The sequence below is a fragment of the Myotis nattereri genome (genome assembly GCF_964212035.1).
Source record: "Myotis nattereri genome assembly, chromosome: 19".
Taxonomy (NCBI): domain Eukaryota; kingdom Metazoa; phylum Chordata; class Mammalia; order Chiroptera; family Vespertilionidae; genus Myotis; species Myotis nattereri.
The window spans coordinates 12,272,461-12,393,734 of NC_138095.1; the positions used below are offsets into that span (position 1 = coordinate 12,272,461).

Genomic DNA, 121,274 nt, shown 5'->3' on the forward strand with positions numbered 1-121,274 from the left:
ACTGGGGAACTTCCTTCCTGACACCTCTCTGCCTCGGGTAATGTCAACCCCATTGGACAGCCACTGGGGAGGCCCGGTTGTTGATACCGAAACAAACAACATTTTGCATTCCAGCATCACACACTATCTGAGCCGTGTTTGACAGATGGAGAGACTGAGGTCCAGACGGAGGCAGCGAGGCTTGTCTAGGGTCACCCAGCAAGCGGGAGGCAGGGCAGCGACAGCACCGTGGTACCCGGTTCCCAAGTGCCCGGTCCTCCTAGTCCCGGCTCAGATGGGGCCGGATCCAAGTCGGGCCGGGTTACAGCCCTCGTTCGGGACAGGTTGCTCTGCTATTTTTCAAGTTACGAGCAGCAGGGTGGAGGGGACCAGACCACCAGCCGTGAGGGGATGGTGAGGAGGGGAGAATGAGGGGCACAGGACCGCCAGGAGACATGTCCCTCCTCCCGCTGCCTGAGCTGGAGGACTCGGCCAGGGGCGGCTGGAGGGCAAATCGTGTGTGTGGCCCGAGGGACAAGCACACGGCAGTGGCCAGAGGCCAGAACAGACACCGCCCAGGGCCTGACCTGCCCCAGGAAGATGGGGCAACTGGCCTCGACCCCAAATATTGGATTAGCCAGGGACCCTGCCCCATGGGGGTTCTGCCGGTCAAAGGCTTTTCTTCCCAGAAGAAATGGAGGTCAGGGCACCTCCAGCTGTCAGCACAGCACAAAAGGGAAGTCTGGAACAGCCAGCCAGGAGATAATTACTAATAATAATAATTACACTCACAACAGCTGCCCTTTATGGGCGCCATTAAGTGCTGAGTGCCTGGCACCTTGTATCTCAGTTAATCCTCACCACCACCCCAGGGCGGGCCGGCGGGCGGGCGGGCGAGACGCCAGTCCTCACCCCCATTTTACAGATGGGTACAGAGGCCTGCAGAAGTGAAGTGACATGCAGAGAGCAGGCAAAGGCAGGACTGAAACTCAACACTTCCCTCCGGGGGGTGGGGGAGGCCTTGCCCAGGGACCAAAAGAACAGGATCCTGAAGGACCTGGTGGCCCAAGGCCAGGTTCATCCCTAACCTGGTGAACTTCTCACCCCAGTGGCCACACATCACCCAGTGCTGGGAAGGGGACCCTGGCTGAGCGAGGCCAGGTCTGTGGGATGGTGTCACCGTGGGGTCTCCGGACGCATGGCCAGGACGGACGGAGCTGGGTCCACCATCCTGGTTCCATCCTGGCTCCCAGCATCGCTGAGCCCCCACCTCCCATGCTCCCCCGGCGCTCTCTCGTGAGGCACACGGAGCTGCCATGGCCCTCCTACAACCCTCCTCTTGCCACCTGGCATTGGTCCCACCTGAAGAGGGGGATGGATGCCAGCCTATCTCCAGGGGGTGGGGCAGTGGGCAGAGGGCAGGGAATCCTGTCCGAACAGCTTCAAGATCGGGCCTGGGGGGGGGCACCCTGTTCTAACAGAGGCCCAGGAATAAGTGTGTGTGTGTGGGGCGGGACTACAGGCCTAACTGCCAGGGTGAATGCATGAGGCCATCGGCCAGCTGGGGAGACGGAGGGCAGGGGTTTGCTAAGGTGGGCAGACTCAGGAGACGCCCAGGCGCTTAGGATGTGTGGGCAGCCCCGCAGTGGGGGGCAGGGAGCCCTCAGAAGACAGGTCAGCCCCATCCTGCGGGGGGGAGGACAGACATCCCAGGATCCTTCCCAAAGGCATTCCCACCATTTTCCAAGAGGCGGCGGCGCCCGAGGGGTTAAAAAAAATGCAACATTTACCCTGCGGGGCGTGGAAGGGATGCTGCAGGCGTGGGGGGCTTGGACCGGCAGCCGCGGGCGCGGGGCACCGGGGCGGGGGCCAGGAAGACTCTCAGGAGGCTCCCGCCTTCAACGGAGATGCCTACCCCACCCCCGGGGAAGGGGGACCCAGGCGCCCCCCAGCCTGCGCCCCGCTTGGTAGCTCGGCCTGGAAAGGACCCAGGCCGGGGGTCCGGGGCGCCGCGCCCTTACCTGTTACCTTAACTGGCACCAGGTAAGCCGTGAGGAGGGGGCGCAGCGGGCTCGGATCGTCGGGGGCGCCTCCGCGCCGCGCATTGGAGACTGCACCCCGCGCAGCGCTGGCTCCGCTCCTCCCGCCTCCCGCCCCGGGTGCGCGGCAGCAAGGTCGGAGCCCAGCGGGGCGGGCCCCGGGCCGGCTGACAGGTGGGGCGGGGCCTCCGGCGGGGCGGGGCGGGGCCTGGGGGCGGGGCCACAGCTGGCCGCCCGCCCACCTGCGACGGGCCCCGCCCCATCCGCGCAGCCCGGGCCTCCTCACGGGGAAAGGGCCTCATCTGCTCTGGAGCCGGCCTTTTTCTCCGGATGGAGGGCGGGGTTACGGTCCTCATTCATTCAACAGACACGCGCCCAGCACCTACTGTGTGCCTAGAACCATCCTGAGCCTTTGAGACACAACAGTGAAGAAACAAGGTCCCTGCCCTCCTGGAGCTAGACCTTCTAGTGCGGGACTCCGCGATACCTGTAATGAATGAATAAGCCAATTATGTGTTGGAAGGGGAGACACTTTATGGAGAAAAATAGGGCAGAGCCCGGCCTGCGTGGCTCCGTGCTTAAGCCTCGATCTATGAACCAGGTGGTCACGGTTCGGAGGGCACATGATGGGGGTTGTGGGCTCGATCCCCAGTATGGAGCATGCAGGAGGCAGCCGGTCACTGATTCTATGTCATCATTGATATAGATAAATATATCCCCTTCCTTTCTGAAATAAATATTTTTTAAAAAAATTAAAAAGAAAAGAAAAATAGGGCAGAGTAGCAGGGGATTGGGAGAGGGGAGGCAGCACTAATGTGCTGAGTGAGTGCTGGGGGCTTGGAACCCAGCTGAGCTCGGAAAAGAGACAACCTCCCTCTCCCCCCCTCCTTTGGGAAGGGGGGGGGAGGGGGGACAGGAAATCAAATAAATACATAGGATGATTTCAGATACTGATAAGGGTTGTAGAGGAAATAGAACGGGGTGCAGCATGGGCTACTGTAACTGGGAAGGGCTCCGGGAGAAAGGTGAAAGGTGAGAAGGGGTGAGCCTGGGAGGGGTCTGGAGGAAGCGCATCCCAGGCGAAGCTGAGAGGCTCTCATGTCCGAACTTGCTGCCTGGCCACTTGAGGAACAGAAAGGGATCAGTGTGGCCTGAACCAAGAGCCAGGGAGAGTAGGTCAAGGCCCAGAGGGGCAGCAGGTGGGGCAAGATACCTCCACCGCCCTCCTCCCTCAGTCAGAGGCTTACAACGCCCTCTGATTTATTTATTTGTATTTTAAAATATATTTTTATTGATTTCAGAGAGGAAGGGAGAGGGGGAGAGAGATAGAAACATCAGTGATGAGAGAAAATCATTGATCAGTTGCCTCCTGCACACCCCACACTGGGATCGAGCCCGCAACCTGGGTATGTGCTCTGACCGGGAATCCAACTGTGACCTCCCACTTCACAGGTCAACATTCAACCCCTGAGCCACCCGGCTGGGCAGCGCCCTCTGATTTAAAACAGCCTCTGCCAGCCGGGCTGGCATGGCTCAGGGGTTGAGCATCGACCTGTGACCCAGGAGGTCAAGGATTATTGATGTTACTATCTCACTCTCCTTTCCTCTCTGAAATCTATAAAAATATATTTTTTTTAAAAATAGCCCTAACCGGTTTGGCTCAGTGGATAGAGCGTTGGCCTGCAGACTCAAGGGTCCCAGGTTCGATTCCGGTCAAGGGCATGTACCTTGGTTTCGGGCACATCCCTAGTAGGAGATGTGCAGGAGGCAGCTGATCGATGTTTCTCTCTCATCGATGTTTCTAACTCTCTATCCCTCTCCCTTCCTCTCCGTAAAAAAATCAATAAAATATATTTTAAAAAAATAAATAAATAAAAATAAAACAGCCTCTGCTAGTCACATGGGAGAGCCTCTTTTAAGGGGAATTTGGAGAAGTTCAGAATTTAAAGCGCACTTTTTTTTTTTTAACCCAGTAGGAATTTCTTCTATAGATAGACTTGGAGAGGGGAGCAAAGATACTGGCTTGTGGACAGTTACTGGAGTAGCAAAGTCTGGAAGTAACCTAAATATCCTCCCATTCCATAGGGAACTGGCCGAATAATTACACAGCATCGCTCAACGGAATACCGTACAGCAGTGGAGACAAATCTATGAGCCTCCCTATACATAGTTACGTAAAGGTATGGAATGACCTAAATGTACTGAGTCAAAACAAGGGACAGAGCCCTGGCTGGGTACTCAGTTGGTTAGAGCATCACCAACTGATACACCAAGGTTGCAGGTTCGATTCCTGGTCAGGGCACATACAAGAATCAACCAATGAATGCATGAGTGGAACAAGAAATCAATGTGTTTTTTCTCTCTCTCCTTTCCTCTCTCTCAAAAAATATTTTAAAAAGGACAGAATACAGTTGAAGTGTGTTACTGTTTGTGCAAAAACAAAAGCAAATATATGATTGCACCTGAAGAGCCTATCTTGGATGGATTATCTAAAAGTTAGAGTGACTCAGATCTGGGTCCAAATCTAGGCTCTGTCATTTTTGCTGCGTGAAAACAGCCAACGCGATATCGAAGGAGAAAAACAAAGCCATAGGACTGACACCACCCAACGTCAAGACTTACTGTAAAGCTACAGAAGTGAACACAATGTGGTCTTGAGCAAAAAATAGACAGATCAATGGAACAGAACCGAGAGCCCAGAAATAGACCCACATAAAAATAGTCAACTGATCTTTGACAAAGAACCAAAGGCAATACAATGGAGCAAAGGTATTTTTTTTTTTAAAACAAATCGTGAAGAAAGCAGGTGAACAGACAAACTGGGGTCCATCCAGATAGTGGAACGTTATTCACCGCTAAAAAGAAATGAGCTGTCAAGCCAGGAAAATATATGAATGAACCTCAAATGCTTATTTCCCAAGTGAAAGAAGCCGCCTGAAAGGCTACAAACTATGGAGACAGTAAAAAGGCCAGTGTTACGAGGGGTTAGGAGGAGGGAGTGGCGAATAGACAGAGCACAGAGGAATTTTTAAAATTAAATTTATTATTTAGGAGAGAGGATTTTTAGGGCAGTGAAACAATGCTGTGTGATATTGCAATGGTGGCCACACGTCATTATACAGGGTCACAAACCTGAGACTATAAAACTCCAAGAGGGAACCCTACTGTATACTATGGACTTTGGGTGAGGATGTGTCAATGGGCTTTCATTGACTATACCCAATGTCCACTCTGGTTCAGGGAGTTGATAGTGGGGGAGGCTCTGGATGTGTATGTATAGGGGGGGAGCAGAGAGTATATGGGAAATCTTTCTGCTCAATTTTGCTGTGAACCTAAAACTGCTCTTAAAAAAAAGTCTATTAAAAATGGTTAAAATGGTAAATTTTCATCATGTCTATTTTACTGCAAAAAAAAAAGACTGTTTCTAAACGGGAAACAATGCAAAAGCCCATTAGCTACAGAATGGCTCAGCAAATGGAAGGATGCGCAACCCCTGTGGAATACTACGCAACCATGAAAAAGAATGAACTGCCGCTACACAGCCCACAGAAGAACCTCAAGAACAGAATGCCGAGTGAAAGCAGCAGCATACAAATACTCCTACTATACGATTTTCTTTGTAGCAAACTTGAGAACAGATCTCTGCTCCTAAGACCCTTGGGAGATGGGTAGTGAGTGAGGTGAGGGGACACGGGGAGGGGCTTTCTGGGAAGCTACAATGCTCTGTTTTGGACCTGGGTGCTGGTCACATGGGTGTCCGGTTTGTGAAAATTCACCAAACTGTACACTTATGATTTGTACCCTTTTTGTGTGGGTATTCCATGTTCATGCAAAAGCATGTGCTATATGTACGTATGTACACACACCTATGCATATGCATACACAGACACACACACACACGTGTATGCGCGTGCATGCACCACCCATGCCACTCTGGAGCCACACAGGATGGGTGTTCTAATTCTCACTGGGTTTATGACCCTGGACAGGCCCCTGTACTTCCTCGAGCCTCAGTTTCCTCATCTGTAAAATGGAGGCTGTGGAGACACCTGCTGCGGTTAATAAAATGAGTCATTGCTGGCTGGGAGGCACACTGATTGGGTGCTTACTGTTATATTCTTCTCGCTGGGGTTCTCTTTCGCGATTGAGCCAGGCTGGGGCGGGCTGGGGGCTGGGACGCTGTCTCCGAGCGAGGAGGGCCAGTCTAAGCTGACAGGCAGAGCAGGCTCATCTTGCAAACTGCTGCGAAAGGGAGAAACCCGACCGGGTGGGGGAGGCGGCTCGCACCAGGCCAGCGGTGGCAAGCTGGGGAGCTGGCCTGCCCGGGGCCTGCTGGGGGGAAGGCAGTGAGGGGGGTGCCGAGCACCGAGCTGGGGAAATAGATCCTTTGCTGGCAAGTAGGGCCCTTCACTATCGCTGGGCAATCAAGATGCCTGTGAAACTTTAAACACCGTCTCAGGCCACACAGCTCTGGGCTGGGGAGTTGGGTCCTTGAAAAGGAAGCTGGCCCCCGCGGCCGTTCTCCTTAAGGAAGACTGGTAGCTTCAGCAGGCTTGGGCTGGAACTGAGGTCCCCGTGGCCCAGTGACCTTGATTTTATGCCTGAGGGGAAGGGGGGGGGCCCATGCAGACCTTTATAAACAACCCAGCAGTCAGATGTGAGTTCCATTCCGGACTCCACCACTTACGAGCTGTGTGACTTTGGGTGGGTCACTGGACCTCTCTGAGCCTCTTCTCCATCTGTAAAATGAGGATAGTTCCTGTCTCATAGGGTTTGCTGTGAGGATTCAACAGCTGCCCTTTGCCTGGAGGGTAAAGTTCTAAATGTTAACCGTGGCCTCCTGTGCCCAGTGCTTCGGCCCCAATACCACCCTGGTCCCACTGCCTCCGGCTTGCCCTCTCAGGGTCCTTGCTGGTCAAGGCCAGCCCACAGCAGATGTTAAGTGACCTGCACTCTGTCCCCCTGCCTACGACCCTTCCGGCCAGACCTGGCTGCCGCAGTTAGGGCTCAGCTGAAATGGCCCTCTTTGGGGGGGCCTCCCTGGCCAGCTGTCCAAAGAAGCCACTTCCAGGCGCCTCCCACTGTGTCTCCTGGCACTCGCAACCAAGCGAGAATAACCCGATCATGTGATGGTTTCCTCGCTTGCCCGTCTCCCCTCACTTGACTCAGACCTTCAGAAGGGCAAGCACCTTGTCTGTCACTCAACACACTTCCACGTGCACAGCTCACACACGCGCAGACACACACTCACACACTCAGGGAGGTCTGAAAGCCCCTGGCCAGCCAGTTGTGAAAACCACTCGGGCTGTTGGGCTAGGCTTTGCCCAGAGAGCAGGCGCCCTCTCCTGGCCCCCGAAGGCACTGGGGAAAGGCGGGGACACCGCTGGATGCAGCCCTGGAGCCCCAAACGTGCTGACGGAGACACCGAATCACAGAACGTGAGGGCCTCCCTCTCCCTTCTGGGCTCCGGGGCTTCAGAAAGAGCAGCGGTGGGTCTTGGAGCGGAAGCCGCCGAGAGGAGAGAGGAACCGGGCTGTGCGGCCCGTGTGCGTGTGGGCGGGTGTGTGGGATGTGAATGTGGGTGAGGAGGTGGGGGGGGGGGTGTGCACGAGTGTGCAAGCATCACTGTATGTGGAATGTGTTCACGAGGGTGTGTACGCGGGGGTGAGTGCTGATGGCATGTGTGGCTGCGTGTACATGTGTCAGCATGGCCGTCTGTGTTAGCATGGACGTGTGTTTACGGTGGCTCGCAGACATGTGTAAGAACAGGGGAAAGGAAAGCAGACTCGTACAGAAAATGCCAACAAGCACAAAGAAAAACTCAAATTCCCTCCGCATCTCACCCTCACCACTGACACACACACCCCCCGTGGCGGTGAACAGGGGAGTCCGAGAGCAGACTGCGGGGTTCAAACCCCACGCGTGTCCCTGACAGGTGAGTGACCTGGGGCCGGTCCCCGCACTTCGGAGCCTCAGTTTCCCCATCTGTATCACACGAAGACGTAACAGTACCCAGCTCAAGGGTTTGCTGAAGGGGTGAAAGGCGGGTGGGGGATCCAGAAGTCCGGGGGGAGGAAGCGGGGGCAACAGGCGCCGTCACTTGCAGTCACCGGTGGATCTGGGGTCTGGGCGGAAGTCCTGCGGCCCAGAGTCTTCCTCCCCACCCGCATCCCGCATCACGCGGTCACGGAGGAAACGCTAGGGCGGGGGTCAGGGACCAATTCCAGGGGAAGGCACTTCCTCCCCTGCTCCGCGCCTCAGTTCTCCCATCTCGGTGATAGGTTTGCAATCCAATCCAAGCCACTTGCTCCAGTTCTGCAGACCTGGGCCTGGGGGGCGGGGGGCGCACGGCGGACCATGACGGGGTCCCGGTGTGTGCGGCGATGGGTCTCCCTCAGGCTGGGTTGCACGCGAAGAGAAATAGCACTCATCTCGCACAGCCGCTGCGCAGATCTGGGACCGGTTTGTGCGGGGTGCGGCCGCGGACAGACCACGCCCTACTCCCCCGCCCCACACCTGACTGCCACCGGAAGTCACGCCGGACGGAACGTTTTTTGTGGAGACACTGTGGCAACCGGCGGTGACTCCTAGGAGACAGCCGGGGCAACGGGAAAGCGGGGACAGGGACCGGGTAAAAATGCTAAACCCCAAGCTCAAACGCACAGAACTGGATGGTTCATAGCATTTGGAGGAAACGCGACGGAACCTCAGGGCGCCTTTAAATGTCCCCGTGGAGTTGGCTGGGTCTTCAAAAGCTCCGAGCAGAAAAGGGAGGTGGCAAAAGGTCTTGGGGGGGGGGGGGTCCGAGTCCCCGCCTCGAGGATGGGGACATTGTGAGGCGGCGGCCCTGGAAGGCCCGGGAACATCTTTCTACACCGCAGACCGTCTTCGGGGGGCGGGGCGGAGTCTTCGTTCTTCTCTGCGCGCGGGAATTTAGACCGGATCCTTGGATGCCGGAAGTGGGCGTACCCGGAAGTGCTCATACGGAAGCCGGCGGGGCCGCGCGCGCCCCCTCACCATGGCGACGGCGGGCGTCCCGCAGCGCTTCTGCCGCTGCGCCTGCTTCTGCTCCGAGAACTTGTACGTGGCGCGCTACGGGCTGCACGTGCGTTTCCGGGGCGAGCAGCAGCTGCGCGCGGACTACGGCCCCGTGAGTGGCCTCCATCGGCTCCGCAGAGGAAGGCGCGGGAGGGCTGGCGGAGGAGGGACCCTTGTCCCCGCGGTCGCTGGCTTTGCCCGCGTGCTCAGATCTGACCGCAGCAGTGGCTTGGCCTCTCGGTGCCCCAGTTTTCTCCCCTTAACTGGGGATAAGCGTAACTCCCTAGTGAGGCTGTCGAGAGGGTGAACTAACATATGTGCTTAGGGCAGGGCCTGGCTCAGGGAACCCCGCTCTGGACTTAGCGCTCATCGTATTTCATCCTCACCGTGGTCCCCTGCGGTCCGGGCTCTCATCTCCATTTTAGGAGGGGAACCTGAGACTCAAGAGATGTTAAGTGACTTGCCCAGGGTCATGTAGTCGGGTTCATTGACCTTTCTGCTCCTAGATCCTGCGCAGCCGAGGCTGTGTCACCCCCAAAGACTTCCAGCAGCTGTTAGAAGAGGTAACACTCACCGCCCTCCAACGCCCCTACACACCCGGCCTAGACCTTCCATTTTAGATTTGTGTCGGCGGCTTGAAGGGGTGTCCCAGCCTCAGGCCTGCCAGTCCCAGATCACCGAAGGGCTCCTTAAACCCTCCTTTCCCCCTTCCTGTGCCCACTCACTGCAGCAGCCGGGGCCTGGCACCGGAAAAGGAGAAAGAGGGCGGGCTGCCAAGTTGCCTTACTTCATGCTCTTTTGAGATGAAAAAAATGGGCTCGACAAGGGGAGTCCGTTGCTCAAGGTTTCACAGCCCCTGGGGTTGAGGTCCTGCCAGGGCTGCCAGGCTCCTTGCTATTTCTCCTCCGACCCTGCTTCCCTTGCCACCAGGGCTGCTCCCCATCTCACCCCTCCTCCCTCACCTGGGGGTTAATGGTGGGAAGCTTCCCGGGAGAGCCCTCTGCTGGGACTTTGTTCCCCTCCCTGCATGGCCCCAGCTGGCTGAGGGGCATCGCAGGGCTGTCATAGCCCAGAGTGGGCTGGGCCCCCTTCTGGAAGGAGTCCCCTTCAGCTAATAGCGTGGCACCCGCAATCAACCCTATCAGAGTCGGGGGCATAGGAAGACTTGGCTCCCGGCCTGGGTCCTGCTATGGCCTTCCTGAGCCTCAGTTTCCTCATCTGTACAATGGCCTCGAGGGGATGAGAGGCCCTGACCTGGTAACCAGGCCCTGTGCCACCCCAGCTGGAGCAGGAGGTGGAGCGGCGGAAGCGCCTAGGGCAGGAGTCGGCTGCCAGGAAAGCCCTCATCGCCAGCTCCTACCACCCGGCTCGGCCTGAAATCTACAACTCACTGCAGGTACCCAGCAGGGGCAGGTTACTGGGAGGAGGAGGCATCCAGGCTGGGGAGGCTGCCTGCTCCACAGTGGGTGTGTGTTCTCTCCCCCAGGATGTGGCTCTGGCCCCCGAGTTTCTGGCCGCAGCTGAGTACAGCGCATTGCCAGGTGCAGACCTCAAGGGCCTCCTCCAGCGGCTGGAGACGGTGTCGGGTGAGGTCTTGGCCCCATGACCTGGAGGGCTAGGGGGTGGGAGGCTGGGGTCCCCTCTGTCCATTATGTATGCCTCCAAAAATCAAACCAGCAGGGGCTGGAAGGCACAGGAGCAGGGCATCTATGTCCATCCATGCACTCACCCAAGAGACACAGCTGTTCAGTGTCTTGTCAGGCATGAGCCAGTTGGGGTGACTGAAGAGCTTAAGGAAGGGATAGTTGAGAGTGTGGGCTGAGCTAAAAGGATCAGCAAGGGAGGTGAAGGACCCCAGCAGGGCCAGCAATAGAGGGGAGCGTTTCTGTCTCTGGACTGGAAGGAGTGGGCAAGATGAAGTTTCTTGACGCTGCCGGGACCTGGAGCTGTGGGAGGGGCTGCCAGACAACCGGCAGGAGCACACAGCCCCGCCAGACTCCAAAATGCCCCAAAATGCCCCGTCTCTCTTTCTGCCCTCCACCTCCTGCTGGGGCCTCCCCTGGCTAAACCCAGCAGAAGTCCTAGGCCAGGGAGCCTTAATCTGTCTGTCTTGGTTTCCTCATTTGTGAAATGGGAACGATAATACCACCCATCTCGAAAGGTGCCGTGATGATCGGGTGAGAGGCTTGAGCGTGGTATGTGTCCAGAATTCTCCGGGTCTTACGGTTACTGTTATCCTGGGTCTGGGGGACACGGTGGGGGGGACAGAGGTAAAAGCCACTCACCTCCGGGCACCTGCATCCTGTGGGGGCGCAGGGTAGAATGAGACTCCCCTTCCAGGCTGGGAGGGGACTCATTGCCATCTACTCCAGAGCAGCTGAAATTGTAAGGAGGCTGTTTGGGTGGGGCTGGGGCTGCTTGTGAGTTGGCCCAAACGTGTGTGTCTGCCAAGAATGTCCCCATTTCCATTCTGAGCCGCGCCTCCCCGCACCAGCGCCCTACAAAAAAGCCCCCCTCAGCCTTCCTTATGGGGAACAGAAACTCCAAGAAACCTCTGAGTTGGGGTGCAGACTTTGGCGGTTCACTGGATGGGAGGGGTGCAGAGAGAGCCCGAGCAGGCTCTGTGTCCTGGCTTGGCTCTGTGGCTGGCCTGCTGGGTGTCCTTGGGCTAATCCCTCCCCATCTCAGCGCCTCATCAGAACTCACATTTGAGTCTGAAGGCTAGACCGTGGCACCCCTGGAAGCAGGATGAGGGGCTCCAGGGATGAGTGTGTGTGTGGCGGGGGGAGGGGGGTGTGTGAATTGGAGAATAGAACCCCCCCCCAGGGCTGTGCATACCATGCATCATTTAATCCTCATAATGGCCCCGAGAGGGGTGTAGAGTGCCCGAGTTATCCCCATTATACAGATGAGGAAACTGAGGCTGGGGAAGTGAAAAGGCATGCCCAGGCTCACACAACTCGGGGAGATTGAAGTGCATCCCGAAGCTCCTGGCCGACAGACTGTCCTCCCTGCAGAGGAGAAGCGGATCTACCGGCTGCCGGTGTTCACGGTGTCGTTCTGCCAGGCGCTGCTGGAGGAGCTGGAGCACTTCGAGCGGTCGGACATGCCCAAGGGAAGACCCAACACCATGAACAACTATGGGGTGGGTGCGGCTCAGCCAGGCGGGCTGAGGAGGCAGGGACACCTGGGTCTGGGGAGACTGACCTGCGGCGCTATGGACCAGCTGTGCAGCCCTCTCTGTTCCTTGGTCTCTCCGTCTGTAAAATGAAAATCGCAGGATTATGACGTTAAAAAGTCAAGGGTCACCCCAGGGACCCAGGGTGGGGCCCCACCAGCTTCCCGGCTGATCCCTCCCCATCTCGGGGCCTCATTGGAACCCCCCTCCAGGTGCTGCTCCATGAGCTGGGCCTGGACGAGCCGCTGGTGACGCCGCTGCGGGAGCGCTTCCTCCAGCCACTGATGGCCCTCCTTTACCCCGACTGTGGCGGAGGCTGGCTCGACAGCCACCGGGCCTTCGCGGTCAAGTACGCACCAGGCCAGGACCGGGAGCTGGGCTGCCACTATGACAACGCCGAGCTGACCATCAACGTGTCCCTGGGCAAGGCCTTCACTGGGGGCGCCCTATACTTCGGGGGCCTCTTCCAGGTGAGTGTGTGTGACCCCCGGGGCAGGGCCTGGGGTAGTTGCGAGGGCCCAGGCCTGATCCCAGCTGTCTGCAGGCGCCTTCAGCCCTGGCCAGCCCCCTGGAGGTGGAGCACGTGGTGGGCCAGGGTGTGCTGCATCGGGGCGGCCAGCTGCACGGGGCCCGGCCCCTGGGCACGGGCGAGCGATGGAACCTCATCGTCTGGCTCCGGGCTTCCGCTGTGCGCAACCGCCTCTGCCCCATGTGCTGCCGCAAGCCCGACCTGGTGGACGATGAGGGCTTCGGTGACGGCTTCACCCGGGAGGAGCCCCCCACAGTGGACGTGTGTGTGATGACTTGAGCCTGGTGGGGACCTGTGTCGGGGGTGGCGTGACGGCAGAGGGCTCTGCCACCTCGGCTTGGGTTGGGCAGGGCAGAAATAAAGTCCCTGTAGCCCTTGGCACTTCTTGGTTCAAAAGGACAAGCAGGCTCTGGGTCCTTCTTTCTGCAGATGGGCTGGCTTAGAACCGGAGATGGGGTTCCTGCTTATCGATGGAGCGCCCTCAGGAGGAGGGAGTCCACGGAGCAGGACAAGGCAGGAAGGAGCTGGGCCGAGGGGCAGGTTCAGACGCATCTAAAGTAAACTCAGGCCAATCCCCTGGGAGCTCTGGAGCGTGAATCCACCAGTTTGCCCCAGCATCGGTGATTGGCTACAGGCTGTGCTGGGAGAGGGCATGGCAGGGGGGGGGGGGTTGGGGGGGGGTGGGGATGTGCGTGAATAAGTTCCCAGATGTCCGACTCCAGCACAAGTGGCTCCCAGTGGAACGTCCAGGTGTAGCTGTCAGCATCTGGCTCGACAGCTGGGGTGAGTGCCGTCTATAAAGGGAATTTGGGTGGGTCACCTATAGCACCTTGTAGATGGTGTGGAGGGGTTAAGAGCCGGGCCAGGCTGTCTGGGTTCAAATTCTGATTCTGCCACTTCCAGCCCCGTGACTGGGTAAGCCCCTTGACCTCTTTGTGCCTCCGTTTCCTCATCTGGAAAGTGCCTATGTCTTAGAGCTGTTGTGAGAGTCAAATGATACATAAGCTTTATAAAGTGCTTTATAACAGCCCCCTGCGTTCGCTGGTGTCGTTATTGAAGGGTTGGCCCCCACATTGGGTGAGGAGTGCAGCTGTGCACACGGGCGGGCGGCACATCTGGAAACCAGGCATTTCCATATGGAAATCCTGAGTTCTGGCTTCCCTGGGAAGGTGGGAAGGTCTGGAGACGCCAGACGTGCACCCCTCAGAGGGGTCCCTTCCTCATTCACTGCCATGATCTCTGGCCCCATAGACATTTGAGTTGACCCTCTCCACATGGGGACGTTGGAGAAAGACCAGGGCGCCTCAGCCCTGGAGCTCACGGCCTGATGGAGTGGACAGGCGGGCAGGCAACCCAGGTTGGGAAGCGAGCGCAGGGGGGTCTCTATCTCTGCGGGGGGCCCTGGAAGGGCAATCTTGGAAGAGGGCACAACTGCAGCAAAGGGCCTGCGAGCTCGGGGAGTGGCGCCAGGCCGCAGAGCACGTCTCTCGGCCGGGAGCTGCGGGAGCAGACGCGGCCTCGCACCGGCCTGGGGGTGAAACCTGGGCCCCGGCTCGCCTCTGAAACGGAGGTGGGCGCGCCAGACTCCCGTTTCCCGAGATGCCCCAGAGACGGAACTAAAGGAGGCACAGTCCCGCTTCGCAGCCGGACGGCCTCTCGGAGCACCGACCCGGCCGGAAGTCGCCTCGCCGCCACCGCTTCCTCACACAAGCGCGTGGTGCGGGGGCTGGGACTGGTGGTCAATTGAGGAGGGAACGGGCCACCCCGGGGACCTTCCTTAAGGCGGAGGGCGCGAGGGTGCGGGTCGGCGCGCTTGGAGAGGGGTTCCGAACGCACCTGGCGGGTGAGGGTCGCGGCCGTTCCCAGGGACGCCGGAGCCGCCTGCGCAGGCGTGGAACCTCCCGGCGAGGGCGGGCCCTTAAAGGGGCCGCGGCGGCGGACCCGGCGTCCCCTGCGGGTAGTGGGTGGTTGAGGATCGTGAGGTGGCTGCGGGGTGGCTCCCATCCCTGCCCCGGGGCGGGAATCGGGGAGGGGCCCCGAGGACCTGGGCGCCCAGTCTGCGGGCTGAGAGCCTCCGATTGACCGCGCCTCCCCGTCTGCAGAGCGCGGCGCTATGGCGCCCGTCGGCTCTCGCCAGCGCTCGAGGAGTCGCAGCCGCTCGCGGGGCCGAGGGTCGGAAAAGAGAAGGAAGAAGAGCAGCAAGGACGCCCGGGGGAGCTGTTCGGCTTCTAGGTCCCACGGCCGCAAGGCCAGCACCACCTCCTCGGGGGCGGAGGGTGAGGCCGCGGGGCGTGGGCAGGTCAGCCGGGCGGGCTTCCTGCGGACGGCTGCAGGGCAGTCGCGGGGGGCGGTGGTCAGAGGGGTGCAGAGCACAGCGTGGGCGTCGGGACTGATGGACACCCCGGGCCCAGGGGCAGGGCCGGCCCCTTGAGCGTGCATCGCTGTCCGTGCAGCGGGGCCCGAGCTGGGGGTTGGGCCGCCCTGCACCTGGTCGGCCGGTGCCTCCCCCCCCCCCCGGGAGAGTGCCGGTCCCTGCAGGAGGCCTCGCTCTCTGTCCAGAGCAAGGGGGCGGTTGACGCCCCTCCCGGCCTCCCAGCCTCCCTTCTCCCCGCATCACAGAGAGAAGCAAACGCCAGGCCCGGAGGAGACGGCGTTCCAGCCCCTCCTCCTCCTCGTCCAGCTCTTCCAGCTCCTCGTCCTCCTCCTCCTCCTCCTCCTCCTCCAGCCGCGGCCGGAAGCAGTGGGGGAAGCACAGGGACAAGAAGAGGAAGAGGAGGAAGAAGAGGAAGAAGAAGCTGAAGAAGAAAGGCAAGGAGAAGGCGGAGGCGCAGCCGCCGGAGGCTCCACCAGGCCCCTCGCTGGACCAGTGGCACCGACCTGCCGGGCAGGAGGAGGACGGCCCAGGTACCGCGCTGCGGGGCTGCGGGGCTGCGGGACCAGGAGGGTCCCCGCCCTGCGGCCGCCCCCCACCTCCCTGCCGTCTCCCCTCCCAGTGCTGACGGATGAGCAGAAATCGCGCATCCAGGCCATGAAGCCCATGACCAAGGAGGAGTGGGACGCGCGGCAGAGCGTCATCCGCAAGGTGGTGGACCCGGAGACCGGCCGCACCAGGTGGGCAGTGGGCACGAGGCCCCGCCCCGGCCGCACTTGCAGGAGGAGGGGTGGCGGCCGCTATGAAAAGGCCGAGGATGGGAAAGTCACGTGTTGCTGGACTCCTGAGGCCATTCCTGTCCCCCAAGCAGCTGCAGGGGCTGGAAGGGCCTTCGCCAGGGTCATTGGAGAGCCATCCTGGGCTGAGCCGGTGGCAGATGGCAGAGCCCACCCGGCCACCTGTATCCCTGTCCCGAGGGTGGGAGAGACGGAGGGCTGGGGCTTGTTCCGGTGCTCTGGGTCAGAGGCTCAGCCTGCTCCCCTCCTCCCCCAGGCTCATTAAGGGAGATGGCGAGGTCTTAGAGGAAATCGTAACCAAGGAACGGCACCGGGAGATCAACAAGGTGGGTGTCGCTCCCCCGCCCAGGGCTCAGCCTCCGCTCTGTTTGTGACACGCCCCCTCCTGTGTGCTCTCTCACCTAGCAAGCCACCCGAGGGGACGGCCTGGCCTTCCAGATGCGAGCGGGGCTGTTGCCCTGAGGGCCAGCCGACCAAGGTCTGTGGGCGGTGTTGGTGGCCTGACGGGGTGGGCAGCAGGAGGCCACATGGGTGCTGTCTGTCCTCCTGTGGACCGGCCTCTGCTCTCAGATGCAGGGATGGAGGACGGGGTCACTGTCCTACTCAGCTCCCTCCTGAAAGAGCACAGCTCCCCGGTATTAAACGTCCCCTGGCTGAGACCTCTCGTGCGCAGCTGTTGTTTCTTGTGCTGAGAGGGAGGGAAGGGTGCTGCCGACTGCAGGGCCAACAGGGCTGCAGGGAAAGCGGGGTGTGCCTGCTGGTCGTGCGCTCCTCCTCAGTGAGCCCGCCTGGAACCGCCCCACCCCAGCCACATCCCAAACCCAGGGACTTGGCTCACTGACCCGATTCCCTCAGGCTGGGAGGGAGACTGCTGCCCTTGTGTGTTCGGTCCCAAGGTGACAACAGCCAGGAGTCCCTGTGCTGGGCCGGGTGGTCCAGTGCTCCCATGGGTGCAGCTGGCACTGTGTGCGGGACAGGCCGTGCCCCCCCCCTCCCCCAGCCACGCTGCTCTGGTGGCTGGTGCAGTAACGAGACCCAGAAGGAAGCCTTTGAGCTTTTTAATTTGTGTGACAGACAATGGCACTGTATACAGAGCACACTCAGGCCCGATGGTGCAGGGACAGCAAGGGTGGGGGGTGCGGGGGAGTCAGGACACTGCTCACACATGGCCTGGACAGACAGACAGACAGACGGGAGGGGGCTGAGACGTAGAGACCAACGTGGCTGGCGGGTGGGCAGCTCGGACAGAGCTGGGCGGGTGTGGGTCTCTGCCGACTCCCTCTTTGAAGATCCAGAAGGCAGGTGGGTGGGGTGGGCTGGGGTGGGGCTAAGGCGGCTACCCTAACAGGCCCGGGTGGGGGGCAGTCAGCAAGGCCCGCCTCACCCTTTGGTAATGACGAGTCAGGCCTGAGCCCTGCAGCTCAGCACCCGACGCTGTAAACATTTTTGGTATTTTTTAAAGGACTCTGCCCTCCCTCTCGTAGTTTCTGAAAAACTGGCGCTTCCTCAAGGAGCCTGTGCCTGAAAGAGTGGAGAGGAGGCAGGAAGCACACCTGGGCACAGAAGAGAAGTCGGCGGGGAGGCCGGGCTGCCCGTCTCGCCATCTATGGCTAAGGAGAGGCCCGGGGCTATTGCTGTTGTCCTTGGCATGGCTGGCGGCTGGGCAGGAAGTTGGGGAGCGCAGAGCTGTGGGGGGCTGCCCGCTGGGAGAGGCCAGTCCCCTGCCCACACGGCCTCCCCCGGCCAGGAACCTCAGCCTTTATTGCAGGCGGGCCGAGCTCTTCCAGGTGCTTCTCCGATGGCTAGTCATCCAGGCGTGGGCCCGACGGGCCAGGTGGGGCCAGTAGAGGCGGCGGCACTGGCCACAGGGCCCCTCGCGGGGCTGATTGTCGGCCGAGCAATTCCCCGCTGGGGAGCAGGGGGGTCAGATATTGCACTTCCAACTGCAACAGTTACATTAGGACTCGGTCTATAAAATAATCGTTGCTTTATACATAACGCCCAAAACAACAACAAAAAAGCTACATCTTAAATACGAATAAACTGAAGGTCCCATCCCTCCAGACACTTTTCTCTACACAAAATAAATAGCTTTCCCTGTGTAGCCCCCCCTCGCAGAACACCCCCCCTCGCGGAACATTTACACGACCCTTTGGCTGTACATATCTACACACGGGGAGATGGGAACGGCGGGTGGGGCACCTCCGCACCCCAGCCCGTGAGGCCCCGAGGCCGTGTCCAGGTTGGCAGCAGCTTCTCAGACATGGAGCTCCAAGCTGGATGGCGGGGAGGCCAGGCAGGCTCCCCGGCCTTGAAGAAGGTGGAGGAGCCGCAGAGGGCACCCCCCACGCCGGAGCTGAGCGCCACAGCTGAGATCACATCGGGCCTGGGGCGGGAGGGCTGGCGCGCAGACCTGGCAGGACAGCAAGCCGTAGCTGCCTGCCCTCAAGCGCACGACAGGAGTTGTGGCTTCTCAGACTCGGCATCGGAGCGGAACTGGCATTAAGAAAAACCTAAGTGTGTGCCCCACCCACCCGAGTAGAAATTCAGTGGGGTCAGGTGGGGCAGGAGCCCACAGCCTGCTGCAGGGGCAGGAGGCTGGGCCTGGGACCCAGAGCCAGGCTGGACTCCCTCACAGTGCTGGGTGTTGCCACGTGGAGGGGCTGCGCTTGGTACTGAAAGAGTTAAGAAAGGGAAGCAGCCCAGGATTGCTCATTTAAAAAAACCTCGTAGAAATCAGATCGGAGAAGTAGAAAGGTGTAGAAACGTGGGCGGGCAGGCAGGCCGGGCCGAGGAGAGGCAGCCAGGCCGGGCCAGGGCTGTGCCCAGAGCCGGCGATGAGGCCTGGCCCACGGCCTCCCTTGGCTCCAGGCGGAGCTGCAGAAATTAAGATATGGCCTTTCTCTCCTGCTTGCACAGGGATTTGCTGCCCTGGGGCCCTCCGTGTGGCACGAGGTCCTGGATCCGCAAAAGTTGACTTTTCATGCGGGTGAACGCGTCTGTAGCCACAGGAGGGGATGATGGGTCTCTGCTCTCAGAAATCAGTGCAAACCCAGTGAGGCTGGAGAGTTAACTGGCGTCAACAAGCAGCAGCTGCGACCCGGTGGGAGGGGATGTGGGGTCAGGGCAAGCTAGTGGCCGGGGAGGTGGCAGGCGGGCCCAGGCCGTTGTCCCGGAGAACCTTCCAGGCTGGCCCACGTGGGGGGTCCTGGTCCCTGTGTCTTCTTGGGGCTGGCCATCCTGCCAGCTTCCAACGGGAACCCCTGGAGACCCCAGGACGCGTGGGAGGGCTGTGTGGCACGGCCGGTGTCCTCTGCTGGGCCCTGGGACAAGTCTGTCCCCAGCCGACGCCTGTGCCCAGGCCAGGCCTCCTGGTGGGCTGGCCGCCTGGCCTAGCACCATGGAGACCACAGCACCTGACTCAGGGCGCCCTACTTGGGGCCCGCGGCGGCCCCTGGCTCGAGCCGGCCGGCCATGGTTCGGCCCCAGCAGCCAGCCGCCACGCTCATGCTGCGCTGGCCCCGCTGCTCGCCGTCCGGCTGGCTCTGCGTCCGCTCGTGCCTGAGGCCGGGCCCGCTGGGCTGGGCTGAGATGGTGCGGAGCAGGTGGTTCCGGGAGCGCAGGAAGTCGCCCTGGCCGGGCAGGCCGAAGCTGCCCTTGCGCAGCGCCATGCGGGTGGCTGTGTTGCGGGCCGGCCGCGCCCGGTGGTTATACTTGAGCTGGGCCAGGTGGGCCGCGTAGCCGTCTGTGATGAACTGCAGGGGAGGGGCAGTGAGGTGGCGGCTGTCACAGGGCAGGGCTCTCGTGGCTGCCCGCCTGTGCTGCCCACCACGCTCTGCCCACTCACCTGGCACTGCTGCTGCAGCTTCTTGGTGGGGCGGCCCACGATGTAGATCTGCATGGGGGACAGGCTGATGGAGCTGTAGACCACCACGTCCTTGGTGGAGCCGTAGGCCGCATGCGCGCGCAGGTGCAGCTGTGGGCGAGACCGGTGTGGGCCCGGGCACGGGCATGACTTCCACCCCCACCCCACCCCACCCCTTCTGCCCAGGACCCACCTCGGAGATGAGCAGCTTCAGGAAGTTGGCCTTGTGCCGCAGCGGGTCGTGCACCAGGCCGTCACAGAAGGACACCACGCCGTGGGGGAAGTTGTGCTGGGCCAGCCATGCCACCACCCGCTGCTTCTGCATGTCGGGCCGGCCCGTCACATAGATGATGAGGTAGCCCAGGTCCTGCCAGTGCCTGGGGGTGAGGGGCAGGCCTGGGTGTTTCACAGCCACCCCGACCACCTTCCTGGGCCGCCCGTCACCTTGCCCAGCCAGCCCCTACTTGGGCCACAGAAGAGGGCATCTCTGGCCCGGCTCCAACAGTAACAGTAGCAACAACGTGGTGGCGGCCCTTGTGTAGCACCCACAGCCTAAGCCACACCATCCCACAGTGCGCCCGGTCTTGTGAGGACCACTTTCCAGGGGAGGGGACTGAAGCATCAACATCAAGAGGTCAAATGAGCCCTAGCTGGTGTGGCTCAGTGGATAGAGTGTCAGCCTGCAGACTGAAGGGTCCCATGTTTGATTCCGGTCAAAGGCATGTGCCCAGGTTGCAGGCTCGATCCCTAGTGGCAGGCATGTAGGAGGCAGCCAATCAATGATTCTCTCATCATTGATGTTTCCATTTCTCTCCCTCTCCCTTCCTCTCTGAAATTAATAAAAGAATATATATATATATTTTTTTTGGTATAGCAAAGGTGGAAATTTATTGAAGAATAGATACAGACTCCCACGTGGGGAGAGGGAAGAGTCCCACAGAATGAACTCCCAGGTAGGGAGGGGAAAAGGGTCCCCAATAAAAGTATATTTTTTAAAAAATAAGGTCAAATGAAGCCGGGCTGGTGTGGCTCAGTAGTTGAGCATTGACCTATGAACCAGGTAGTCACGGTTCCTGGTCAGGGCACCTACCCAGGTTGCGGGCTTGATCCCCAGGGTGGGGCATGCAGGAGGCTGCCAATCAATAATTCTCTCTCATAATTGATGTTTCTATCCCCCTCTCCTTTCCTCTCTAAAATCAATTAAAACAATTTTTTAAAAAAGAGGTCAAGTGAAGGTCACACAGCTAGTAAGCGGTGGTGCTAACTTCAAGTTCCCTGCCAAGTGTCCCCTCCTCTGGCACCCGGGCCCACCCACCACGCCCCTTGGGACCACTCACCGCACCACGTCCACGGCCCCGGCCCGCACTTTGGGGTCACTGCCCATGATGGACACGCTGGCGGCAAAGGAGCCATCGATACTGAAGACCACGAACTCCGTGCCCCGGGGCAGCACGGTGATGTAGCTGTCGGCAAACGTGTGGTCTCCCCTGGGAGGGGGGGCGCTCATCAGCACTCACCAGCGCCCCTTCCTCTGTCCCCGAGGAGACCACCCACCCGCCTGCCCGTCCCATGAGGCGCATACCTGACTACCATCTTCACGGGGTAGACGCCCACGCCCAGGCGGTGAGTCTCGGGGATGGTATAGGACACGCGCCCGCTGCTGTTGGTCACCAGCGTGTCCAGGTACAGCCACTCGCCCGAGGGCGGCTGCGTCATGATGTGCACGTCCACCTGGAGCCGGGCAGGCTGGTCACGAGTGGGCCGTGCCCCTGGCCTCCCACCCCCACCCCCGACCACAGGGAGGCAGGCAGGGGCTCCTGCTGTCTCCCCGTGTCCTCACCTTCTCCCCCGTCAGGGTGACCATGTCCAGGGGCCCGTACATGAACCGGCCCGTCAGAACCTGGGGGCCATCCTCGTTGGCCACCGCGTCATTGATCCGGTGGTTGGCTGTCACGTTCTGGGAAGGGGAGGGGCGAGGCTGGGTCAGGGTGGGGGATGGAGGGGCGGTGGGGGTCTCCTGGGCTCAGCTCAGGCCTCCTGTGGGCCTGTGGGGGGAGCTGGGCCGAAGGCCAGAAAGCCCAGGTTCGAGTCCAGCTCAACCGCGGAGCCACGTGGCCTGGGGGAAACGAGGAAGCCTGCTGCACCTCCCTGTCTGTATACGGGGCAATGGCTTCCGTCCCACAGACCGAGGGTAGAGACGGCACGCTTCCCGTGACTCAGTTACCGCATCTGTGAGATGGGTCTCCCCGTGAGGGTTCCCCAGGACAACACGCCTGGGGCCCAGGCGCCCAGAGGACCCTCACCCGCAGCTTCACGTGGGTTCTCTTGCGCTGCCACTTCTCTCGGGGCTTCGAGGGCGTGAACACCGAGACCTCCTTGCCGTCCAGCTCCAAGATGCTGGCGCTGTCGTGCCTCATGACCTGGGAGGGAGGGGGAGAAGGCACCTGGAGCAGGCTGGAGCCCGGGCCTCCTGTTCTAGGATCCGAAAAGAGGAAGCTGTTGCCCGGCCAGCGTGGCTCAGGGACCCATGAACCAGGAGGTCACGGTTCGATTCCTGGTCAGGGCACAGGCCTGGGTTGCGGGCTTGATCCCCAGTAGGGGGCGTGCAGGAGGCAGCTGATCAATGGTTCTCTCTCATCATGGATGTTTCTCTGTCTCCCTCCCTTCTTCCCTCTGAAATCAATTAAAAAACAACAACATTGCCCTAGCCCAGTGATGGCGAACCTTTTGAGCTGGGCGTGTCAGCATTTTGAAAAACCCTAACTTAACTCTGGTGCCGTGTCACATATAGAAATTTTTTGATATCTGCAATCATAGTAAAACAAAGACTTATATTTTTGATATTTATTTTATATATTTAAATGCCATTTAACAAAGAAAAATCAACCAAAAAAATGAGTTCGCGTGTCACCTCTAACACGCGTGTCATAGTTTCGCCATCACTGCCCCAGCCAGTTTGGCTCAGTGGACAGAGCATCGGCCTGTGGACTGAAGGGTCCCGGGTTCGATATCGGTCAAGGGCATGTACCTCGGTTGCAGGCTCCCAGCCCTGGTCGGGGGTGTGTGGGAGGCAACCAATCGATGTGTCTTTCTCACATCGGTGTTTCTCCCTGTCTCTCCCTCTCCCTCCCACTCTCTCTAAAAATCAATGGAAAAATATCCTCGGGTGAGGATTATAAAAAAACGAAACATTAAAAAAATAGGAAGCTGTGAGGGTTTGGGGGGCACTATTCAACCCACTAGAGCCCACCCTCTGGGCCCCCCAATTTTACATGTGTCCCACGACTGCAGATGCATTCACCCTGTCTCAACTTCCCCACAGGTTCTTCCATCCTGCTGGCTCCTGTCCCAGGGGGTCAGAGGGCAGGGTCCCCACCGTCCTCCTTGGCAGCAGCCCTTCTGGGTGCCTGGCGGAGGCGCCCCGTACCTGTCTCAGCAGGAAGGAGACCACGTCGGTGGACTCCCAGTAGCTGGCGTGGAAGAGGTGTGGCAGGGCCACGGTGGGGAAGGCCGTCAGGGCGTCCGGGCAGTACAGGGCGTAGTCGATCCGCTTCTGGCCCCACCACTTCGCAGCAACTGCCAGGAGGAGGCGGGGCGGTGACTGGGCTGGGACCCCAGAGGGTCCCTGGCCTCTCAGGCCCGGCTCAACAGAGACCCTCCTCCAACCAGGGAAAGGGCAGCGGCCGAAGCGAGAGTCCCCCTGCCAGGCTGGGTAACAGAGGGGAGCAGGGAAGGGCCAGGAGGCAGGACAGGGGCGAGCAGGCGGGGCACCAGGGGCAGGTGGGGGTGCGACTCAGAGGGGGAGGGGAAGAGCCCTTGGGAGGCAGGACTCCTATCCCTGGTCCTGTTGCCGATCCTGGTGATCCTGCCCTGGGCCCCCCGCTGTGGTCTCCTGGGCCGGTCCACCCCAGGCCTCTAGGCTGTGAAAGGCTTCCCATCAGTGGTTATTCTAATTCCTGGGCCCCAGGCAGGGCCTGTGCCCACTCAGCACCTGGGAGCTGGTGAGGTCAGACAGGTGAGTGACCCTCCACTCCCACTCGGGGCTGGCGACCACCCCAGCTAGAGATGAGGCGTGGAAAGTGCCTCCCGGTGGCCACACGTGCAGGAAATGCCCAGGAAACTCAGTAAAGGGGACCCCCTGCCCTCTGCCGGCAGCCTGCCTGACCCACAGTCCTGGCCCCCCACCCCCTCATTCCAGCTCCATGGGTCCCCCAACTCCAGCTGCTCCTGCCTCCTCCCTGGGTGTCCGAGGGCTCCCAGCCCAGCCTCTGGCTCCCCGGTTAGCCTCAGCGGGGCAGGTGAGCAGAGCCCGCAGTGACATGTGCCTGGAAACAGCAGTGCCCAGTGAGAGGAGGCGGCGCGTGTGCGTGGAGGGCATGTGATGCCCGGTACCTTCTCGGATGTCCAAGTCGGGGAGGTGGGGGCTCACCCGCCTGGCCTGCGGGCGGGGACCCGGGGTGGAGGGGGGTGGGGGGGGCAGGGCGAGCAGGGACAGGCGCCTGACGCTGGGGGTATGGCTGAGCGGCACTGGGGCCTCTGAGAACAAGAACAAGGGGGAGGCCTCAGCGCTGCCACCGCGGGCCAGGGAGGATGCTGGGCGAGGGCCAGGCCCCGCGGCCCTCCTCACAGAGAGCAGCGCACCCGCCTCTGCCCGGTGCCACGGCTCTGACAGGCAGCCTGGGAGCCGTCATGCGGGCAGGGGGGACGGCAGGGCAGCGGCTGGGGGCACTGAGAAGGGGTGACCCGCACTCAGCTGCAGAGACTCTGAGATGGGCACCGAGCCAAGGCCGCCATGACCTCTGCCCCCTGGCTCCCTGAGCCAACCCTCCAGCTTGTCCAGCCCCCCTTACTTGCCCAGAAACACCCCTCAGCTTTCTCCCTCAGGGAGCACCCCGCACTCCCTCCGCACCCCCTAAGGCTAGGACAGGCCCACTGACTCCCAGCTTTCTGAGCCAGTGCTGCCAAACTCCACCACCGGGAATTGGCCCCCCTGGGCCCCCCTTCTACCACTCCTTCCCGCCAGAGTCCTCCGTGGACACCTGGGCCCGGACCGCTCCATGGTGGGGCGTCCTGAGCATTACAGGGTGTCGAGCAGCATCCCTGGTCTCTACTCACCAGGTGCCAGAGGCGCCCCCTCCCCAGCTGCGTCCAGACATTGCCATCTATTCCCTGGGGCGCACACCGCCCCCTGCAGGACAGAGGGGAGAGTGCAGGGAGGGAACTCACTCTGGGCAATGCTGGATGCGGTGTAGCTCTCAGCCATGCCCGACACCTGGCTGGCGATGCTGATCTCACTGGCGCGGCGGAAACCTCGGGTGCCGGAGGCCGCGCCGGGCGAGGAGGGGGCCGTGTGCTCTTGGAAGAGTGTGTTGTGGGTCTGGAGCGCCTCCGCTGCAGGTGGACAGGGACCAGAGACCCGGGGGTAAGAGAGGCCCCGCCCCGCCCACAGCCCCTGAGCAGTGGGAGGGAGGGTCCCGCATGGGCTGGGGGGCCAGGCTATGCCAGGCAAGGCTGACGCCTCCAGCGGGAGACGAGCAGAGCTGGCAGCGGAGGATGGGCCCAAGTGTGCCAGGGCCTGCCTGCTCAGGGCTGAGAGGGCAGGGCACGGAGCTGAGGCAGGAAGGGAGGGCCGGGGCAGGATGGACAGGGGACCGACACAGACACAGTGGACAGGGAGTCAATGCAGCCAGGCCCACGGTCCCCTGGGGCATCGTTCTTACCCGTCCCCCCCCCCCCCTGCCCCTGATGTGGTCTAGTCTAGTCTTCTTGGTCTTCAGGGCCCAGCCCAGCCTCACCCACAGCCCATGGCAGTGGGTTTGAGGGGCGCTAACAACAGGGGCCTAGGGTGGCTTTCCAGGGACGCCCTCTGCGGAGGCCTCACGTGCATCCTTCACACAAAGGCCACACTGACCGAGGCAGGTGTGGAGGGAGGGCTTGAACCACGCTCACCTGGGCCCGGGCTGAGGGCAGGGCAGAGCTGGGATAGGGGCTCAGCTAAAGGACCCATATCTGGATTGGGGTGCAGGAGGTGCCTGGACCTTCTCAGGGAGGGAAGGAGTGAGGCCTGAGAATCCAGCCCCTCACCGACTGAAGGCTTCTCCTGGGGGAACAGGTGAGTCCCGGGGGCTTGAGGCCTCACCCCATCTCCTGGCTGCCCTGCCAGCCTCACAGTGGGGAAAAGAGAACCGGGACCGGCACCCATGCTCGGTGGCCCCGGACAGCTGCTCCCCCCCTCGGGGCTCCTGGGCCCCCTCCTGGCTCTGTCCCGGTGTGCAGAGGGCGGGCACCGGGACCTGCTCTGCCGGACCTGCCCTGCCTGGTCCCACAAACTCCGAGCGGCCAGGAGCATGGGGGGCCGGGGTCACAGGCCAGCGGCAGCCAGTGAAGCAGACAGCATCACGGACGGGGGTTACACACACTCAGCACAGCCCGGGCCCGGGCTCGGGCGGGGCCCGTCTTGCCAGGTGAGCTCGGGAACTGGGATACTGGTTTCCAGGAAGCCGTCCCCGGGGAGGGGGGTCAGGGGGCCGCCCTCCAGGACCAGATCGGGGTTTCTCTGCACGGTCTCGACTGGAGGCAGACGGGGAGAGAACAGAGGACAAGAACAGACACTCATGTGGACCGTCCGGACAGGCTCCGACACAAGACACACGGGGCTCGAGGACCAGGTGACAAGACAACTGGGACACACGCCGGGGCGGGTGGGACAGGGCCGTTCCCTGGGAGGGCAGCTCGCACACTCACTCCCGGCCCAGACCTACTCTGCAGCCCCCCCGCCCCCATCCTGTGACCCTGGGGTCCTCAGCTCTGCCTCCGTGGGCAGTTGGGACGTAGTCTGGGCCCCGGGCATGGGGCTGAGACCCTGTCCTCATTCCTAACTCGGATCGGTGGGGCCAGTGCGCCCTCACCCAGACAGGTGCCCAGGTTCTCAGGTGCTCAGTGCAGGCTGCCCTTCCCCGCACAGCAGGCCCACCCCGGCCTGGAGCACCCAGGAGCGGCACCCACCCACCCACCTACCCTCCCCCAGCACCCGGCCGCCCGCGGGGTTCTCACCCAGCAGCGTGGAGCAGCCGTCGCCCAGCGGGTAGCGCTGGTAGCGGGGAATGCTGAAGGGCGGCAGGGCGTAGAACCGCCGCTCCAGCAGGGGCTCCAGGCGCGAGGCGGACGGGTCCGCGGGGTGGAACAGGTTGTAGACTTGCTGGCAGGCCGGGCGCAGCTGGAAAACTGGGGGCGGGGAGGGGGTGGAGTCGCCTGACAGCCAGCTCCGCCCCGAGGAGGCGGGGCCTGGGGACGGGCGGGGCTTATAACTGGGCGGGGTCTGGGCAGGGCGGGGCCAAGAACTGAGCTGGGCCTACAGCAGGGCGGGTGCGGTGGTGGTCTGGCTACGGAAAACCTGAAAGTGTGTCTATGAATTTGGGATCTGTTTGGACCATTTTCCTTATATTAACCTTTTTTTTTTTTTAATTGAAAAGTTAGCCCTGGCAGTTTTTTCTCAGTGATTAGAGCGTTGGCTCTTGGACATGAGGTTCGCGGGTTCGATTCCGGGTCAAGGGCACTTATCTGTGTTGCGGGTTTACTCTCTGCCCCCTCCACCCACCTCCACTCCCCTGCGTAGAGATGCGTGCGGGAGGCAACCAGTCCGTGTGTCTCTCTCATTGATGTTTCTCTTTCTCTTTCTCTCTCTCTCTCCCCCCTCCCTTCCACACTCTAAAAAAAAAAGCAAAGGAAAAAAAAAATCCTCTGGTGAGGATTAACAACAACAACAACAAAATTGAAAAGTTATAATAACCATGGTAGAAAACATTTTTCCAATGCAAGAGTATATGATAAAAGACTTAAACGGAAGGCTGCCTTGCACCTCGAAGCCACGTGGCTGGAGCCCCACCAGCATCTTCAGGGAGCCTCTCACATAGTTGGGGGCACCTGCCTGCTGGGGTTGGAAATGTCTCCTAGGTTGTCAGAATGGGCTGCAAGTCCAACCACTTCACGTGGATGTAAGAATATAAGTACACACACACACACACACACGCACACACACACACGCACACACACACACAGAGAATGTAAGTATAGGTCTCCAGCCTCTGCTTTTAGCAAAGACCTATGTTCATACAGACGCTCCTCGACTTACGATGAAGTTAGGTCCCAACAAATGCACTGTAAGTTGAAAACATCATCAGTCGAAAATGCATTTGCTACACCTAACCTGCTGAACACCATAGCTTAGCCCAGCCCCCCTTAAACATGCTCAGAACACTTAGTTTGGTCTACGGTTGGGCAAAATCGTCTCCACAAAGCCTGTTTTATAATGCCCGGCATCCCGAGAGAGTATCGGACCACTAGCCTGGGAAGATATCAGAATTCAAAATCTGAGTTCAGTTTCTACTGACTGGGTATCGCTTTTGCACCACTGCAAAGTTGAAAAATCGAAAGTCACACCATCATAAGTTGGGGATCATCTGTACCCACTTTCGCCAACCAGAAGAACTGCGAAGACACTTTCACTTTGGCAAAGAAAAGCGAAAATAGGGTTCAGCATTTGTTTGTAAATCCTCGCCTGAGAATAGGTTTTTTATTATTTTAGAGAAAGAGGAAGGGGGAGAGAGAAACATCGACTGGCTGCCTCCTGCATGTACCCTGACCGGGGATCAAACCTGCAACCGAGGTATGTGCCCTGACCAGGGATCGAACCCGCAACCTTTGGGTGTATGGGACGACACTCCAACCGACTGAACCACCTGGACAGGTGTTAGCATTGGTTTTGCATGAGCAGCTGTAGAGGCAGCAGAGGGGCCCTGCCAAGCTCCCTCCCCGGAACCAACCACACCGGCATCGCAGCATCCAGCCGCCAGAGCTCTGAGCTGTCTGTGAGCATCTGCACTTTATCTCGGTTTATTTTGTGCAGCTGTTAGCAAGACGTGTCCTAAGCTGTCGGAAAAGACTAAGAGACCTCATAAGGGTGTTATGCTTATTGTAAAACTGGATGTAATTAAGCGTATTTGGTATCATTTGGAAGGTTATTTTTGGGTCTGGGAGTGCTCAAAAAATTTCCCTCATAAATTAATGGTAATTGCCTCTCTGATTTATGCCACGTTGGCGTACGAAACGTTTCAGAGGGATGCTCCACTGTCGGAGAGCAGGGGATTCCTGTATAAACTGTCGGTAGTGTGTGTCTCACTTTTAAATCACCCACATGGATAAGAACATATGCTATGCTTCTTGAACTTTGCTTTTTTATTTTTCATTTAACACACAGAATTTTGGAGTCTTTCACGTCAGCACGTGTAGTGCTGCCACATAACCCTCAACATAACATCACTGTCCCTACGTCAGCCCCTGTCCACTTGCTGTTGGGCAAGTGTCTAAACCTCTCTGAGCCTGTTTCCCCTCAGTCACCTGGGGACTGTGCCACGGGCCCCGCAGTGAGGATGGCAGGGCCACACTGGCTGATCCTGGGGGGCACTGGGCAGGGACCGCTGCTGACAGGCTGCTCAGCCCGTACGTCTCGCCTCTGTCTGTGTAGACGGGAGGGGGATCCCTGGAGCAGTGTGGTTGTGGCAGCTCCGGGGCTGCAAGGCCACGGAACCAAGAAGGCTCTGGGGGTGCCTGGCTGCATCCGTCTTCCTTTCGGGAAGACCTAGCACCTGGGAGAGGCATCTATCCCCATCTGACCCTGGAAGGCCCTTTCCTATCCGGACCTCAGCTCCCGGGGGTGCCTTGGAGAAGAAATGAAACAGCAGGTGCTGGGAAACGGGCCAGGGACTGAGCTGCCGATGCAGGAGCACGGGAGAGGGATGGGCCCCTGGACAGAGGACAAAAAAGAGGCTGATACGGGAAGGGGCCTGGGACGTGACCATGGCCTCGAGACAGGGGTCCACTGAGACCCTACGCTCTGATCATGTAGCCCCCCCACAACCTCCCCCCAGCGCTCTCACCATCCAGGCTGGGGATGACCGTCTTCCTCAAGGCCAGGACCAGCCCCAGCGGGCACCCGAAGAGGAAGAGGTCGGCGACCTCGAAGTCGAACCTGCCCAGGGCCCCTGTGCCGTCCAGCATGGTGGAGCTGCTCGAGCGGCGGGAGCCGGGTTCGTTCCTCAGCACGCTAGCATGGAGGCTGCAGGGGGCGGGCGTGCCAGGTCACACCGAGGCCCTTCTCGGGGCTGGCCTGCCCTCCTCGGCTCCCGAAGGAGGCCCCTGAGGGGTCATCAGGCCCAAAGAGGCTGCACCCCTATGCTGCCTTCCAGGTGCAGCTGCCCCGGGGCTGCTGGGACACCTCTGAGGTCAGAGGGTCCCCACTCTTTAGGGGGCCCATTGCCTTAGGGACAGCCTGAGAGGGGCCCTGCTGCCCCGGTCAGTTCTGCCCCTGCTTCCCCCAGACAATCTGCTCCCTCTGGGTCAGGGTGGCCCTCAGCATGGACAGGATACTGTCCAGGACAACTGTACCCTAGAACCCACTTTCTCCTGCTGAAGAGCTGGGGGCCCAGTCAGGCTGGGGGCCCCCGGGACCCTGACATTGGCCGTCCCTCCCTCTGGGAGGCCATGCCCCCCCGGCAGTGGGCCTCCTGCTCTGACCCCAACCCCCGCCAGCCCCGCCCACCTGGACAGGAAGGCCTGGTGCTGCTGGATGGTGTCCAGCTCATAGGTGGACGAGTCACTCCTCTTCCGGGGCAGCTGCCTTTTGGGGTCCTCGGTGCCATTGCTCCGGGGGATGTCGATGTTGCTGCGGCTCAGGTGCCTACTGCTCTCCAGGTTGCCGCTGCCGCCTCCGCCTCCGCCTCCGCCACCGCCACCATGCGGCGAGTTCACCAGGACGCCCGGGGACAGCAGGTCAGTGTCCTGAAACAGCCCCCGCAGGCTCACTGCCAGGTGGCAACTGGCTGCCCCTCCTCCGTGTCGTCCCTCCTGACGGCAGGCCCACTGCCAGCCCAGCTCTCACCCACGCCAGAGTGGGGAAACCCTGTCCCCCAGGCCCCACTGTTCCCCCCGCCCACTGGCCAGGGACCAACAGCTTTTATCCCTGGTACCTGCACGCTGGCCACGCTGCCCCGGCGGCTGCTGCTCTGACTCTCGGACACCGGCTGGCTGCTGTAGCACAAGGCGTCAAACGCCAGGATGCCCCCCACGCAGTCCCCGATCAGGCAGACCTGGAGGGAGAGGGGCCTCGGGGCTGAGCGCCAGCCCTGCTTGCTGGGACGCAGGCTGGGGAGAACGGAAGCGCCTGGCAGGGCCGGGCCGGAGGCCCAGACAGGCCCCCCCACCAGGGTCTTCGTCGGCCTTTCCTTCCCGGACCCCGTGACTCACCTGCCCATTGAAGGTCACGCCCTCCTGGGACTTGATGAAGTCCCCGTAGGCCAGGTTGGCCCGCTGGATCACCGTGGCAACAGCCTCCTGGTACTGGGGTGAGGAGGTGGCCAGCAGGGGCAGGGCGGCCAGCGGGATGTGGTCCTGGCTGCTGGACAGACAGCCTTCGTCGTGGCTGTAGGGGCTGAGGCTGGGGGAGGGGCCCGGTTAGAACAGAGCCGTGGCCTCAGGTCAGCCCCCGGAGCCCCTCTCCCCTGCCCTGAGCAGCCCGCCCGGGGCGCCTGCCACCCGGAGAGCCTCAGCCGTGACTCAGCAGACCTGGTGGGGATGCTTCCAGGTCCGTCCCGGGCAGGCGTGGGCCAGGGCTGGGAGTAAGGCCCGAGTCTTGGAGCCAGGTGGGCACCCTCACGTGGGGACACGAAGGCTCGGGCCCTGGGCCCAGCCATCTGCATAGATTTTGCCGCCTCTGGGCAGAACGCACTAGATGGCCTGTCTGGGCATCTAGACAGGTGTCCCCACACGGGGTGGGGGGGGGGCGGGAGGGGAGTCGCATAGCCCTCAGGAGGGGGGCAGGCGGCCGCAGACCTGTGCACTCACTTGGAGACCAGGGCGAAGGCGTCGGAGCAGACGGGCGGGCAGGGCACCAGGCGGATGGCGAGGCGGCCCAGGGCGCTGGGGTAGTGCACGCGCATGACGGTGTCGAACACGGTGGCGATGGTGTTGGTGTCGCCCTGCTTGGAGCTGGGGTCCCCGGCGCCCGTGTCCAGGATGGTGCCCCCGTGCAGCACCAGCAGCAGCACGTGGATCTTGGAGGGCGGCATGGCCAGCGGCGGGCTGACCTCGTCCTGCGTGGGCAAGGGGCGGGTGTCAACTCCCCCAGGAACTGAGCTCCTTGCCGAGGCCCCTGACGCCCCCCTTGCTCCCTCTAAGAACCCCGACTCCAGGTCTTCAGCTGGTGTTGCTGCCCTCGGTGCGTCCGTGTCCAGGCCCCGCAGGCAGGGCTACAGCCACTCCAAGTCACAGGGTTAAGGGTTGCCAGCAGCTATGAGCGCTCCCTCCATCTACATGGGGCTCCTTCCCGCCCCTGGCCCCGCAGCCCCCAAACCCTGCCCCTTCTTGACTTTCAATGAGACCAAGGGCCCAGGAGCAGAGATGTCGGGACCGGAACCAGAGCTGCTGCCACCCCAGGCTGGGACGCCATCCCCAGGCCTTGCCCGGCCCCAGCTCCCAGTGTGATGGGGGTGGAGGGGGGCAGGGGGGTGGCCCAGGAGGTGCCACTGGTGAGCACTTGGTGTCTTATTATGTCAGGAGGCGTGGGGGTGGGGAGGAGCTGAATGAACAGAGCAGCTTGTTCCCAAAAAGCCAGGGGCTGAAGCCGCCTGGAAGCCCATGAGGGGGCGCGTGAGCTGGGCCCCGATGGCAGGAGGAGGGGCAGCAGCAGGACCCATGTCAGCACGGAGCCCGGAGGAGGGTTGGGCCCTGGGCCTGGGGCGGGGAGGCTGCCAGGAAGGGAGAGGGGGTGCCTCCGGCCAGCACAGGGCTCCGGGTAAGTGAGGAAGGAGGGCGGGGCTGCCTCACCCCCAAGAGGGGACTGGTCATCGGACAGTTGTGGGCCACGGGGCCTGGACGCAGTTTGGGGGTGACACCTGTCCCCATAGAAGGACTGCCCGCTGCTGCCCGCCGGTGGGGCAGGAATGAATTCACGGCCCAGGGCAGGGTGGGACCACCAGCTGCCCAGACCACAGGCCAGGACGGGACAGCCACGCTCAGCCACGGGGTTGGGCAGGGCTGGGCAGTGGGGAGCGGAGGGACCCCTGCCTGTGTCCCCTCTGCTGGGACTGTCCACGGACCCCTGAAGGTCAGTCTAAGACACAGCTTCTCCCACGTGAGCCTGCTTTCCGTGGGGCACACCCTGCCGAAGCCGTGAACCCAGTGGGAACAGAGCCCACAGTATGGGGGCGACAGGCCCTGAAAAGCCAGGGGACCCTCAGTGTCCCCGTAAAGCCACCTCCTTCCGCAAGGCCGGGAGAGGAGGCTCTGGTTTGGGGGCTTTTGCCGGCAAGGGGATCTGGCTTTGGGTGGCGGTGCCCAGAACCGTGCTGGGCCGCAAGGCACACCCCCGGCCGATCTCGAGCACGGCCCCTTCTGCCCCTCCCGGGGCGTCAGAGCTGTGAGCCACGTGGCTGGGGAGGGGGCTCCGTCTGCTTGATCGCCATGAACCAGCAATTGGAAATCGACACCCCGGTAACTTTTCTAGAAAAACCCATCGGACTTAAAACCTCAGAGCAGAAAACCCCCAAAGCAGGGGAGGGTAGCATGGAAATTCCTTCCCCCCCAAACCCATCCAAACTCCCCAGGGGTCCCCGTCCCCAGGGACCGTCTGCACCTTGGGCAGCTTGAGGCCAGAGCAGGGTGGTGGCCGCAGCGAGTGACAGCCCCGCTGGGCCGGGCTCCGGCCCGAAGTGCAAACAGCTCTGACCACCCACGGGTGGAACGGGAGGGGCCTGAGCTCCGTGCAAAGAACCCCCAAAGCAGACACAGGCACTCTGCGGGCACAGCTTTATTGGGCACTGAGAGCGCCGCCCGTCCCCAGCGGGGTGGCGGCCGCCGGCCACATCACTTCTGCCTAGATGGCTTTCGCTTCCTCCCCTTCCATCTTTTTTTCTTCAGGAAATGCAGGCAGGCTGAGCACAGGGTGGTCTTATGTTTGGTCTGGAATTTACAAGTTTCTCATTTTACTTTCCAGGGAAGGAGCTGGGTCAGGTCCTTCCTCAGAGGCTGCCTACCATCCCTGCCCGTTCTCGGGGGGACCGTCAGAGGGGGCGGGGGCCCAGGCCAGTGGGGACGTGAGGGAAGCTGTGGGCGCCAAGTCCTGCCTTCAGTCCTTTGAGCCCTGCCCGCTCCCCCTGGCAGCTCTGGGGACCACCAGCAGCACAGCCCCTGCCCTCTGCCACCTGGGCACCCACCTCGATGGTGTTCAGCTGCTCCACGCTGGAGGCCACCCTGAACTCGGGGGTGGTCTGACGGTATAGCCCGTCTGCAACACAGAAGTGGGGGGGGGGGTCCTCTGAGCAGAGGGGCAACTGGCCAGCCCCAGGCCCACCAGACAGAGGCTGTGAGGGTAACAGGCGGGGCCCAGGGTTTCCCTCACCCCACCTTGTCCCCAGGCTCAGGAGCTGGGTCAGAGGGGGGCCTTGCACGTGCCCCCCACCCCGCCCTCCCAGGCCCTGCAGCACACAGCCAGCTACCCTGGGTGTCCTCCAGCTCGGGGCTTTCGATCTTGTCCATGAGGTCATTGGAGTTCCACTTGGTGATGTCCTTGGGGAAGGTTTCCTCTGAGTCGGACAGGTCCTCTGGGGAGGAGAGAGGGGGCTCGGCATGCTGTTGGGGAACAGGGACTGGGGGCCGGGGCGCTGGGAGGCCTGTTCCCGCAGGTGGGGGGCCTGGGAGTGGTGGCTCCGGGTCGCCCACGTTTCTCTGGCCCGTGTGCTGCTCCGTGCCGGGTTCTGCTCCCCCCCTCCCTTAACAGACGGACCCATGGCCGCACGCCCATGGGGCTGCTGCCTGACCTTTGATTTATTTTTTTAAATATATTTTTATTGATTTCAGAGAGGAAGGGAGAAGGAGAGAGAGATAGAAACATCAATGATGAGAGAGAATCATTGATCAGTTGCCTCCTGCAGGCCCCCTACTGGGGATCCCGAGCCTGCAACCCAAGCATGTGCCCTTGACCGGAATCGAACCCAGGACCCTTCAGTCTCCAGGCTGACGCTCTATCCACTGAGCCAAACCGGCTAGGGCTGCCTGACATTTTTTAAAAATTGTGGTAGGCGGGAGCAGACTGGGAGAGGTCAATGGGGGGAAAGGGAGACATATGTAATACTTTCAACAATAAAGAATTTAAAAACAATACCAAAAAAAACAAAACAAAAATTGTAACATTCACATATCATAAAAGCTGCTATTTAAAAAGGAGCATTTAGTGCATTCACAGCGCTGTGCAACCATCATCTCGATCTAGTTCCAGAACATTTTCTCTTCTTTCTTTTTTTTTAAGGCGAGACCTTCTATTTAAATATTAATATGTTTTTATTAATTTCAGAGAGAGAGGAAGGGAGAGGGATAAAGAGACAGAAACACTGATCTGCGGCCTCCTGCACGCCCCACACTGGGGATCCAGCCTGCAGTCAGGGCATGTGCTCTGACCGGGAATCGAACCAGCGACCTCCTGGTTCGAAGTTGACACTCAACCACTGAGCCACACCGGCCGGGCTCCAGAACACTTTCATCAATGAAAGGAAACCCTGTCCCCTTTAATAGTCATTCCCCTTCCCCCCTCCTCCAGCCCCGGCCACACCACCCTGCTTTCTGTCTCTCTGGACTGGACGCGCCTGCTCTGGACAGTTCCTACAGATGGGCCATAGAGCCCGTGGCTGTTAGAGTCTGGTCTTTCACTCAGCATCCGGCTTTCAAAGTGCGTGCGTTTTATGCCTGGACCCTGTGCGCCGTCTGGAAGGGCCACCCTTTGTTTCTCGGCCCATCAGCTGCCTTCCTGACCGTTTCCCACGTCCACACAATACAGCTCAGCGAGAAGCGCAGCTGTGAGCGATTCATTCCACCCGACTCCCCTCTCTGCCTTTCGGAGAGCTCCCGCCCGAGACCCTCCCCCGCCCTGTGAGGGTCACGTGGGGCCGGCTGCCCCAGGGCACTGCCGCTCTGGCATCTCCCGGCCTGACTGCCTCCTCTCTTTTCGGGCTTTTTCTAAAGTTTCTACAGGAGCTGGGTTCTCTCCTCACGTCAGGGACACAGCCAGGCCAGGCTCAGGGGTGAGACTAGCAAACACCCTCCCCCACCCTCGGGAGACCCCAGGGCAGAGGCAGGCCCCTCCCCCAAGGCCAAACCAGGCAACTACCTTTTGCCTGGACACCCCCCCACCCCCACAAGCTCTTTCCCTCGCGGCCAGTTAACTAAGATCCCATAATTGGCCCAGCCAGTGTGGCTCAGTGGTTGAGCGTCACCCTATGAACCAGGTCGAATCCTGGGGCTGCAGGCTTGATCCCCAGTAGGGGGCGTGCAGGAGGCAGCAATCAATGATTCTCTCTCATCATTGATGTTTCTCTCTCTCTCCCTCTCCCTTTCTCTCTGAAATCAATAAAAAATATATTTTTAAAAAGATGCCATAATTAGGTGGCTCCTCAGCCCACGTCAAGCTGAGGAGGTGGCCGGACAAGGCTCTGGTCCTGCCTCTGCCCTGCTGTGTGTCTGGAGGCAAGTCCCTGTCCCTCTCTGAGCCTGTGTCCTGCTTGTCACCTGCAAACTGGAAACCCGCCTCCCACACCTGTCCCACACTCTGTATCTCCTCGGAGGAGGGGCCGGGGGCTGAGGCGAGCGAGGGTTTTGTGTCGGCTTCTCCCGGCTCGGGTGGCTGCGTGCTCACTGTGCTTATTTTAGGATTCGTGGGAAAATGGGCACTTCCCGCATTTTCTGCTTGTCTGCATTTTCTAAAGTTTTTCCATCAGATGAAAAAAAAATAAAAAAGATCATTGCAAAAAAAAAATCAGGAAATTATAAGAAGGTAGGCTTTTATGAAACTTCTTATGGAAACAAATTCACACAAGGAAAAAAGCCTCCTTCTGATCCCAGGTCCATTTCTGGGGGGTCTGAGAGCATGGTCCCTCCCTGCCAGACCAGGCACATCCTGACCTCTAGTTGGGGTGAGCCTGAGACCGCGGGTGACTTCACTCAGCCTCTCATCCTCGGTCCCATGCTGCTCATCCAGGACTGTGCATAGATAAGTGCCACTCGGACCCACACACCCCAACTCTTTCAGACCAGACCCCCAGATCTCTCGTGGGAGGTGTCCCCCCAGAGCCACCCAGGAGCCCGCCTACCGTGCGCATCGAAGAACTCATCCTCCGAGCTCTCGTCTGAGTCCCGGGCGATACTCTGCATCCTCCACTCTGAGATGCTGTGGCGGGAAGGGCTGGCTGGAAGGCAAAACCCCCGACTGACCGACCGACCACCCAGCGGACGGGGCTGGGGACAGAAGGCAGGCGGGTGTGAGGTGCCGGAGCGAGGGCAGGAGGGCTCGGAGGAGAAGGGTGTGAGAGAAGAAGGGCCGGCGGCCCTGACTCCTCTTGGTGGAAGCTCCTGGGACTTTGAAAACCGCCCCCTCCCAGCCCACCAGCCGCAATGCAGCCACGTCCCCGTCTGGGGGAGGACATGGCGGTGGGAGGGTATGGGGGTACGGCCAGGCGGGCAGTCACACGGGCTGGGTCCTCCCTGGCCCTCTGCCCTGGGCCGGCCCGGTGCTGCTCCTTAAATTCTCCGGAGGCACAGCTGCCAGGGCCGAGGCAGGAGGGGAGGACATAAGTGTGTCCACGTGTACATTTCCACGGACCCTCTGCACAGGACAGACACGCCTGGTGTGGGAAGAGCCGCTCTGCAGGGGGGTCTCCTGACTTTATATGAGATGCCTTGTTTTTCAAAATCGCCACAGTATGCCCACAACAGTTCCCTTGAGAAAGGCCTTTCTCGGGTCTGAAGCCTTCTCGCCCCTCGGCCTGGCCCAGAATGTGGGTCTGGTCCCTCAGGTGCAGAGCCCCCCCTCATTGTGCTGCGTGGGGCCCCCCCAGGCCCCCTCTCTTCCTGGTACCCTGGCTCCTCAGAGCTGCAGCCGCTGGGTCCCGGGAGAGGCTGGGAGGGGGTTCCCACATAAACAGCCTGTCTTGCCCGGGCTGTGGAGGTGAGTCTGGGGGAACCCGCTAGAGGGGTGTGGGGCGCCCTGGCCTTCTCCTACCAGCAGGCAATTGGTTCTAATTCCGGGCAGCTGTGGCCCACAAGGTCCGAAAGCAAGAGTCCCTTCCCAGAGCTGGCATTACCTGGCAGTGGCCTGGGGCTGCCTCGGGGGGCTGAGGGCTGCCTCAGGGGGCTGAGGGCTGTTACGGGGGGCCAGCCGAGGGCAGGGACCCGCACCGGGGCTGGGGCGGCTCACCTCCCCGCTTGGATGACCGCGATGACTTGGAGGACGTGGACCACTGCTTCTTCAGGCCGCGGCCGGCCAGGGGCTCCCCGCTGCTGCAGGGCTGGGCGGGCTCCCCGGGGGTGTGGTCCTGGCTGGCTTCGCCCTTGGACAGCTCGTCGGCCTCCTCCTCGTGCTCCTTGAACTGGGCCATCTTCCGGGACAGCATGAGCTGCGCCTCCTTCTCCAGCTCCCGGATGTTCTCCATGCTCAGCCCGTACCACTCGTCCTGCCAGCACCAGGCCTGCCGGTGCGCCCGGACCATCACCTTCCGCAGGCCTGGGGCGGGCGGGGGGCAGAGACGGAGGCGGCAGGGGGACAGAGACAGAGGGGGCGTCATTTGGGCCACAGAGGCCCCACGGGCCGGGCTCGGGGCTGGGGGGTGCCCCATGTTGCAGGTCACAGTGTAGCCTCCAGCAAATCACTGTCCCTGTGCCTCAGTTTCCCCCCCTGTGAGTGTGGGGTTTGGCTCACAGATGGCCTCCCACAGTAATGCGTCTGCTCAGAAGCCACTCTGAATTTGGGGGGATTTCTGCCCTGGAGGGGTGGGGAACGCTGGAAGAGGACTTCCCGAGAGTCTAGTCTCAGCGCCTGGCATCCTTTCCCGTCGACTTTCCCAGGGAAAATCAAGTTCAAGGTCAAAGCAGCTTAGTCCTCCCTTTTCTTTTCTTAAAAAAAAAAAAAAATATATATATATATATATATATATTTATTGATTTCAGAGAGGAAGGGAGAGGGAGAGAGAGAAACATCAATGATGAGAGAGAATCACTGATCAGCTGCCTCCTGCACGCCCCCCACTGGGGATGGAGCCTGAAACCCAGGCATGTGCCCTGACCAGAAATCGAACCCTGACCTTCTGGTTCATAGGTCGACCTACACTCAACCACTGAGCCAGGCTTGGTCCTCCCTTTTCTAACAGGATATAGATACCTATAAACTAAGATAGCTTTTAGGGTATAAAAATAATAAAAGAAAACACAGAGACAGAAAGCAGATGGGGGTTGCCTAGGATTGGGGTGGGAGTGGGGCGGTGACAGTGAGCAGGAACAAAAGACTCTGAGGTGTTGGAATGTTCTAGAATAGACTAAAATTTATTGAACCATCCTCTTACAACCAGCGAAGAGTGTGGTATATAAAATATAGGCCTCAATAAAGCTGGTTAAAAACCCATTAAGGAGACATAAGCATCCAGTCCACACCCCTGTCAGGGAGCAGAGAGCTGCAGGTGGGGTTGCAGGCAGGGATGCAGGTGGGGATGCAGGTGGGGTTGCAGGTGGGGACACAGATGGGGACGCAGGTGGGGTTGCAGGTGGGGACGCAGGTGGGGTTGCAGGCGGGGACACAGGTGGGGTGGCAGGCGGGGACGCAGGCGGGGTTGCAGGCGGGGACACAGGTGGGGTTGCAGGCAGGGATGCAGGCGGGGACACAGGTGGGGACGCAGGCGGGGACGCAGGCGGGGACACAGGTGGGACACAGGTGGGGAGGAGGGCGGCCGGCGCCAGGCTCACCGGTGTCGTGGATGAACCTCTCGATCTTGGACTGCATGCCCCAGTAGCGGAACTCCACCTTGCACAGCTTGTAGGCGCACATGATGGGGAACACCTGCTGCTTGTACTCCTGGATCCAGTTGTCCGACAGGGGCCCCCGCTGGGTCTTGATGGAGTGGAACAGCTTGGGGTCCTCTTCCGTCCTATACTCGTTGGGGGGCACGGGATCCTTGACGATGTCGATGAAGTCTGCGGGAGATCCTCAGGGTGAGTGGTCACTTCCACCCTGACATCCACCCTTTCCTGTCCCTTCTCCTCCCCGTGTCCCTGCCGCTCCTGAATCCTTGCGGGGGCTGGGCCTCGGAGGGCCAGAGTGAGAATGCTGCTCGGGGCCACTCTGGCCTCGGGCTCTCCTGACGGCGAGGCCTATGGCTTTCCTTGTGGCCTTTTCAAGTCCTTTCAGCAACCCCCACGCATCGTGTGCATTCTACCAATGACCGGAGACGCACAGGGGGTGTGGGAGGGGGTGCGGGTGGGTAGAGAGGCAGCCAGGTAAAGCTTCCCGAAAGGGGCCTTTCAGCCACAGGAGCCCTGGGAGGCTGAGACTGTCCCAGCAGCACTGATTGGCCGAGTGGGGGATGGGGGGCACTAGGGGGTCCCCGTGGGGAGAGGTGAGGAGGGCGCGGTTGGATCTGCAGCATTACTGGCCAGGCTAAGTGCGTGGGTGGTGCCCTGGGGCACAGGTGGCATTATATACAGTCTGAAGGCAGGGGGGCCGTAGAAACCTGCCCAGACTGAAGGGAGGAGACAGGAGGAGCCAATTCAAGGACCCAGGATAGTCCTGACAGGAGGTAGCAGATGCCACAGGCTGGGCATCGGGGTAATGGGACTGGGGGCTGGAGGGTGATAAGAGCAATGGCAGTGACTCTGGGAAGGGACAAGAGCCATGCTGCCTGTCACCTGCCTCAGAATCACCGATCTGCTGGCTCCTAAGGCTCATGGGTTAGCAGGGCCAGGACACAGGTGCTGAGAAGGGGCGGGACAGGGTGTGTGGCTCAGAGGCGTGTGGGGAGGATGGCATGCGGGGGGCTCTGCCCCAGTGAGGCCCGGGCTGTCTCATCTCCCTGGAACGTGGGCACCGGGTCTGGGCTGTGGGTTGCAGATGCAGACGTGAGCTCCACCAGAAGCAGTGAGGGGCCGGAGCGCCAAATGCTACAGCATAGGGGCCGGGGGAAGGGAATGAAAGTCTGGTCTGGCCGGTGTGGCTCGGTGGCTGAGCATTGACCTATGAACCAGGAGGTCACAGTTCGATTCCCAGTCAGGGCACATGCCTGGGTTTCCGGCTCAATCCCCAGTAGGGGGCGTGCAGGAGGCAGCCAATCAATGATTCTCTCTCATCACTGATGTTTCTATCTCTCTCTCCCTCTCCCTTCCTCTCTGAAATAAATTTTAAAAATTATATATATATATAAAAAATATTTTTTAAAAAACAAATAAAAAACCTCCTGCCTGGATCAGACCGTATGCCCAGCCGGCTCGGGCAGAAAGGCCACACGGGGATGCTGGGAGCAGGGGCCATGCAGGGGCCTGTGGAGGGAGCCCGCGGAGCTGCCAGAGGGCCCGCGTCGTGCTGGGGCCTTCCCTCCTGTTATGGGTATTTCTGGGTAGAACGCGCGCCCCTCCACCCCCTCAAGTTCATATGCTAGAGTCCTGACCCCCAGGAGCTCAGAATATGGCCTTATTTGGACACAGGGCCTCCAAAGATGTAATCAAATGAAAATGAGGTCATTAGGGTGGCCCTGATCCAACATGACTAGTGTCCTTATAAAAAAGGGGACATTTGGACCTGACTCGCCGCCGCGGGGAGAACGCCATGCAGAGATGACGGCGGAGATTGGGGCGATGCGTTTACAAGCAGGAACATAGGGGTCAGCCAGCAGGAGAGAGGCCTGGCGCAGAGCCTACCTCGCTGGCCCCGGAGGCACCCAGCCCGGGCACACCTCGACCTTGGGCTCCTGGCTCCAGGGCTCCGAGGCAATAAACTTCCGGTGTAAGCCGCGCCCCCTCAACCCCCGGTCTGTGGCACTGTGTTCCAGCAGCCCCAGCAAAGTAACAGCTTCCAGGCCCCAGTGGGGCCCATGGAGGGCTGTTCTCAGGGACAAAGCCCTTCACACCCACGAGAGAGGCGGCCTGGGAGTTCGCTCCTGGGGCGCGAGCAGCCACCTCCGGCCGAGCACCTGCCCGACCCACCTCCACGTGACGTGCTCCTGGGCCTGGAACCCGGGGTTCCCGAGTGGTGGCTGCTGGGCTGTGTCGGCCCCACAGATGTATGTTTGGCCAGCGTGAGTTTATTTACAGAGCTTTTTCATTAGTTGCCAACATGAAAATTCTGATTTCTGGCCTCTCTTGGGAAAATAGATTTAACCAATGGGGCCCTTCGCTGCGGGGCCCAGTCACCTGGAGGGGAGAGGGGTAGAGGCCGCCTGCCATGTAGGGGACACGGCCCTGCCCCGCCCACTGAGCACACACGGGTGGGGACACCTCGAAGGGAAGGAGGGGCGGGGCTCAGGGTGTAAAAGGCACTAAGCCTCAGCGTACATGTCAGAAAAATGGGGCCAGGAAGGCTACCCTGTCTCCCCTGGTGCCCCCTCCCATGCTTGCTCAAGACCCAGGACAGGAGCCCACGGGCAGGGAACCCCAACACCTCCCCAGCGTGGGAGCGTCATGGTGGACGTTACCGATCACCAGCTGGCTCCTTTCCACGGGCGACAGGCTGAACACGTTGGGGTTTTCTCCGGCATCGGTTTTATAAAAGGTCTCAATGTCAATGGAGAATTTCTCCACAAAAGGGCAAGTGAATCTGTGGGGGAAGAAAAGCACCCATCAGGACCCTAACCCTGACTCTATCCCTAACCCTAACCCGGGGGTGGAGGGTGTGGGCGTGGGGTGGCCGGGCCAGGGCCTGCCGGACCCACGGGGCAGGAGACCCAGGTGGAAGGAGGCTGGAGAGGTGGACGGGACTCATCTGTCTTGTCCACCTCCTGGACCTTCCCCTCGTCCCAGGGATAGCCCAGGCCAGGCGGGGGCAGGGGTGGGTTTAGGGGAAGAGAGAGATGTGGCAGGAAGCTGCTGGAAGCCCTGTGTCCAGGTCCCCGTGTGTAAGGCGTGGTGCAGACGCAGGTACAACTACCGCAGCCTACTGCCGAGTGGGCGGAAAGGGACAAGCGCTCCGAGGCACATGCCACCCCCTGCCCGCTGTCCCACAAGGAGTCAGGTCTGGTAACAAGGGAACAGCCCTCCGCTCTTTTTAAAAATGTTTTTATTGCCGAAACCGGTTTGGCTCAGTGGATAGAGCGTCGGCCTGCAGACTGAAAGGTCCCCGGTTCGATTCCGGTCAAGGGCATGTACCTGGGTTGCAGGCACATCCCCAGTAGGAGATGTGCAGGAGGCAGCTGATTGATGTTTCTAATTCTCTATCTCTCTCCCTTCCTCTCTGTAAAAAATCAATAAAATACATTTAAAAAAAATAAAAAAATAAAAATAAAAATAAAAATGTTTTTATTGATTTCAGAGAGGAAGGGAGAGGGAGAGGGAGAGAGAAACATCAATGATGACAGAGAATCATTGATCGGCTGCCTCCTGCACGCCCCCTACTGGGGACCAAGCCTGCAACCCAGGCATGTGCCCTGACTGGGAATTGAACCCTGACCTCCTAGTTCATGGGTCAACACTCAACCACTGAGCCATACAGTCCGGGCCAGCCCTTCTCTCTTGGCTGGGGTTGAGCTCAGAGGAGGAAAGTGTGTTGGGAGGAGGAACGGCCTCCATGGATCCTCGGGCAAGCTCCGGGCCCTCACCCAGGACGGGGAAGGGAGCCCAGGAGACTCGTGGGGACCCTATCTGCATAGCAGGTGGGCAGCCAGCTGGGCGCACCCTGTCTGGTCGAACCCAGTGGTGCTCGGATACACTGGGTGAGGTGGGGGCACAGAGTGAAGAACCTCCTACCGGGGGATCTAAAGGAGACCCCAGTTCAACATGGCACGTAGCTGAGGGTCTCGGGGTTGGAGGGAATCTGGGCCATCTGGTCTACCCTCAGGTCATGCTTCTTCCCAGCTGGTGACTGTCCCCAATTCTCAGGTGAACCTGAAGGTTTAGTTTGTATTCCCTGAGCTCCCAGATGGCAAGGGGATCTCAACTGGACCTTGCTGAACTCATGCCTTCCAGGCCTCCCTCCCTGACACCCGTCTTCTGCCTGTTTCCTGCAGGGGACCCTAGGGGACCTTCAGGGCGCCCCTACCTGGAATAGAGGCTCAGCTCCCCGGAAGCCTGGGGTGCAGGGGCTGAGCCTACCTGGAGGGCTGCTCCCGGGATCTATGCCGCAGGGCACCTCCCTGCTCACCTGGTTCGCGTGTAGGGGTAGGCGTTCCAGGACTCCTCCACCACCCGCAGGGCCGCCTTGGGCAGGATGGAGCGGAACCAGCTGGGAATGTGCCTGCCCACGTGGTACACCTTGTGTGTGTACTGTCCGGAGCCGCCTGGGCCGTCCGTGTATGGCCTGTTCTCCAGGATCTCCACGCCGCTGCCTTCGCCATATGTCTCGTTGCGGCTCTTCTTCTGTGGGAACAAAGGCACCGTCCATGTGTGGGGGCCACAGTGCTCTGCAGAAGGGAAGGGGCTCAGGTGGCCAAGCCCCAGAGAGCTGAGTCGGAGGAGGAGCCTACGATAGGCAGATCTATGTAGGAGAGGCAGGAGTCTAGAAGGAAACCCATGTACCTGTATCTGCAAACTATATATATTAATTTTCAACAAGGATGCCAAGACCACTCAATGGGGAAAGAATAGTCTTTTCAAATGGTGCTGGGACAATTGGCTCTCCACATGGAAAAGAATGAAGCTGGACCCCTACCTCACACCACACATAAAGATGAACTCAAATGGTTCAAAGACCTAAAATTATAAAAGTTTTAGAAGAAGATAGAGGGGGCAAGTCTTCATCATCTTGGATCTCACAATGGTTTCTTAAGCACAAGCAACCAAAGGTAAAATAGATAAAATGGATTCCATAAAAAATGTAAAACTTTTGTGCCTCACAGGACACTAAGAAGAAAGAGGAAGGCAACCCACCGAATGGGAGAACATTTTTTGTAAATAATATATCTGATAAGGACTGTGTATACAAAACATATTAAAAACTCTTATGACTCAACAACAAAGAAGGAAATAACCCAATTCAAAAATGCACGAAGGGCTTGAATAGTCATTTCTCAAAAAAAAAATACGCAAATGGCCAACAAGCCCATGAGAAGATGCTTCAGCCCTCTAGTCATCAGGGAAATGGCAATCAAATCTACAATGAGATACCCCTTCACGCCCATTAGGATGGCTAAGAAGCCAAACGATTAGCAAGTGTTGGTGAGGATGTGGAGACATTGGAACCGTCATGCACTGCTGGTGGGAACGCAAAATGGTACAGTCGTCGTGGAAAATCGTGTGGCGGCTCCTCAAAAAGGTGGACAGAGTTCCCACATGGCTCAGCAGTTCCACTCCCAGGTATACATCCGAGGAAATGAAAACATGGGTCAGCACACGAACTTGGACACCCATGTGCATAGCAGCACCAGTCACAACAGCCAGGAGGCGGAACCAACCCAGATCTCCACGAACTGAAAAATGGGTAAACAGCTCTGGTCAGTGTGGTGCACCGAAGGGTCATGGGTTCGATTCCCAGTCAAGGGCACGTACCTGGGTCGCAGGTTTGATCCCCGGCCCCGGTCAGGGCATGTGCTGGAGGCAACCAATCGATGTGTCTCTCTCACATCGATGTTTCTCTCTCTCTCCCCCTCCCTCCCTTCCTGCCACTCACTCTTTCTAAACATCAATGGGAAAAATATCCTCGGGTGAGGATGAACAACAACAACAAAGTATCCACAAATTATATCCATACAATGGACTATGATTCATCCATAAAAATGAAATACTGGCACCTGCTACAACGTGGATGAACCTTGAAAACATGATGCTGAGTGAGAAAAGCCGGACACAAAAGGCCACACACCGTGTGATCCTATTTCTACGAAACATCCGGAATGGGCAAGCCCACAGAGTCAGGAAGCAGATTATTGGTTGCCCAGGGATGGGGGGCTGGGAACGGAAAATGACTGCTTTTTCAGGAGCTGAAAATGCTCTAAATTGATTGTGGTTTCATAACATAATGAAAACCACTACACTGTACACGGTAAACATGTGACTTGGTTGGTGCGTGACTTCCATCTCAATGAAGCTAGGATACGACAACACACACACACACACGCCAAAACCAATCCTGTCTCCTGCTCTCTCTCAGACTTCAGGCAGATCACCTGTGGGGAGTGGGGAGTAGGGAGGGGCCTCGGTGCCCCTGCCTGGGCTAGGTAGGACGCCCGGGTCACCTCTGAGCCTCTCTCGGCACCAACGTCCTGGCCGGTGTTCAAAAGCTCAGGTTTCTGCTTATGCAGAAAACCTCGAGGTTGAGATGCTCGTGACTTTAAGCCCGGCATCTGTTTCCATGGTGACGTGATGGCACCGCCAAGGCTACCTTCGGTCAGCTTCCTGAACAGCAGGTGTGCGCATGCTCACACGCACACACCTGTGACCCTGCCAGCTTTGCGGGCGCAGGCTGGCTGGAGAACCCTGCCCTCTCCCTCCCCGGGGCCTGAGGCCGCACAGGAGGGGCTGAGCCATCTTGGGCCTGGTGCGGGCAAAGCACAGACCCCAGGAGGCCAGGATCCTTCAGAAACAGGAGGCTCCCAGGTGGGTGGCTAATGAAGGGGGTGGGAAGCCGCAAAGAGCAAGAAGCCCCCCAGGCCGCGCTCCCAGCGCTGTCCAGGGTCCTGGCCAAGTGCTGCCCAGGGCTCGCTGGGAGCTAAGCATTTGCCCGGCCTCTTCCAGGAGAGCAGGCTCTCGCCAGACAGGCCAACTTTTCGTTTGTTTTTAAAACCTTGAACACGTGCCCGGAAGGTGTGGCTCAGTGGATCTATGAATCAGGAGGTCACGGTTTGATTCCCGGTCAAGGCACATGCCCGAGTTGTGGTCTCAATCCCCAGTACATCTGTGTCACCCAGCCTTCGGTCCAGGCCGGGCACAGAAAAGTCTGGTGCGTTTAACTTATCTTGTTAACAGCTTTACTGAGGTCTGACTGATTATGTTCACACACGTGAAACCTGCACACAGTGGAGATAATGGGCTTGTCTGTCTCCCCCATGGTGGATGGAGACCCTGGGAACTCAGGCCCAGATGCAGGTGAGACGAATGTGGGAGCAGGAGGAGTGGGGCTCGGAAGAGGGAGAGGGTGTGAGCAGCCCCCGGGCCATAGGAGACATCACACGGGAGGCATAAGAATAGAAGTTTCTGTCAGGCCAGTGTGGCTCAGTGGTTGAGCACTGACCTATGAACCGGGAGGTCACAGTTCAATTCCTAGTCAGGGCACATGACCAGTTTGTGAGCTTGATCCACAGTGGGGGGCTGAGGAGGCAGCAATCAATGATTCTCTCTCATTGTTAATGCCTTTATCTCTCTCTCCCTCTCCTGTCCTCTCTGAAATAAATTATATATATAATTTCGGGCACTGGGTGAGGGGGGTCCCTCAGCCCAGCCTGCAACCCTCTCCAATCTGGGACCCTTCAAGGGATGTCTGAATGCCCTATGGTGGGATCGGGGGTAATTGGGCCAGCAGGGGAGAACAGTTAGGGGTGACCAGGCCAGTCACCCCTAACTGCCCTCCCCTGCAGGCCGGGTCCCCCAAAATAGCCCTCCCCTGCAGGCCGGGTCCCCCACAATGGCCTTCCCCTGCAGGCCCAGTCCCCCACAATGGCCCTCCCCTGCAGGCCTGGTCACCCCCAACTGCCCTCCCCTGCCAGCCATCTTTGACCACACGGGGGCGGCTATCTTGTGTGTTTGAGTGATGGTCAATTTGCATACTGGTCGTGACTAATTAGCATATCTGGGATAATTAGCATATCCCTCTCTTATTATATAGGGTATATATATATATGAATAGATTATTTTTTTTAATCTCAAAAGAGGGGTGAAGATGGCAGGTGTTTTTGAGGGGCCCAGAGGTAGAGGTGGTTCAATGTTTGAAAGAGCTTTGGATATTCTAGAAGCTGAAAGTCAGTCCCCAGGGGTCTGGAGGCAGCAGGCTGTAGTCGGGGGCTCCCCTGGTGTGGGTGGGCATTACGGAGCCGCAGGACAAACAGCGGCTGTGGTGGACCAGCCGGGGCCTCGCACAGGCTGAGCGATTTCCAGGGTACTCGGTGCTGGGGGGGCTGAGAGCCTCTTCCTCCCTCCCTGCTCTCGAGGAATAATTGTGGGGTAAGTGGCTCAAGAGGGAATTGAGTGGCGCTTCTGAAGCCGTTTGGAGCAAACTGCCCCCCAGAGAGGCCGCGTTTGCCTCTGCCCTCTTCCCAGTCAAGCTTCCCGCGCTGGGAGCCGCTCACACTCCAGCAGCCCCATCGAGCTCCTCCCGGGAGGGAGCTGGGGGCCGGGCTCTGCAGGGAGCTCCTAACTAACACCCCAGACCTGGGCTGAAGGGTGGGAGCCACCAAGCAAACCCAGGGGTGGAGGTGGCGGCCCTGCCGGCCTGGGCTCCCCTGGCTCCTGTGTGATGATTCTGCGACTGGGCGGGGGGAAGAGGGAGGGGGGGAGCTAGCATGGCCAGAGGCTGGACCGAGGCATCCACACGCCCAGAGGAGCCCAGAGCAGGTTTACCATCAGACCCTCAACTGGGAGGGAAGCTGTCCGGCTGGGCCAAGAGGCTGCCAGGGATGCTGGGATGGGGACTGCACAGAGCTGTGGTCCCATCTGGGCCATGAGCAGTGGGTCCCGTGTTCCAGGATGCTCAGGCACCGAGGAGGGAGGCCGGAGCCGTCTGGGGTGGGGTGGCATTCTCCGGCTCGTCACAGGGAGCTGTCATCCTCACACTCATGTGCCACTGTCAATCAGCCATGTGGCGGTCACCACTGTTTCGCAGGTGGCCCAGGGGGGGTAAGAAGAGGTGGACCTGGGAGGTGGGAGGCGGGCTGTGGGCCCCCAAGCAAGTCAGTTAACGTCTCTGGGCCTTGCACCTCCCTGTCTGTCGGATGGCTTGCTTTTTGGACTGAATGTCTGTGCCCCACCCCCTCCGAATGCATGTGCTGAAGCTGGCCCTCCAATGTGATGGTGTGAAGGGGCCAGGCCTTTGGGAGATGATTAGATCATCAGGGTGTTGTCCCCACCAGGGATTAGCGTTCATATAAAAAGAGACCCCATGGGGGGGGGGGTAGCGGGGAGGGATTAACTGGGGAATTTATATGCAGATATGCATAGCCCGTGGACAGAGACAATAATGGCAAAGGCCTGGGAGGGGTGGGTAGGGGGTGAAGGGGGTCAATGGGAAAAAAACCACCACCACCACAACAAAGGGGACATCTGTAATACTTTCAACAATAAAGATAAAGTTTAACAAAAAAGACCTCAGAGAGCCCCTCCCCTCTCTGCCATGTAAGACACAGCAGGAAGGTGACTGTCTGCAAGCCAAGAAGAGAGCCCTCCCCAGACACCCAGCCTGTCAGCACCTTGACCTTGGACTTCCCAGCCTCCAGAATGGTGACAAGTCAAGTCGCTTGTTCCAGCCCCCGAGTCTGGGGTATTTTGTTCCAGCAGCCGAGCTGACTAAACACGAGAATAACATCTGGGATCAGTGAGATGACGGATGTTATATGTCGTGAATACAGCGCTGGCAAGACCATCCATGCCACAGGCATCCCACGGCGGCCATGCTTGGCGGCCAGACACTTACCAGGAGCCCAGCGGGCAGACATGGTGCGCGAAGGCCACACCGCCACCCAGTGCACGGTGCGGAGGGCTGCGTGTGCGCCCGGCGTGGCCGGCCCCGCCCCCGACCCACCTGTATCATGTAGAGCTGGGCGATGCGGTACTCCTCCACGGTCATCGGCAGAGGAATCCGATACTCCTTTATGATCATCTTGGAGTCCACGCCTTCCCGGCGACGGGGAACTGCGTGTTGGGACCTCTAGGCGACGAGGCTCCTTAAAGAACCATGACAGGGCTCACCGAGGACCCCTGAGCGGGAGAGAAAGGACAGGTGAGTCGCCTTCTGCAAAGACTGATGGGAACAAGAGCACGGAGGAAGGGCGGGGCCTGCACCTGAGGCTGGAGTTCTGGTCCCCGTTCTGCCGTGAGCCCACCATGTGACCTCGAACAAGTCCCCTGCCCCAGCCTCCAGTGTGGCTCAGTTGGTGGAGTGTCATTCTGTGCACCAGGAGGTCGCTGGTTTGATTCCTGGTCAGGGCATATGCCCGGGTTGCAGGCTTGATCCCCAGTAGGGGGCGTGCAGGAGGCAGCCAACTGATGTTTCTCTCTCTTCAAATCAATAAAAACAAAAAAACATAAGAAAGAAATCATAGCCTTTGAGTCAGCCCGATCTTTCACCTCCTCCCAAGCTGTGGCCGTGAGCAAATTCCCTAATCTCTTGGATCTTTCATTTCACCTCCCACAAAATTCTCCCATCCGGCGGCACATAAACGCTCAGCCCAGTTCCGACCAGCACCCGGCTGGCAGTCAGGGTCTGAGCAGGGGCTGGAAGGCAGGCGTCCAGGCCTGTGTGTGGCCCAGCTTCCCGCCTGCACCGCAGACCCCAAACCCCATCAGGGAAACACAGCCGAGCACCCAGGGCACGCACGTCCGTCCGAAGGACACACGGCCCCTTGCCAGGCCCCGGTGGGCACGATGGGGCCCCCTTGCTTTCTTCCTGGTTGAGGCCGAAGCAAGGGGCCCCGGGCAGACTCCAACCCTCAGGACAAAAGGCGGAGAGGCTGTGTCTGCCTGTCCCCCGAGCCCCCCTCGCCTGCCCGGCAGCTGAACCCTCAGACAATCTCATTACGCTCATTCCGGCAGCCTGGGTGTGCGAGGCAGACACACATTTCATCGTCCCCGCTGGAGTGGGGGGGGGGGGGCGCGAGGCGGGGGGGGCTAGACAGAACGATCTTTCACTGCTCTGCACAGGGCAGCCTTGGGGGCCTGGCACAGGGAGAGGGGGAAAGAAAAAGGAAGTCTTGAGAGGCCTTGCTATGAGGGAAGCCAGGCAAGGACTCTGGGTGACCGGTGCGCACCACGGCCCTGGTCCCTTCCTAGGAGGACAGGGACAGACCCTCGACGGAGCCTCAATTACGGCACCTGGCCCAGGTCTCTAGGAAAGCCGTGGGCTCCCGAAGCCCTGTGTTCACGACCCTACGAAGGACCCCCGTTCACCAGTGTCTTTGAGGAAACAGCAGCCCAGACAACGTCAGAGTGGAGGCCACTGGGCGTGGCCACCGGGGCCGTCCTCGGGGGAGGGATCCGCCCTGGGCAAGGTGTGTCTGGAGCCCGGGCCTGGATTTGGGGTGGGGTCACCCTCCTGGGCCTCAGGCAGCCAGCCTGTCCAGCCAGAGCCACAAAGGGAGGAGAGGGCACAGGCCTGCAGCTGACCGAGAAGGCGTGGTGCCATCCACGGAACCAAGGGCAGGAGCCCAAGGCCGTCAGGGACCCTCCGGGCCTCGTAGGGAAAAGGCAACGTCCGGCTCAGCTGGTGTGGCTCCGTGGCTAGGCGTGACCTATGAACCAGGAGGCCACAGCTCCATTCCTGCTCCCCACAGGCCAGGGCTGTGGGCTCGATCCCCAGTGTGGGGTGTGCAGGAGGCAGCCCACCAATGATTCTTTCTCATCATTGATGTTTCTATCTCTTTCTCCCTCTCCCTTCTTCTCTGAAGTCAATATAAAAACATATTTAATTAAAAAAATATTTTAAAAAGGAAAAGGCAACGTCCGGGCAGCAGAAACAGCTTCTGGCTCAAAGGGGTGGGTGGCCAGGCTGGAGGGGCTGGGGAGAAGACCCTGGGTGGGTTACCGGGTGTGGCTCGAAGGGCGGGGGGGGGGGGGGGCGCACGGAGCAGGCAGGAAGGGCAGACAAGTCTTTCCAGCGGAGGCCACAGTGAGACGCCCTACCTGGGAGGGAAGCACGAGAATCGGGGGCACAGAACCGAACCCGAGTTTCCACGATCGGCGGGGGCCTGACGCCACAGACGGACTTCAGGAGGGAGGCCATGCAGGGACCATGAGGACGGAACACGTTCAAACACAACTCGGCTGCGTTCTGCCCATTAGGCCTGGAGCGGCTCCCAGGCGGGCCAGCGGAGCCTGCCCTGGCTTGGCAGTACAGGGGGGTGGGGTGGGGGGCTGATGGCAGGGAACCCGGGGCCACACGCAGCTCCTGGGGCCCTGGGGCATCTGGAACGCCCCTACTGCCTTTCTGTGGTCTCTCCTCAGCTCCCTCCACCCCCCAATTCCCAAACCTGCTGGTCCCCAATCAGGGGCCAGAGTGGGTAACAGGGAAAGAACTTCATCTGCTCCCATCCATCTAGGAAATGGGCTCCAGATGTACGGAGGGGCCGCAGGTCTGTGGGAGAGGAAAGGGGCCGTTTTTGGTAGCCCAGGGCCCAGCCGCCAGGCCGGGGGTGGGGCAGGAGAGTGTGTGTATGAAGTTACCCCATCGGCTGCCTCTCTGTCCCCGAGGGTAAACGCAGAACCAGGCTTACCCCCAGAGAAAGTCTGAGCTGGAAGGAGCGGGGGATCCCTGCCCTCAGAGCAGCTTCACCTTTATCTTCTTTAAAAACATCTATTGTTTATTGATTTCAGAGAGGAAGGTAGAGGGAGAGAGAGAGAGAGAAACATCAGTGATGAGAAAGAATCACTGATCAGCTGCCTCCTGCAGGCCACCCACTGGGGATCGAGCCTGCAACCCGGGCATGTGCCCTGACCTGGAATCAAACCGTGACCTCAACCACTGAGCCACGCCGGCCGGGCTCACCTTTCTCTTTAAGGCAGTGGACGGCTGGGCCCTGAGGACCCCCACTTCAGTCCAAACATCCGTTTATAAAGGAGGAGATGACGCCTGGATTTCGCAGGTGTGACGAGCCGGAGGGCTTAGCACACCCCCCTACCCCACCCCCCACCTCCCCCGCCGCTGGGAACACCCCAATCCAAACAGCACGGGGGGGGGGGGCTTTTATCGCTAAGGTGCAGAGAGCAAAGCATCCTGCCCCAGGGCAAAGGATCCCCAAGCCCATCTCCAGGCAAACGCCGCCACCGCCGCCACCGAGCAGCCAATGTGCTGACGGCAAACTGCTCCGTTAGCTGCTCCTCGGAGCAGAGGCGCCGCCAAGAACAGCGCACCCTCCCTGCTGCGTCCCGGGAACAACCCCCGGCTCCCTGACAGCATCTGTGACTCAAACTGTTCGCACAGCCAGACGAGCCCCCCCCCCCCGCCCTCCCCACCGAGAGTGTGTGCAGGGGCACAAGCCCAGACAGACAGACAGACAGACAGACAGAGGCTGTGTCCTGTTACCCACGGCGGCACGGGGCCCTGATGAGATAGGGGCGTGGGCGGTGGCCCAGGCGACCTTGGAGTGGCCGCTCGCGATTTACCGTTGATCGCACTCGGAGAGGCAGTGCTGGGAAGCAGTGGGGCCCGGCGGGAAGAGAAAGCTGGAGGGGCTGAGTCACTTGACAAAGCCACACAGAGCCACGGGCAGAAGGCATGACAGCCTGCGTTTTCTGGCCTGCGATCCGGGCCTGGTCTACTGCGCCCTGGGGTGAGGGGGTGCAGGTGCCTCAGGCCACCCACATTAGGGCCAAATGCTCTACTCAGAAGGCAGCCAGCAGGCCACGCTGCATCCCGGGCCAAAAGGCCGGGCCAGGGTCCCCAGGGGCGGTGCGCACACGCGTGTGCCCAAGCAAACTCATGTCTGCACAGCTCTGCCCGGGTCTTGCTCAACCTCAGTGAGCGAGCGAGCAAGCGATCGGCGTGGCCAGGCCTCCCAGGGTGGCCGGAGAACACCGCCTGCCTGGAAAGTTTCCCAGGGAACTGGCCCTTCTTTTCAGAATTATTAGCTTCCCTTCAGTGCCCCATAAAAACCCTCCTGCTGATGATGGATGCCAGCCTTGTCCAGGGCGGGAGGGCGGGAGGGAGGAAAAAAAGCACAGAGGAAAAGCAAACACTGGTCAGGCTTGGAAAGCTCCGTGGGCATCACGTGGGAGGAGAAGGCACCAGAGGGAGCGGGGCTGCCTGTCCAGCTGCGCAGACTGGGCACTGCCCGGCGCCCAGCGGTGACGTTCTCATGGACAACACTAGGACTGGCACTCCGGGAGCTGGGCAGTGCGGGCAGAGGGCTTTGGGACAACGTTTTCAATAGTCTCAAGGCCCGCCCCTCAGGGTCACCTTATCCTAGCATGAGGACCCCTCCCTTCTCAGGAACTGCCCATCGGCAACTCATGGGCAGGAGGGCCTGACCAAGGTCGGACAGGAGTCACGGGGAAGGGCTGGGCATCTCCCGGGGCGTTCTGGGAGCGGGGCAGGAATCTAGCGCTCAGCCTGGGGACCCCAGAGAATCAGGCATCTCTCGTGAGCTGAATCTCAATGATGTCTCCAGCACTCTCTCCCCTTCTCCATTCCTGCCTCTTGATTGATTGGAGAGAGAGAGAGAGAGAGAGAGAGAGAGAGAGAGAGAGAGACACATCAATTCGTTGTTCCACGTATTCATGCATTCATTGGTTGCTTCTTGTATGTGTCTTGACCGGAGATCGAACCCACCACCTTAGTGTACGGGGATGACGCTCTAACCAATTGAGCTACCTGGCCAGGGCCCTGCCTCTGTCGCCAGGTCCGGAACTCCCAGCGATGATCTCTCCACCCTCGGCCTCTGGCTCATCTGTCTCTTTCCTTTCTGGAAATCTCCTTAGAGGGAGGCTCGGTGCGCTCCTCGGTGCGTCCCATCCTGTCTGCCACTGCCCGCCCCCCACACTCCCCACACCCCCCACACCCCATCTCCCCGCCAGGGCTGTGTTCCAGGCGGCCTCTTCTCTGGCTTCCAGTTACTGTCCTCTCTCCAGCTCTGACTATTCTGCGAACATTCTCTGTGGCTGTTTTTCAAATTTGCTTCATCGCTTTTCCTGCCTTTCTTTGTCCCCATGCAGCGAGCATGGCTGTGGGATCCGCGGCGCCGACACGCTGCCGCACCTGAAGGCCGGCGGGCTGGGCTGCCTCTGCCCTCGCGTGCGGCTGGCCCCGCGGGCTCGGGCTGCTGATCTGCGCCTCCGTCCGGTGAGTTATTTTTGACTCCGGACTGCTCGTGTTCTGCGGAGGTTATTTGCAGAAATCCTGGGAGACGCAGCTCAGGGTCTGCTGTTCCTGGGAAGATCTCTCTTTGCTTCCCCGCGAGCCTGGTTCCCACCCCTCTGAGACCCCTCGGGTCCCAGCTCGCGGTCCTCTGGCCACCTTTCTCTGGCCTGTTCTTCCTCCCAGTCGGGGAGCGTGCACTTGCACTTGCTCCCCAGGGCTGCCCTCACCAAGCCCCACCCCCGGGTGGCTTTACGCAACACACACGGATCCTCTCGGAGTTCTGGGAGCCGGGAGCCCCAATGCGGTGCCTTGGTGAGGTTGGTGCCTTGTGCCATGGCTCTGAGGGGGGCAGGGGGTGGGCGGAGGCAAGTCCTGGTGGTATTTGGATCTGCAGCTCCGGCCGCTGCTGAGCCTGCTGCCCGATCGTCCCTCCTCCCATGGTGATACGAGCTCCCCGGGCGGGTCCCCTTCTCCTGGGAGCACAGACAGGGCTTCTGTTACTCACAACCCTGGACGCCCCGACTACTTGTAGGACGACGTCCCTTCCTTTGACCTCTGCGTGTCATTCCCTGGCGTTTTTCTCCTCAAGGGCACGAAGATCAATGTCACTCGACCCCAAGATCACACGGCGCTGAAAGGTTCCAAATCCAGGAGGTGATGTTCCTTTCGCTCGCCGTCCTGACACCTCACCCTCTACGTTCTGAGACCACGGGCGCCGTGGGGAGGCGATCCGGTCGGGGAAGGACGCGGCTGTGGAGGGCGGACACGGGTGGCACGAAGCCCAGTATCCTGGACACACGCCACCCACTCCCACGCGGAGACTTTACCGCGACACACGGGCACTTTCTGCGAACCTGGGGGCTGCCCGGGCTTCTCGCCAACCTGAGTCCGCCTGCCGGGGCCAGAGTCCGCCCGACCTCGAAGGCTTCTCCCGGCAGGAGGCGGGGATACGCCGCCGGGCCCACCTGCCTGCACAGCGCCAGGCGGGCGGGGTGCTAAACAGACACAATCCCTGGGACGAAAATAAAAGCCGGCTCGGTGACATCTTGCCGCAGCTTCGCAGGAACAGCAGGCTCCTGTGTACACACTGTCCCGCGCCCCGCGCCTGTTTGCAAATTCGTCACACACACCAGCCGACGCTGCTCCGAGGGGAGCTCAGGCGACGGGGTCCTCTGATCACCTTCAAAACCAGACCCATGCCCTCCAGCAGGCCCCAGGCGGGGACTCCCCCCGCTTCTTGCCAGACTCCTAAGCCCCCCATCTTGCTGCCCTCCCCCACAGAAACACTCAGGCAGGGGGGGAGGGGATGGTGCCGGGGGCTCCCCAGTTGCCTTGTCTACAAGTGTCCCCAATATACTAGTAACATGATGGGTTTTTTTTTTTTTGTTGGTTTTAAAATATATATATATATATATATATATATATATATATATATATATATATATATTATTGATTTTAGAGAGGAAGGGAGAGGGGGAGAGAGAGAGAGAAACATCAACGATGAGAGAGAATCATTGATCGGCTGCCTCCTGCACGCCCCACACTGGGGATCGAGCCCGCAACCTGGGCATGTGCTCCGACCAGGAATCTAAGTAGTGGCCTCCCAGTTCATAGGTCGATGCTCAACCACTGAGCCACGCTGGCCGGGCAGTAGCACAATGGTTTTAAGACAGACATGCACACATTTGTAATATGTCAGTGTAAATTATGCGAAAGCGACACGGAAAGAAGTGGAGAGGAGGTCGAGAGCGGCACCGTTTAACTACAGGTCACACCCCACCAGCCGCCGTCGCAGCCCCCGCCTCTCTGGGGCTCTTCCCGGAGATGTGAGCCTCTCCCCGCCGGTGCTCCCAGGTCCACCTGGCTCCTGGGACACTCCTGGTCCCCAGCCCCATCCAGCTTCCTGTGTCAGCTCTGAGGGTCCCAGGCCTGAGGTCGGGGCGGTGGTGGAGGGACAGTGGGGAAAGCATTAGGCTGAGCTGGGCCACTTGCGTGTCTCCTAACTCTGGCCTCCGCTGGCTGACCGGGAGGGAGGGCTGACACCTGGACTTGGCGGGAGCTCTCAGGCAGCGCTGGGCCCACGTGGAGGCGCGGGGGCTGAGAGCTCACGCTCACGTTGCCTGGGAGACAAACTCCTCTTCTATTTAGGGCTGTCCCCCAGAGCTCCGTGCCAGCTTCTCCCCCTCCTCCGGCCCCAAAGGCTTCACCTGAGCAGACAGACGTGGGGACGGTGCCGGCCACCACCCCAGAGGGTGCCTTGGCGGGCCTGGGTCAGATCTAATTGCACTGCCCTGCCTCCTCTTCCAGGAAGCCCCCCTGGGTTGACAGAGAAAGGCTCGCAGTCTTTCTGCTCTCTCCAGCCCTGTGTGATGGACACTGCCCTCCCTGCCGTAGGCCTAGGCCTGGGGATCTGGGTCTCTACACATTCAGCCCAATTAGGGGGTCCCCTGCACTTGGCACTTCCCCAGGATTTCATTAAGAATGAGGCCCACGAGGCCCGGCCGGGGTGGCTCAGTGGTTGAGCGTCGACCTATGAACCAGGAGGTCACGGTTCGATTGCCGGTTGGGGCACATGCCTGGGTTGCGGGCTTGATCGCCAGCAGGGGATGTGCAGGAGGCAGCCGATCAATACCGATCGATGATTCTCTCTCATCGTTGATGTTTCTATCTCTCCCTTCCTCTCTGAGATCGATAAAAGTATATATTAGAGAAAAAGAGGAAAAAAGGAGGCCAATGACCAGAGAGGGGAACCCGCCCTAAAGTTTCCCTGTCCCCTGAGCTCCGGCTCTTGGCCTTGCCGGGGACCGGGCAGGTGTGCACTGAAGTCACTGCTCGCCTGGGGCGAGTCGAGCGCTCTCAGCACCGGCTGCTGGGCACAGACGAGGTCGGGGACGACACAGGCGCTCATGCAGAAGGGACTAAGTGAGAGGCAGGAGCCACCGCGGGAGGTGGGCCCCCGGGAGGCCCTGCAACATGAGGGCTCCTGCTTCCCTCCTCCCTGCCAGGCCGCCCTCCCCTGCGCACCTGGTGCCACCTGCTTGCTCCCGCCCAATTCCAGCGTGCTGCTGCGGCTGCAGGCCCAGGGGACGGGTCGCCGAGCCCCCAGGGCCCCCTGGAGAGGCAGCAGGATGCAAGGGCAGGTTTGGGCCCCAGCACTTGCCCTGCTCACCTCTCTGTCCTTAGAAAGGAAACGTAAAACCCCGAGCCTCCGTGTGCTCATCTGGACGGGGGGGATGTGGATACATCCAAGGAGGGGGTCAGGCATGAGTGTGCAGAGCACCCCACGCCGTGCCTGGCAGCGGAGATGTGTTCCAGCGCCTACGGGGATATTAAAAATAGCCAACCGCTGGGTGCTGCCAGGGGCTGGGGGCTGGAGGCGCTGTGGGTGGCATCGCCCCTTCAGCTCCGGGAGCCTCTGGGGAGGGCCGCTGGGGCGGGTGGGGGGCAGGTGCTATTTGTACAAAGTAGAGGCCTTCCCCCGGGGCCAGAGGCGTTTAAGAATTCAGAACTCTCCCCACACGTCCGTTCGATGGTAACAGCGCATTTCCCAGCAGCATCCAGTGACCAAATTGGACGTTTCTGCGGTGAAATGTGTGAAGGGAGAACACAGAGAGGCTATAGATAGCCTCCCCGCTATAAATAGCCTCACCTCGGTTCAGATGCGATTTGGCTGCCAAATGAGTTATGAAAAAGCGTTTGGTTTTCGGAGCTTGCTGGGTGTTGGAAGCGAGGACCGGGGACCGGCCGTGGCTCGCACGTCAGCGGTTTTCACCGCGGACCGGGAAACAGCCGTGCGTCGGCCCCGGCTCACCCCACAGCCGACGCGGTCCAGGTGGGGGTCACACACCCCGCCCCTGACACTCGCCCGCCCTGACCCAGGGCACGCAGCAAGGAGGTCCATCGGTCCCGCAGCCAAACCCAGCAGAGCACGCACAGACACAGACAGCAACGCGTGTGAACGCAACCACACCGGCCGCGGGCACAGAAGCCGGGCAGCCCAGCGCTGGGGACGGAGCCCAGCCCTGTGCAGCCCCGGGGCCACGGACACCTGCGCAGGCCGACCCGCCCTCACGCCTGCCCAGGCTGCCCCGGACGAGGAGGACGGGACAGGAGTGAGGGCCCTGGAGAGGCAAGGAGAATGCCAGGCAGGTAGGGACAGCGGCCGGCGCTGCCCTTAGGAGCTGGGGCCTCGGGTGCGAGGCCTGACTGCCTCACACAGCTTTGACCCTTCCCCGCGTCTGAATAACCGGTTACTGAGGAGAGTGAGGCCCCTCGCCCCAGGCCCGGAGCATGGGAAACGCTGACGTCTGAGACGTCGTTTCAATGCACAATATAAAATGGGGGGCGGGGGCGCGGGTGGAAAGGGGCAGCCCCTCCCGTCCCAGAAATGCCCTCCTGCCCCCAGGACTCCCCCTGAGGCAGGACCTTCCTGGGTCCTGAGGCCGGTCCCCTGTGAGAACGCAGACAGGACGTGGACAGAACCTCCCGCCGCTCTGGTCGCCACCAGCAGCTCCCACGAGAACGGGTTCGGGGTCTGGAGGGAAGAGCCGAGAGCAGAGCGGAGACAGGCTCGCCCTGGAGGAGGCGGCAGGACGTCGAAGGAGGACGCAAGCCTTGAAGCAGGAACGGGTTCCACCCTCCCCTCGGTCTGGGCGAGTTAAGCTCTCAGAGCCTCAGTTCTGTGTGTATAAAAGTAGGTCCCACCCGGCTGGCGTGGCTCCGGGGTTGAGCGTCGACCTATGAACCAGGAGGTCACGGTTCCATTCCTGGTCAGGGCACAGGCCCCAGTCGTGGGCTCGAACCCCAGCGTGGGGCGTGCAGGAGGCAGCCGATCAACGCTGATCGATGATTCTCTCTCATCATCGATGTTTCTCTCTCTCTCTCCCTCTCCCTCCCTCTCTGAAAAAAGTTTTAAAAAGTATTTTTTAAAAGGAGGTCCCATGCCACTTGGTGTGCACCCCTCAGGGCACCCGGGGGATAAACGAAGAGGCAGTGAGTGTGTCACGTGCCCACAAACAAGACCCAAGAAACGGCAGCGCACAATGATGATGGGGACGGTGGCACAGCCCCACCCACGGGCGTCCCTTTGAGCTGCGTCCTCACACTCAAACCAGCCAGGGTTCGGAGAAGTAACCGGGCGGTCCTGTCACCAACCCTCCCACAATCACACAAGGCAAGTCGGCAGACGCGCTGTCCCCATCTCCCATTGGAAAACGGAAGCCAAGAGAACAACAGGGCCTTCCTTGGTCAAGGTCATTGGGGCCTCGGTCAAGGTCGCCTGGTAAGTCAGTCACAGGGAGGGACCGAGAACCCTTAATTCTGGGGCCCGGGCTACGCCAAACCCATCCCAGCTGGCACCCCGAAGCCGGCAGCCCCAGGCACCCTCTTGGCACTCTCCGGGGTGTCAGGTGGGCCAGGCTGGAGCAGCTCAGGCAGAAGAACTCGAGGGGAGGGCACGGGGAGGGGGTGGCTGGGGTGCGGGGAACTGAGTCATGCTGGAGGCCCCAGCCCACCGCACACAGCCTGGCTCTCCTCTCTCTGGCGGCGAGCCTGGGGCTATTTTGGGAGGCGCTGCACACAGCCTGCCACTTCCCTGCCGGGCTGACGGTCAAAAACAAAACCAGCCCAGCAACAGCCCCGAGCAGGCGAGCAGGCGCTGAGCAGCCCCGCTGAACAGCAGGACGGGGGCAGCCGGGGGCGGCAGGGGCAAGCGCAATCCCCCGTCCACCTGCACAAAACACAGAGAGGCCGTGAAACAAACAAAACCAGCGGAGGCCGCGAGGCGCCCTGGGAAAGACCCGCTTTAGAGCCAGACAGACCTACGTTCGAATTCACGCTTTTCCGGAGCGAGTCGCCGACCTGCTCCGGGCCTTGGTTTACCTGTGGGTAGGGAGGGGACGACCCGTCCCCCAGGCTGCGGAGGGGTTCAGTGAGATAACCCCGAGGCCCTGGGCTCCCGTACGAAGGGGGAGGCCTGTCCCCGGCCTCACAGACACCTCTGCTGGGCAGCCCCCTCCAGCTCCCGTCCTGGGGGTGCCCCGTGGGGACACAGGGCCCTGGAGGGTCAGAGACTCGCCCGAGGTGCCCAGCAGGTCACGCAGGGCCGGGCTCCAGTCTGGTGTCGGTGTGATTGTGCGGAGACCAAGGTCAGCGTCACACGGAGGTGTGTTCAGGGACACACAGAGACAGGCCCGGGCAGGAGCCAAGTGTCGAGGTGACAGCTCTACCACGTGCCCCGGGATGAAGTGTGCAGTGAGGCTGGGCAGAGCAGGGGTGGGGTGCCCGGCCCCCCGGGAGGGTTCCTGGGCGAGGTGGGCAGGATGCCCAGCTATAAGACAGGCGAGGAGCCGAGACCGGTTTGGCTCAGTGGATGGAGCGTCGGCCTGCGGACTGAGGGGTCCCGGGTTCGATTCCGGGCAAGGGCATGTACCTGGGTTGCGGGCATATCCCCAGTGGGAGATGTGCAGGAGGCAGCTGATCGATGTTTCTCTCTCATCGATGTTTCTAGCTCTCTATCTCTCTCCCTTCCTCTCTGTAAAAAATCAATAAAATATATTTAAAAAAAAAAAAAAAAAAGACAGGCGAGGGGAGGAGACCCAGCTTCGGAATCCAACAGGGCAGAGGGGCAGAGGAAGGGGTCGGGTTTGCTGACCTGCAACCTCAGGAGCCAGCCGGAGGGTGGAGCTGGCGTCTGGGGCTGGCCTTGCCCTATCCCCTAGCCTGCCCTGGGAGGAGGGTCCCTGAGCTCCTTGACGGCTATCCAGTGGGACCGTCCAGCCCTGAGACAAGCAGAGGCTCAGAGCTCTCGGGCAATGCTGCCTGCAACACCAACCCTGCAAGGGCTGCTGGACTACCTCCCAGGACGGGAGGCTCACTACCTACAAGGTCCTGCTAGAACAGCGGTTCTCAACCTGTGGGTTGTGAGCCCTTTGGGGGTCAAACGACCCTTTCACAGGGGTCGCCTAAGACCATCGGAAAACACATCTATAATTACATATTGTTTTTGTGATTCATCACTATGCTTTCATTATGTTCAATTTGTAACAATGAAAATACATCCTGCATATCAGATATTTACATGACAACTCATAACAATAACAAAATTACAGTTATGAAGTAGCAACGAAAATAATTTTATGGTTGGGGGTCACCACAACATGAGGAACTGTATTAAAGGGTCGCGGCATGAGGAAGGTTGAGAACCACTGTGCTAGAAAGTCCTCCTATGAATGGTCTGCCTCCCAGGGCTCAACCTGGGGTCTTGGTTGGCTCTTCTCCGGGTCCCCTTAAGGTGGGAGTCCAAGTGACAACCTCCTCCAGGGTGGCTGCCCCGGCACCCACCACCTCCTCTGCTCTGGGCGCTCGCAGCCTATTAACAGAGGCGAAGCTGCCCTCGATGACGACAGAGCCTGAGGCTGCACCAGCCCCAGGTCTGTCTCCTGGGACCCGCTGCACCCCGGCCTACAAGGCAGACCTGCCCTTCCTTCACCTGGGGGCCTTCTGAGTGCCGGGTGTAGAAGGTGGAAGAGCGTCCCCCCAGATTCCCTCCACCTGGAACCTCAGAATGTGACCTTCATTGAAACAGGGTCTGTGCAGGTGTAATTAGCTCAGGCTCTAGAGGCGATCATCCTGGATTTAGGATGGAGCAAGCCCAGTGACGGCGTCCTTATAAGAGGAGCCACGCAGAGAGACACGCAGAGGGCCGGCCACGTGGAGACGGAGGCAGAGATTGGAGTGACGCAGCCCCGAGAAACCAGGACGTCGGGAGGCAGGACATACCCCGAGCTGACCACCTGGGCCTTACCCAGTGTCCCCTGCAGGGACGCCTACGGGAGAACAGCCCGCTGGCCGGGAGGGGGACGCCGGCACCCGGGGAGGACAGAGCAAGCCTGTCACCGGGGCCGCAGCCCAGTTAGCTCAGGGAAGTCCGCTATGAAGACACTCGAGGGGAAGTGGCCACTGGGCATGGAGCCGCCCGGCCTCCCTGCCCCCTCCACGCCCTCCCCACGCCCGGGCGGCCAGCCCAGCCCTGCAGATCCTCGGGGCCCAGCACAGGCAAGCGGCTGGAAGCACTCCCTGGGTGAGGTCCAGTTTAACCCAGGGACTTCGGGTCTCCCTGATGAGAAATGTTTGGCCCCACCCTGACCTCTGCCTCAGCATCCTCTGCTCCCCCCCCCCCCACGTCGGAGAACCTTTCCCTGGGGAAGGAGAGCTGACCAAGGCACCTGGAAACGGCAGGACTCCCGGGTCCCTGCAGCTCAGACAGCTCAGATCTACACACCCTGGCGCTCCCCGGCCCTGCTCCCCGGCCCGGCTGTACCAGGGACAAGGCTAGGGGTCGGGGGACGGTGACGCCGCTGCACTGGGACCTCAGAGGCACAGAAATGAGCTGCTTCAATCGTCCAGTGAGCTTATTCTCGGGCAGGCTCCTGGCCCTGCCTCCCCGGCCTCCGGAAGAGAGGAGGCCCAGGTCCCCATGTTTCACACGTGCTCCCCTCCCCCAGGCACTGGGAAGCCCCCCAGAGAGGAAGAACAATGGCCTGGATCAACCTCTCCCTGCAGGTGGAGGACCAGGACGGCTTGCTGAGGTCACACGGCGGCCAAGACTGGAATCTCCATCTCCTGCCCTGCTGGTAGGGGCGCCTGAAGTCAGGTGACTGAGACCCCTTCGCTCCAAGAGCCCTGCTCCCAGGCACACCTCCTCCCGGGTACACCTCCTCCCGGGTACACCTCCTCCCGGGTACACCTCCTCCCAGGTACAACTGCTCCCGGGTATACCTCCTCTCGGGTACACCTCCTCCTGGGTATACCTCCTCCCGGGTACACCTTCTCCCTTGAGCGTCCTGTGCCCGGTGGCTCCCCAGGGCCGGCCCGAGCGGTTGCTCCGTAAAGACAGGCTCCTGGCCAATATTTGTTTTAAATGATGGACGTCCACACTCCAGCCCAGAGCAGCCGTCTGACCTTGGACAGTTCACTCAAGTTCTCTGCGTGGAAAGATCCCGGGCCTCTTGCTGACATTTCACGGGGCCACAGGGAGACACGGCCAAGCAGCCGGACCCCCAGGCGTGAGCTCTGAGCCTGGTGCTAACACGACCCCACGTTTGCACTGTGGGCTGGCAGTGAGCCAAGGGTCCAGGGCAGGACCCAACCGGGAGACGATCCGTGGACTGGACGGGGCCAGGGAGGCCCCTTGGTGAGGCAGGCGGGTCCCAAAGGCTCCGCCCGCCTCCTCCCCTGCACAGGGCATGGCTGGGGGGGGGGTAATAAATCCTGCCCCAGTGCCAAACTGACACCCCAGAGGTGCACTGGGAGCGTCTGGGCCGTCTCTGTCCGTCTCACGCCCTCAGGGGCACACCCGCCCGTGTGGGAGAGCAGAGGAGGAAGCAGGCTGGTTGTGGGGGACGCGGACGCCCCTAAAGGCCGACATGCCCCTTCATGTGTTGGCCCAACCCGGACGGACTGTGGGGCAAGAGCCAGCCCCGGGAATGCCGAGACCGTGCCAACGCTGCAGGGCGGGACATCACCAGTGCCAGCAGGGCCCCTCCACAGCAGTAAATGGGGGGCAGGGAGACCCACACATAAGTCCTGGCCCCTGCTCTCTTTCTGGGTCCAGGGGAGGCCCCTCCTTGGCCCCTTGGCCACACCCTGCTCTAACAGCGAGACACGCCCTGAGCCTCACTTTCCCCACCAGCACCCCTGCTGCGTGCCCTTGATGGCTGGCAGAGCCACAGGCAGCTTAGTGATCCTGCCTCCTGACAGGAGGTCCCGCTGGCCCGACACGGCACCGGCTCCCCAGCATCTGGGGATGAGGAGCCGCAGCCAGCCTGGCCCTGAGGCTGGAACAGAAGGGTGCGTGATGGCCACTCAAAACCAGTCCTTTGTTTAAAGTCCTACATTGGACGCGAGCCGTGTGAAGCGACCGCCCTGGCATCTCGCTCTTTCTGGGGCCAGGCGAGGGACCCAGGCTCACGACTGTCAGCCAGCACCCCGAGCGGGAGGACGGCCCCCATTCCACGCCAGGAAACGCGGGCTCCTGGATTAAGCGACTTCTGCAGGTCCCATGGCTGGGACTCAAACCCGGGTCCTGGGCTGACAAGGTCTGCTTTTCCTGCCACCCCAGAGGCCTCCCCCCTCACACACACACAGACACACACACACACACACACACACACACACACCCGTCTCCCATCCCAGGAGCCCAGAGTCCTGGAGAAGGACCCAGCCAACCATCCAGGGCCCAGAGGGCCCAGCAGGTCACCCGGCAAGGCTTTCGCATGGAGCTCTGGTCCCCGTCCTCGCAGCCTGACAGCCGCTCGCCCTCGCAGGCTGTGCTCGCGCTGTGCCCACGCCTGGAAAGCTGTGAAGTGCTTTGCCAGGCGCCAGGCGAGGTGAGGGCGCCGGGCGAACAAATGTGCTGCACGCACCGTCCCCTCTGTCCCCGGGGGCACCCTCCTTAACCCTGTGGTGCAAACCAGGAGCCTGAGGTTCGGAGAGGCCCGGGAATTCTCCGAGGGCTCACGCCGCGGCTGACGGCAGAGGGGGGGCGAGGACAAGGTCCCGACCTGCTTTCGCGCTCTGCCCTCCCAAGCGGGTGGGTGCCCTGAGGGTGTGAGACGCCTTCTGTCCTCCCTGCCGCCCTCCGAGCGGCTTCAGGGAGCGCCGGGACCTGGTGAGGAACGTGCCCCTCACCATGGCAACCAGGTGAGGACCCTGAGGCAGAGTGGGCAGCGGCTGCAAGGTCGGGCGGCACAGAGCACGTCGGCTGTTCGGTCCGCTCCTTCCCACCAAGCTCGGCTCTGCCTGGGGAGGTCCGCACGGCGCGGGGCCGGCTGGGGCCAGCCCTCCCTCCAACGACCGCTCAGGGACCGGGCTGGCCACGCAGCGAAGGGCTCTCGGGCCCGGCCACGGAGGCTCAGTGCTTGAGTGTCGACCTATGAACCCGGTCAGGGCACAGGCCCGGGCTGCAGGCTCAGTGCCCAGTGGGGGCCGTGCAGGGCGCAGCCGATCCTCCCTGAAATCAATCCCTTCCTCCCTGAAATCAATACAAACATATTCAGCCCTGGCCGGTGTGGCTCAGTGGATAGAGCGTCGGCCTGCGAACGGAAAGGTCCCAGGTTCGATTCCGGTCAAGGGCACGTGCCTGGGTTGTGGGTTCGATCCCCAATGGGGGACTTGCAGGAGACAGCCGATCCATGATTCTCTCTCATTGTGGATGTTTCTATCTCTCCCTCTCCCTTCCTTTCTAAAATCAATAAAAATATATATTTTTAAAAAAACATATTTATAAAAAGAAAGAAAGAAAATGATTTTGCCCAACCGTAGGCCAAGGTGAGTGTCTGAGCCGGTGGAAAGGGGGCTGGCCTAAGCTGTGACGCCGGTAGGTGTGGTGTAGCCAGTGCACTTCCTCTTACGATACCAAACTTCGGAAGGTTTATGGGGACGTAACCCGCCGTCATTCAGGAGCCCCTGTGCTACCGACATGAATACAGTCTTTTCTGAGCCGTCAGAGAGACGGGTACCGGACGCTATGTGCACGCGTGACGACAGTCCTATCGCGCGCCCCCTCCCCGCCCCGTGCCAATCATGGGGTTCACTGCCAAGCGCCCTCACACCTGCTTCCTTCACGCTGAGGTGTGTGAAGCAGGCGGTGCGATCGGCAGGTTACAGACAGGAAACGGAGGCACGGCCGACTACGGTACCTCCCGCTGCTCCCAGGCCCCCCCCCCCCCCCCCCGGAGTCCTCAGCACAGAACAGACAGCCCGCTCTGCAGACTACCTGATGACAGGACGATGTCGTAACCGATTTTAAAACCAAGTGAGCCAGGCTGCCCCACCCCCAGCAGAAAGAGAGGACCGGGACCCAGGCAATCGAGATTCTACAGAGCAGCGCTGACTCACACACTCCGGGAGGGGGGGGGGCGGGAACAGTGGGCTGGGGGAGGTGCCACAAGGGGCTCCCCACTCCGGCCCCGGGCTGCCCTCTCGTCTAGGGCCTCTTTCCTTTTCTCTCCTCAGAGAACTGGATGGATGGACTCCTCCCGGGACCCAGTGCCGAGCAGGCTGCATGTCTGATAGATAGTGAACGAATGAATGAGTGAGTGAGTGAGTGAGTGAATGAGTCAGCGATCTGAGTTCTGGCTCTGCCCTCCCAGGGCGGCCACTCAACCATTCAGAGACTCCGTTTGCTCATATGCAAAGTGGGACAACAGCCAGCACTTTCAGGGTGGCTGCAGGTTGATAAAGGAGGTGATATTTGCGAAGGTGCCTATGAGGTGAGTATTAAGATCCTGGTTCAGCTGGTTTGGCTCAGTGGATAGAGTGCTGGCCTGCAAACTGAAAGGTCCCAGGTTCGATTCCGGTCAAGGGCACGTACCTCAGTTGCAGGCTCCTCCCCAGCCTTGGCCCTGGTTGGGGCTCGTGCAGGAGGCAACCAATCGATGTGTTTCTCACACATTGATGTTTCTCTCTGCCTTTCCCTCTCTTTTCCACTCTCCCTAAAAATCAATGGGAAAATGTCCTCGGGTGAGGATTAACAAAAAATAAAAAAGAAGATGATGATGATGATCCTGGATCAGTGTTTGCTAAGCCTTGCCCTCGGAAATAAACCAAAAAGTGGGGAGAAATGGAGAGCAAAGCTAAAGATGCCAAACTATGCACAATGTGGGGAGGTTGGGCGCGCGCGCGCGCACACACACACACACACACACACTCACACACACATGGCCTTGTAGCTCAGCACATCTTTTTTTTTTTTTTTTAATCAATTTCAGAGAGGAAGGGAGAGGAAGAGAGAGATAGAAACATTAATGATGAGAGAGAATCATTGATGGGCTGCCTCCTGCACGCCCCACACTGGGGATTGAGTCCACACCTGGGCATGTGCCCTTGACCAGAATCGAACCCGGGACCCTTCGGGTCCGCAGGCCGACTCTCTATCCACTGAACCAAACCGGCCAGGGCGTCAGCCCATCTTAAGCTCAGCCTCTCTCGGATCTGACAACGCCCCTTCCTTTTGCCCTGAGGCCCTCGGGAGCCCAGGCTGCAGAGCTGGCGTCCCCTGCAGACACAGGCGTGCTGATCTCGGTGACACATCTGAGAGCTCAGCATGCCCGGGGGACATGGAAAAGAGGAAGAGAGAGAGAGACACAGAGAGAGACAGCTCTTTCCAGAGCGGACGGGACGGTCGGTTACTCAGGTAGGACACGGAGCTAAAAGCAACCGGCAGAAAGGGCAGGCTTACGGGAGACGGAGCTGTCAGGAGCCCAATGCAACTGGTGGGCCTGATGGCAGGAGAGAAACGTGTGTGTGGCTGCGTGCCTGTGTGTGCTCAGGGACATCCCAGGACAGACGGGGAGAGTGATGCTCATGAGCCTCCACCTCCTGCACAGTCTAAGCCGTCCACATACGACGTGAAGGACCACATCCCACAGGCTTTCTCAAAGCCGGGCATGGGGCGGGGGGGGGGGGGGAGGGCACTGGCTAGGCCTCCGGGGGGATGGGGGGGGCTCCGACCCTACAGTCCCTGTCCCGCCCGGCACAGCCTGGGAGGTGGGCTCCGCGCACGGCCTGCCCGCGCTGGGGAACAGAAGCCACTTCCCCTCGGAGCTTCCTGAGCTCCGTGAGGTCTGTCTGAACCGCGGGCTGCCCGCCGCACCTTCCCCGGATCCCAGAGCTCCTCCGAACGAAAGCACAGAACCACTCACCGCCTGAGAGCCGGCCAGCACGGCCATTACCCCACTGTTCCTGGAATGAGCTGCCCGCACTTGCGCCTGCGGGGCCAGGAGCAGCCGGTCCCACCTCCGACCTGCCCTCACACCCTCACCCTCTCGGCTGCTGGCGAGGCTTCCAAGTAAGTCCCGCTATGTGGGCTCACCCCAGGAAGGACGGGGAGGGCGGGGCTGGCACGGAGCGCCCAGCAGTCCCGGGATGAAAGCAGGAAGGTTGTGGCCCGAGCCCCCCCTCCCCCCTCGCCCCAGGCCAGCCCTGCTCGCCTTCCTTCCGACTTCAGGTTTGCTGCCGGAACGCACAAGGGTGTCATCAAAGCCACCCCACCCGGCCGCCCAGGAGAGACCCCAGAGCAGAGGAACCCCAGCAGTTGGGGGGGCACCGGGCTAGCCCCCCACGGAGGCTGCGAGCCCCGAGCTCAGAGCGCCGCCACTCACGCGACTGACCTTTTCCGTGTCACATCAGATTTTCCGTTTGCCGGCAAACCAAACAAAACCGGCACGCCGCCTTCCCCACCCTCCAGGGCGCGTAAACCGTCAGAATTTACGGCCGACGGGCCGGGAGTCCAGACGCGGGTAATGTCATTAAGAAGCCTGCACAGCGTCCAGATGCCGGGAGGGTCTGGGTGACAGACTCCAGGCTCCCGGCACAGGGAAAACAAGCCGGCTCAGCCGGCGCCCCTCTCACCCCGCCCAACAGGAACTGACCGCTTATCAGAGGGAAGCACCGAGAATCTGAGAACCAGGTCCGGGTCCGAGGAGGAGGCGGCTTCAGGGACGGGAACAAACCCAGTTTAAAGAGGCGCCGCCACAGCAGCCGCGGGGAGCCCCCTCGGGCCACGTTCTGGGGATCCTGTTGTTAGAGCCATCCCCCCCCCCCCCCCCGCAGCCTGACTCGGGGACACACACCTGAGTGTCTACACCGCCCCCCCCCCCCGTCATTTCTGTCCCCCAGGCTGGGTCCGCGTTCGGAGCTGAGAGCCGTTTCTGATAACCTGTGAGTCAGATGGGCCGCTCGGCGCCCTCTTTCTATTTAAAGATCACACAGGGCTTCCTCTCAGACACCCCGCAAAGCCTCGGCTTCTAAGAACTGGATGCGGAGCCGTTCGCTCCGGCCTCACTTTCCGTCAACACGGGAGGTGCTCTGTTGACAAGCGGGTGCTTTTTCCATCCTCGCTGCGCACGGGGCAGAGGTAACGGGAGAGACTGCGCCCCCTGCCCCCCGGGAGGGGCGCCCACAGTTAACTTCACCAGTTCCCTCCTGCTGGGAGACAGGGAGGAGGCGATGGAAAATGTCGACCCGCTGGGCAGCGGCCTTCAAGTCCCCTCTGAACAAACTCCGAGGAGGGAGTGTCCCCAGCAGACCCTGCTGGCAGGACCCCCCCCCCCATCAGCCCACCCGGGACTCTCCTGCACCATCTGCTTGGAAAGTCGTGGCTACGAGACTAAACATTCCCCCCCTGAATTGCACCGTCAGGTGAGGGAGGATGAGGCAGGGAGCCCTGCGCCCCAGCGGCCCCAGGTGGGGTGCACATGCCTGCCTCTAACCCCCCCTTCCCCACAGAGCGTGGTCCCAGAAGGCAGACTGTCCTCACGGAGCAGCAATGACATGGGAAACTGCACAGGCACAGACAGCTGCACCCAAGCTCCAGGAGGCCAGAGCCCCGCTACTCACAACTGCCCTGGAGGGGTCCCTGGGCCCCCAAACTCAGCCTCCCCCCGCCCGCCTCTCCCTGCATCCCGCTCCTCAGAGGAGACAAGCAGCCACGTGACCAGGACAGAGCTGAAGCCTGATCAGCAGTGAGGTGGCCGTCAGAGCAGAATATTACCTTTCAGGAAGAAAATGCAAGCAGCGGGCGAGGTGGACGCCGTGTTAGAGCCGCTGGGAGCCCCGCGCCGCGGGAGCCAGGCCGCCCCCCAGGCCCCTGGAGGTCCTCCACCGCGCTCCCCATGCCCACGGCCTCAGGGCGCCGCCCATGCCTGGAGCGGGAGGGCGCCTCGAAGCCCAGCGGTCCCTGGGATGGACTGACGGACAGCCCGCGGAGGATGGGAGAGCCTGGAGCAGGGATGAAGGAGGAAGGGCCCAGAGGAAGGGGTGGGGAGAAGGAGGGAGGGAGGGAAGAGGGAGAATTGATTCTCTCTCCTCCACTGGGACCACTGTGCTAAGTTGCCATGGAGAAGGGGGAGCCGCTGGCACCGCCTGAGGCGGGCGGAGGAGCCATATGCCAGGGGGAAGGCGGCAGAAGAGCCGGTCCCCACCCTCAGTGCAGCTTCCCCCAGACCAGGCCTCTGGGCCACGGGGCCGGGCTGGGAGGGGGGCCGGCCTGACCCAGGGGGGCAAAGAGCAGCCCCCTGCCCCGGGAGGGGAGCGGGCAGGAACCTCAGGGCTGTGCACCCGGCTGGGACCCAGAGGCGGCCTGAGACCAGAGCCCCTCCCCGAGGCTGGCAAGCAGCTGGGGCCCCGTGTCCCTGTCCGGGAGGCAGGCATCTCGGACCTCCACCTGCCCCCACTCTGACCATCAGCGAGGCCAGACCCTGAGCCCGAATTCCCCATGAGGTTCAGCCACACCTGCCCCCCTCGGGAGTGAGGGTGTCCACCTACAGGAGGGTTTCATGCCCAGGGCCGCCCACGCAGGGTGTGGAGGAGGATGGGGTGAGCTCTCCGGGCTGCACCCGGTCCCCCAGGTGGGCGGCACCCCCAGGCTGCTGTGGGCCAGGACTCCGGCGAGTCCCACCTGCCTGCAGCTGCTTCTATCCCAGCCCCAGCGGCAGGACTGGGCGGTGCCACCAGGCTCAGCCCACATGCCAAGCAGCAGATTGGGGGGGGGGGGCTAGAAAGAGACCCAGTGGCCTAGGTTGGGGGCTCTTTCTCCTCTTGGAGGGGCAGGTCGGATCACATCTCTGCACCCCCACTGCTCATCGGGGTAAACGCACCGTCTCCCAGCCGGCACAGCGGGCACAGGAAGGGACGGGGACGGAGACGGGCGTGGCTGTGGACGCGCTGTCTCCCTTGGGACGGAGCACAGTGGGCAGCGCTTCCCAGCTCCCTCCCCTCCTTGCTGCTCACCCAGCACCAGGACAGAGGCTCGGAGCCCTGGCCGAATCCCGTCTCCCACGGCCTTGGAAAACCGTCACCCCACGCTCCCCTCGACACTTTACGGTGAAGACGCCCAGGCAGACGGCCAACTTGAAAACACTCCGTAATGAACACCCGTCCGCGCTCACCTGGACGGCGCACCGCCTCTCCCGTTCTCAGTGCGGCAAACTCCGGACACGAGGCCTGCCGTTTCAGCCATCTGAGGTGCACAATTCGGCGGCAAGTGGTACAGCCACGAGGCTGCGCAACCAGCACCTCTACCTGGTTCCAGAACGTGTTCATCACCCCAGGAACCCCATCCCCGTGAGCAGCCACCCCCACACCACACCCCCGCCCCCTCCGACAGCCACCCATCTGCTCCGTCTCCATGGACTTGCCTCTCTGGACACTTCCTGCCAACGGGACCCTACACTGTGTGTGACCTCTGTCTGGCCTCTCACTCAGCGTCCTGCACCCGAGGCTCATTCACACGGAGGCAGGTGTGAGCGCTTCCTTCCTTCTCGTGGCTGAATAACGGTCCATCGTGCGGACGGACCACACGCGTTCACCCTCAGGGGCATGTGGGTTGTTTCCGCCTTTTAGCTCTCACTCTCTCACCTTTAAAATAAGTGTCTCAGCCCGGCCGGCGTGGCTCAGTGGCTGAGGGCTGACCTATGAACCAGGAGGGAGGTCACAGTTCAATTCCCAGTCAGGGCATAAGACCGGGTTGCAGGTTCCAAGCAATGATTCTCTCTCATCATTGATATTTCTATCTCCCTTTCCCTTCCTCTCTGAAATCAATAAAAATATATTTTTAAAGATAATCCTATATAATAAAAGCCTTATATGCTAAGTGTCTGACCATTCATTGACCGTTCAACCAGTCGCTATAATGTGCACTGACCACCAGGGGGCAGATGCTCTGACCGGTAGGTTAGCTTGCTGCTGGGGGTCTGGCCGATCGGGACTGGGTGAGACGGGATGGACACGCCCTGGAGCCCTCCTGCACTCCCTTCCCGGCCCCCATCGTGCACCGGTGGGGTCCCTCGGCCTGGCCTGCACCCTCTCACAATCCGGGACCCCTTGAGGGAGGTCAGAGAGCCGGTTTCGTCTGATCCCCGCAGGCCAGACCGTGCACCGGGCCTCTAGTAATAAAATAAAATGGGTGTCTCAGAGCACAGTGACTTTTCCCAGAGCCCCTCCCTCCGAAGGGATTTGGTCCCAAAGGTGCAGATCCCAGAGGCCCCAAAGTGAATGTGAACTCAGTTCTGCCTAAAGCGTCGCTCCCCACTGGGTGCCCGAGCACAGGAGGGCTCCCGAAGGAGGCAGAGGTCCCAGAGTGTGTGTGTGGCCAACTACTGGGCCTCGGTGCCTCGGTCCCTCGGTCCTCAGAAGCAGCCCGCTGGCCGCTGGACTCGTGTGCACGCCAACCCCATGTCCACGCTCTGAGACCCACCCTACTGTGTCCTCGTGCCTTCTGACACTCGCTGGCTGCATGACCAGCCAGTCATTTCCAACTCTCTGAGCCTCAGTTTGTTCATCCGTAAAATGGGGCAACAGTCTCAACCTCGTGGGGCTGCTCCAGAGATAGGGCCAACGCTGCTCAATAGAACGTTCTGTGACGACAGACGTTTCTACGCCCGCTCTGTCCAGCGCGGCCACCGCTCACCCCACGTGGCCACTGAGCACCTGAAACGGGACTGGTGTGACTGGGAAACCCAATTATTAATTTCATTTCACTTTAATTTAAAAGTAAACAGTCGTCTGGGGTTGGTGGTGATCGACCCGGACGGAGCAGCTCCGAGGGCTGCGTGAGACGGGAAAGTAGGACCCAGGGCCCCGGCCACGCAACAAGCCCCTCCGTCCTCTTCCCTCACCCCTTCCCTCCCAACTTACCCCGCGGAGTCCGCGTGGTGGGGCAGCCTGGCCGCCAGGCCCCTTCCTAAAAGGCCAGAGGGCGGGGGGTCGGGCTCTGGGGGAACAAAGCCAGCTCCAGCGGGGGAGTGGGCCCAGCCGACGCCATCATGCCGGGGACCCCGAACCACTGGCCGCTCCTCCCGGCCCGACCGGCCCCAGACACCCGTTCTAGAACCCCACCTCTTGCCGTTTCCCCCAGCAACTCCTGAGGTCACCCCTGGAATGTCTGGGCGGGAGCCAGTGGGCTGAAACAGACCCTCCCCACCTTTCTACAGCGGCAGCCGGGCCGGCGGGGCTCAGTGGTTGAGCATCGACCTATGAACCAGGTCACAGTTCGATTCCCGGTTGGGACACATGCCCCGGCTAAGGGCTCGATCCCCAGTGTGGGGCGTGCAGGAGGCGGCCGATCGATGATTCTCTCTCTCCCTCTCCCTGCCTCTCTGAAAGCAATAAAATGTGCTAAATAAATAAATAAAGCGGCAGCAGGGGGTGGGGGTGGGGGACGTGCAGAGGGTCATTGGGCCCAGGCTGGGTTTCGGGAGGCGCTAAGGGAGACCTTGGCACACACATACATGTGCGCATGCACACACATGCACATATGCACGCATGCACACACATGCACGAAGCTGCCCAGGCTCTGGCCTGGGGTCTGCATGGGAGCCGGGACCAGGGGCTAGTCCCCCCTCTCTCTGCAGGTGCACAGGGAGGCGGGGTGGAGCACAGGGCAGCAGACACAGGTGGGGCGGAAGCCGGCCCGACCCCGCCTGGCCTGCTGGGCCCCCCCCAGAAGCGACTCTGGGACAGGCCCAGGAGAGGGAGGCGGGGGCGCCTCGGCACCCAACCCCCGGCCAGGGCGGGCAGGGCCCAGGGACGGCTGCGTGCTTCCAGGCAGCTGTGTGGCCTCCGAGCACGATCGGCAGGAACCGAATCCTGGCCCGGCCACCCCGCCCAGTCACGCCACCGCCCGCCCGAGGGGCAAAGGCAGAAGTGACAGCGGTGACTTCTGGGGAGTGGCAGCCCAGGACACCAGCAAAGCTGACCCCGACACAGAGACCCCGCCCGCCGGGCTCTGAGCTGAAGGACAGGCGGGGGCACCCCCACGAGCGGCCCCCCACCCTGCAGAGCTCTTCTCAGTTCCCGGGCCCCCTGCCTGATCCCTCGCAAACCCACAAGGCGTCCTGCTTTGCTCGGCTCAGAGCCCCAAGGTGGCCTGGTCGCACCCACTCGGGGCGAAGGCCCGGAAGCCCGCCCCGCCTGCCTGGGCATCTGTCCCTGTGTCCCCCTGCCCGGAGGCGCCTCCCCTTCCCACAGCCGCTGCGCCCCTTCTCACGACAGCCTTCCTCCCGCCCTGACTTAAGGCTTAACCCCAGCCCTGCCCTCCCGGACCCGTCTCACCCTCTCACGGCACTGAGCCCCAGACGCTATGTGCTTCGCTTTCTTCTTCTGTACTTTTTATTTTAAAAACTGGGGTCCCGTACACACCACGGCCAACGGGCCGCCGGAGCCATGTGTCGGCGCGCAGTGTGGCAGCGTTGAGTACATCACACTGTTGTGCAACCCCCGGCCAGCGCAGGCGCGGGCACCCCGTCCCATCCAACGGCTTCCTCTTCCCCAACGGCCGCTCTGTCCGCGTCAGACACGGCCCGCGGCCCCCACCCGCCTCCCCGCACCGGCCACTCCATTTCCCGCCTCTACGATCTGACCTCTAGGACCCGCTGACGTGGTCACACAGTGTCTGTCTTCTTGTGTTTGGCTTAATGCACTTGGCCCAGTGTCTCCTAGGTTCATCCATGGTGCAGCACGCTCCTATTTGGTTGTTTGTTTGTTTTTTAAGTGTCTCTTCCCCGGGAATGGGGTTCTGTGAGGGCAGGGGTCTGGGTTGGTTGTATTCACGGCTGTCTCCCCAGGGCCCCGGAGAGCTCCTGGCACCCAGCAGGCACTGCAAGCCATCTTTTGAATGAATGAATAAATGAATGAATGGACGCATGAATGAAGACTAGGTAGAGCAGTGGTTCTCAACCTTGGCTGCACATTAGAATCACCTGGGAATCTTTTTAAAATCCTGATTTCTGCCAAAACCGGTTTGGCTCAGTGGATAGAGCGTCGGCCTGCGGGCTGACGGGTCCCAGGTTCGATTCCGGTCAAGGGCATGTACCTTGGTTGCGGGCACATCCCCAGTAGGAGGTGTGCAGGAGGCAGCTGATTGATGTTTCTCTCTCATCGATGTTTCTAACTCTCTATCCCTCTCCTTCCTCTCTGTAAAAAATCAATAAAATATATTTTAAAAAAATAAATAAAAATCCTGATTTCTGGGCCTCATCCTCCGGAAATTCTGTTTCTTTGTTACTAATGTTGTGGCCCCACCCCATCAGAAAGCTTTAGGAGCCTGCCCTGGAGCCCCAGGCCCACCGCCCAGAGGGGTTGACCTCACTCAGCCCCCCTCTTGGTGGTGGACGTCCCCCCCAGACGCAGCACATCCAGGGACAGATGAGCACATGGACACAGAGTCCCCAGCGGTGACGCAGCCGTGTGCCTGGAGCCTTCGGGTGGCCGGGCACAGGGCGTAGCAGGGAGGGCAGCCGGGGTGAGCCAGGGCTCTGCCCACGGAACGGGGAGACCAGCACCCAGCAGGCGGGTGGGTCCCGGGCGGCCCCTGCCTTTCACCTCTCCACATCCTGCCTGGCTATTTATAGCCGCCTCCTCTCTGAACGCTCACTTACTCCTGTTTCTGGGCCAGATGCGCTTGGAGAAGCAAAGTGAGGCGCGCCCCTCGGCACACACAGCGAGCGTGAAGGGGCGGCAGCACCCCAGCCCGGCCACCCGCCCGAGTCAGGGGCACTCGGGGGCCACTGCGAGTCTCAGGTGCCGCACCCCTGCCGCACCGGGTGCCCCAGGGCAGGAGGCGTCCCCGGGAGGGCGGTAACCCAGCCAGACCTCCGCTGGGTGCAGGGAGATGGTGACCCCAGAAGAGCCCAGATCACCCCCGGCATCTCCTGGCTCCGGGAGAACAGGCTGGGGCGGTGGGAGAGCAGCTGCACCTTTAAGTGATGTGGCCTATAGATACGAAAACCATTTGCCTGTCGAGATGTTTGCGAGTTTGGTTATTTTTAGGGTGAACCCAGTTGCCTCCTCTTGGAACCGGATGAAGTCCAAGAGGCACGTAGTCCGTTTTCCCAGACGGGGCCTGGTCCCGTGTCCCGTGTCCCTGGGAATGAGGGCTTGTGCGTGAGATCTGGGCTCGTGGGCAGCGGGGGCCCCCCTCCCCCAGAGAGCGCCCCCAGGGGCCAAGGCAGGTTTGCTGGCTTCTCTAAGCTGCTGCTGACATTGAGGTGGCCGCCCTCCTGGGTCCAGAAAGAGCCCCCCGCCCCCGCCCGGCTCCCCAGGCTGCCTCCGCCCATGCCAGGCCCCGGCTAATGGGACGCTCTGGCTGACATATTTCTAGAACGAGCGGCAATTAGAGCCGACGTTCGCTTCCCCTCCCCCTCCCCCAAACAGGAATAAATCAGTTCTACCAATTTCCCAGCTAATGATTTCCTCCATTAAATTAAAAAGAAGAAGAAAATGTTTTTTTAAATGGATTACCAGCCCTGTGCTTTCAGAGGCCATGTGACCTGTCAGCGTCCTGATACATCAACGTCTCTTAGTTAATGAATAAATAAAAAGTCACAGGCTAAGAGCCGCTCCTTCCCCCCCCCCCCCCCGCCTCCTCCCGCCCCCAAGAGTCTGGCACAGGGTGCGCGAGGGTCAGCTCCGGGTCGGCTATGGGAAGCCAGCCTGATGGGGCCAGAGGGAGCCGGAGGGTCAGTGTGAGATCCATTCCACAGATGGGAAAACCGAGCCTGCACCTCAGCGCACAGCCCAGGACCCACGGGTGAGCCGTGTCGGAGAGGACCGGATGGGACGGGGCCTTGATGGGCAGGTGCGCCCACCTGGAGACATGCAGCCTCTGGGCACAGGGAGGGCAGAGGCCCTTCCCCCAGGACCTGGGCTTCTCTCCCTCTTTTGTTCCCGTGCAGCTCCGGGGACGGGGACGGGGACAGGCGTGCAGGGCGAGCACCCTGTGTTTCTAAAATGTCCACCCCCCCCACCCCCCGGCCATTGGCAAACACATTCACACTTTAAAGAGACATATTTCGAAAAGGGTAACCCTTTCAAGCGTATTTTCTAGCTTTTCTGTAATAAAAGGCCAACAGTAGGTGAACTTGAGACTTGTCAAGCTATCAGTGTTTAACAGCTGAAATGAGTTCATCTGATCCTCTCACACGACTAAGGTTTTTTTCCTTTCAATAAGCGTTACCTCCCAGAAACGTGCGTTTTAAAAGATGGCTGAGGTGAGAGTTTTAGAAGAACACCAGGTGCTTGTATTTTTAAAAATAATAATAAAATAAAAATAAACTTTAAAAAGAAAAATAATAAAATGTCCACCCCCTGCCCGGCGGTTGTGGCTCAGTGGTTGAGCATCAGCCTATGAACCAGGAGGTCGCGGTTCGATTCCCGGCCAGGGCACATGCCTGGGACACGAGTCGATCCCCAGTAGGGGGCGTGCAGGAGGCAGCTAATCGATGTTTATCTCTCATCAATGATGTTTTCTATCTCTCTCTTCCTCTCCCTTCCTCTCTGAAATCAATAAAATCATATTTTTAATGTCCACCCCCAAGAGCAGGGAGGAAGCTTGAAAGCATGATGCCAAGTGAGAGGAGGCAGGCACAAAAGGACCCATGTTGTACGAGTCCACGCACATGAGGCCCCAGAACAGGCAAACTCAGAGGCAGAAAGAACAGAGACGGGGGAGGGGCGGTGGGAAGTTGTTATTAATGGGAATTGGGGGGAGTCCACTCTCCGAAACGCTATTTGAAGGGCTGACAACATCACGTGACGTTTGGAACTCTTTCCGTCTGATCCCAGACGCATGTCGGTTCCTAACGAACAGCTCGGGAGCTCGCGGGCCCCCAGCAGGCAGGAACGCCAGGGGCCTTCAGAGAAAGCCAGCCTCACCAGTGAGGATCCCCTGGGTCCCAGATGGCTTACCAGACCCCGAAGAGCAGGCAGAGGCCAAGAAGCTGCCTCAGGGCCTTTGCACCTGCTGTGCCTTCAGCCTGGAATGCATTTCCCTAGGTGTCACATGACTTGCTTCCTCCGTTTAAGCTTCTCTGACCACCCGACAGTCAGAAACATGCAGGGGAGGTCCCGGGGGCCGGGTGGGGAGGCCGTGTGTATTCATGGTAAGCCAGCAGCCCTCGGCCATTCTGGGCTGCAGAGAGGCAGCTCATGGGAGGGCGGACAGATCCCAGCTCCGTCGTTATCAGCTTGCGGGGGGGGGCGGGGGGGGGCTGGGCAAGTCCCCTCACCCCTCCAAGCCCCAGTTCTCTCCTACAAAACGGGGGTGAAATGGGCTCTTTTGAGGATGGTATGAGATGACGAACATACGGGGGTTAGTGTGTGGCTGGGACATGGTCCAAGTGGCCAAATGGTCTCCCAAACACGCAGGCACATTCCTTCAAAGAGGATCCGCGGTCAGTGATCCCCGGCACCTCCCAGAAGGACAGGCAGCTCCAATCACGGTCCAGGCCCCGGGGTCCCGGGAGGAGGCAGGGGATGGGGCCTGCAGGCTCATGGCCTGCAGAGAGGGAACTGAGTTCATCCTTTTCCTCCCTGATTTGCACAGGAGGAAACTGAAGCACAGAGAGGCAGGCGACTTGCTCCAGGTCACACAGCCCCGAGGGGACTCGAACCTCGGTCAGTCGGCTCCAGGGTCTGAGCCGGTCCTCGATGTTTCATAAAGTGTCTCAACAGAAATGCGGAAGGAAGGGAGGGAGGGAGGGAATAAGGAAGGGAAGAAGGAAGGAAAGAAGGAAGGATGGAAGGGAGGGAAGGGAGGGAGGGAGGGAAGGAAGGAAGGAAGGAAGTCAGTCAGGCAAGGAGACAGGCGTGAGCACGCACGGGGAAGGGCAGGTCCCCAGCTTCCGCAGCTCCAACATCTGGATAACGTGACGCTCTGGAACCTGGTGGGGGGGGGGGTGTCTCGGAGCAGGGCCCTGGGGAAGCCCACGGCAGAGTTGGATCGGCTGGTTCCTCCCAAAAGCCTCGAGGTCAGGCCCAAGATCTGTTCGCTCAGCCCAGCTGTGCTGGTCAGCACCCCGTGTGCAGTTAACTCCCTCAGAGTCGGAACCGGGCTGGGGCCCAGGAGGGGGTACAAAGCCTTCCCAGGGGACACCTGGAGGCCACACCCACCCGGGGCCAGACCTGGGGGGCCCTGCACACTGGCGGGGACTCTGTGCGACGGCTAAAGAGCTAGTGACCCCGCCCTGGCTGGTTTGGCTGGTTCAGCGGATAGAGCGGCGCCCTGCAGACCGAAGGGTCCCGGGTTCGATTCTGGTCAAGGGCACGTACCTCGGTTGCAGGCTCCGCCCCGGCCCAGGCCCTGGGTTGGGCTCATGCAGGAGGCAACCAATCAATGTTTTCTCTCATTGATATTTCTCTGTCTTTCCCTCTCTCTTCCACTCTCTCTAAAAATCAATGGAAAAATATCCTCGGGTGAGGATTTTAAAAAAAGTAAGCGACAGACTCTCTCTCAAAGACGACCATTTCTCTCTACAGGAGCATCTGAAGAAAATCTACAAGCCCCTAATTAACGGCTCTGAGGCCACTGCCACAGACTTCTAACCAGCCGTCTCCTTCCACAGGCAAACAAGGGAGCATTTTAAAATGAAAATGCAGCCGGCAGGTGTGGCTCAGGGTGGAGCATCGACCTACGAACCAGGAGGTCACGGTTCGATTCCCAGTCAGGACACGGTCCCCAGTGTGGGGTGTGCAGGAGGCAGCCGATCGATGATTCTCTCTCATCATTGATGTTGCTCTCGCTCTCCTTCTCCCTCCCTCCCTCTCTGAAATCAATAAAAATATATTTTTTAAAAAGATAGCTGGTGGTGTCCACAGAGACCTGGAGACTTGCCGGGGGGGAAGGAGCCAGCGTTGGGTCAGGGTGTTCGGTGAGTGGACAAACGGTCCTTTATTCTCCACTGAGGACGGAAGGACTTGAGCCTGAATGGCCTTCATGAGGCTCCTGGCTCTGACCGCTCAGTCTGTGCAGGCGCCCGAACTGGAGAGCAGTGCGGGCTTCTCACTCACACACAATTCTTTTTCTCTGTTTCGTTAGTGCTGGCCAAGGACATTTCCCCATTGATTTTAGATAGAGTGGAAAGGAGAAAAAGAGGGAGAGACAGACAGACAGACATCAGTTACCTCCCCCATGTGCCCCACCGGGTGGGGCCCTGGGGTTGAACCTGCAACCCAGGTTCAGTGCCCTTGCCAGGAATCGAACCCTGGAACCTTCAGTCTGTGGGCCAACACTCTGACCCTGAGATACACAGGTTAGACCAGGGGTCCTCAAACTACGGCCCGCGGGCCACATGCAAATACAAATATTGTATTTGTTCCCGTTTTGTTTTTTTACTTCAAAATAAGATATGTGCAGTGTGCATAGGAATTTGTTCATAGTTTTTTTTTTTTTAACTATAGTCCGGCCCTCCAACGGTCTGAGGGACAGTGAACTAACTGGCCCCCTGTTTACAAAGTTTGAGGACCCCTGGGTTAGAGGGTGACTTACACAATTTTTTTAAATATATGTTTTTATTGATTTCTGAGAGGAAGGAAGTGGGAGAGAAACATCCATGATGAGAGAGAATCATCGATCGGCGCCTCCTGCACGCCCCACACTGAGGATCGAGCCCACAACCCGGGCATGTGCCCTGACCGGGAATCGAACCGTGACCTCCTGGTTCATAGGTGGATGCTCAGAGGTTGATGCTCAACCACTGAGCCACATAAGCCGGGCAATTCTTTCCCGGAGGCACAGTCAGGGCCACACACTCCCCCCTTTGTTCTAGTTATCAATGCACACCCGCGGACGTGTGCGCACATGACAATGCTCACGGGGCCAGGTTAGCGCCTGTGGTTCACGTGAGCAAACGTGTTTATCTTCCCGTCACACGACACTTTCCCAGTCAGGTCATTTTCGGGTGCCGGAGCTCACAGCACCAGCATTGGGGTGAGGAGTAGAAGCGGCTGAGAGCGATGCCGCCACCCCTTTCCCAGCCGGCTGACTCGGGGGCTTGGAGAGGGAACCCCGGGTCATGGGCTGAGCCTGATTAAAGGCCCCTCATGCTCTCCCCCTGCCCCGGCTTTCAGGACGTCATCCATGCTCCTGAAGGGGCGCACATGGCACCCCCCACCTGGCTCCTGGCCTGGGCTCAGCCTGACCTTCCCAGCTCAGCCCCTAGCCTAGCCGACAGGATCCTCCTGCCTCTGTGCCTTTGCTCAGGCTGTTCCTCACGCCCGGAAGGCCCCTCCCCTTTAGTCCCATCCCCACCTCTCGTCTGAGTGAGCTGGGCATCCTACGGGGTCCAGCTCCAGTGCCAGGCCCCTGGACCTCCCTCTATGGGCTCCGGGCCCCGGGAGACACCCGTCCCCCACCCCATCCCCCAGGGCTTGGCAAGTGCCTTGGGCACTAAACTGCCTACCGATTCCATCCCGTCCGGGACCAATGGGATCCTGAGAGGGAGGCCGGCTGCTCAGAGCCCACACTGGGGCTGAGTGAGACCCCGCACGTGCCACCTGCTCGCGGAGCCCCCAGGTCCCCTTTGTCCCTGCAGCCCTGAAGCCTAAGTCCGAGCGGCTGGCGGAGTTCCCGGCACAGCTGCCTCTACCGGCCCAGACAGCAGGCGCCGGGCATCGCTCCTGCAGGCAACGCGAGTGAGTGCCTCTCCCCCTGCACAGCCGGCCGTGCACGCTCCCGCTCCTGGCCTTTGTTAATGAGGCCGCGGGAAGGACCACGGGAACACGCTTCCCGCGACACGACGGTGACGGCACAGCGACCGTCTGATTCACGGGGAGGTTCTCCCCAGCTCGCTGACTTCTATCCTTTTCCTCGAGACGGGTCCTCGCTCAGCGCCAGCCCCAGTGTCGGCTCCCGCCTGGGAGGAGGCAGTCAGGAGCAGGAAGGGGTGAGAGGGAAGGGGAGAAGTAAAGGCAGGCAAGGAGAAGGTTCCGGAAGCCAGGGCTCCCTCCCTGCAGCTCCAGCCTAAACAAGGGCCGCTCTGCAGCCCGCCTGGCTGAGCAGTGAGGACCGGGGACCCGCAGGTGAAGAAAGCTGGGCTTTGACCGAGGGGGCGGGGGTGGTGGATCCAGGCAGCCCGGGAGCAGAACAAGGAGACAGGCGTGGACACAGCTGCCTGCAGGCCGAGGCCTGGGCACCCCACAGTCACCCCGGCCCAGCCCGTCTGCGGCCCCCTCTGCAGCGGAAGCCCGGCCTGGAGAGGCTGGGAGCTGAGGACGCTGGCCTGTCCCTCCGCACAGCTGTCCCCAGGACTCCTTTACAAGCTGCGAACAGGGCGACGGGGGAGTCACTCCCAGCATCCTGCCCCGTGCAAGGTCCAGCAGCTCAGCTTCCTGTCCCCCTCTCTGCAGCCCCTGCTCGGCCAGCCGCCCCCAGGCACGGTGCGTGGCGAGGAAACCTGTCCTTCTGCACTCGGCACGGCTGGGCAGACTTTTTAAGGCCACACGCCTGTCCGCGCCCTTCCGGGGGCTGCCCGCCTGCCCGCCTGCCCGCCTGCCCGCCCGCCGCCCCTGGGGCTTCTCAATCGTGTCTATATTTATCCCCGAAGCCGTTGGGATCACGGCGAGGCCAGAAATAGCCTTGGAGACATTTCACGTGAAGATGACGGACAGGTCCCCAGCGCCTGGCAGGCCTCACCCCTGCACCTGCCGCCTGGCACTGGGTAACGGGGAACAGCTGGATGGGGCTGGGAAGGCGCCGGAGCCAGATGGGAGCAACGTAATCCCTCTCCCCCCACTGGCCGCGGCCTCTGTAGTGACGCAGCTGACAAGTCCAAGATGTGTGTGCCAGCTGCCGGCTGCGGGGACGCGGGAGGGAACATGGTCGCCTGAGGGCGCCGGCCTGCTCATCCGCTGGGAGACAGAGCAGAGACTCAAAGGGAGTGGGCACGAGGGCGCCCCGATTCCCGGGCACACGCTCACAAAAGCAGGTCACTTGCACCAAGGCTGAGCACCTGGAGGAGGTGCAGGCGCGGCGGACGTGCACACTGGGTCTCTGCTTACCTGGCCACTTCCCACCTCCTGGAAGGGCGGACGACCTGGAGGTAACCTGGCCGGTCAGGGACCTTAGGGGACCGGGTGCCGCTCCTGCTCCTCAGTGGCCTGGATGAGAGCTCCCCGTCTGGGAGGGGCAGACACTTATTAGAGCAGCTGGTGCATTAGTAGAGGGAGGCACAGGGTGCGGCTGGAGCCGAGAGAAGGCAGCAGCTGGCTGCCTCATGGGGCAGATTTCACAGAAAACGGGCCATTTCTGTGGGGCTTTGAAGGATGTGTAGGAGTTTACCAGGAGAGAAGCAGGGAAAGCTCTGGACACTATCTCCAGGAATCAGAGGGACTGTTCTGGGCAGGCTCATGGCTCAGGAAGTGGGAGGAGGAACCAAGCAACGAAATGACCCTGGGAACTAATGGGCCCGGGAGGTGGGGGCATCCGCTCATCGCCCTTGCTTCCCGGTGCCCCTCGCCAGGCGAGATGAGGTTACAGACGCGGCTCCGTGAGTGCACATCCAGGGGAAAGAACCGGGAAAGGCAGACATGAGGGCAGAGGGAGCGGAAGGCGGGGGTGGGGGGGGGTGGGGGGGCGGGGGCAGGGGGGGAGCCCCATCCAACCACCCTGAGACTGCGCCGCCCCCTTGTGGCCTCGCAAAGGCTCGACCCTGCCAAGCCCGGAGTGCGAGTGTGCTGGCTGGGCACCCTCGAGCCACCTGTGTGAACCCCAACAAGTGCCCAGGGCAGGGACCAGAAACAAGGGCAGAGACACACAGCTCCCGCACCCGGGTGAAAACGAGGGATGCTCTCGGGACGAGTGCGCCACCTAAGCCAACACGCCAGCCCAGGGAGCGGGCACGGAGGCTCCTGAGAAGGGACCCAGAAGGGCCGGGTTCCTCAGAGGCGGAGGGAGGCCCTGAGCCTGTGAGGAAGGGGGAGCCCACCTCCGACTCCGAGTCTCACGTCATCAGAAAAAGAGCTGTGGCCGGGAGAGGTCAGCGGGGCTGGGGGAGCGCAGGGGACCAGCTCCACGCGGGACGGCCCTCCGCGTGCGCCCGGGCTGGCTGCGGGATGGAGCCTGCGCTTCATCACAGCCGGACCCCACGGGACCAGCCGCTCTCCCTGGGCCCGGCGCCTGGGGAGGGAGTCGGGCTTCGCAGGGGAAGGAGTGGCCCACAGACAAGGGGCTGGGATGGAAAGTGTGTGTCAGCGGCCGCTGTGGTCTGAGGTCCTGCCCCAGCCACCAGCTCTTCCTCCCGGGAGAAGCGACCTTGAGAGTGTGACCTTGAGGAGGCAATGGCAGGAAACGCCCGTCCCTGCGAGGGCTGGGGAGTCAGGAAGGAAGTGACCCCTCTGAGCCTTGGACCCTCCCCACGGACCCTCCCCATGGCAAGCCAGCCGCTCTGCTCACCCGCCCGCTGAGGGCAGAGGTTCGCCCGCGGGAACCCCTCTGAGGCAGACCCTCTCGGTGGGGGTGGGCGGAGTGACTGCGGGCAGCCGGGTGAGGCTGAGAAAGGAACCCCAGCTTCCGGCGTGCACCCCCACCACCTCGGGAAGGAAGGGCTCTGAGCTGCATCGGGGCAAGAACCCCCTCAGCCTCTCCTCCCTCGGCCTCACCTCCCTCGGCCTCACCTCCCTCGGCCTCTCCTCCCTCGGCCTCTCCTCCCTCGGCCTCTCCTCCCTCGGCCTCTGCTCCCTCGGCCTCTCCTCCCTCGGCCTCTGCTCCCTCGGCCTCTCCTCCCTCGGCCTCTGCTCCCTCGGCCTCTCCTCCCTCGGCCTCACCTCCCTCGGCCTCTCCTCCCTCGGCCTCAACTCCCTCGGCCTCTCCTCCCTCGGCCTCTCCTCCCTCGGCCTCTCCTCCCTCGGCCTCTGCTCCCTCGGCCTCTCCTCCCTCGGCCTCTCCTCCCCCGGCCTCTCCTCCCCCGGCCTCACCTCCCCCGGCCTCACCTCACCCGGCCTCTGCTCCCCCGGCCTCTCCTCCCCCGGCCTCTCCTCCCCCGGCCTCTGCTCCCCCGGCCTCTCCTCCCCCGGCCTCTGCTCCCCCGGCCTCTGCTCCCCCGGCCTCTCCTCCCTCGGCCTCTCCTCCCTCGGCCTCTGCTCCCTCGGCCTCTCCTCCCTCGGCCTCACCTCCCTCGGCCTCTCCTCCCTCGGCCTCTCCTCCCTCGGCCTCTCCTCCCTCGGCCTCTGCTCCCTCGGCCTCTCCTCCCTCGGCCTCTCCTCCCTCGGCCTCTGCTCCCTCGGCCTCTCCTCCCTCGGCCTCTGCTCCCTCGGCCTCTCCTCCCTCGGCCTCTGCTCCCTCGGCCTCACCTCCCTCAGCCTCTCCTCCCTCAGCCTCTCCTCCTCAGCCTCTCCCCTCAGCCTCTCCTCCTCGGCCTCTCCTCCCTCATCCTCTGCTCCCTCGGCCTCTGCTCCCTCGGCCTCTCCTCCCTCGGCCTCTCCTCCCTCGGCCTCTGCTCCCTCGGCCTCTCCTCCCTCGGCCTCTCCTCCCTCATCCTCTCCTCCCTCATCCTCTCCTCCCTCAGCCTCTCCTCCCTCAGCCTCTCCTCCCTCAGCCTCTCCTCCCTCAGCCTCTCCTCCCTCAGCCTCACCTCCCTCATCCTCTCCTCCCTCAGCCTCTCCTCCCTCAGCCTCTCCTCCCTCAGCCTCACCTCCCTCAGCCTCTCCTCCCTCAGCCTCTCCTCCCTCAGCCTCTCCTCCTCAGCCTCTCCCCTCAGCCTCTCCTCCTCGGCCTCTCCTCCCTCATCCTCTGCTCCCTCGGCCTCTGCTCCCTCGGCCTCTCCTCCCTCGGCCTCTCCTCCCTCGGCCTCTGCTCCCTCGGCCTCTCCTCCCTCGGCCTCTCCTCCCTCATCCTCTCCTCCCTCATCCTCTCCTCCCTCAGCCTCTCCTCCCTCAGCCTCTCCTCCCTCAGCCTCTCCTCCCTCAGCCTCTCCTCCCTCAGCCTCACCTCCCTCATCCTCTCCTCCCTCAGCCTCTCCTCCCTCAGCCTCTCCTCCCTCAGCCTCACCTCCCTCAGCCTCTCCTCCCTCAGCCTCTCCCCTCAGCCTCACCTCCCTCAGCCTCACCTCCCTCAGCCTCTCCTCCCTCAGCCTCTGCTCCCTCAGCCTCTGCTCCCTCAGCCTCTCCTCCCTCGGCCTCTCCTCCCTCGGCCTCTGCTCCCTCGGCCTCTCCTCCCTCGGCCTCTGCTCCCTCGGCCTCTCCTCCCTCGGCCTCTGCTCCCTCGGCCTCACCTCCCTCGGCCTCTCCTCCCTCATCCTCTCCTCCCTCATCCTCTCCTCCCTCATCCTCTCCTCCCTCAGCCTCTCCTCCCTCAGCCTCTCCCCTCAGCCTCACCTCCCTCAGCCTCACCTCCCTCAGCCTCACCTCCCTCGGCCTCTCCTCCCTCAGCCTCTCCTCCCTCAGCCTCTCCCCTCAGCCTCTCCTCCCTCAGCCTCTCCCCTCAGCCTCACCTCCCTCAGCCTCACCTCCCTCGGCCTCTCCTCCCTCATCCTCTCCTCCCTCATCCTCTCCTCCCTCAGCCTCACCTCCCTCGGCCTCTCCTCCCTCATCCTCTCCTCCCTCAGCCTCTCCTCCCTCAGCCTCTCCCCTCAGCCTCTCCTCCTCGGCCTCTCCTCCCTCGGCCTCTGCTCCCTCGGCCTCTCCTCCCTCAGCCTCTCCTCCTCAGCCTCTGCTCCCTCGGCCTCTGCTCCCTCAGCCTCTGCTCCCTCAGCCTCTGCTCCCTCAGCCTCTGCTCCCTCAGCCTCTCCTCCCTCAGCCTCTCCTTCCTCAGCCTCTGCTCCCTCAGCCCTGCAGCGCCGAAGGGAGAAGTCCCGTTCTCAGCCTCTCTCCGCTGCATGAGTCTCGCCATCGGGGCCCTGCACGGCCCCCACCTCCTAGGAGCAGCTCAGCGGCATTTCGGGGTGACCCTGACTCCCCCACTGGGGCCCGCCGTGTTCCGGGTCTGGGGAGAGGTGAGAAGAGGGAAGCCAGGACCTGGAACAGCCTCGGCAAAGCGCAGAGGTGAGAGCGGAGAGGGCGCCGGGCCCGCCCCAGGCATGGCTGGCAGGGACTCTGTCCGTGACATCCACAGCTGCGTCCCAGCACCTGGAACCCTCCGGGCGGGCGGGCACTGAGGAGTCCACGAGCCTCTGCTGGGTCAGCGAGTGAGGCTGAGGGTTCTAGGGGAGGACCCCCTCCCTCCCCAGGAAGATGGGCGGTGAGGCCGCCCTCCACGCCCCGGGCCCCAGACCCCGGGAGGCCGCTGCCGGGAGGAAAGGACCCTCCTCCCAGAAGAGGGAGCCAGATGGCTCGGCAGGAGGCGGCCCTCGGAGCAACGCGCTGATGCCAGGCTCAGGCTGATGCCAGGCTCAGGCCGTGGGCAGAGAAGTGCTCACCACCCCGCCAGGTACAGCGGGTGACGTCGGAGGGGCTGAGGCTCGGTGCCCAGCCAGCCGCCCCCACACGCCCCTCAGCCGAGACACCACCGTGGGGAGTAAATTAAAACAAAACGCAAAAGTACACGGCAGCCCCTCCCTCCTTAGCACCCGGAGGCCTTTCTGCGGGAACTGAAAAGAATGAGCAGCTAGAGACGAAGACAGCCTTCGGTGCCAGCGGGACGGGCGGTGAGCAGGGCGGAGAGAGGCCCCGGGAGGGGGGGAACCGGAGCAGGAACCGGACCCACCTGGAGCCCGACCAGCAGGAAGGCTGGGCCCCTGCCCCCCGACATACACAGGGGAGTCCGGGCTGGACCCCGCACCCCCCCACACACACACAGGGGAGTCCGGGCTGGACCCCGCACCCCCCCCCCCACACACACACACAGGGGAGTCCGGGCTGGGCCTGCCCCCCCCCCCCACACACACAGGGGAGTCCGGGCTGGACCCCGCACCCCCCACACACACACAGGGGAGTCCGGGCTGGACCCCGCACCCCCCCACACACACACAGGGGAGTCCGGGCTGGACCCCGCACCCCCCCACACACACACACACACAGGGGAGTCCGGGCTGGACCCCGCACCCCCCCCCACACACACACACACAGGGGAGTCCGGGCTGGGCCTGGCCCCCCCCCACACACACAGGGGAGTCCGGGCTGGACCCCGCACCCCCCCCCACACACACACAGGGGAGTCCGGGCTGGACCCCGCACCCCCACACACACACACACAGGGGAGTCCGGGCTGGACCCCGCACCCCCCCCCCCACACACACAGGGGAGTCCGGGCTGGACCCCGCACCCCCACACACACACACACACAGGGGAGTCCGGGCTGGACCCCGCACCCCCACACACACACACACAGGGGAGTCCGGGCTGGACCCCGCACCCCCCCACACACACACACAGGGGAGTCCGGGCTGGACCCCGCACCCCCACACACACACACACAGGGGAGTCCGGGCTGGACCCCGCACCCCCACACACACACACACAGGGGAGTCCGGGCTGGACCCCGCACCCCCCCCCACACACACACAGGGGAGTCCGGGCTGGACCCCGCACCCCCACACACACACACACAAGGGAGTCCGGGCTGGGCCCCCGCCCCCCACACACACACACAGGGGAGTCCGGGCTGGGCCTGCCCCCCCCACACACACACACACAGGGGAGTCCGGGCTGGGCCTGGCCCCCCCACACACACACACACACAGGGGAGTCCGGGCTGGGCCCCCGCCCCCCCCCCCACACACACACACAGGGGAGTCCGGGCTGGGCCTGGCCCCCCCACACACACACACACACAGGGGAGTCCGGGCTGGGCCCCCGCCCCCCCCCCCCACACACACACAGGGGAGTCCGGGCTGGGCCTGGCCCCCCCCCCCCCACACACACACAGGGGAGTCCGGGCTGGACCCCGCACCCCCCACACACACACACACACAGGGGAGTCCGGGCTGGGCCTGCCCCCCCACACACACACACACAGGGGAGTTCGGGCTGGGCCCCCGCCCCCCCCCCACACACACACACAGGGGAGTCCGGGCTGGGCCTGCCCCCCCCCCACACACACACACAGGGGAGTCCGGGCTGGACCCCGCACCCCCCCACACACACACACAGGGGAGTCCGGGCTGGACCCCGCACCCCCACACACACACACACAGGGGAGTCCGGGCTGGGCCCCCGCCCCCCCCACACACACACAGGGGAGTCCGGGCTGGACCCCGCACCCCCACAAACACACACAGGGGAGTCCGGGCTGGGCCTGCCCCCCCCCCCCACACACACACACAGGGGAGTCTGGGCTGGGCCTGGCCCCCCACACACACACACACACAGGGGAGTCCGGGCTGGGCCTGGCCCCCCACACACACACACACAGGGGAGTCCGGGCTGGGCCTGCCCCCCCACACACACACACACACAGGGGAGTCCGGGCTGGGCCTGGCCCCCCACACACACACACACAGGGGAGTCCGGGCTGGGCCTGCCCCCCCCACACACACACACACAGGGGAGTCCGGGCTGGGCCTGCCCCCCCCCCCCCACACACACACAGGGGAGTCCGGGCTGGGCCTGCCCCCCCCCAACACATACACACACAGGGGAGTCCGGGCTGGGCCTGGCCCCCCAACACACACACACACACACAGGGGAGTCCGGGCTGGGCCTGCCCCCCCCCCCCCACACACACACAGGGGAGTCCGGGCTGGGCCTGCCCCCCCCCAACACACACACACACAGGGGAGTCTGGGCTGGGCCTGCCCCCCCCCACACACACACACACACAGGGGAGTCCGGGCTGGGCCTGCCCCTCCCCCCCACACACACACACAGGGGAGTCCGGGCTGGGCCTGGCCCCCCCCACACACACACAGGGGAGTCCGGGCTGGGCCTGGCCCCCCCACACACACACACAGGGGAGTCCGGGCTGGGCCTGGCCCCCCAACACACACACACACACACACACACACACACAGGGGAGTCCGGGCTGGGCCTGGCCCCCCCACACACACACACAGGGGAGTCCGGGCTGGGCCTGGCCCCCCAACACACACACACACACACACACACACACACACAGGGGAGTCCGGGCTGGGCCTGCCCCCCCCCCCACACACACACACACAGGGGAGTCCGGGCTGGGCCTGGCCCCCCACACACACACACACAGGGGAGTCCGGGCTGGGCCTGGCCCCCCGACACACACACACACACACACACACACACACACACAGGGGAGTCCAGGCTGGGTCAGCAAACCAGGCCACGCGCATCTGCGTCTAGTTCTGGGGGCCAGTCCCGAGCCCAGCACTGACCCACTGTGTGACCCCGAGCCAGGTGCTTGGCATCTCTGAGCCTGGGGACCGTCATCGCTCCTGCCCGGGGTGCTGTGTGCTCAGCCCAGCCAGCGTGTCCCCACCCCCGCCTCGGCGCCCTGCTTGTTCATTTCCCAGCGTGGATCCCCCTTCGGGGCCCCCAAAGCTCAGTAGCCGGTCAGCACACAGGGAGAGGGTTCCTCAGAGTTTAGGAAGGAAAAATATCGCCCTCGCTGTTCTCGCCCATGGCCCTGGGGTGACGACGGGGGGGACGAGGGCCAGGGCGAGGCCTGCGCCTGAGACAGGGGAGGTGAGATGGACCGGGATGGACAAGGGGCCCAGGGGACCCAGGGCTCCTGTTCTTCCCTCGGGGCAGAGGCAGAGAAAGAGCAAATAAGCCCCCAAGATCCCACCTCTGGTCCCGAGGCCCTGGACCCCCAGGGGACCTCTGCCTCATCCCCCCAGCTTCTCATCTAGGGAGCTGGTCATGTGAAAACACGCACGGCCTTTCCATGTTGCCTGCCACGCTCGGTCACAACCAGCTCCCGCCCACGGCGGAGGTTGGGGAGCCCCCACTCCTGTCCTGTCCCGTTGGCTGGGGTGGGGAGGTGAGGCTGAGCCAGGGGAGCAGAGGGGAGCAGCAAGGCGCCCTGGACGGAGCAGAGACGGGTTTGGTGGAATGTAGAAGCGACCACTGCTGGAAGGAACATCAGACCTTCCTACTGGATACGAGACGCCTTAATGAGCCAATTAGTTAGAAGTCATCTTTACTACGCGCGGGTTCAGAGCAGAATATCTCTGTCAAATTCTGAGTGAAGGAAGGAGTATTCCCTTTTTATATCCTTCTAGGTCTTTGTGTAAGTTATTTTTGCAGACAGCTTGTAACCTTGAGTACGTATCATATCTAACAAACACCTGTCATATCTATGCAGACAACTTGTAACCTTGAGTACATGTTATATCTAACAAACACCTGGCATGAGAATATCATCAGTATCGGCGTATCAGCCCCTTTAGATGGCTAGCTTGCAAGGTCAGACAGTTAAGTTTATCTTTCCTATTATTTAAGCTAAAAAAAAAAACCAAAGTTATTTTACAGAATAAGAGACCGTCGAAAAATAACAGAATTGACCTATGGAACAAGGGACTATCTAAAAATAACAGAGAATTTCAAACAGCAGTTTACAATGGAGGGATTATTATGCTTCACTTTTTCGTGAGGAGCCGTCAGTATCTGCAAGAAGGTGGGTGGATGGATCCGCTCCACCCCGTGGAAACCCGATAAAGTCAGATGTAGGAGGGAAGGAGGCACACAGCAACGGAGCCCGTGCACCCCCAACTCCACGGCCGGGGGGCGGTCCTTACCTGAAGGTCTGCCTGAGAAGGCTCCCTCGACGTCCCACGGGGGATGGCTCGGCTGACTAGGCCCACAGAAGGGTGTCGGGGACCGGGACACGCGGCCAGCATCCTGCAGGGAGAGGCCGTGGGTAAGTGGTGAGACTCCTGGCCGCTTAGACCCCTCGGCGCCAACCCCACGGGGAAACCGACGAAGCCGGGCGCGTCCTGAGCAACGCCAGGGCCTGGGGATGCGGATGTGCCCCGAGGACAGGGCAGGGGACGCTGCAAACAGGGTGTTCATTTGGCCAAGGATGGGTCCGTGGAGACGGCAGCCCACGACACTTCTGGCCAAGGATGGGTCCGTGCTGGGGCGCGTGGCTCGGGGACCCTGGGCCCACACCCCCGGCACACACAGGCGGGAGGTGTCTGACTGCAAGAGGCCCAGCTCCCAGCGCTCGGCCTCAAACCTGAGGCTCCCCCACCGCCCCTCGGGGACTGCAGGGCTCAGGCTGCCTCGGGGTGGCAGGTGGAAGAGGGGGGGAAGCAGCCCAGCGTTGGGGGCAGCAGCTGGGGGGCCCAGGGCAGGTCACAGTCAGCATCATGGGTTGAAGCCCATGACGGCCTCCCGCCTTCCCATCAGCCTCCTGCACCAGGCAGAGGGACCGCGGGCCCGGGGCAGAGGAGCACACGACCAAGGAAAAGGCCCAGACGCGGTCTCCGGGGAGTCCCAGTGCGACCAGCCTCAGACGGCAGGAGATCCACGGCCCGGGCTCCCGCGGAGACGCCGGGGCCACGTCTGCCCATGTGTGAGCCCCTGTTCCCGTCCCAGGGAGCAGGCAGCCACCCGGGAGGCCCTTCCTGGGACCAGGACCAGAAGGCAGCCGCCTTCGAGCTACAGGAGCAGGGATGGTTCCAGAAACTCCCAACTCCACAGCAACCTCCTCCAGGGCTGAGGCCAGCTACGGGGGATCTGGGGACCCGGCCGGGCCCGCCTGGGGCCAGCAGTCCCCACCAGGTGAGAGAGGAGAACCCTCCGCTGGCTGCAGACAGCAACGGCGATGAACTGCGAGCGAGGACAGACAGCGCGGGCCAGGGGAGGGAGAGTCTAATTGGGGAGGTGAGAGGAGGGGAGGCACAGCCGTGGGAGGTGTGGCTGTGAGCACAGGGACGGCGTTCACAGCCGCCCACCACCCAGCGCAGCCCACGCGCCCACTCCCGGGAGCCACGGCCAATGCTGCAAACTCCTCCCGGGACTGACGGGACAGGCCTGCAGGAATCCAGCCCCCACCTGGGCCCTGCACTGCCCCTCCCGTCCGTCCACGGCTGCAACAGCCCCGACACAGGCGAATCCGAATGAACAGAACGTCCGCGTCTCTCCCTCCACGCCAAAAACCACAGCTCCCCCTCGCACACGCCCTGCTCTGCACGGCTTCTCCTGCTGTTTCTTAGCTTCGCCACAGCCCCTCCAACCCTCTGTGAGGTCCCTGCAAGTCTCCCCGCGTTGGAGGTTAGGGTTGGCCCCCGTAACACACCAACCCGAGGCAGTGGGGTCTTGCAGGCCTGCGGGCACCACTTCCTGGGTGAGAAGGTCCACGCGGACTCCCTGACTCACTGACTCACAGCCGTGGAATGAGGTGGGCAGGGCCCAGGGAAAAGGCAGGTCCCTACGGAGAGGTAGAGGTGCCCGCAGGCGCAGGAGAACTTTCCCGACAAAAGCGTTTCTAGTGCACAAAGTGAGCGAGGAGTCCGCTGAGGGAGGGAGCAGCTCCCTGGGGGCGGATGGAACGCGGCTGGAATAAAATAGGAAGACAGGGCCAGGTGACCCCACACACAAGGGGCCAGAAGCAAGTCAGCCCGCTCCCTGCAGGGACGAGACAAAGCGGAACAAGGTCTGTACGAGGTTTGTGCTCGCTGGGGAGTCGTGGGGTGGGGGGTCCTGATACTACATAACACACGTTTTCCTGTTTACCAGGAACTGAAAAAAAAACAAATTTTATTCCTTCATGCCCCCCCCCCTTGAATTGAGGTATAATTGTGATATTGTACTATCTATAGTAATAAAAGCGTACTATGCTAATTAGACCGGACGTCCTTCCGGACGACCTTCCAGATGAAAGCCGGGCTGCGAGGGAAGCCCGGGTCCTGGGTGCCAGAGGGAAGCCGGTGCCGGCAGCCTGCAGAAGGAAGGCCTACTCCTGCACGAATTTCATGCATCGGGCCTCTAGTACTGTAATAAAATGGTAATAGATAGGATGTCCCAGAAAATGCTTACCCTACTTTGAGTAATTTTAAAGGCGGTGTTTATTAAAATCCACTTCATTGTCAAACTTGAGCTACCAGCTGTTGAAGTTGTGTCTGCATTTTGGGGGGACACCCTGCAGTCGGAAGTGCAAATTGTGACGATTTGCTATCCATATACGTCCTGAAGACTCCTCCCCTCTTCAGTGAACACATCCATCACCCCCGATATTTGCCTTGTTTGGGGGGCCAGGGAGGGGTGAGACGAGTTCTCTATCAGCAAACTTCCCTTCCCCAGCACAGCATCACCCACTGGAATTATGTTACACACCAGACCCTCTCCTCTGAGCTCTCAACCTGCATCTTCCCTGTGGTTTGGGGAACGGCGGGGTGTAAACCAACCAACAAACCAACAAACAACGACGACAAAAACCCAACGAACCTCTGGCGACGGGACATCCAAAGTGCTTCCCCGAGGGTCTTCCCGTGACTTTGTTCCGATGGGCGGATGTGAGCTAGTGAGCGAGTCCAGTTTCTCTGCGCAGTTTCTGTGAACAGGCCACCGGCCTCGCCCCAGCCCCCCTGAATCAATGTCAAACGCACACGTAACGAACGCCGTCGTCCTGACGGGGAGCCAGCTCGCCGGCGTGCCCCGACGTGCGTGTGTCTCGGGCTGGCGGAACGCCCGAGTTCCAGGAGAGCGGCTAGTGTGCCCGGAGCTAGACGTTTGTTTCCATTCTCCGTTGGCATGGAGACCGGGAGGCAGGTGGCGAAAGAACGGGCAGAGAGGGACGGAGGCAAAGCCAGCGGTAGCCCCGCCAGCAACTGTCCGGGCGGCTGACGGTTGACAGGCCCTGGGAGGCACGGCTCCTCGCTTTGTTTGACGGAGGGATTTCATGTCATAAAATTCACCGTTTTGAAGGGTGCCGTGCAGAGGCATCTCGTCCATTCATAAAGTCGTACAACCATCACTGCTACCTAGCCCCAGAGCATGTCCCTCACCCCCTAAAGAAACCCCAGGCCCACCAGCACCAGGAGACAGTCGCCTCCCACACCCTCTCCCCCCGCGCCCTGGCAATCCCTAACCTGCTTCCTGTCTCTGAGGGTTACCTGCCCTGGACCCGTCTTATCAATGAGATCACACACGCGCCCGCTTGCGTCCGGCTCCTCTCACTCAGCTTCATGCTCTCAAGGTTCATCCACCTGAAGCAGGTGTCAGGGCTCCGTTCCTGCTCATGGCCGAGTAACAGTCCTCCGCGTGGACGGACCACCTCATCGAGTCGTCCGTGGGGAGACGGGGCCGTTTCCACCGTGTGGCTGTTGTGGATCATGCTGCCGTAAACATTTGTGTACAAGGCGTGTGTGTGGTTCTTTTGTTTGTTTGTTTTTAAATATATTTTATTGATTTTTTACAGAGAGGAAGGGAGAGGGATAGAGAGTTAGAAACATCAGTGAGAGAGATACACTGATCAGCTGCCTCCTGTACACCCCCTACTGGGGATTGAGCCCAAAACCCAGGTACATGCCCTTGACCGGAATCGAACCTGGGACCCTTCAGTCCGCAGGCCGACGCTCTATCCACTGAGCCGAACCGGTAAGGGCGAGGCGTGTGTGTTTTTATTCCTCCTCACCCAAGGATATTTTTCCCACTGATTTTCAGAGAGTGGAAGGGAGGAGGAGAGAGAAAGAGGAACATGGATGTGACAGAGACACATCGACGGGTTGCCTCCCACACGCACCCGGACGGGGGCCAGGGATCGACCCTGCAACCCAGGTAAGTGCCCTTGACCAGGAATGGAACCCAAGACCCTTTGGTGCACCGGCCAGCGCTCTAACCACTGAGCCCACCGGCCAGGGCTGTGGACACGTTTTTTTGTGCGGACGTATGTTTTCAATTATTTTGGGGTTAGACCTGGACATTCCTAATTTCTAAATAACAGACGAATAATACACCTGTATTTTTTAAAAAGATAAAAGGGTGCAGGGTGAGCGTGGGCCTCTCCCGTCCCTGTTTCCCCGTCACCCAGCTCCTCCCCCAGCGACAGTCCACACCCTGCTTTATTCTAGAGACAGCCTGCGGGGAGGCGGCCTGGCAACCGAGCGGCCAGAGCGCGGGGCCTGGAGGTGGACAGGGTTTGACAGGTGCTGTGCCACCTCTCGGCTCTGTGGCCTCGAGCAACGTCCTGTGTGCCTGTCCCTCTGGGACTCCGTTCCCTGTCCTGTCACAGGGCCCCGTCACGCATACCTGCTCCACGAAGGGCCATGGAGAGCAGAGCCCACGAGCCGGTGGGAGTGAGTGCCGGCACCAGGCCTGGCACACGGCGAGCGCTCGATGGTTGCGGCTGCCTCGGCCCTCGGTTTCCCCCCTGGACAATGGAGGTGGGCGCCTCCCACCCGCAGGTGCGGTGCACACACAGGAGACCCCTGGGTGACACCCCGAGTGCTACCACTTCTGAGCAGCTGGGAGGAAGGGGAAGGGCGGAGCCGAGACTCCGTGTCCCCACGGGGAGGCCAGGTCTCCGCACTCCACCCGCAGCCAAGTCCCCTGCCCCCGCCCCCCACGGGCATCGTGGACCCCACGCCGTGGGCCGGCGGCTGGATTTCTTATTTCCTGTTCCCTTCCCGCTGCCCCCACCCCTTCCAGATCCTTCTCTCTGCTTTCTCGACAGACACTCTACACGGACTCCCTCCTTCTCTCTCTCTCTCTCTCTCTCTCTCTCTCTCTCTCTCTCTCAGGCCTGCGGAGGCAGCAGGAAACCCTGGAGACCAGAGCGAGAGGCCTCCAGTGAGGAAGGAAGCATTAGCCGGGCCATTAGCAGCTGTCAGAGCGATGTTTTCTCCCCGCGGTGGCTGGCGAGCGGCACAGCAGAGCCCGAGGGAGCAAACGGCCCGGCCTGGGAGGGCCGGACGGGGAAGGCGCACGGAGCCACGCTCCCCTGTGCGTGCAGAAGTTCACGGGGAGACACCCCCCCACATGCACACACACGCCTAACAAAACAGAGCAAGGCTCAGCCCCGTTAGCAGCAGTTGGTAGCATTATGTAAAACCCTAAGCACACAAAAATATCATTTGGATGATAAAAAGTTAAATTTAGCTAAGTACAGAGTGACTAATACTATGAGGGAGAGGCGGTCCCCCAACCCCAGTTGCCTGGAGCTCCTACAGCTGGCTTCCAGAAACTTCTGACAAGTAACGGGCCTGGTGCGGCGCAGAATAACAGGTTATGTAACCGGAGGCGCAGCCCGCCATCGCTCGGCCTCCCCCGGGGAGCTTGTCCGCGGGGCCCTGGTGTCCCGGGTGCGAGGGTGGAGACGGGCCTGGGGGGGGGGGTGGCTGGTGTGAGGGTCCCCCTGGGCTCGTCCACGGAGACCTCCCAGACGGGTTGTGGCGGACGGTGATGTTGGTGACCCACCTGCCCCGGGTGAGCCACGGGCCTGGGAATCCCAGCTGGCCCTGCGGCCGGTGCCGACCAACCGGACACAGCGGACGGGTCACCGCGCCAGGCGTGGGCCCGGGGCTCGGACAGGCATTAGCCCGCGGGCGCCCACGTTCACAGCCGGACACGGGGGAAACGGCCCGGGTGCGTGTCCATCGGCGGCGAGCGGACCGACGGGGTGTGGCCTCCAGCTGCACGAAGGAAGACGATGCCGCCCCGAAGAGAAGGGACATCCTATCTCATGGGGGAACCCTGAGGGCTCCAGACGGAGGGAAAGGAACCAGACACGAGGGAGCAGACGCTGTGTGACTCCCTTACGGGCGGGACCGGAGGAGTCACACTGACAGAGGCAGAGAGTGGACGGTGGGTGCGGGTGGGGAGGGCCCGGCGTTGGTGTTTTGTGGGGACGGAGTTCCCGTTTCACAAGATAAAAACAGAGTTCTGGGGACGGGCGGCGGTGGGGGTTGCACAGGTGAAGGTACCTAACACCGCTGAACGGTGCCTTTAAAAGTGGAGACAGGTGCCTGTTACGTTATGGGTATTTTGCTACGATTAAACATTTTATTTTAAAAGATCGGTGCTCAACCACTGAGCCGCACTGGCGGGGGGCGGTGTGGGGGGAGGAGGAGGCGGATGTTCCTGTGGTGTTTCTCTGGGGGAAGCAGCTGCCAGGTGAGAAGTCCAACCCCCTGGAGGTCAGCCAGCGGCGAGAAGCCCGCGGGGAGAGGGGACGCGGAGGGGGACCAACGCCCCGGCCAGCAGCCCAGCCCGCCCCGCGTGCCGGCCACAGGAGGGGGGCCACCTGGCAATGCATGTTCCACCCGCAGGGGAGCAGCGAGCTGTCCCAAGCCCTGCCCAAGCCGCCACGTCGTGCGCAAATAAGTAAAACGGTTGTGTTTAAGCCGAGAGGTCTGGGAGCAGATGACCGGTCACGGCGGTCAGGCTGGCCGGCTTTTGTGGAATTGCTCCTCCTAAGGCAGCGGTTCTCAACCTGTGGGTCGCGACCCCTTTGGGGGTCGAACGACCCTTTCACAGGGGTCGCCTAAGACCATCGGAAAACACATATATGATTACATATTGTTTTTGTGATGAATCTCTATGCTTTCATTGTGTTCAATCTGTAACAATGACATTGGGGGTCACCACAACATGAGGAGCTGTATTAAAGGGTCGCGGCATGAGGAAGGTTGAGAACCACTGTCCTAAGGTGACACTGACCGAGAACTTTCACACGCTCCCCTGCGAGTCACTAAGAGAAGGCGGTGCCCGAATGGGTCTGAGGAGTCGTTTCCCGCAGCCCAAATCCCGGCGGAATAAATGCTGACATCAAGCCTTGTGGGCAGTTTCGAGGGCTGCTGTGAAGGCTGGGGGCGTCTCTCCACGGACCTAACTGAGCTGTCAATCACTTGGCTCTCCATCGTCCCGTCCAGAGTGGGGCCTGGGCGCCGTGGGCTCTGTGTGCGATGAAACGACCCCAGGTGTGGGGGGCGAGGCCGGGGCTCGAGCAGCTGACGCTGAGCAGGCTCGCCTCCCTGCGCCTCAGTGCCCCCACCTGGACAAGGAGGGTGATCTTCCGAGAGCCTCGGCAGCGGCCGCCGCGCCCTGCAATCCTATGGTTTTGAACAACCGTGACTGTATTGGGACAGGCAATGCAGCTGCTACAACAAGCAGTCCGAATGCCGCGCTGGAGATCCACGAGGCAGACACACGCGTGGGACCCCTCACCTCTGTCCCCTGGGAGCCCTCCTCTCCTCTCTATGTCCTTTCTACACGTGTCCACTCACTCCACACCTTCCCTGGGGCCGTCTGGCTCGGTCCCAGGTCCTCTTCCTACATTGCACGTGAGCCCCTGGGCTCCCGGAGGGGCTGTGTGACCTGTGCTCTGACAGAGGGATGCACACCCCCTCCAGGCCTGGCCCCTCCCTAACGCCCCATATAATCCTCCACAGCCCAGATCCAGTGGAGGACCCCCAAGGGAGCCCCGAGGGAGGGCAGATACACAGAAGGAAAGGATTCGGGATCCGTGAGTCACTGTGTGGAGGCCACGGCCGGAGCACCCAATGACAAGAGTGACCAGTCTTTACTGCCCTAAGCCACTGCGAATGGGGGACTGTTTGTTACAGCAGCTAGCACTGCCTGTCCTCACACATTCACCAAACTGTTACTACGTGTCGGGCGTTGAAGGACACGGGAGAATTAGGCCTACACCTAATCTTGGCCCTGCCAGCACCCTGTCTACTTGGTAATTCCAGGACATCGGCTAGAGACCAGTCCTGCAACTTGCAACCCCACACTAAGCTCATGATAGGAGCTTCTTCATGTTATTCATCCTACCTGCTTCCAAAAACCAGACAACACAGCTTCACCTCCCCAAAGACTAGACGAGTAAAGAAAGAACCCACAAAGGCAGAGGAAAGCCTATGCCGATGCTCCTGAGGACAATCCACAAGCAAATGAGTTAAAAAATACAATTAAATTTAGAAATCTCAGCTGTGTGCTTCCTGGTAGGCAAAGCAAAAAGGGAAATATGGGGGGGGGGGCACTGAGCTCTCACCAACAGTGGAAACCATCACCTTGGTTCACAACGAGAAGCACATGCTGTCCTTGCCAAGAGCTCCAAGGGAATGCTCCCGGGTCCACTGTGTGCGGGAGGCGGTGTGGGCAGGAGGCCGTGTCTGGGCGGGAGGCGGTGTGTGGGCAGGAGGCGGCCAACCGACCCCGAACGCTGTCCCCTCCGCGACGCAGGGCCAGCTTTGCAGCCCTGCCTGCGCCCCGACCGGCTCTCGATGGCGAGATCCTCCGAGTAATTCCTCATCCTCGTTAATGTCAACACGGCAGCACCATGATAATGACGGGAAATATTTGCATACCATACCGCTGACGGGTTGTTTAGACCATCTGGCGACTAGACGCGGGGAGGACTGTCAAACACATGGCCCGTCCACAAACCCTGTGCCTCGGCGCCGATGGGGGCGGGCTCGGGGACGCGGGCAGCGCCCTCGGCCCGTCCCTGTCACGCTCTGGACCACGGGGACCCCCGAGAGGCCATCGGCTGCCCGTGGCTCAGCCGGTCTGGGCTCAGCGTCGGCCTCCGGCCACTGCGGGTGGGAGCAGAGCTTCCGCCTCTGCTCTGAGCGGGCTGCGCGTCGGTGACAACAGCCTCCCCCGCCTTGACCGAGGACCTCTTCGGACGGAGCTCGGGGCACGATGTCCCCGTCAGCTCGCGGCACCGCGGGGAGTTCTGGGGGCGCATTCAGCACAGTCTGCGTGTGTGCGAAGCCGCGTCTGCCCAGGCTCTGTCAGGGTCGGGAGGAGGCGGGACAAGGATCGGGTACCGCAGCCCCTGGAAGATGGAGGAGGGCGCCTGGCCTTGCCCAAGGGAGGTGTCGGCTTCCTTCCGTCCGCCTGGTGCTGCCGGGTCCTGGTCCCAGGCTGGACACAGAGGCTTTGTGTGGGTTGATGTTAGATATTTTTTCCTTTCTTTTGCTTTAAGTAGCAATATTTTTAAATTTTATTTTATTGATTTGAGAGAGAGAGAGAAACATCAATCTATTGTTCCACTGACTGATGCATCCATTGGTTGCTTCTTGCATGTGCCCTGACCGGATATCGCACCCACCACCGTGGCACACTGGGACGGCGCGCTCACCGACGGAGCCACCCGGCCAGGGCTCCTTTCTGTTGTTTGTTTTTTTGTTTTGTTTTAAGTGGGGTGTTGGGTGAGTTGTTATTATTTTCTTAACTTCAGTGAAAGCAAAAATGTTCTGTTCGGAGCCTGTTCAAAAGCAGCGGTTTTCTTCGTGGGGAGCCCACGCCCGCCGCCCACGCAGGGAGCGGCGTCGGCCCGGCCATCGTGGCGCCCTGAGAACGTGCGAGTCCCGTCACCTCGACAACAGTGAGTCAAATGGAAACTCTGCAGGTCCCGGCCTGGCTGGCGCTGTGACGACAGGGCCTGCAGAGCGCACACCTGGGGGGCAGGTGGGCTGCGCCCCCCTCAACTGGGAACCACGGCTGGCCGTCTCTTATCACTCAATGCCCTGATGGAGCGTCCAGCGCCCGGGCAGCACACGGTCGGGTGCCAGGGCGGGCCGGCCTCCTCGCCCCGGAGCCTGGGTTTCGGCTATGACATGAGAGGGAGGAGGCCACGTGGCTGGAAGCAGCTCCTCACAGCCAGGAGCCCCGGGATGCACTGGCCCAAGCCAGGGGTCTCCCTGGGGCCTCGGGACGTCTTCCTGAGACTAGTCTCTCTCTCTCTCTCTCCACGCACCCCCCCCCACCCCCAGTGGCTTGAGGACCACAGACCTTGCACATGGAGGGAGGAGAAACACGAGAAAGTCAGAACCCAGGCAGACACCCCCGGGGCCACCCACCTGCATGCACAGCCACCCCAGAGGCACGGACTGCGGCCTGGGTTTCCTGACAACGGTTCGAGTCTGGGAAGCTGGGCAACCGGCAGGGCCCAGGTGGCGCCTCGGGCAGCTCTCTCTTGCCGGTCAGTCCCCGCAGCCGCGGCGGGCCGGGGCGGGCAAAGGCTCTGCCTGCAGGAGCTATCTGATCGCGAGGTCACAGGAACACGGTGCCCTGCTCGTCTCACACGTGCCGGGCTCAGGAAGCATCCGGCCGGAGCCGGGACTCCTGTTTCAACACGGAGAGGTGAGACAGCCAGGGCGGCCAGGCGCTGGGAGGGGGGTCAGCCCCGGCCTCCGGGGACAGAGACGGGATCTTTTCTGGGACCGCGGGGCCCTGAAGGCCCAGCCCCAGCTCCTGCCTGGGAACCACTCCGTCACCAGCCCTCAAGGTCTCCCCCACCCCAGTGAGCAGGTCACCGCCATGCCCTCCTCGGCTCCAGGCGAAATGGCAACCACGTGGCTGATGGGGCCAGACGGGCAACGGCCCCACTCACTCTCTTTCATTCTTACTTCTTAGTGTCGCTCTGTTCCTGAGAGGATGGCCACCCTGAACGGCTGCCTTTCTGTGTGTGGTCAGGTAACACGTAACATAAATGTTCCCGGCCATTAGCACAGCTTGCACGTTGATGGAAACTCAGATATGGCTGCCAGTCTCTGGGATGGGGGAGGTCCCAGCACAGGAACAATGACCCCTGCGAGCACCCCTGCCTGGGAGAAAGCGGCCCCCGAGTTCCTGCCCAGACGCCAGGCAATCCAGTCCCTCCCCGTATGTCCCTGGATTCCCCCAGAGCCACTGCCCAGCGCTGGAGTGCAGAGGAAGTAAATTCATGGGCTGGCCCTTTAAGAGGAACACCTGGGACTCCGGCAGCCTCCCTGACACTCAGCCACCATCGCTGCTGGTTTTTACAGCCTGAAGCTACGGGGACTTTTCTGCCCAGCTCTGGGATCCTGGGCTGGGGGTCTGATGTGTGGCTGGGACCCCCCTGCTTCTCATGGGAGGCCTTGGAGAGATCCCTCCCGACGGAAAAAACCGTGGGTGTCGGACCAGCCCGTTCTGCGCCTCCATCTCACTCTCAAAAAAAAAAAAAAAAAAAGTGCACAGCTCGGGGGCATTAAGCACATTCACACTGTTGTGCAACCACCAGCGCCATCCACGTGCAGGACTTTTTCATAGTCCCAAACTGCAACGCTGTCATCATTAAACACGAACTCCCCGCCTGCTCCTCCCCCAGCCCTGGGAACACCTGTGAATGGCGACGCTTTAAAAATAATGTCCTTACTTGGCAAAGTTATTTTGCAATTTTACAAGTCCTGGTGTAATTGTAAAGCTCCTGGAGCTTCTCAGATACTTGGTGGTGGACAGGCCGCGGGCTGCGGAGGGCAAGGCAGCCGCCACTGCAACCCCCACCCCTGCCACCGCCACCCCCACCCCCGCCGGCCGCCACCCCCAGCCCTGCCGGCCGCCACCCCCACCCCCGCGGCCGGCACCCCCACCCCCGCCGGCCGACAAGGAATCTTCCGGCCGCATTGCAACCTGGCGTCCTCACCCAGCTGTGCCAGGAACCGGCCGGAGCCGCCTTTGCGGTAGAAAAAAGGCTCTCACATGGTTTTCTCCTGATTTTCATTTTACTTAAAAGCTCTCCCTTGCCTGGGGTTTTGAGGTTAAAAACCACGGCCCGGCACTCACGTCCTAAGCGGGCGTGTGAACTGGCCCTACCTGGACGGAGATCGAGATCGATGTAGCCACAGCCACTGAAATGGAAGGAAGCAGCCTGGACCAGCTACTCTAGTTCCGGGAATTATCCCACAGATGTGAGGGTATATCTGCACGGAAACTATGTCCCAGGGCGCTCTCCACGGCTCGGTTTGCTTGCAATGTTCTGCTGTTAAAATCCAAAACGCCAGGCAAAAGGGAGCCGTGGAATAAATGACGGGGTTTCCGGCAGCCGAACGCTAAGCCCACCGTTAAAGAGCCGGGGCGATCTACGTGGACCGACAGAGGACCGCCTCCGGGACTTACGAATTCTTAAGTCAAAAAAAGCAGGTGCAGGCCTGGCCCGTGTGGCTCAGTGGCTGGAGCGTCAGCCCTCGCACGGAGGGTCTCTCTCGGGTTTGATTCCCAGTCCAGGGCATGTACCTGGGCTGCAGGCTTGTTCCCCGTCCTGGTTGAGGGGAATGTGGGAGGCAGCCAATCGATGTGTCTCTCTCACATCGATGCTTCTCTCTCTCTCTCTCTCTCTCTCTCCCCCGCCCCCCTCCCTTCCTCTTTCTCTGAAAATCAATGGGAAAAAATATCCCCGGGTGAGGATTAACGCCAACAACAAAGCAAGCAGGTGCACAAGGTGGCAGCTATTAGCGGGTTTTCTTTGCAAAAATACATACTCATCTGTGCAGAGCAAGAACAGACATACACAAACACCAGCAACGGCGGCTATCTGCAGGGAGCAGCGTGCAGACAAGGGTGTAGAGGAGCATGTGCTTCCCGCCGACCCTGGGCCCCTCGGTGCCAAGTGTGTTACTACATCAACGCTGCCGGTGCCGTAACCCCAGGGGCATGGCCGTTGCGTGTCCACAGCTCACTCTGTGTTTGCAGCATTTCCCTGACTTACACAGCATGTCTATCAGCAAAGGTTTAACACTGTGATGCAATCTAGTGTCCGTATTGCCTGACGTTTTGCAGATAGGAATGTAGAGAGATGCATTTTTGTAAAAGATGTTTCTATTGATTTCAGAGAGCAGATGGGAGAGGGAGCGAGCGATAGAAACATCAATGATGAGAGTGAATCATTGATCAGCTGCCTCCCGCACGCCCCCCACTGGGGACCGAGCCCACAACCTGGGCACATGCCCTTGACCGGAATCGAACCCGGGACCCTTCAATCCACAGGCCGATGCTCTATCCACTGACCCAAGCCGGCTAGGGCAAGAAGTGTATTTTTAATCACCTTTTCATTTGAATCATCTCAGGTGAAAAAATAAACCAACCCCGTAGGCGCGCTAAATCTCTAACGGAGACTTTCCAACGCGCTCGCAGAAACGGTTAAACAGTGACGATCGTCAGAAACAACTTCCACGTCCACATCCTCTCGCAGTTTCCGGACGGCTGTGTCTTCCGGCGGCTTCCCTCGCAGAGGGGGCCGGAGGAGGTGTGTGTTCGCTGGACTCTGACGCCCTGAGCTTTCTGTCGTTCTTGATCTTTCTCCAACCTGCTCGCCGTCCACTCAGCTCGACGCATTTCAATGAGATCTGCCTGGCGAGGGCTGCACCGGCTGGGCTGCTGGAGGGGGACACGCCTGACCGAGCCAGGACTGTGCCTCCTCCTCAGGTTCCTTTCGGCACTTGGACTGACAGGACCTGAACGCCTTGCCATCCTTGGGGACAAACACCGTGCCATGGCCGGCGCCCACGGGCCCGAACAGAAACAGCAGATCTCCAACCGCATGCTGCACGCCGTGCGGAGACCACCCCTGTCTTACTGCTTCTAATTACTTCTCAGGGCGTCTCTCTGGACACCTAAGACGAACGTGATCCCGCTTGGAGACGTCAGGGTACGGCCTCCTTTCCGAGAGCCGTGCTCCATCCTGGCCCGGCTCCTGCCCTCACCCGCCCGCGAGGAGAGGTATCATCGCCCTGCAGCCGGCATGAAAGGGAGGGCCTCCCACAGCCGTGTCTTCCAGATGCCGTCTGGATCCCGTAATCCCTTTCTGGCCGAGCCCGGGAGCTCTGGGCCCCGCAGACGCGGCTGGGGGGTTTCACTGTGAAACCGGGATCGCGCCCTGCTGACCGGGGCTGTTCTTTGTCGCGGTGAGATCTGAGCCTCGTCCTCGTCTCTGGGTTTTTAAGAGCCATGGACGCTGTTGGACTTTATCAAATGCTTTTCTGGCATCTGTTGAAAGAAGAAAGCTTTTTTTTTTTTTTTGGCTTTTAGTAGTTCGCCTGGTGTTTAATCCTCTGCTTATGTCTTTGAGGCTGGTCCACACCCGGTGTCATGAGCGCTGTGCTGGGTGCTGTGCTGGGTGCTGTGCTGGGGGAGCACAGAGAGACACCCCACCACGTAGCTCCTGCCTGTTCAGAAAGGAGGAGGAAAGGAAGGCAGGGAACACACACACACACACACACACACACACACACCCGTCCCTGTCCCCCCTATGCACCATCGGAACAGCAGGCTAGGATTTGTGAATTCATGTCACACCCAAGGCGCAGTAAAGACCCGAGGAACCACACGATTCAGGTGCATCACAGAGGACTTCCTGCAGGAGGTGGCAGAGGCCTGAGGGACAGGCTGGGAAGGTGGGCACCTGGATTGGAGTCCCGCCTCCAGTGGGACCCAAGGGCACACTTTCCTGGCCCCTCATTTTCTCCGCAGTAAAATGGAAATAATCACCCAGGGCCTCCTTCCCTTGCAGACGGAGGCTAGGGTTCGACAGACAGCTGACTTGCCCAAGGTCACCGAGCCGTCTCCACCTCCCTTCCTGGCTCCGGGGGAAAGGAGCTGAGAGATCCTGGGCAGAAAGGAAGCAGAGAACCCCCGGCGTGTCCTGGCTTTCCCTGCAGTATACGTCCCGGTGCCACCGAACGCCGGCCCCCGGTCAGGAGGTGGCCCCGCGCTGGGCGCAGAGGCCAGTGGCCTGGCGGGGAGAGGACATGACCCAGGAGCCCCCACCAGTGCCCCCACCCCAGGCCCCCCACGCCCGCACACGGATGGCTTTCCCCAGTCTTCGCTCCCGCCCTCATTCCTGCAGCGAGCTGGGCACTCACTGGGCTGAAGGGTGTGCCCCTCCCCAAATTCAGGTCCTTCTTGGAACCTCAAAATGTGACCTTATTTGGAAGCAGGGTCTTTGCCGATGTAATGAGCTAAGATGAGGTCATGCTGGAGCCGGGTGGGGCCTGAATCCAAGGGCTGGGGTCCGTTACAGAAGAGGGGAGACAGACGCACAGAGAAGACAGAGGCAGGGACGGAGGACGCTGCGCCCACAGGTCTATGCTCGGAGGCGGCCGCCGCCAGAGCTGGAGAGGGCACATTCTCCCTCCGAGCCTCGGGGAGGGGCCCACACCTGGATCCGGGCGTCCGGCCTCCTGAACGGTGAGAAAACACCACACCGGCCCTGGAAGCCCTCTGGGAGCTGGTTCCGTGGGAATCCCTCCAATCATCACCCCATCCCCACCCCCACCCCCACCCCCAGCCATACCTTCCAGGCTTCCAGACCCTCGGGGAGCCCGGGACCTCTCCACCGCCCACGGGCCAGAGACAGATGAGTCTAAGCCGGCATAAGCCCCTCGAGGCACCAGGCGCCTTCACCCTCGTTCTCCGTGAAACCTCAGGGCCGGGTGAGCGGCAGGACCCCCGCTCCCAGCCCGTGCTGTCTGTGTGGGCTCCGCCCCGCCGCACGGGCCATCCTCTTGCAAACCCGGGCGCAGCACCTGCCCTCGGCAGAGCCGTCTCCCACGCGCCTCGCAGCTGTGAACCCCGGGACCCGGGGCAGTTGGCATCTGCTCTTTGAAAAGGTATTTATCTTTCCACTCGCCCAGAGCAGGCGAGTGCCATAAAAGGACAAGCCCCGTGTCAGGTGCACAGCACGCCATAGCGACACTCCGCCACCGCCGCCCGTCCTTAACTGCCAGGAACACCCTCCCCGTGAGCGAGAGCAGCGGGGTGCACGCAGGTGGCCTCGGCCAGGCCCGCGGGTGCGGGCGCCTCTCCCAGAGCCGGGGGCAGCCGGATGCTCTGCAAATGCACAGGCAACGGCGATGGGCCAAGACCCCCTGGAGGTTCCAAGATGAGCCTGAGATTTTTTTTTTTTTAATCTTCACCCAAGGAGTGAGCGTATTTTTTTTTTCATTTATTTTTTGAGAGAGTGGGAGGGAGGGAGAGAGCGAGAGGGAGAAACATCAGTGAGAGAGACACACATGGATTGTTCCCTCCTGCACGTGCCCTGACTGGGGGTGGAAATGGAACCTGCAACCCAGGTACGTGTCCTTGACCGGGAATCGAACCAGAGACCCTCCAGTGTACAGACCGATGCTCTAACCAATGAGCAGCACTGGCCAGTGAGGGCCTGAGTTTTTTTCTTGCCATTTTTAAGTGTGCAAGTCAGTGGCATGAAGGGTACCCTCAATGCTGTGCCACTATTTCCAGAAACTTTTCATCATCCCAAAGAGAAGCTCTGTACCTCACCGGGAACAGAAGAGAGAGTATTTCCATCAACTCCACACGGTGACACGCGGGTGGTAGGAGGGGAGGCCCTTTCCACCTCCCTGGATAATACCGTTCGTGATAATGTACGGAGAGGACTCGAATACTTTTCCCTCCACGCTCCTCATTCTCTGCCTTCGAATGGAGAAGCCAAAATACAGGGAAAAGTAGCAAAACAAAGGAGGAATGGAATGTTCCTGGACGAGCTACTGAGGGCCCCGTGGGTCAGAGTAACGCACGTGGGCACACACAGCACTCAAACCTCGCCACAGACGCAAAGACCGCCCGAGGGAACTGATCCAGAGAAGAGGTGGGGAGGAAATGAAGGCAGGCCCAGAGAGGTCAAGCAATCTGCCCACGGTCACACAGCACAGCTTCAAGCAGCATCTCTGTCTCTCTCTGACTCTCTGTCTCTCTGACACTGAACACACACACACCCTGACGGAGGTCCTGGTCCCTCACCGAGAGCCCAGGCTGCCTGGGGACCCGCTTCCCTCACCGGCAGGAAAAGCCTGGAGCCTGGTGGCCCCTTGCCTGGTATCTCCATAGAGACAGAATCACAGAGGCCGTGCAGCTAAAAATAAAGCCTCTACCTCCCGAAACCCCGTCTGTTCAGCTCCAGCTGTGCTCGCGGGGACTCAGCGAAGCTGGAGCTCGGAGGCCCAAATGCAGAGAGAGCCCCGCCCCCAGCCCCACGCGGGAGAAGGTGAAAACACGCCCAGGACACCACCTGTGCTCCGCGGGGAGTTGGCGAAGATTGTCACCACAGGAGCCGGCACAATGGGCTCCGGCGGGTAAGTACCAGCCTGCGTGGGCACCCTGGCCTCGGGGCACGGATGTCCCTGCACACACAGCTCCTTGGCGAGGGGAGAGGAGAAGTGTCCCTTCTCCAGCTTTGCCCGGGGACAGGCTTCCCCACGGACAGAAGTTTTACATCCTGGGCTCTCGGAAGCCTAGGCGCAGTGGTCGGCAAACCACGGCTCGCGAGCCACCTGCGGCCCTTTGACCCCTTGAGTGTGGCTCTTCCACAAAATACCGACTTCTGAGCATGGGCCACGAAGTTTCAGTCGCACTGTACGTGCGCGCCCGCACGTGGTGTTTTGTGGAAGAGCCACACTCAAGGGGCCAGAGAGCCGCAGGTGGCTCGAGAGCTGCGGTTTGCCGACCAGGGGCCTAGAGGACTCCCGATCCCACCCAGCGTCAGGTGATCTGTCTAAAACAGCAGTTGAGCCTCCAGCTCCAGAGCCAGACAGTCTGGGCTTGAAGCCCCTGGGCGTCCCTTTGCTCCTCTGGGCCTGTTTTATCCTCTGTGAAATGGGGCTGCTGCGGAGGGCCGGTGAGGACCTGGCACAGAGTGAGGGCCCTGAACGCTACTCATCCGGCCGCCTGGTGGGTGTGCTTTGGGTGATGGGCTAGCTTGAGGCCCTAGAGGGGACGGGCATGCCACCGAAAACCACCAGCGCTTTCCACACGCCCCACCCCTCGCTCGCAATCCCCATGACCTTCTGCAAATCTGCCCTCCGTCTCCGCTCATCTTCTGAGTAACCTACGACCGACTTACACTCCTGGTACATACGTGTGTGAGCTGTGTCACGGTTCACTTTGAACGGCCTTAAATTTCGCAGATAAGGCATGAAGCGTGCAACCCAGGACCCGCCACCCGGACCGAAGTCCGCAATGAGGCCCCTTCATTGGTGGGTGGGAAGCGGCCGACAGCCCCATGCGGCACTCGGCTGCCCGGGAACGCGTTTCCCAGGCCGCTCCCGGAGTCACTTCACAGCGAACGGTAATTAGCCTAATGAAGGCAAGTGTGACTTAGCAGAGACTTTCTGCTCTGACTCAGCCACCCTCCTGGCTTCCAGTTCCTGGAGCATGGAGCCAGCCAGCCCGAGTCTGTGCAGCAGGAGGCCCTGTGCCCCCCGGGCCCCTCCCCTGCAGCTACACGGGCTGCAAGTCAGTGAGTGCTAAGGCCACCGAGAGGCAGGACACACGCCTGCCACCTTCTCCGGGAGCCGCGCCTCTGCGAGGGTGGGAACCTCTGGCAGGTGGAAGGCCAGGTGCCACCCAGACTCCTGCCTGTGAGTGATGGGCCCAGGCCGTCCCTGACCACGGGTGCAGGGCAGGCGCGGGCAGCTCCCACAGCCACCCTCCCCTCCGGCCTCTTGCTGCATCTGCACAGCATCCCTGGAGGTAGGATGAACTACCCCTCAACTCTGCTGCTTGGACGTGTTTTCTGAAATATATTTCTATATAACAAAAGCCTAATATGCAAATCAACCAAACGGCAGAACAACCAGTCGCTATGATGCGCACTGACCACCAGGGGGCAGGTGCTCAATGCAGGAGCTGCCCCCAGCCCGCAGGCCCCAGGCCAGCCAAAGCAGGTACCAGCGGGAGCACCCCCACCCCCATCACCCTGCCAGTTGCCCCACAGATCGGCCCTGGTGCCGGCCAGGCCTAGGGACCCTACCAGTGCACAAATTTTGTGCACCAGGCCTCTAGAATTGTTATAAGGTCCCGTAGCTTGGGGCACACGGCCAGAGCCTGCAAAAGCAGGATAAGAAGAACTCCGCTCCGCCTGGCCCACTCTCCTCTGCTTGACCAGCTTGTGCACCCACACCCTGACCCTATATTGCACACTTCTACCCTATGTAAGGGACCCTAACCACCCTCGGGGCTCACACCGACACACTGCATCCCTCTGAGAGAATGCAATAACATTTCTTAAACTCTCACAACGTCTCCTTTCGGCGTGGACCACCTCTACCCCCACTGAAGGATACAGAAACCAGGGCCCCAGAGGGGCGTGGGAGTCCAGGGTCCCCTCACACCTCCGGACCCTATGCCCTCTCAGCCCAGTTGCCTTTCACTGTCCCCCGTCAGAGGTAAGCCAAAGCGAGCAGAAGCACTGCGTGCACTGAAGGTTTATACAAAAACTGGGGCCCTGCCAGTGTGGCTCAGTGGTTGAGCATTGACCTATGAACCAGGAGGTCATGGCTCGATTCCTGGTCAGGGCACATGCCCAGGGTGTGGGCTCGATCCCCAGTGTGGGGCGTGCAGGAGGCAGCCGATCCATGATTCTCTCTCATCATTGATGTTTCTATCTCTCTCTCCCTCTCTCTTCCTCTCTGAAATCAATAAAAATATATTTTTTTTAAAAAAAACTCTCTGGGGGTAAGTCCCAGACATCAGGGTTTTAAAATAAACAAACAAATAAGCAAATAAGTAAAAATATAAGTAAATAAACGTGTTTTTTTAAAGCTGGGTAGACAAGACCCCTCCACCTCTGGACCTACTGCCACTGCCTCCCCCAAACGGTCACCAGGCCACTGTGCTGGGCACCGGTGACTCAAAGACGAACAAGCCAGGGCCCCTCAGCTTACAGAGCAGCTGGGCCAGACCCGGGCCCCTGAGGTTTGATGTGGGAAGAGCTGCCTTCTCCTAGAGCAGGAATCTCAGCAGCCGGAAACGTCCATAGTCAAGGTCACCTGCTGGGGTGACACGATTAGCCTAAAACCCTCCGGACACCAGCCCTGCAGCTATCAGGCCACGAGGACACCCAGATTCTAGGAGCCGGCCCCCAGCTCATCACGGGGGCCCGAGTCCTTGCGTCTCATGCCCTCAACGCACAGCTCTGGGAGGCTCAGCTTTCGGGGAAACAGAAGCCATTCCTCCGGGTGGGAAGAAAGGTCACACCCTTGGACTTGGCTTTTTCCAATGCTCCTTCCGGCTGGCCCACTCCTAAGCTTCTGAATTCCTTTCTCTCCCCCCCGCTGGACAGTCAGCCGGGACATTCCTCAGGACGAACAGAGGGGAAAAGAAAAACGGGCCCAGCCGGTGTGGCTCAGTGGTGGAGCATCATCCCATGCACCACGAGGTCACCGGTTCGAGTCCCGGTCCGGGCACACGCCTGGGTTGGGGGCTCCATCTCCAGCAGGGGATGAGCAGGAGGCAGCCGACCCGTGTTTCTCTCATCGATGTTTCTATCTCTCTCTCCCTCTCCCTTCTTCTCTTAAAAAAAAAAAGAAAATCAATAAAAACATATTAAAAAAGAAAAGAAAAATGGACGTCCTCGGGGCTCTCCACCCCGGCCCCCCGGGAGGGCAGGACAGGCTGTGCCCTCGAGCAGCCATTCGCGTGAACTCCCGAGGCCGCAGTGAGTCACCCGAGGCTGGGAACCAGAATAAAAGCGGCCGCTCTGCCTCGGCCAGGAGGGCACTCCAGCCGCATACTAATGCCCGCATCTGGGAACCAGGCCCTGGCCACTCCCGGCTGCACACGCACCGGCCGCGTTGCCCCCGAGGACGGATTAATGAGCTCCTTCCCGAGCCGGTTCATGCAGACCCTGGTCCTGGCGGAAACACAGTGGCTCGCTGGGGGAAATGTCCCACGCCGAGGGGGACACGGGGCCTCGGGGATGCCTGTCCAACGGATGGCAAAGCCCCGAGAGCTCTGGACGCCCCAGCCTCTTGTTACCCACGGGGTCTCCCTGTTGGGTTCTTAAGACACACCCAACACGCCCCCCGTACACCGTCGTTACCCACGGCTGCCGTGGGGAAGGCTGCAGCCGCCCCGCTCCCAGATGCTCAGCCACACAAGACACGTGCGGCCTGTTGGACCCACAGCCCCCATCGGCTCGCTGAAATGTGCTCCCAGGAGCGAACCCAGAATGAGTGTGACATCGCTGTCTCCTCACCCCGCGGCCTGGCGGTCTCGGTGAGTGACCAGCCGAGCCGGCGGGATGCCCCCCCACCCGGAGCCTCGCGCCTGTGCTTGTGTGTGGTTTCCAAAGGGCTTCGGAGCTGAGCCGCTGCGATAGCCCAAGAGGGAAATATTCTAATTGCACAAAGTGTTTGGTTTTTCTCCCTCTTTATGAAAAACACACACACACACACACACACCCAAAACCGCAAGTGAAAAGTTAACTCTCACAAAGTGCCGAGAAAAGCAATTAACGGGCCCTTCAGCCGGGCCCCAGGGACCGGACGGGCTGGGCTAAGCTGGCCTTGACGCCTGCCAGGCCCGCCTCCAGGCCAGCCTGGGGTGGACGGCAGCTGCCCCCTGATGAAATGGGAATGGTCATCTATTTCCACCCTAACACACACACATCCCTGTCCCTAACCCCCTACCCCCACCCCCCCCCTCTCAGACGGCTTTTAAAGGGGCGAAGGGACAGCCAGCAGTACCCTTCCCCCACCGGCCTCACCCAGGACACTGGGGCCTGGCGGGCCTCCCCGGGGCTGGATCCCTCTGTGGCCCGAGGTGAGGCCGGCAGGCTGCAAGCCCTGACTCCCTCTCCCCAGGGCAGCAATGGGGAAGGGCTCACAGCCAGCCAGACCCTCAGGAGACTCGAGGTGGGGCAGCCCCAGCTGTCAAAAGAGAAAACGCCACCCGTGGCCGAGGAGGGCCACGGAGCCTGGGAGAGGAGAGCGAGCGGCAGGCACCGTGCATCCCCCATCCTCCCGCCGCGGCTCCTCCCGGGCCCCGGAGCACAGCGTGGCTGGAAAGGTTCCCAGGAGGAAGGCGGCCAGGACCGGAGGCCCCAGGAAGCTGCAGGTTGGCCTCAAACGCCTCCTTCGGGGGCCAGTGCTGTCCTCACGGCTCACGGAGAGGAGAGGTGGCGGCCTTCCCGAGGGAGGGAGAGCAGGCCTGGCTGCTTCTCCTTTTGCTGGAAGCGAACGCCAAGCAAACCCGAGAATCTGCAGCCCCGGCCTTCACAGCCCCAGGACTTCCTGAGCATCGACGAGGTGCCCTGTGCCAGACGCTGGCGCTACCCGAAGGGACAGGCCCGAACACAAGGGAGGCAGAGGCGTCCCCGGCACCGGGGGAGACAGGAGGAGGGAAGAATCTACCACAAGTGCCGCCGCCAGAGCTCAGGCGTGGGAGCCACACCTGGAGCCCACCAGCGGCAGGTGGAAGTCTTGGCTCCGCCGGTCCCTGTGCAAATGCCAGCAAGTCACTAGCCCTCTCTGAGCCGCTTCCTGGCCCGTGCGACGACGCGGGCCGCAGCTCAGGAGGAAGCTCTTTGTATGGTCAATCCCCATGACTCGGATTCCATAGTTACCGATTCGCTGACTCATGGAAACGATCTGTAACCCCGAGTCGAGGCTCCTGGCGCTTTTGAGGTCACCCGTGGACTCGTGCAGAGAGGCAAGGACATTGAGTCACTTCAGGTGCGTGTTCCCAGCTGAGGCAGAACCAGGGGACACCCTGCTTGTTCCAGCTCACACTGTCTGTTCAGTGCCACGATTTTCACACTTTTGTGGGGTTTTTGTTGGTAATTTCACAAGTTTAAAATGGCCCCCATGCGCGGCCGGTGTGGCTCAGTGGTTGAGCGTTGACCCATGAACCAGGAGATCAGGGTTCAATTCCCGGTCACAGGGCACATGCCCGGGTTGTGGGCTCGATCCCCAGTCCAGGGCGTGCGGGAGGCAGCCCATCAATGATTCTCTCTCATCATTGATGCTTCTCTCTCTCTCTCTCTGAAATATATTTAAAATGGCCCCACCTGCTATCCAGTGCCCCTGAGCACAGGATGGCTGTGACGTGCCTTTTGCAGAAAACATGCCTGCTCGACATGCTTCGTTCCGCTGCGTGAGTGCTGGCGCTGTTGGCCGAGATCAATGTTCATGAATCAACAGTATCTATTAAGTAAGGCGCCTTTTCACACGAGGTTATGTAGCGACTGGCGGACAAACACGTGGTGCCGAAGCTCGCGGGACCCTCACCCCGAGTTCCCGCTGGGAGCACGGGCTCAGTGTTGACTCACTCGGGGTTTGTGGGCTCTTCTACCTGGAGGTCTGCTCTGGGGGCCACCGGCTGCAGCCGTGGTGTCCACGCCGAATGTCAGCATCCCAGATGGGCACCAGCCTCAGGGCCCCCTCGTCCTGCTGCTGCCTGGATAGCTCTCTCCCTCACCCCGACTCCCGGCCCCTCCCACCGTGGGGAACCAGCAGGGGGGGGGGAGAGGGGGAGGGCCTGGAGAAAGGCAGAGGGAAGGGTGCAGGAAGGGTGAGACCGCTGGCGGAACCCTCTCGTCCAAGGCTGTGGCTTGCGCTTGGACTGTCTGTTACCGGAACCTGCCTGCGGGTTCATTTCCTTCCCGGCTTCTGGCGATGGCTAACATCAGTAATGTGAGCGACACCAGCTCTCCTCCCGGCAGGCTCTGTGTGACTCTGGCCCTAAAGGTTCTGCAGGGGTTTGCCATGGTGTTTGAGGAAGTCAGGACCCCAAACCCATTTTACAGGGGGTTGGGGGCGGGGGGGAGTCAATGGACAGGGCTACTGCCCCTCTCGGCCTGAGCCGGCAATTAGGGACCTGGGTTCCAGGCCGAAGGGCAGGTCTTAGGCGAGTCCCTTCTCCTCTGCTGGCCTCCGCTTCTCATCCTCCCCAATGAGGCGCAGCCCTCCCGTTCCATTGCCTCCAGGCCCTCCCTCGAGACAGCAGAGGATCTGAGAAGGCATTACCAGGCTCCCCACTTTACCCCCCGGACCAGTTCTCTCCTTTCCCACCAAAAAGACCTGTTCTGAGGTGGGGGGGTGGCGGGGCTGGGCCATAAACACAGATTTTAGACTCTAACTCCTACACCCTTTCCAGGTGCTCTGGCTGTCACAAGTCCACCCATTCTTCGAGGCCTCTTCAAATCCCACCTCTTCCAGGAAGTCCACCCTGACTGCCTTTCCCAGAAGGGCGCCTCCTCTTCTGAGCTCTGCCTGCTGTTGGAGCAACACTTAGGTGGCGTGCGCATACACACGGAGACCACCAATGCCCAGGTGTCGCCTGTGGGGATGCGCCTCCCTGACCACGCGGCCAGCTGGCCTGACTGGTAGGTGCAATGTTACTTATTGGATTCAACGCGCGTGTCTGTCCAGTTTTCCAGAAATCTTTTGTGAGGACTTGTAAAGAATACAGACAGACAGATTTACACATAAACACACACACCCACCTCGGCAGACAGTGCAGGGAAGTAGAAATGGGTAGGCTGACCCTGAGGATAAGTGAATACAGTTGCTAGATGGCATATTTCGCTGGACACCGAGCAGCCTGCCCGCCAGGGGGAGGAGGTGACCGAGAGGTCGGAAAAGAGTGTGGGGTGGGGGTGGGGGTACAAACCTAGGCAGCCTTTGGGGATCAGTTCACCTCCCTGTGTGTCTCAGCTTCCCTCTCGGGGGGCATGGGGGAAGACTCCTCGCTACCCGCAGGGCCCGTGGGGCAGGCCACACACATGCCATGTGCGCAGGACACAGACAATAGGCGGTTTTCCTTCATCATCCCAGGAGGACGCAACTAGCTCCCCTAAATTCTAAAATTAGTTTTTCATAGGAGACTCTGTAAGAAGCCAGGGGCCCGATGCCCAGGTGTTAAAGCAAACCCCGCGAGGACTGCTTCTCTTTGATAACATCCCCAGGTGCCCAGGAACCACTTAATAACGCCCACGGGACCACCAAGGAGCCGCTGAGCAAACACCACTTCGGGGCACCGGTGCCCGTGGCAGGGGGTCTGATAAGCAGTTTTCTGCAAAGGGGCTGAAGGCGGGCACGCGCGGCTGAGACGTGTGGCACTGCCGGCCTCGCCTGCCGTGGCTCCTCGGGAGCGAGAGGGCTGCCCCTGCCTCACAGGACGTTCGCCCGGAAAGCAGGATCTTGAAGCAACAGAAGTTTCCTCTTCTAATCTCCTCGAGGCCAAGTCAGGGGCTTCGCCGGATGCTGGTTGGAGACCATCTGCCTGGTGTTAACGCAGGCCCCCAGGCCGGGAGGAAGGGAAGTGGGGCCCGCCCTCCCGCCATGTAGCTGACGGACGCTTTCCTGAGCGCCCACCCACCGTGGGCCAGGCCTGGGACAGGGGGTCCAGGAAAACGTGACTCGGCACCGACCCCCAGGATCCCAGCCTCATGGGCTGGCCCCTAACTGCCATTCTGCTTGGAAATCGAATGAGGGGCAAAAGGTGGAGGGACGCACTCTACCTGGGGAGGCGAGCGGGGTCTTGCTACGGAAGCGCTGATAAGGGGGAGGAGGCGGGGCCCAGATCCTGAAGGGCCAACCGAGACCCAGAGAAGCCAAGTGGCCTTGGCCGGTGGTACAGTGGTTAGAGCACTGCCCCATGCACCAAAGGGTCATGGGTTCAACTGCTGGTCAAGGGCACGTACCAGGGGTGCGTGTGGGAGGTAACGAATCCATATGTCTCTCTCACATCAATGTTTCTCTCTCTCTCTCCCTCCCTTCCACTCTCTCTAAAAATCAATGGGAAAAAATATCCTAGGGTGAGGATTAACAACAAAAATAAAAAAATAAAAAGAGGAGAGAGAAAGCAAGGGACTTGGTTCAGTTTGTACAGATGCTATGGAACAGCCAGGGCTGGAACCCTGACTCCCCCAGCCCCGGCCTCTCCCCTCCGGCCTCCGGGGCAGACAGTGCAGCCAGCCAGAGAGAAAGCCCACTCCACACGCACCGCCCTGGGGACCCGGGGCCTGTGCCTGCCGTCCGAGCAGAGCATGTACTGTCCCCGGCCTTTGGCAAGTCACTCCCTACAGGACAAACAGCCCTGCCCAGCTCAAGGCCTTCCCCCTGCACGGGGAGAGAGGGGGGGGGGGGGGCTGCGGACCTTCCCACCACAGCATCCAGGCTCCTCACAGAAGAACGTAAGGCGGACAGCGTCCACTCCATCTGGCCCAGGGCGGGGAGGGGGATGAATGAAACACCTGCCCGGCGGGAGCTCACAGTCCAGCAGGAACATAAACCAGCCACCAAAGTCGCCATAAAACCAGGAGGGCGGGTGTCGATCAGAGAAACAATGGCCTGGGACACAGCCCCGAGGGAGTGGGCGCAGAGAGGGCGCTGGGGGAGACGAGGACCAGAAGGGGAGCGTTTCCCACCTTCCCCCCCAGAAAAGGGGCGTCTGTCTTATCAGCAGGGCCTCCCAATGGGGGTGGGAGAGCTGGGAGTGGGCCGAGAAAGATGCTCTGAGGAGGCCTCCGAAGAAGCCGGGGGTGGGGAGAGGGAGCAGGCCGGAGACTGGGGAGCCGCCCGCCCTCCTTCAGAGGGAGGGACGGGGTGCGGAGGAGGGACCCAGAATTTCTAGGCGGGGACCACCAGTCCCCGAGAAGGGACAGGGCTGGGGACTCGCCTGGAGGAGGTTTCGGCTGCAAGCCCGTCGTGTTGACTTAGGGGGTCCCTGTGGGTTTGGGGGGGGGGGTTGGAGCGCCTCCTGGGAGGGGGCGCGAAAGTTTTCCTCTCCCAGTGCCCCTGGGCCCGGGCCGGTGAGAAAGGGCGAGGGTGGGTGGGCGAGAAGCAGGCGCTCCGGGCAGCTCAGGGTGACAGCAGGGATGGAGATGGGGCAGGTTGGGGCGGGGGGACCCTCATTAAGCCCAGGCCCCGACACCCACCAGCGAGGCCGGGGCAGGAGGGGAAGCGGTGGCGCTGGGCCGAGGTCCGCCCGCCGCTTCCTCCAGGCAGGCCCCGCGCTGCGCGCACCTGCCCCGGCCGCGGCGACACTGGCCGCTGGGGGAGGGGAGTCCTCGCCCCGCAGCGGCCCCGACGGGAAGGGGCACGTGAGCACCTGGGGCCGGAATCCGGGGGGCCGGCGACCCCCGCGCCCGCCACACCCTCCCGCGCGGGCGGCCGGGCCGGGCCTCTCCCCGCGCAGCCGGCGCTCGGGGTCCTCGGGGCCGGGGCCGCGCCGCGGAGACACTCACCCGCTCGGCCGGCGTCGCTCCGTCCTCTCCGGCCGCGCTGGGCCGCTCACGCCGCCGGGGAGGCGCCGGCCCCGCGGCCCCGGCCGGGCCGCCTGCGCCCCGCGGCTCCGCGCGCCTTGGCCGCCGCCGCCAGCTGCCCCCGCGCGAGCGGCCAGGCCCCCGCGGGCATCTCCCGCCGGCGGGGCGGGGGCGGCGCACGGGCGGGCGGGCGGGCGGGCGGCCGGGGTCTGCGCGCTCCGGGCGGGCGGGCGGCTGGACAGCTCTCGGCGCGCCGCTCCCCGCGCGCCCCAGCGGCCGCTGTGCCCGAGCGCGCCCGGCCGCCGCGCATTCCCTCACTCGGCGGCGCTGCGCCTCCGTCAGGCCGCGCGGGGAGCGGCGCCGGGCCGGGCAGGGCCGCCTCCGCCGGAAGGACCCGGCCGCGTGGGCTCCCGCGCGGGCTCAGCCGGCGCTGCCCGCGGTCCCCGTCCCCAGGGCCCGGCCGGCGGGGCCGCCTGGAGCGCAGGACTCACACCGTCAGCCCCGCCTGCCCGGCCTGGCTAAGGGCGCCGGGCAGAGGAGCAGCAGGTCTGCGGGCATGGTCACTCCATGGCTGAAACAACGATGATCATAACAATCGTGTCCTGCAGGAGTAAAATGACAAACCTAGGGGAACGGACGGCCCTGGACTCCATAGGCAGCAGGGACGCTGCGGGCGAGCTCGCCTGAAGCCGGGACCTGGATGTGGGGGCAGCTGTCAGCCACAGGCCAGACTTAGACGGGAGGGGGGGGGGGGGTGCAAGAGGCTCAGCCCCAGCTCCAGAAGAAACTGGGAGCGGATCAGAAGCAGCTTCATCGCCAGGTTCCCTTCTGGTTGGACCCTCAGTTGGAAAACAAAACGCCGGGGAGGGGACGGGATTGGCAGGGAGGGGCCTGGTGGCCAAGAGCTGAGGTCCAACTGCTGGAGGCCTGACAAACTGAGACCTAAAGTAACTACAAAGGATGGTGTGAGATAAAAACTTGTAAAAAATATATATGTATTTTTATTAATTTCGGAGAGGAAGGGGAGGAGAGAGAGAAACGTCAATGATGAGAATCATGAATTGGCTGCCTCCTGCACAACTCACACTGGGGATTGGCCCACATCCCGGGCATGTGCCCTGACAGGGAATTGAACAGTGACCTCCTGGTTCATAGATTGACACAGCCACTTATTTTAACGAAAAGCAGTTTATGGTGGGTAGTCGTGTCCTAGGCCGGTATCTTCCCTGATGGTCAATCTTTACCTTATCTGAGCCTGTCTGTCGTCTATTTGCATCTATGATAACGTATCGTTGGAATGTCCAAGTAATTTTCCTTTTCCTGGACCCCTCAAAACACAGGCAACGCTCTGGGGAGACTCCAAAGCCCCTGTCATTGAGTTCATTGTTGACTGTTAACTATCTTGTACCCACCTAGTAAAAGAAGGGTCTGTCATTTTACTTTTTATCCAATCCCAGAGGTTTCCCGTTTTGCTTTCTCTCTCCTCCCTAACCTATCTCCAGTGGATCTCACACAGCCCACAGATGCCTCCTCTTTTGGTTATAAAGTGCAAAACAAGGTGCAAACTGCCATTCTCCGGAGCATGATCTCAATCCGCTGAGTTTGCTTCTCAGCAATTGTTGACAGTTTTAGCTCAAGTAAACTCACAAAAATCCTTCACAGGTTTGCATGTTTCTGATGTTGACTTCTGTCCCTGTCAGGCTAGAGTTCAAGCAGGCCAAGATGAGTTCAGATGAAGGCGGGCAGGGCAAAACCACCAAGGCTCTTCATCCGCCCATGACTGAACTGGAACTGGGATCGAACGGGCCAGGAAAGCCACTGTGACACAACTCGGCCCCAAACTCTGGTGTGAAGATGATCTGAGACAAGCGAAGGTGTCCCAACAAACCCTAAACCCTCAGCTCCTTCCAGCTGCCGGGGGGGCCCTGAGGCCCAGGGAGGAGTTTCCGGAGCGCACACCGGTCTGAGTGAGGCCCCTGCCCGTCTGCCAGTTGGAACTGAGCACCTGGACAGGTATCACCCTGACCCTGCCATGGCTGCTCTCACTGGCAGTAACTCATAGAGAACTTAACACCATCAAAAACCAGACCATGGG

At 61.0% G+C, this 121,274-nt stretch overlaps 4 protein-coding genes across 11 annotated transcripts in view; 2 read left to right on the forward strand and 2 right to left on the reverse strand.

The window, feature by feature from the left end:
- Nucleotides 1–2,124, reverse strand: part of ABCB9 (ATP binding cassette subfamily B member 9) — a 26,453-nt gene extending 24,329 nt beyond the window's left edge. Inside the window, exon 1 of the mRNA XM_081113725.1 lies at nt 2,001–2,124. The gene's annotated coding sequence lies outside the window, so the exon portion shown is untranslated. The remainder of the gene's footprint in view (nt 1–2,000) is intronic.
- A 5,682-nt stretch (nt 2,125–7,806) lies between these two features.
- Nucleotides 7,807–13,791, forward strand: OGFOD2 (2-oxoglutarate and iron dependent oxygenase domain containing 2). Of its 3 annotated transcripts, none has more exons than XM_081113567.1 (7): nt 7,807–7,953; nt 9,563–9,619; nt 10,339–10,452; nt 10,543–10,642; nt 12,074–12,201; nt 12,447–12,704; nt 12,779–13,791. In XM_081113567.1, exons 5-7 carry the CDS (start codon nt 12,163–12,165, stop codon nt 13,040–13,042), a joined length of 561 nt encoding a protein of 186 aa, XP_080969693.1. In that variant the 5' UTR covers nt 7,807–7,953; nt 9,563–9,619; nt 10,339–10,452; nt 10,543–10,642; nt 12,074–12,162; the 3' UTR covers nt 13,043–13,791. The 3 variants fall into 3 exon arrangements, with proteins under 3 accessions (XP_080969693.1, XP_080969691.1, XP_080969692.1); XM_081113565.1 differs by lacking the exon at nt 7,807–7,953 and adding an exon at nt 8,680–9,168; XM_081113566.1 differs by lacking the exon at nt 7,807–7,953 and having other exon boundaries at nt 9,564–9,619; nt 12,124–12,201.
- Nucleotides 13,792–14,422: 631 nt separating this feature from the next.
- Nucleotides 14,423–16,590, forward strand: ARL6IP4 (ARF like GTPase 6 interacting protein 4). Of its 3 annotated transcripts, none has more exons than XM_081113569.1 (6): nt 14,423–14,480; nt 14,866–15,039; nt 15,383–15,667; nt 15,757–15,874; nt 16,188–16,257; nt 16,337–16,590. In XM_081113569.1, exons 2-6 carry the CDS (start codon nt 14,877–14,879, stop codon nt 16,391–16,393), a joined length of 693 nt encoding a protein of 230 aa, XP_080969695.1. In that variant the 5' UTR covers nt 14,423–14,480; nt 14,866–14,876; the 3' UTR covers nt 16,394–16,590. The 3 variants fall into 3 exon arrangements, with proteins under 3 accessions (XP_080969695.1, XP_080969694.1, XP_080969696.1); XM_081113568.1 differs by having other exon boundaries at nt 14,474–14,606; XM_081113570.1 differs by lacking the exon at nt 14,423–14,480 and adding an exon at nt 14,667–14,745.
- Nucleotides 16,591–18,449: 1,859 nt separating this feature from the next.
- Nucleotides 18,450–119,191, reverse strand: PITPNM2 (phosphatidylinositol transfer protein membrane associated 2). 4 transcript variants are annotated; one of them, XM_081113564.1, is made up of 25 exons: nt 119,162–119,191; nt 92,220–92,322; nt 49,531–49,706; nt 44,008–44,222; nt 42,347–42,468; nt 39,630–39,857; nt 38,092–38,397; nt 36,989–37,084; nt 34,346–34,450; nt 34,064–34,134; nt 31,695–31,942; nt 31,098–31,287; nt 30,821–30,940; nt 30,394–30,632; nt 29,732–29,910; nt 26,850–27,020; nt 25,023–25,187; nt 23,224–23,372; nt 22,100–22,216; nt 21,637–21,753; nt 21,379–21,527; nt 21,134–21,283; nt 19,990–20,173; nt 19,779–19,907; nt 18,450–19,686 (listed from the first exon to the last, which is right to left on the reverse strand). In XM_081113564.1, the coding sequence occupies exons 3-25, from the start codon at nt 49,606–49,608 to the stop codon at nt 19,363–19,365; spliced, it is 3,852 nt and encodes a 1,283-aa protein (XP_080969690.1). In that variant the 5' UTR covers nt 49,609–49,706; nt 92,220–92,322; nt 119,162–119,191; the 3' UTR covers nt 18,450–19,362. The 4 variants fall into 4 exon arrangements, with proteins under 4 accessions (XP_080969690.1, XP_080969687.1, XP_080969688.1 ...); XM_081113561.1 differs by lacking the exons at nt 18,450–19,686; nt 19,779–19,907; nt 19,990–20,173; ... (10 more) ...; nt 31,098–31,287; nt 31,695–31,942 and adding an exon at nt 33,640–33,809; XM_081113562.1 differs by lacking the exons at nt 18,450–19,686; nt 19,779–19,907; nt 19,990–20,173; ... (12 more) ...; nt 92,220–92,322; nt 119,162–119,191 and adding exons at nt 33,640–33,809; nt 68,970–69,169.
- Nucleotides 119,192–121,274: the final 2,083 nt, after the last annotated feature.

Coding starts and splice junctions, on each gene's coding strand:
- OGFOD2 (XM_081113565.1), top strand. CDS start 9,037: ATGGCGACGGCGGGCGTCCCGCAGCGCTTCTGCCGCTGCGCCTGCTTC. Junction 9,169..9,562: donor TGCGCGCGGACTACGGCCCC/GTGAGTGGCCTC, acceptor TTCTGCTCCTAG/ATCCTGCGCAGCCGAGGCTG. Junction 12,202..12,446: donor ACACCATGAACAACTATGGG/GTGGGTGCGGCT, acceptor ACCCCCCTCCAG/GTGCTGCTCCATGAGCTGGG.
- PITPNM2 (XM_081113564.1), bottom strand. CDS start 49,608: ATGATCATAAAGGAGTATCGGATTCCTCTGCCGATGACCGTGGAGGAG. Junction 38,398..39,629: donor GAGGTTCATCCACGACACCG/GTGAGCCTGGCG, acceptor CGCCCGCCCCAG/GCCTGCGGAAGGTGATGGTC. Junction 21,284..21,378: donor CCCGTGAAGATGGTAGTCAG/GTATGCGCCTCA, acceptor CCCCCCTCCCAG/GGGAGACCACACGTTTGCCG.
- ARL6IP4 (XM_081113569.1), top strand. CDS start 14,877: ATGGCGCCCGTCGGCTCTCGCCAGCGCTCGAGGAGTCGCAGCCGCTCG. Junction 15,040..15,382: donor CACCTCCTCGGGGGCGGAGG/GTGAGGCCGCGG, acceptor CCCGCATCACAG/AGAGAAGCAAACGCCAGGCC. Junction 15,668..15,756: donor GCAGGAGGAGGACGGCCCAG/GTACCGCGCTGC, acceptor CTCCCCTCCCAG/TGCTGACGGATGAGCAGAAA.